We start from the raw sequence: 116,688 nt of genomic DNA, 5'->3' as shown, positions 1-116,688 counted from the left end.
GCTGTCGTGTAAGACATGCCTTTTGCCTTCTGCCATGATTGTGAGGCCTCCCCAGCCACACGGAACTGTGACTACATTACACCTCTTTCCTTTATAAATTACCCCGTCTCAGCTATGTCTTTATCAGCAGCGTGAAAGCAGACGAATACAAGCCCCGTCCCCCAACAATGAATTATCCAACCCCAAATGTCTATAGTGCCAGGCTGAGAAACCCTGGCCTAGAGGGAACATTCAGTGAGGTTATGCACATGAAGTACTCTAAGTCTGTCTGGCTTACTTTTTGTAAAGTATCAGAAAACAAGCTGCGATTCTTTTGGAATAGCACAGTCTTACCCTATTTCCAGACCTGAAATGGATGGGATGTGAAAACCCTTGAGTACTGAGAACCTAGTTCACTGCTCCAGGTGTGAGTCATCCTGTAAATGTCAACTTCTTGTATTTAAAGCAGAGCTGAGGCTGCACAAGTGACTCAAGGCCAGAAGCTTTCCCAGGTTGTCTCGACTTAGGCTGGGAGGAAGTAATCTCGTCCCGAAGCACTCCTTCCAGAGGGTGCAAGCATTTCAAGACTCAGAGACACCACACTGCTCACTCTGGGTGGGTGTATTGTTTCTCACCTCACCCACACACAGTGGGGCTTGGAAAGACCTCAGAAAAGTAGCTGAAACCGAGAGGCCTTGTTTATCCCGAATATCTTCCTTACCAGTGTTTAGTGGTTTGCTCCTCCCCTGCAACCTGATGTGACATTCCTTCTCCAGAGTTACAGTTTTGAGTCAGCACAGTTCACTCTCTCCGATTAATACACATTAGTGTTCAGGGACGGATTTAAAGACAGATCATCTTGATGGGGTAGGTGGGAGTGTACAGGGGACCCAGGACCAGAGGTGTCAAGGGAACCTGGGCAAAGTACAGAGGCACTGGGTGTTTTAAAGAAGGAATAGTGAAAGAGAGAGAAGGCAAAGGCAAGCCAGGGAGTGTCTGCAGACTCTGGAGGTGTGCCTACATCTTTCCTGAGAAGTGGTGTGCCCAGAGGCAAACAGGTGGTGGGAGAGGCAATAAGGGGGCATCCAAGATTGTGGATACCAACCTGTACATCTGGCCAAGCTCTGCCTCTCCCTGAGTCACTGAAATGCAAAACCCTGGGGGTGGAAAGAGATTTGGGGGCCACCAGTCCAGCTTCTTTCTTGCCTGCCATCTCCCAGCTAGTCAGTGGCAGAGCCAGGGGGGGCACCAGAGACTGTTTGGCTCTAAAGCACAGACTCTACGGGAGCCACAACCTCAAATGCTCTAGGGGCCAGACAGGTGACATAAGGTTAGATGGTTGGGTGGCGGGAACTGTAAGGAACTGCAGGCTCTGCTCTAAGGCATTCAAATTCAAATTTAAAAAAATATTGGGCCAGCCAAACAAAGCATATTTCTGGCCTGGGTGAGTGAATGAGGCCCTCAGGTTGTGAGTTTTTGACCACTGCCTAAATAAATGATCTTCCCTATTCGCCAGCAGAGATGACTGTTTGGCACAGATATCCAGAAAGAAGAGTTCAGCTTCGGACTGTCTGCAAAGTAGTCTCAAGCAGATGGTGGTCTTTGCTCACTTTCAGAGATGGGTGTTCCTTACTTTTCAAGACAGCCTTGGGTGGGGCCTGCCTATCCCCGGACTAGAGCCACTCACCACACCTACCATGGACCCTTTATGGAAGTGGGATGCCCAGGGTAGGAGTACATCTTTTATTTTGCAATTAAAAAAAAAGTTTGGATTTTTTTTTTTAAGGACTGCCTCACTCTGTTACCCAGGCTGGAGTGCAGTGGCACGATCGTGGCTCACTGTAACCTCAAACTCTCAGCCTCCCCTCTAGCTGGGACTGCAAGTGCAAACTACCACGCCTGGCTACTCTTTTATTTTTTTGCAGGGACGAGGTCCTTGCTATATTGCCCAGGCTGTTCTCCAACTCCTGGCCTCAAGCGATCCTCCTGCCTTTGCCTCCCAAAAGCGCTGGGATTACAGGAGTGAGCCACCGTGCCTGGCCTGGAATTTATTACAAATAAAATACAAGCTCAGTGTGGAAACACTAGATAATACAGAGGAGCAAAAGTTAGAAAAAATTTCTATACCTTCCCTACTCCCCACCCCCGACCCCCATTCAGAAAGAAGCACTGTTGACACTTCAATGCATATTCTGAACTCCAGGTCCTTTCTTTGCATACATCAAGCTCTCATCCTCTTGCCGGCTCTGTGGTCTGCAAACCCAGCGAGCAGATGCTTTGCTCAGCGCTCGTACCACGCCACGCACCCACATGCTCTCTTTGTACCTGGGTTTCAACCCACAGGTCGGGCCCCTGTAAGCCCTCGGCTCCCCAAGCTTCTCGAGGGCAGGCACTGTAACCTTCTTTATTCATTACAGGGATTCTACAGGACCAGGCACACGGTAAGCGCTCAATAAAAACGTCTCTACCCCCACCACCTCCTGCCTCAGCCGCCACCGCCTGGCAGCAGAGAGGAAGCGGAACGCGAGCGACCCACGAGGGAGAGCGCCTCGCTGTCTCCAAGGTAACCGAAGTCAGTGGCAGGGAGTGCCCACGCATGCGCACACTCGCCCTTCCTTCCCGTAACCTCGAGAACGCAGCTGGTAAGACTGCCAGAAGCCGAGGGCGCATGTGTGGTTCCACCAACACCCTAGTCGCCTCCGCCTTCTGTCAGTCCGCCCGCCCAGCGATCTCCCTTCTACAAACATCGTCCGGAAATAGTGCCCATTTCTGGAAACCAGGCCTAGTTAACCAATCGTTGCTAGGGAGCGGGAAGACGGGCTTGCCGGGACGGCCGTCTCATTGGCTGGCTTAGGGGAGCGGGCGGGGCCACGGGTCGTGGTGCGGCCAAAGAAAGGAGGCGCGAAGCGAGGAAAAGTTACAGCCTCCGGGGGAGGCGTGGCCCCGGGGGCGGCCGAGAAGGCGAGGGGGCGGAGCCCGGGACCGGGGCGGGGCGACCACGGGCCGGGAGCTCAGCGGTCGGCGGCCGGCGGCCGGCGGCGGGAGATCGAGGGCGAGCGGAGCGCAACACTCGCTTGGTTGGGGAGATCGGCGCTTGGCCGGTAGGTGACGGGGCGGGACCCTGGGGCCCGGTGCGAGGCGCCCAGGGAGCGGCTGGGATGGATCGCCCCTCAGCCCCGGGCTGGGCTGCGGCCTGGCCCCTCGCCCCGGAGCAGTGGGGTCGGCGGCCAGGCCAGCGCAGTCCGACGTACCCCGTCCAACCCACTCGCGGCGGTCCGCGGGCGCGCCCTCGCACGCGCTGCCGGCGCCGCGCTTGCCCCGGGCCTCCAGGCCGCGCACTCCTGCTGGCCACACGCTGGCTCCGAGCGCGCGCAGGGGCCCCCTGCTTCCCCTTCAGTAGCGCCCCGCGCCGCCGCCAGGCCCGCCCGCCTGCTCTGCGCCCCAGTGCCTCCAGGATGGAGCTCGCCTGGCGCGGGGCGGACGTGTCTCCTGCAGGAGTGCGCCCTGGCATCTGCCCTGGCGTGAAACCCTCCTGGCCTTTCATGGGAAGTTCTCGGGTCACACCTCAAGGCGGGGAGCAGGAGCTAACTAAGCCTGTCCTCAGCATGCAGCGGGGCAGTGCTGGCGGCCCGCAGCATCCTTCCTCCGCCCTCGGACCCCAGTCCTCCTCTGTAATTCTTCTGGGCTCTCCAACTCGGGACTTTATCTGTCGGTTCAAATATAACATTCCCATCTTGGAAACCCATCGTGGCCCTGGCATCTTGCAGCCACCGGGCACCAGGCAGAGAGGGGCCACTTGTACGTACGTTTCCCGCCTGCCCGGGAGCCTCCTTAGTGCTGGGCAGCTTCAGAAAAAGTGTTTCTTTCCTAGTCAAAGTTAAAAAGTTGCTCTCGGCCCTAAAGGGTGGACTGGAGGTATGAATGAGGGAGAGGATAAGTGGTGAAAAGGTACATATATCAGCAAAGTAAATGGTAAAACTACTTTTGCTCGCTGGAGACAATGAACACCAATGACTTAATTAAGGACTTTAAAAGGACGTGAAATTAAATGATTAGAGTGAGGTCATGATATAAAATAGGAGCCTGGAGTTTATTCCAAGAAAAATGTTGAAAACCCCTTGACTAGAAACATGGTCTTTCTGAAAGATTAAAAGGAAACAGTATCTTAACATTAGTGATGTGTTTTTTACTTAGTGTCTTCATACCTGTGAGCTCCGTTTTCCTTCAGATGGCTGTGTGGTAAGACAGATTGTAGTGTCTTGTTTTATAGGTGAGGCACCTGAGGCAGGTGTGTATGAGGGAGTGGGGGTGGTATATATCTTGCCTGATGCCTCATAGCTAGGACTAAGGATGGGTCTTCCCCAGAATCCTAGATCAGGACCACATTATAGAACTGAGATGCAGAAAGGAGGGAGAAGTTTTTGGTGTGGTTTTTATGCTCTTAATGTGAGAGGACACTTAAAAAGTGCTTGCCTTACTTTGGTTGTGTTTGGATTTACTCTTGGTGTTTTTTAAGTGATATCAATCAGTTCCTTTGGAGCGGTGCCAGACCTCTGAATTTTTCAGACACCTTTCGGACATCCTTATTTATTTTGAAGGGTGTGGAGAACTTCTGAGAAGATCTCAAAATAAAAGTAATCGTCTCTGACTCTAATTTTAGAGATAAGTACCCAGGTATATGTACCAGCTCTTTGTGAAATCAGACAGCAAGACGCTGCCGAGCTTCAGGCCATCTTCTGAGTGTTTTCTGATTATAAGAAGCAGTTCTGAAGGGGGTTTTTTGTCATTGGTATTGTCTGTTAAGAGTTTGTGGGAGCGGCACCACAGAGACCCTGCCAAATCAGTCTCCCTCTATTAAACAAAAATGTCTGGTTGGGCCGTTTCGCCTCAACAGATGAAGGTTTGGTTCCTCATTTTGGTTCTCCTGTTGAACACTGACTCCTTTGTGATCTGCCTGGAATATGTGTATATCATTTACTGCTGAGAAGATGGCTTGCGCTGATTGGTTGTCCAGCCCTCGGCAACTGTTGTGATTTTTTTTTTTTTTTTTTTTTTTGTGGTGATTTGATAACAGTTCATCCCTGGCTAGGGCCTGGTGAGAGATCTGCAGAGATGTGAAAGAGATGAAAGCTTTATCCAGGGTTGTTTTCTTCATTGTTGGCACCCTCTGAACAGTGTTGTATCACTTTGGCCTGTGAAGGCACTTTTAACTTCCTATTTTTTTTTCTGTCTCAATGGACAGCACATGGGCTTTCCTAACAAGCCTGCCTGCCTCGATGAAGAGCTGACAGATTCATATTGGTTGGTTTGACAGATGTTCTTTCTGGGGGGAAAGTTCAGAAATCTTAAAAGCAAAGTCAGTCCTAAGTAAAAAGTCTAAGTCAGCCCGATACGCATAAAGGCAGCGTACTTCTACCGATGGCTTCCATCATCTCAAGGTTGTTTTTTTTTTTTTCCTGGCAAAAGGTTAAAATGCAACTAAAATTCTGCTTTCGTGATTAATAAGTCACTACCGCAGTTGTGTCTGATGCTTCCTGTTTGCCCCATTTTAGTATTTCAGTTAAACTGGAAACATCTGAGCATTATGGGCACTATTGATGGCACCAGTGTGAAATTGGTGGGCCGGGGACAATTCCATGTCAGTGGATTTAGGGAGCTCTAAGGATGTCAGCCCCTCTGGTCTCCACACACCAGGATTCTCTAGTAAGGGAACAGAATGGGGCTGAGCATCTGCAAGAGCTGGGTGGGCATTCAAAGTGATACATGTGTGAAGGTTCTGCATTTACTCGGTGATGCTGGCTAAAATGCTGTACGTAGTAGCCCAGAAAGGGAAGGCCAGACGTAGGGCAAATTGTAGGGGAGCATTTCTGTTGAGCTGAGCAGGACATTGAAGTATGAGATTTTTTGTTCTGGGCTTATGACTGCCTGAATGACAATGCAGAAAAAGTCATTTTTCTTCAGTGGCCGGTGTGCTCTTTGCATTCTAGTTTAAAGGAGCCTCTTCCCTTCTTGCTTTTCTACATGTCTTAATCCCTCAGCTCCCTGATAGAAATCCCTTGAAATGATGTGGCATCAATAATAGTTTTATAGCCAGTCTTTGTATTTTCACACAATGCTCATGTGAAGAAGGGCAGGGACAAAGATCAGAAAAGTGAAGCCTCATAAGGAGAAATAGACAGGATTGCTCAGAATCTAAACCCCCTTTTTTTGATATCTAGGTCACTGCTTTTTCTACTAAGTTGCTCATGAAAACGGTAAGGATTTTCTTCCCCCAAACATGTCAGTTTTGAATATAACGAAACCAGGGTAGCAGCTTTGTTTATTTATTGTACCAATCAATTATTAATTGATATTGATTGTTAATTAATAAAAGGCCAAAAGATGAATAACCTGCTGCCTGGACAGGTGTGCTTGTGCCCATTTTCCAGATGTAGAAACAAAGGCAGAGAGCCCGTGATTTGTCCAGAGCAACAGAACAAGTCCTTGGTGTCTCCATGTCACATGTGGTGGCTGAGGCTGTCAGGTCAGAGAGACCTGGGTCAGGTCGAGGTCTGCCACTGCCTGCCTTTGTGCCCGCAAGCAAATCACTTCACTTCTCTAATCATCAGGTGCCTCATCTGTGAATGGGATCAGAAATACTTCATGGGGCTGTTTTGAGTAGAAAATGAGAGGAGATATGTAAAGTGCTGAGCCCAGTGCCCAGCACAGAACATAGAGGCTGTAACTGTTGTTGTTGGTGGTGGTGGTGGTGGTGGTGTTTGCTGGTGGTAGTAATAGTAGCAGTAGTAGTTGCCAATTACTGCATTGTGACTAAACCTGTTTTCTGTAAGATGATGTCAAGGAGGGTCAGACTGCCTGACAGGCCAGGGTCATTTTCTTAGTAGGAACTTTAGGGGGACAGTTCTTCAGTCTAAAAGCTTCAGCTGTCAGGTTCTCCCTGTCTTACACTATATACTGCCCTCACCGTACTCCAAATGAGGCTACAAAGGTCCAGGCTCTGCCCAGTTGACAATCCTAACTCTGAGCTGGAGACACAGCTAGGCCTGTCTAGGGGCTTCCTGTGTCCCACATGTGATCAAGTAGGTTCCTGCATTAACCCTGGAGGTGAGGAAAGGGAAAATACTGTATGGCATGTAGGTCAGCAAGGACTTGTTCTTTGGGGGACTAGGAGGGAACATTTGGTTCTGTGGGATGAGGGTCCCACTACCACATGGCATCCCCAGCTCACCACCCTTTCCTTCTCATGTCTTTGTCAGCTTCTCTCTGGGACTATGTCTCGGGGCCCAGGATCTGCAGTCAAGGACTTGCAGATTTCCCTTTAAATCTCACAAGAAGCCTGGAATGGTGATGTGTGTTTCTTTAGTCCCAGCTACTTGAGAGGCTGAGGCGGGAGGATCACTTGAGCCCAGGAGGTCAAGTAGCTATGGGCAACATAGCGAGACCCCATCTCTTGAAAGAAAAACGTTTGTTTTAATCTCACAAGGGAAAAAAAAGTTTCATATTTTAAAGTCTTTTTTCCCCTTAATACAAAACAAAAATATAGGCTCTCACCAGGCTGCCGTTCCCTTTAAATAACATTTTGTTTTCTCTTGGGGAAGCTGACTTGATGGCCGAAGAGTCATTTCTAAAGTGAAGCTAGTTTTTAGAAAAAATAGATCACCGGATGTCAAGCCTCATGTGGAGCTCGGTTCAGATGAAAATGAAACCAGCAGGCCTGGTGTGGCAGCTCTGCACTTGACTTCAGGCTGGAGGTGAGAGGCAGAGTGTGCCTGGACCTTGCTCCATAACTGGTTGGCCTCACAGAGTGCATTTGATAGGTGCCTTAGTCATTTTCCAAGCAGCTTTCCTTAGGTGAGCAGAGCACTTTCTCTGGAAGGTGAGTCACCCATGCAGGGGTGTAGGTGACAGGCGATTTATTCCCCAGCACAGTTGCAGAGAAAGTCCTGAGCAGACCTTCTTGAGGAGCCCTCTGCCACAAATCAGCCTCATCCCAGTCCCAGGGCTATGGAAGCAGGGGGCAGGAGGCAAACAGGAGGCTTCTGGGGCCAGTGGGCTGACAGCGGAGGGGGGATCATGGATGGGGCACAGAGCCCAGATCAGCAGTGTCACTGACTCCTGAGTCCAGCCACCCTGAGGGTGGAAAATGGCCTGCTTCCAGTGACAGTCAGCAAAGAAGCAGGAGGGGAGCTTTGGCCCCAGGGAGCTGGGAAATCCCTTGGCAGAGAGCAGAGAGACAAGCCCTATTTTGGTGTGAAAAACCTTTTAGGAACGCTTTTCCACCTGCCTCCTTTTCAGCCACCTGAGTTGGAGGCTCTGCAGAGCTCCAGCGATTGTAAAGGCTAGATTAAACCCTGGATTTCAAAAAGCTTGAGGAATCCCAAGCCTGCCACCACCTCAGTTGTCTACACTTCTAGGACCAGGATTTGTACCCAGAAAGAAGCAGCAGGGGGGACTCCTGAGCCATCCCTCCCTCCCAGTTTCTGGTCACTACAGCTTCTCCTGACCCTGTTTCCGCTAAAGCCACTATCAGGTGTCCATTAAGGCAGAGATTTTCTTCAGACACTGTTCTGGACTAGTGCAGTTGGTGTTGAACTTGACGCCTATGGTCAGGGACATCTATAAGCAATGTCCAGGACCAACTACAGGGAGGGCTTGACTTTAATGAAGCTGCAGCTCTTGCAAATAATCTTGTTGCCTGTCTCTGGCAGACTAACAACCCAGCCCCTGTACCCATACCCCATCAATCTGGACCAATCAGCAGTCACCTCCTGCTGGCATGGCTAAATAACCTTAACCTCACTGTCCAGAAAGAGCTGTTAGGATTATAGCCTGGACGTGATCATTCACATTTTTTGCAGTGAGAAAATGCAGAAGAGAAAATGGTGGCCCAAGAAAGCCAAGTGGGTTGCCCAAGGCCACACAGCTAGTTAATGGCAGAGCCTGAACTATAAAACCCAGACTCTTCACTGTACTCTGCTGCAAGGGAACGAAGGAACTAATCCTAAAGCAGGATTTTTTTTTTTTTTTAAACTAGCTCCTCCTTTTATTCCCCTACCCCAACCCTATCATTCTCAGCCTTTCTGCAAGCTCTGCCAGGCCTGGGAAGGGTGGAGCCACAGCAGCTGCTGCCCTGGGTCTAAGAAAAAGTAAACAGAAAGCTATTTGTTGGACGCTGTCTTATACCATGAGGTTCACGTAATCAAAAGGAGGTCAAGGTTGATAAGAAAATACAATTACCAGGAAGTCTCAAAGGTTGCCCACACCTTTAGGGCACTTTCCTACCTAGCCAAGCAGTATCTCACCTAGAGTGGGTATTTAGTAACTTTCAATGATTGATTACAGGGGTCCAAACCCACAGTGCACGAAGCTCTTCTGCATCTTTCTTCTGTGCAGGAGGTGCATGCATACTCTGGGTGTTATCCTAGCTGATCTGCCTGGCTCCTCTCAGTGAGAGGCTCTTCCTTGTGGGTGAAGCATGATGTCATGATATCATCTGGATGGTGGCCCCTGTAAGTGTAAAGAATTATTGTAGCCAAAATCTACCACCCACCTTCTACTGACATTAAAGTTTCCTTTTACTGGGCCAGAATTAAAAGGTAGGTGTTTCTGGTCCGTACTAGGGATAGCCAGGAGGGTTGGGAGGAAAAGGAGGCTTAACCAGCCTCCAATGAGGATATGGTTGTCAATTAAGATTATAAATGGAGGCCAGGCACGGTGGCTCATGCCTGTAATCCCAGTGCTTTGGGAGGCTGAGGCGGGCGAATCACAAGGTCAAGAGATTGAGACCATCCTGGCCAACATGGTGAAACCCCGTCTCTACTAAAAATACAAAAAAATTAGCTGGGCATGGTGGTACATGCCTGTAATCCCAGCTACTCGGGAGGCTGGGGTAGGAGAGTCACTTGAACCTGGGAGGTGGAGGTTGCAGTGAGCCAAGATCCACCATTGCACTCCAGCCCGGGCGACAAGAGCGAAACTCCGTCTCAAAAAAAAAAAAAAAAAAAGATTACAAATGGACTCCTTTGGCCAAGGGAGTTGATTGGACCCACCAGACTCCTTGAGTCCTGCCCAACAGTCTCCACTGGCAGATACTGTGCCTGGAGAGGCAGGAATAGCTTTGTATAGATCAATGTGAAGGACAGAGTCCTACACCACCTCCCTCTAGCATGTATTAGATACATGCAAATATATGCAAATCTGAGCCCAGATGGGGGTTGTCCAGTTCAGAAGGGTTATCTTCTCAAGCAATTAGAAGTAATTGGGTCTCTAGGTCAGCATTTAGGAAAGGGGATGGCAGGAGTGGCTCCACAGCCATCTTTCAGGACACCTGCTTGCTGGGGTGCAGTTAGAGTACAGCCACCAAGCTGTGACTCCCTCCCTTCCAGCCTGCCAGGTGATTGGACAGTGTGGACACATGTCCCTGTCCAGCCAGGCTCTCAGAGCCTGTGGCACTCATTTATTGCTCAGAAGTGTGTCTGTCCTTTCAATCAGGAACACTTGCCAAGTGGGTCAAATAGGCCATGTCTGCTAGGTGCTAGAAAACCAAACACAATTAAGGCACCGCCCTGGAGGACCTCACCACGACGGGGGTAAGCTGGGCACAAAGGCAGACACCTCACAAGTCAACCCCGGTGCTGGTCGGGAGCCATGACTATAGGAGCTGGAGGGAGCGAGGAGGCCACCATGCGCAGCCCAGTGGCCCTCCTTTTCCAGCCTGAGCCAGCGCTGTCAGGCGTAGAGCGTCTCGGATTCTGCAGGTGCCTGGGTGGGAACACCTTGGTATTTCTCTCACCCTGGGGTCTTGTACCACTTGTCAGCTTGGAGTGGGAGCTCGGTAACAATTGGGCAACTTCAGCACTCTGGGGGAAAGAAGTGCATTTTCAGAAGCGCAGGGACAGTCAGGAGAAATGTGCTCAAATATTGCTTGGGTACAGTGGCTCATGCCTGTAATCCCAGTGACTTGGGAGGGTAAGGCAGGAGGATTGCCTTTTAGGCCAAGAGCTGGAGACCAGCTTGGACAACATAGTGAGATCTACCTCCAAAAAAAATTTTTTTTAAACTAGCTGGGCATTGCCAGGCACAGTGGCTCACACCTGTAATCCCAGCACTTCGGGAGGCCAAGACAGGCAGACCACTTGAGGCCAGGAGGTCAAGACCAGCCTGGCCAACATGGTGAAACCTGTCTCTACTAAAAATACAAAAATTAGCCAGGTGTGTTGGTGGGCACTTGTAATCCCAGCTACTCAGGAGGCTGAGGCACAAGAATCACTTGAACCTGGGAGGCAGAGGTTGCAATGAGCCATGATCGCACCACTGCACTCCAGCCTGGGCAACAGAGCAAGACTCTGTCAAAAAAAAAAAAAAAAAATTAGCTGGGCATGGTGGTGCGTACCTGTAGTCCTAGCTACTTCAGAGGCTGAGGTGGGATGATCACTTGAGCTCAGGAGTTCGAGGCTGTAGTGAGCTATGGTTGTACCACTGCATTCCAGCCTGGGTGACAGAACAAGTCCTCTTCTCAAAAAAGAAAATATAGTTCAAAGTAGAATCAGACAGTGAGTAGCCAGCTAATAAACACATAACTGACCACCTCCCACCCCTCCAAGTGGGAATTGGGAGGGCAGTGACCACACTGGCACATCCCATAGGCTTGGTGCCACTAGAGAGCTGTAGGCAGGTGGATCAAGGCAGTGCTTCTAGGTAACTGGGTTCAGCATTCCAAGAAGGCCTTTCGAGGGTTTCAACAGAGAAGGCTCTTCGTCATCCTCATATTCCCGCTGGCCAGCACGGTGCCTGAAACATGGTAGCCACTGGTTAAGTATTTGCTGTTGAGTGAAAGCACAAGACTTGAATCCAAACTCCTCCTGCTAAGCCCTGCTGGCCTCAGGGAGGACGAGAGAGCCATGGGCTGTTTCATGATTTACCCTCTTTTACCAAAGAATCGTGTGAAATCCTCTGAGAATATTCCTCGTCATGCCCCATGTCCCAAGCCCTTTTTTCCCTTCCCAGGGGAGGACAAGAATATGACCCCTCATTATAAAGGGACCCCTCTGCCACTCATGTCCTCAAGCTGGTTACTTGGGCCAGCTTGTCAAAGAGCATGTGGGGCAGCATCTGAAATGAGGCCAGGGTCAAGGTTGCCCCGCCACAGGGCAGAGCTGGACCTGTGCCTCCTTCCATGCGTTGGAAGCCTTGTGTGGAAAGCTGAGTTCTTTGGGTTTCTTGTTTATTCTGAAGTTCCTCAAACTAGTTCCTCAATTTCAGAACCAGTCACCAGTGACTACAATGAACTTGAATTCTCCTATATAGGGAGCCTGAGCCTGTCTTTCTTCATCTTTTCTGAACACAGGTAGACGCTGCTTGAAGCCACTCCCACCTCTGAAAAGCAGATTTCTAAACCCAGAAAGGAGCGGCGGGTGGTTGTATTTCAGCGAGATTGACCGTAGCCTAGGGAACTTCTTGCTCAGAATCCACCCCAAAAGGTTAAATAAGGAGAGTTGTTTTTCACAACCAAAATGCTGCTTCTAACGATGATCTCAAAGCTTGGCAAGATCACAAAGTACGTTTTGAGTCATCAAAGAAACTGGCTGTGTTTCACATGATTTTAGTGTCAAGGGCAATTATGGCCATCTAATCTTTGGAAATTGGTCATGTTAAGTGGCATACAGGGCAGCCCCCACTTAATCAGAATATTCAGTTACACAAAATACCCTAAGTTGCAGATTTCAATGACACTTGAAAATTTTTTAATTTATTTTTTTATTTTTTATTTTTTTAATTTTTTGAGACAGAGTCTCACTCTGTTGCCTAGGTTGGAGTGCAGTGGCACGATCTCGGCTTACTGCAACCTCCACCTCCCGGGTTCCAGCGATTCTTGTGCCTCAGCCTCCGGAGTAGCTGGGATTACAGGCGCCCGCCACCACACCCAGCTAATTTTTGTATTTTTAGTGGAGGCAGCGTTTTGCCATGTTGGCCAGGCTGGTCTCGATCTCACAACCTCAGGCAGTCCGCCCGCCTGGGCCTCCCAAAGTGCTAGGATTACAGGTGTGAGCCACCACTCCCGGCCTGAAAAATTTTTTATACAATATACATTAAACATTCCTTGTTGCTTATTGTATAAAATTAAGTACACGTGTGACAGGTTTTTATCTCAACACTACCTTGGCCCACATGTTCTCCTGCGTGTCGGGTCTCTGTGGATCCATGGTGCCCCCTGTGGCATCTTTTCTATTTGCTGTTAGCTCTCCTTGTGCAAAGGATTTGAAGGTTGAATTGAAAATACCACTGTAATACTTCTCTTTTACAGCTTATAAAATGCCCTGTATCAGGGCCTGGGGGCAAAAGTACTGATGAAATTTATGAAGATAGCAAATGATGCTCGAGTCTTTGTTATAAAAAGAATGGTAAATAGGCTCAAGAAGCCTGGAGCCAGGCTTTGTAAAGTGAATGGCAAATTTGCATTGTCATAGAACTTCTCCTTAGAATGGGCCCGGCTATGCCAGGCCTGGGTGGGCTGAGGAACATAGGCCCACCACAAGTCCAGCTTGGAGTCTGTCTTCCCTGTTGTCATTTTAAAGTTGCTTTTTCCAGAACATAGGCTGGCTGTAGTTCATGCTTCCTAATTAAGGTGCTTCCTCCCAGGCCAGTCCCTGGATTTCTCACTAACCTTTGACTTGTGACAGCTTCTGCATCTCGGTCCCAATTTTTAAAGCTTAGATCATTTGGAAGTAGAAAGAGTGTCATGGTTAAGAGTATGGGCTTTGACATAAAAGTCCCTTGTGTAAATCCTGCCGCTGCCACTTCACTGCTGTGTGGCCTTGGGCAAATTACTTGGCCTGCTGAGGCCCAGTTTCTTCCTCCTTATAGAGGGATAACATTAGTGCCTGGCTCACAGAGTTGTGAGGATTCAAGAAAAAAATGCATGCATTACCTAATACATGGCAGATAATAATAGCTGCCATTATTATTCATTTGTATGATTACCAACAACCAGCATGTAGTTATGTGTATACAAATAGCAGATTGTTGTAACACCCAAAGATGACCACAGGACAACTAATTTCAGCTTTAGCTGCCAAGGAATTGTGGGTCCCAGTTCATCACGCAGAGCTGAGGCACTGCCAGTGGACACAGAAGCCAGATGGGGTGTGCAGAATGCTCTTCAAAGAACATCTTCGTGGGTTCTTGCCAACCACTCTGTCCCTCTACTCTCAGGATTCTCCTCCTCCTGCTTTGACCACATCTGTTCCAGACTTTCTGTCTGATGCTAGGGCTGCTGGCTAGAAGCTGTGGGAGGTAGGCTTCAGTGCCTTATAGCAGCAACTTTCAAGCAACTTAACACTTATAGACCATGACTCACATCTGTAATCCCAGCACTTTGGGAGGCTGAGGTGGGCAGATCACTTGAGGCCAGGAGTTCGAGATCAGCCTGGCCAAGATGGCAAAACCCCGTTTCTACAAAAAAAAAATAAATAAAATTAGCCATGCGTGGTGGTGCATGCCTGTAATCCCAGCCACTTGGGTGGCTGAGGCACAAGAATCGCTTGAATCCGGGAGGCGGAGGTTACAGTGAGCCGAGATCATGCCACTGCACTCCAGCCTGGGTGACAGCAAGACTCTGTTTCACAAAAAAAAAAAAAACAAACCAGCCAGGCACAGTGGCTCACACCTGTAATCCCAGCACTTTGGGAGGCCGAGGCGGGTGGATCATGAGGTCAGGAGATCGAGACCATCCTGGCTAACATGGTGAAACCCCGTCTCTACTAAAAATACAAAAAATTAGCTGAGCGTGGTGGCGGGTGCCTGTGGTCCCAGCTACTTGGGAGGCTGAGGCAGAAGAATGGTGTGAACCCGGGAGGCAGAGCTTGCAGTGAGCCGAGATTGCGTCACTGCACTCTAGCCTGGGCAACAGAGCAAGACTCCGTCTCAAAAAATAAATAAATAAATAAATAAAACCAAAAAAATCTTACACTTCCAGTCATACAAAGGTCTGACTGCTCATCTTGTAGCGGCTTCCATCTCTCTGGAGGTTGCACTGATGTTTCCAGAATGCCCACTACATGCCAGGCACTGTGCTATGTAATTGAAACTTTGTTCCTTGCATTGAGTCACCCTGTAAAGTTCTATCATGTAGGTTTGAGGATCCCTATATTACAGATAAGACTCCTGAGTCTCAGATTATGTGACCTGCCGGTGGTCACACACCAGAGTATTGAGAAACTAAGATTCAAACTCAGATCTTCTGACTCCAAGGCCATCCTGTCATGTAGCTGAATGGCCATTCCTCAGGATTAATAAGTAATATGTTGGAATAAATTACCTCTGAGGGTCTTTCTGACCCTAAGATCATTTTGATTCCTTTATGGTTTATCCATCTACCCATTTTCTACCCATCTAGACTGTAAGCATGTTGAAAACAAGGATAGCATCTTCACAGCAAATAAATAATATAATGTTTGGAAACCACCTATCTGATGCTGCCTACTTCTCTGACACATAGAAACAGGAGAAAAGAGATAACCCATTAACAAAAAGTCACCCAGAAATTCCAGTCCCAAGAGCTTACCACCTAGAATTCCTTCTACAAGTACACATAAATGTGAATAAGGGTAGAGTTTTTTCCATTATTACTTATAAGTGAAAAATTGGAAACAAAGTTTCCAGGTGGGAAAATGATGGTACATCTGTACCTTGCAATATTATGAAGCCTTAAAAAGAATGAATTAGAGGTCAACCATGGTGGCTCACACCTGTAATCCCAGTACTTTGGGAGGCCAAGGTGGGTGGATTGCTTGAGGTCAGGAGTTCAAGACCAGCCTGACCAACATGGTGAAACCCCGTCTCTACTAAAAATACAAAAATTAGCCAGACGTGGTGGCTGGCGCCTGTAATCCCAGCTACTCGGAAGGCTGAGGCAGGAGGATCACTTGAACTTGGGAGACAGAGGTTGCAGTGAGCCAAGAATGGGCTGCTGCACTCCAGCCTGGGTGACAGAGCGAGACTCTGTCTCAAAAAAAAAAAAAAAAAAGAAAGAAAAGAAAAGAAATAAATCTAAATGTGCTGAGATGGAATAGTATTCATAGTATCTTGTTAAGTGAAAGATGCAATTTGTATGACATTACATGTGTAGAATCCATGTTTCTTTTAAAAATAGTCCCAAACTAGGCCAGGTGCGGTGGCTCACGCCTGTAATCCCAGCACTTTGGGAGGCCAAGGCGGCTGGATCACGAGGTCAGGAGATCAAGACCATCCTAGCTAACATGGTGAAACCCCGTCTCTACTAAAAATACAAAAAAAAAAAAAGTCCCAAACTATATGTTTATATATGTATAGTAATTGGAACTAGAAGGATTTACATGAAACTTAAGTGGTTTTTATGTTGCAGAGAGGACGGGACGGTACCGGGATTTTTTTTCTATATACAATTTTGTTTTGTTTACATTTTTATAATGAACAATTATTTTGGTATTGGGAAAAAATTTTTGAGACGGAGTCTCACTCCGTTGCCCAAGCTGGGGTGCAGTGGCGCAATTTCAGCTCACTACAACCTCTACCTCCTGGGCTCAAGTGAGTCTCCTGCCTCAGCCTCCAAAGTAGCTGGGATTACAGGTGCCCACCACCACACCCAGCTAATTTTTGTATTTTTAGTAGAGACGAGATTTCCCCATGTTGGCCAGGCTGGTCTTGAACTCCTGACCTCAAGTGATCCACCCACCTCGGCCTCCCAAAGTGATGGGATTACAGGCATGAGCCACTGCACCTGGCCTGAAAAAAAAAATTTAAGCAAGGTTGAAGATCATATATAAGAAAGGTAGGAGAGGCTAGCTAGGAAAACTGTCCTCCCTTGGGTTTCCCAGACTAGGACTAACCCTGCGATTCCCACCCCTTTGCACAAGCAGTGGAGGAAGGGCTGGTTTTTTTCTCCCTGGTCCACTTCTGCTGTTTTTCACTCTGTGGGGCCACTCGTGCCCAGGGGCATCTGGTCCATCCAGCACTAGCACGAGCCTGTAACCACGCATGCACTTGCCATTCGATAAATCAAAGCAGGAAACAGTCCCCATCTTCTGAGCACCTTCCTATTTCTTGAGTCACAACTGATAAAACTCTCAGTCCCCAGCAGAGAACAAGGGAGGGAATGAAATGAAAACCAAAACCAGGAAGGACAAGCTTGCCCATCTCCAGCCTTCTGTTTTAGCGGCCCAGCTGCCAGAACTCAGTGAGCAGAACAGAAGAGCCACAGACTTTCTGGTGAAGTTTCCTGCCTGCACATGGGTTTGTGCTTGCATGTGTGTGCATGTGCGCCCACAGGGTTGGAGAAACCAGCTCATCACATATTTATAAAGACCCAATCTCAAGTGTGGACCTAATGCCTCCTAAATTCTCATCCTATGCCAAGAGATTCTTTTTTAGTTGTTTTCATGATTAAAAAGTAATACTTGGCCGGGTACAGTGGCTCATGCCTGTAATCGCAGCACTTTGGGAGGCCAAGGCAGGCAGATCACTTGAGGTCAGGAGTTTGAGACCAGCCTGGCCAACATGGTGAAACCCCATGTCTACTAAAAATAGAAAAATTAGCCGGGTGTGGTGGCAGGCACCTGTAATCCCAGCTGCTAAGGAGGCTGAGGCAGAAGAATTTCTTGAACCCAAGAGGTGGAAGTTGCAGTAAGCCAAGATCGCACCATTGCACCCCAGCCTGGGTAACAGAGTGAGACTCCATCTCATAAAAATAATAACAATAATAAAAATAAATAAAAGTAATACCTACAGAGAAAATCAGTAGAGGGAGATACAAGAAACTGTTAACAGGGATCCCCTTAGAGGAATGGAGGGAAGGACTCATGCTTTTCATTGGCACCCCTTCCGTATTTTTTTTTTTTTTTTTTACCACTTAGAAACATTATCTGTTAAAAATGAGAATCAAGGTCGGGTGCAGTGGCTCATGCCTGTAATCCCAGCACTTTGGGAGGCTGAAGCAGGTGAATCTCGTGAGCTCAAGGGTTCAAGACCAGCCTGGGCACCATGGCAAAACCCTGTCTCTACCAAAAATACAAAAAATTAGCCAAGCGTGGTGGCACGCACCTGTCCCAGCTACTCGGAGACTGAAATGGGAGGATCACTTAAGCCTGGGAGGCAGAGGTTACAGTGAGCTGAGATTGTGTCACTGCACTCCAGTCAGGGTGACAGAATGAGACTGCATGTCAAAAGAAAAAATGAGAACTGAGAAAACTAATACGTGCTCACTGAAAAAGTGGAAAAATTAGAAAAGTATAAAAAGAAATATTAAACATAAGCCCACCACCAAAAGAGAACCATTGCTATTTGTCCTAGGTATCTGCATTTTTATAAATGTCATTGTAATATACCGACACATGTATATAGTGTCATATTTTAGATACACTTCTGTATCTTCTTTCTACTAATTTAATATCCCATTTTTCCATATTGTTAAAATGATTTATAAACATTTTTAATGGATGTTCCATGATTTATTTAATAATTATCCTTCCCCTGTAATTAGACTTTTTTGTTCCAGTTTTTTACTGTTATAGAAATACTGTGAATTTTTTTTTTTTTTTGAGATGGAGTTTCGCTCTTGTTGCCCAGGCTGGAATGCAATGGCATGAACTTAGCTCACCGCAACCTCCGCCTCCCAGGTTCAAGCAATTCTCCTGCCTCAGTCTCCTGAGTAGCTGGGATTACAGGCATGTGCCACCATGCCTGGCTAATTTTGTATTTTTAGTAGAGACGGGATTTCTCCGTGTTAGTCAGGCTGGTCTCAAACTCCTGACCTCAGGTGATCCGCCTGCCTCGGCCTCCCAAAGTGTTGGGATTACAGGCGTGAGCCACGGCACCCGGCTTTTTTTTTTTTTTTTAAACAGGATCTCATTCTGTTGTCCAGGCTGGAGTGCAGTGGAGTAATCATGGCTCGCTGCAACCTTGAACTCCTAGACTAAAGCAATCCTTCCACCTCAGCCTCCTGAGTAGCTAGAACTACGGGCACGTGTGACTATGCTCAGCTAAGTTTTGTATTTTTTTGTAAAGATGGGTCTCACTATATTGCCCAGGCTGGTCTCAAACTCCTGGACTCAAGCAATCCTCCTGCCTTGGCCTCCCAAAGTGCTGGTATTACAGGCATGAGCCACCATGCTCCGCCCTGAACATTTTTGATTATGCTTTTTTCTGGGTTTTTTTTTTTTATTTGTTCCCTACTTAGATTGCAATTCTGTGAGTTGTGCACACAAAAAGTGGGTATCTTCACTTGCTATGATGCTTTATTGTTCCCAGAGTTCCTTCATCTACATTGTTTCATTGAATGGGTAAAAGGGAGTGGGGGTGTCAGGACCAGGAGGAGGAGGAGGATAGAGGAGACAAGGTGCTGTGGGCAGGCAGAAAAGGAGGGCGTTGTGCAGTGGAGCTGATGGGAGGGGCTTCCTGGGTGGAGGCTGAGCCTTGCCTTTGAAGGACAAGCAGGATGTATGGGGTGGCCCACACAACAGCATGGCACACGTGGGACCTGGAGAGTTGAGTAGCCAAGGGGTTGTAGAGAGATCAGACTGGCCAAAGCCAAACCCTATGTTTGGGGAAACAATGGCCAAAAAGATTATGGACCACAGAGTTGAGCCTGAGCCCATAAGCAGTGCAGAGCCGGCAGATGTCTTTGAGCTTGAGGTTTTCTTAAGTACACGATGTTTCAAGATTAGCTCAGCACCAGGGTGGGAGGTCAGAGAGAAGCTGGAAGTGGGTAAGACCAATGCCAATAGAATAGATGCGAGGGAATTGCCCTAAACATCTGAAGGGGCCTCATAGACAGTAGTTTCTGCATGGCTAGGGCTGGCCAGCCATCATCAGGCATGTGGTGGTAACTTCAGGACAGTCAGAAACTTTACCCCATAAATTGTATTTACCCTGCAGTTTGACCTGTGGGATTGGCAGCAAGACTGAGTTTTGTTTTTTTGAGATGGAGTCTCGCTCTGCTGCCCAGGCTGGAGTGCAGTGGCGCGATCTCGGCTCACTGCAACCTCCACCTCTAGGTTCAAGCAATTCTCTCATCTCAGCCTCCTGAGTAGCTGGGATTACAGGCATGTGCCACCACGCCCAGCTAATTTTTGTATTTTTAGTAGAGACGGGGTTTCACTATGTTGGCCAGGCTGGTCTTGAACTCCCGACCTCAAGTGATCCACCTGCCTCGGCCTCTGAAAGTGCTGGGATTACAGGTGTGAGCCACCACGCCTGGCCGAGACTGAGTTTTTGAGGGCATGTCAGATTTGTTTCTTTTTAATAATTGATCTGTAAGATTTTAATGATTAATGTACCTTCACATTTCATATCCCCCTTAATGGGAAATGCTTATTCAGAAATTACTCTCCTGGGAAGCAGGCCTCAAGCAGGCCAATGAGTCCAGTTTTGAGGTTTCTCCAGCTGCGTTTCACTCACAGCGCCTGAGTGCAGGCCCCAGTAAGGCCCCTTCCTCCTTCCTCAGACATCTGTTTCTATGTCCCAGGAATCACATGGCCATTCTCCTTCTCCGCCTGAGGGAGAGAGTGAAGCAGGCCTTTCAGAAGCCTGTCACTTGTCAGATTGTTAGCCCAGGCCAGGGTGGGGGTTCTGTACCAATGGCAGGATTTTCTTTTCTTTTTTCTTTTTTTTCTTTTCATAGAGACACAGTCTTGTTATGTTATACAAGCTGATCTCAAACTCCCAGGCTCAAGTGATCCTCTTGCCTCAGCCTCCCAAAATGCTGGGATTACAGGAATGAGCCACTGTGCCTGGCCAGTGCCATCTGCCTCTACTCTGCGGCTTCTGCCATCTGGAACTTTACCCCCAAGAGTCTGGGAGGAATGTGGAATTATACCCCGCACACTCATCTGAGAATTTAAACCCTGAGGGTATATGAGGATCAAGCGTGTGTCCATGGTCTGATACCGAAACTTCATCTGCAGCCTCCTCCCCTGGGACTGCCTGACTTACACTTTACTCACTGACAACTTCAAGCTGCTGGTGATTGCTGCATTGACTCACCTCAGTGCCTTACCTTTTGCCGTCCCCTCTACCCAGAACACCCTCTCCTTTTTCTTGGGCAGGCCTTGCTCACTGCTTCAGACTCAGCCCAGGCATCACCTCCTGGGCTGGATTAGGTGTCCCTCTGTGTTCCCGTCACATCTGCTGTGTATCTATCTCTGTCCTTGCATCTCTGTATTGTACTGGACTCTTCTGACTTCTTGTCTGTTTCCCCCAGTAGACTGTAAGATCCTCAAGGGACAGTGTCTTCTTCCTCAGTGTACTGCCAGCACTCAGCACAGGGCCCAACACCCAGCAGACCCAGTACATGCCCAGGAACTGCCACGCGTAAGATCCTTGCTCTGCAGCTAGACAGGACACTCTGGGGCCAAGACCTTACTCAACATAAAGCCTCAGCCTGCCTCCAGTCATTGGATTTGGAGGCTCTTTGTCGGGTGCCTAGAAGTGATTGTATCTTTTTGTCTTAAGTATTTTGTCTGATACGAATATTACTTCTTTTTGGTTAATATTGGCCTGGCACATCTCTTTCTATGTCTTTATTTCCAACTTTTCTGGATAATTTTGTTTCTTTTAGTCAGCATCTAGCTGGATCTTTTAAAATCCTATCTGGTTTGCTGTTTTTGTAATCTACTCACATGTACTGTGGTTAATGACATGCTAATATTTTGCCTTATTTCTGCCATCTTGTGTTTTTATTTTATATTTATTGTCCTTTTTGCTTCTTTTTTCCTCCTTGCCTTGCCTTGTATCAGATTGACAGCATTTTCTATTTTTCCTTCTTTATTCTTCTGGTCTGAATTGTATTTCTATTATTTCAGTCATTACTCTTAAATCAACATACATACTAACTGTAATTTTTTCTAATAAAATTTAAAAGTTTTTGTACATAAAGTCCCCAAAAAGGCAAGGATCATATTACGTTTTACCCATTGAACAACCCATTTCACCCATCTTCCTTATTATTGGTGTCTAGATTTTCATGTTTTAAAATGATTTAAACTGGCCAGACGTGGTGGCTCATGCCTGTAATCCCAGCACTTTAGGAGGCCAAGGCAGGCGGATCACCTCAGGTCAGGAGTTCGAGACCAGCCTGGCCAACATGGGGAAATCCCATCTCTACTAAAAATACAAAAATTAGCCAGGTGTGGTGGCACATGCCTATAATCCCAGCTACTCGGGAAGCTGAGGCAGGAGAATCACTTGAACCGGAAGGCTGAGGTTGCGGTGAGCCAAGATTGCGCCACTGCACTCTAGCCTGGGTGACAGAGCAAGACTCCATCTCAAAAAAAAAAAAAGATTTAAACCAATTTTTCATATTCAACTGTTAATTAAATTGACCAACATATTGTTTGAGTTCCTGTGCCTACCATTGTTTCTTTTTTCTGTTTACTTTTTTCTTTGCAAAGCACATCCTTCAGTGGTTCTTTCAGTGAAGGCAGTGCCACCTTACCTAGAACTCCTGTTTGTGTATGTGTGTATTAGATGTGCATTTGTTTGATTGTTTCAAGAAAATGAAACGACCTGTTAAAACCATCAAGTTAAGTAAGTCATAACACATAACATAACAGGATTTAGTGGTGTAACTGAACTAAAAGTCTGACAAATTGATGGCTGATTCAGCCCTGACTGACGAGACCCCTCATCAGTAAGGGATCTTCTTCTGCTTCCTGTCTACATGGGCTAAGAAATTATTACCAACAGTAGATGGGCAGATGCTAGGGGTAGTAATATCCACATGGGTAGTAATACTGCTCAGTTCCTGGATGTTCTAGATGCCTCTCTGCCAACCAGATTTTATTCTAGGAAGGAACTGGAGATCCTTGGGTCCCAAGAGAATGGGCCAAGAGTGTCCTGGCTTGAGCCCTAACTCCATGTTGGATGCTCTAACTGTATAAATTGAGCTTCATTTATTCCTGTAGGTAATGTACCTCTCTAAGCCTTAATTTCTTCATCTGTAAAATTGGAGATAATATTGCCAACCTTGCAGGGTTAGTGTGGAATGCATCAACAAGGCAGATAGAGTTCCTGGCACAGTGCCCCATACGCAGAAGACATTTATGGACGGTAGTGGCTATTACATTCCCTGGCACTTGGGAGACACTCATTGAATATTTATAGAGTGGATGCAGAAGCCTACTATAAAAGGCTTCATTGAGTAGATAGGCCTTAAAGGATAGGTGAGATCTGGGCAGACATTGATAAGGGAGGAAGGCAAGCAGCCACTCCCTATGGGAGGAACAGGGTGGGCAGAAGAAGAGAATCAGAGGCTTGCCCAGTGCTGCCCTGCTCAGGCAAGTGAAGGAATCAGTCTGGAACAAACTGGGGGAAGGGCTGTAGGAAGGGCAGAAAGGGTAGAAAGGGGAGTCAGAGTGAGCATGTATGGGGACTTCTGAGTCTGCCTCGCCAGATGGCTGTTTTGCCAGGCCAGCTTGCTCTGCCTGATACTTGCCCTTGGTTCCCTCTTTTTTTTTTTCCCCTCCCTTTCTTTATTTATTTTTCCTTTTGAGATGGGGTCTTGCTCTGTTGCCCAGACTGGAGTGCGGTGGTGCAATCATGGCTCACTGCAGCCTCAACCTCCCAGGCTCAAGCGATCCTCCTGCTTCAGGCTCCCAAGTAGCTAGGACTACAGGCGTGTGCCACCATGCCTGGCTAATTTTTTAATTTTTTGTAGAGATGAAGTCTCACTATGTTGCCCAGGCTGGTGTCAAACTGCTGGTCTCAAGTGATCCTCCCGCCTTGGCCTCCCAAAGTGCTGAGATTACAGGCGTGAGCCACCGCGCCCAGCCCAGCCCCTCACTTTGGGTAGGCAGAGGTTTGCCTATTGTGGCCTGGTGGCCAGGCAAGCTGAAGGCTTAAAAGAGGAAGTCAGGAGAAGATTGGTTTTCAACCAATATCTTATTAAGGAAGTTGAGTCATTCTACTTCTGCTATTTATCCCCTCTGGGCATTCAGAGAAGGACAAGTTTTTACTTCCAGATGAAATAGTCATGAGAGGGATTTGCCTTGGCCCCTTGTAGACATTTTCAAGCTGGCCCTGTAAGACACATTTTTATTTCCCTTTCGTGTATGGAGAATCAAGGCTCCAAGCATTGCATGAACTAGGTAAGGCTCAAGATACCTTGGCTATATGGTGCTGAAACAGAGAAGGCCCATCTTCTCAGTGATGGCTTTTAGTAGCCTGGTGACAGACAAGGGAATGAACATTCATTTAGCCTCTTCTGTTGGCCAGGCAACCCGATTGGCATTTCATGTACTCGTCTTCATTCGGTCCTCAAAACAGCTCTGAAGGAGCTAAGAGAAGAAACTCAGAGAGGTTAAGTGGCTAGCTCAAGGTTTAGATGTCGGCTTAGGAGGCAGCAGTCTAGGTTCAACCCCACCTCTGCAACCTGCAACTGCGTAACTTTTGGTGTGCTACTAAACTTCCCTAAGCCATATCTTCATGTCTGAAAATGAGATGACAGTAGGTGCTTTGTAAGTATCAACAGTTAGTGTTCTGAATTGGAGTTGTCCGGCTGTCAAAGAATCCTGACAGATGGGCTACATTCTCAGAACTAGAAGGAACCTCAAAAGATTTCCTAGGCCGCTGGTTTCCAAACTCTTTTCTTGGAGAACTAGGATTTTGTAGAGGTCCTCAGTGGATGAAGGGACACTGAGCATGTGGAGCTCCTTCAGCCAGGGCAGCGGTTTCAAATGTGAGTTACATGCCAGTTGCATGCATCTGGTTCTTTTAGTTATTGGGAGTTGAGGTGTGATTTCATTTGACAAAAATGGTCCCACTGCTCTTCTTAAAAAAAGAAAAAATTGTTAAAGCTAGAACCCATAACTTCTGGTTCCCAGTCTGAAATTTTTACTATGTTGTACTTGCTAAAACAGGGAACTGAAATATGATATATTCTAAAAAGGTTATCATCTTTGAAGATTAACATTTAAAGCATTGCTTTTGTGCCTTCCAGTGAATCAAAAATTTGTTTACTGTAAACCCCATTCCTGCCCCAGAATCCTAGGAACAGAAATTTTGCTGTCAGAGAAAACACCGCTCTCATCACCTCAGAACAGCACTGTCCAATAGAACTTTCTGCAATGCTGGACATGTTCTCTGTCTGCACTGTTGAGTATGGTAGCTAGTGTAACAAGGAAATGATTTTAAAATTTTACCTCATTTTAATTAAATGTAAATAGCTACATGTTGCTAGTGGCTACCATTTTGGACACTGTCGCCTTAAGTATAGAGCAGGGGTCAGGTGGCAGTCTCTGGCCCTTTGGCATCAGAATCATCCAGGGAACTTGTCAAAAGTACAGATTCTGGGCCTAATGCCCAGTGATTCTGGTTCAGCAGGCCTAGAAGGAATGCATTTAAAGAACTTATCTGGTTATTCTAATCTGTGGTCAGATTGGAAACTGCTACATTGGAGAGCTTTTCCTTGGAGTGGAAGAATCAGAGCCAGAATTAGCCCAGCCCTGATCTTCTAGGGAGACTAGAGCAACCTTCTGGGGAATGGCAGATCCTTGGAGAATCTGTTGAAAGCTATGGACCAAGTCTTCCCTGGAAAAATGCAAATTATATTTTTCTCCCTGAATCCATCCTTGAACCTAGATTAAGAACTCCTCATACAGCTATGCCCAGAGGTTGATCTGGTACCATCCAGATCATTCCTATCCCCTAGGCTTCTCCCAGGAGGTCACTGAGGCATCACAGAAGAAAGAACCAACAGTGTCTGTGCATCAGGCCTCAAAGAGTATGGAGTGAATTCTGCTCCTTTCCTTTTCTCTTCTGATTTCATAGGCTTATGGGTGAGCCATGTGGGTTTGGCTGTTGCCACTGCTCGTGTCCTCAACTCTTATGCAGAGAGTAGAGGGCCCAATGCATTTGGGGCCTGAATAAGCTGAGGAGAGTGTCTAGGCTGAGGAATGAATCAGGAGTTTGACTTGCTTTAAAAGGCAGAGACATAACTGGCTCCCACTTCGTCCTCCCCACACGCTGCAGGAGGGAGAAGGGGCAAAGTGTTAGGGCCATGAGCTGGGGTGACAGCCAGAGACCAAAGTCCAGGGCTGGGAAGGCCCCCTAGCCAGCAGTCCTAGACTTGGTACAGAACCATGATTTTTGTAGACCAGAGTCCAGATAGAATTAGGAAAGGAGGGAGGGAGCAAGTGCATCTGTATGTGTGTGTGTCTGTGTGTGCATGTGTGTGTGCATGTGTGTCTGTGTGGGAGGTGGTGTTTGGGGAGAGCCACTGTCAGGCCAAAGTGTCCCAAGAATAGCCTCTTGAACTTGGAGGCTGTCGGTGAGGGTCTGAGTCATGGTGATGTGGCACAGAAAAGCCAGCCACAGGAGGAGCTTTACAGCTCCCAGGCCGTGATTTGTGCCCCTGGGAGGTGAGGGTCAGCCTGTTTTCCCCATGTCCTTCACAAGTTCAGCTGCCATCTGCTGGGTCAGCTTCTCAACAGCCTCCTTGTTACTGTCTGCCTGCCAGGCTGTTGGATGAGTCATCGGGGAACTGCAAAGGAGGCTCTGAGCGTGGCTGCCTCAGCCTCAGCTTCCACTTCTCTGGGAAAAGGGGAGCCTGGTGTGCTCACAGAGGGGCGCTGGACAGCTGCCTACCTAACACCAATATGAAAGGACAACTCTGGGACTCGGGATGCCCTGCACCCCCTCTGGAGGAGTTCTAGCTCAGGATGACCTATCCAGAAGCCTCCGTTGGGCCATGCCAGGCGGAGATAGGCTATCAGAGCCCCCATACAGCCAGATATCTAATAGCCATGTGCCCTCAGAGCAGCAGCTGCACCACCTGGCCTCATTTTTCTCATTCATCAGGCAGGACTCTCTCTTCCTCCTCAGCATTCAGGATCATCCTGTCTCCAAAGGTGATGGAAAAGCAATCTTTGTCCTTTGAGTCCCTCATTCAGCCAGCGTCAGTTGCCTGGTCTGTGGCCCCTGTGCTATACACTGGGGAGGCACTCTGTGCGGGGCCCCACTTCTGCTCTCAGGAGCCTGTTGACCAGGGAGGACCTTAGTGTCCCCTCCTGCATTTGCCTGTAACCCAGGAGCTTGGGGAGTGGGCGTCATGGCCTAAAGAACCTAGGGTCTGGATCCTAGCCATGCCCTGTCACACGTGGATTGGGTGACCTTGGGCAAGTCTCCACTGAATTAGGCCTCAGCTTCTTCAAATAGAAATGAGGAGGTCACGCTCACATTGAGCTCCTTGTGAGCATTCCCTACTGCTGCTAGGTTTGGAGACTTTTTGGTCTGTTAAGATCTCGTTTCCCCTGGTAAAGAGGCTGAGAACGGTAGGATTGGCTCTGGGCTTAGGTCAGTTTCTTTTTTGGAAGTAGAGTGGGGTGGGGAGGTGTGAGGTGGGATGAAAGTACAGTTACAAGGAGCATAGCCAGCCTTGAAGGGCCTTTGCCTAATTGGATGTCAGAACACCCCTTAGACTTTTTTTTTTTTTCCTTTTAGAGACAGGGTCTTGTTCTGTCACTCAGGCTGGAGAATGCAATGGTGCAATCTCAACTCACTGTAGCCTCAACCTCCTGGGCTCAAGCATTCCTCCCACCACAGCCTCTAGAGTAGCTGGGACTACAGGCACATACCACTACCCCAGCTAATTTTTTGTATTTTTTTGTAGAGACGGGGTTCCACCATGTTGCCCAGGCTGATCTTGAACTCCTGGGCTCAAGTAATCCTCCTGCCTCAGCCTCCCAAAGTGGTGGGATTACAGGCATGGACCACCATGCCCAGTCCCCTCAGACTTCTTAAGATCCTCAGGTAACAGTGAGGCCACCCATTTGGCCTCCTCAGCATCTGGCGTTTGGTACCAAATCCAGGCATCCTTGCAGGAAGCTGGAGCTGCTCCGAGTTCAGAGCTAGGAGACCCTTGAAGACAGAGATGCAAGGAACTAATCAATAGTGAACAACAAACCCCACCACACACCCCAGCTAAGCTGGCAGAGCCTTTCATAGCCATCGAGGTGGGAAGACCAGTGAGGCAGATTCAGAAGGAGGAATGTTTCAACCTAGTACCTCAGCTTCCCACCATCTCTTTCAGTCCTCAGGCCTCACAGGGCAAAAGGCCAGAGGCCTTAGAGTTCAGCTTCAGATGGTGTGCCTGTCTGCCCCAGAAGCAGAGAAGTAATCCAGGGTTCACAGAGTTATCACAAGGAAGATGATTTCTGCTGGTAGCAGCTTTAAGACAAACCTACCATCAGAGAGCAGTTATTAAAAATCTGTCTGCATTTGGGACCTTCTCAGGCTGTTTCTAAAGCAAGTCATGCCTGAGAGGGGCCCTGCCCGTTAAAAACTCCCAGTCTTTAAAAAGGTTTCCAAATGGTAACAGTCTCAAATCAGTGCTCTTCTCTTTTTTGCCAATTCCAGTCTGCAGGCTGTTTGCACAGATTGTTGGCAACTCTGGGTTGCGCTTCTTTGCAGCTTCCTAGGGCTGGGCAAGACAGAACCCAGAGAGACGTGAATTATTGTGCTTTATTCTTTATTTCTAGAGGTATAGGTTGGTGTTAGGGCCTTGAATATAAATTCTACTCCTGATGTTGCCTGAATGAAAAATGATACCTAGAAGTTTTCAGCCAGTGAGTTTGGACATTAGAGGAGGAAGCATGTTAGTTCCTTCTGGAGAGCCACAAACAGACGCATTGGGCAAGGAATCACGTGCTGAGCACCATTTGCATGCTGAGTTTTAGACTTTGTAGGACACACGCGCACACACACATATCTACCTCCTACTAGGGAACAGAATAGAACCTTGCTTCTCTCCACTTGGAGAAAAGTTGCTGTGGATGGTGTGTGCCAACAGGTCCTCTCCAAAGGCTTATGGTGGGGTCAGTGAGGCCATGGTTTTGGAGTTTGGGATTCACCACCCTATCCTGGGGAAACAAAGTTTGCCCTAAAACAACAGAAAAAGATTGAGTCACCATAAAGGCAAGAAAGAGCCAACCCAGACATTTGTGCCACAGCTGTCCTATAGGGAGTGGGCTGGCATCCTTGCTGGACACAGTGAAGGAGGCTGTTTACGTTGTGGTACTGGGAGGACCGGGGGCCTGTGCCGTGTGGAACATGTGTAGATGTTGAGAGGTGGACTCTGTTACCATTGAGGATGTTTGGAGGATGAGTATGTGTGGCGGAGGCACACATAAAGAGGCAGAGACCCTTTGCCCCTGCCTTTCTCCCCCAACCCAAGGCTGACCTGTGTTCTCCCAGGTCTGACCTGTGTTCTCCCAGGTCTGGGATTCTAAGTGACGTGCTCTGTGTTTGGTCTCTCTCAGGGTGAGCACAAGCCTGGGAGATGGCAGTGATGGAAATGGCCTGCCCAGGCGCCCCTGGCTCAGCAGTGGGGCAGCAGAAGGAACTCCCCAAAGCCAAGGAGAAGACACTGCCACTGGGGAAGAAACAGAGCTCTGTCTACAAGCTTGAGGCCGTGGAGAAGAGCCCGGTGTTCTGCGGAAAGTGGGAGATCCTGAATGATGTGATTACCAAGGGCACAGCCAAGGAAGGCTCCGAGGCAGGGCCAGCTGCCATCTCTATCATCGCGCAGGCTGAGTGTAGGGGCCTGGGGTTGTTGTGGGCACGGGGCAGGTGGGTGGGCCTGCAGGTGGGTAGGTGGGCCCAGGGGTTCCCTATGGAGGAGAGAGGTCCGTGTCACCGCTAGATAAGATTCTCATGAGACACAACCAGAGGTCTATGCTGAGAATCATGGGAAGTGGGGTTGTAAAAGTGCACAGATGGTGGATGTGGCAAGGGGAGGCTGTGCCCATCATGACTGGAGCAGGGGAAGAGAGGTAACAGACGAGCACTCAGGACTCTTTGCAGAATCGTCAAGCAGGCCATCAACCTTCTGCTGTGACCTTGAGCAGCCCCAGTGTCTGGAGAGGCTCCAGACAGGAAAGGCCAGGTCTCCTGGAAAGCCCCACTGGGGCCTGTAGGGCCTTCACCATCTTCCACCTGGAGGTGGCCCCCCCCCCCAGGAATGAGCACCGTGCTCTTGAGCCTGCTGGGCCAGTCCTGGGGCGGCAGGCCGCTGCAGGGTGAGGCCTAGCCTGGTCCTTTCTTCTTCTACTCATGATACTTTATGATGACTAGTAATGGTGGCTTCCCTTGGAGACAGAAACTCCCACGAGGCCTGGGTAGGGCCGGGAGTCCTCTCTCTCCAACGCCTTCCCTCAACCCGGGAGGCTTCTTGGGGTGGAACCTGGAGAGCTGGACAGCCGTGCTGGCGTTTCTCCACACGCACACATCCTGCCCTCGTCTCCCACTTCCTCCTGGTTGGTTTTTGAGGAGAGATGAGAGAATAAAAACTAAAATGCAGAGAGTGACATAATAATTGTTTTTTAAAAAAATACACACACATAGATCCACACTTATATGTACACACATATATAAATACCTAATAGCTGGTATTTATTGAGCTGTTTTTCTTATGAGCCAGGCACTGTGCTGAGCGTTTTCCATAGATCATCTCACTTCATAGGAAGTGAGGCGGGCGCCCTATGATCCCCATGTTATAGGCATGGCTATTTCAGAGCAGGTGGCTGAGGCCGTGGTCTGCTCTTGACCAGTAAGCTGAGAAGCTGGGGAGAGACAGTGCGGGAAGGAGGCATTGGTGGGGAGGTGACTGCCAGACAGGGGTTGTCTGGAAAGGACGGGAAGGAGAGGCGCCAGAGGGGATCTCTGTAACATGTCTCTCCCCTAAGTGCTAAATTCCTATTTTTTCTCCTCTCTGCTAATCTAACTCCTTTTGCTTTAGGTGAGAATAGCCAAGAGTTCAGCCCTACCTTTTCAGAACGCATTTTCATCGCTGGGTCCAAACAGTACAGGTAAGCAGGGGAGATAAGTCTGAGTGGGAAGGTGGGGACTGGACCCAGCGTCCTCGTCCCCAGCGCTTGCCTGGGCCACGCCTGCTGACCCCAGGCTCCCTCCCTCAGCACCTGTGGTTCAGCTCCTGGAACTCGCCCAGGCTTTCCTGGCTGAGCCACTCTCTCAGCCAAATAAGCTTTTCAAAGGCTTTTCACAGCTTGTGGCTGACTGCCTCTGGGCCACATCAACTTGACGTTTTATTTTTATTCTCCTCAGAGTCCTTAATGCACCCCCTCGTTTCCCATCAACAGGGAGGGTGCTGGGAACAGAATCTGCTTCCCACTCTTCCGTGACCGTGAGCACAGGCTGGGTTGGTGGGGGGGCCTTCTACTGTCCTCTATGGGAGAAACCTGCTGGTGCCTTTTCTCCTGGGAGATGCACCGAGTAGGGATACAGGTGGTAGAAAAGGAGGGGACATATAGACTTGGTGGCCCGGTAGAAAGGAAGCCAGGGTGGGGCCGAGTCTGTTCCCAGGCTCTGCATTCCCCCACAGATGATTTTTTGAAACAAGAGTTCAAGTGCTGGGCGTGATGGCTCTCACCTATAATCCCAGCACTTTGGGAGGCCAAGGCAGTTGGATCACAAGGTCAGGAGATTGAGACCATCCTGGCCAACATGGTGAAACCCCGTCTCTACTAAAAATACAAAAATTAGCTGGGCATGGTAGCGCATGCCTATAACCTCAGCTACTCGGGAGGCTGAAGCAGGAGAATCGCTTGAATCCAGGAGTCGGAGGTTGCAGTGAGCCGAGATTGCGCCATGCACTCCAACCTGGTGACAGAGTGAGATTCTGTCTCAAAAAAAAACAAACAAACAAACAAGAGTTCAAGCTAGAAACAGCTCCTTCCCCTATCACCAGGCAGGTTTTTGTATCATTAGAGTTTGGAACCTGCTAGTGATAAGATTGTGGGGAGGGCAGCTGGCTGCCTTGGAACCAAGAAATGCTCAGTTTGGTGGGATTCCTTCTGCTGTCCTGGCTGCCTTTTGGCCCAGGGTAGGAGCCTCTGATAGACACACTTCTTTCAGCTGTCCCAGAGAAGCCTGTAGGCCTCCAGTGGTCCCCAGGACTGCCATGAGTCTGCCTTCTCCGTAGGGGCAGAAGATGAGGTCAAGGGAGGGTGGCTGAGGCCATGATCTGCTCCACAGCTGTTCTGCAGCAACCCATCTGTTGCCAGGTCCTTTAATACTTGGCAGGGATTCCAGTCCAGTTAGAGCCATGGCAGTGATGAGCCCCGAGGCCAGCAGAGAAGGGCAGGCTCCCCAGTACCAGGCAGCAGCCCAGGCTGTTCACCTGCAACAGCAGCCAGGGACCCCCAGGAACTGTGAGAATGGAGGTGACCAGCCTTACCTGTTCCTCCATCCGGAGGCAACAGAAACAAGCTCTGCTCAGTCAGAGCTGAGAGGCCTGCCATGAGCGTGGCCCCCTCCTGGGAACTCTCCAGGGGCAGCTCACCTTGGAGAGCAGTGAGCGAACCGTGTCTGCTCCCCTGACTCTCCCCAAGAAGTGCTCAGTCTATACCCCATCACCATAGTAACAAGCACAGCTTCTTGGCAGCTTGCCTTGGGGCCAGACACTGAGCTGGGCTTTTTAAATGAACTAAATTATTGAAACTTCATTTCCACCCTGTATAGCAGAAAATACCAAACACATTTTATAAGTAAGATAAGTGAGAAAACCGAGGTTCCTTGGGATTTAGAAACTTTGCCGCATTCACACAAGTAATGGCAAGCTGGGATTTGACCTTGGATCTGCAGGAGTCCAGATACAAGTGTCTAGACCATTCCATCTTCCTGCCTCCTCGTGCTCAATATGCAAATCTGTCCCTTTTTTCACAGCCAGTCTGAGAGTCTTGATCAGATCCCCAACAATGTGGCCCATGCTACAGAGGGCAAAATGGCCCGTGTGTGTTGGAAGGGAAAGCGTCGCAGCAAAGCCCGGAAGAAACGGAAGAAGAAGAGCTCAAAGTCCCTGGCTCATGCAGGAGTGGCCTTGGCCAAACCCCTCCCCAGGACCCCTGAGCAGGAGAGCTGCACCATCCCAGTGCAGGTGAGACCCTCCACCTACTGCCCAGACCCCAGGTTCATGGGGCCTTGGAATTGGAGCCTGTCCCTGGGCCCTGGCCCTCTGTGCTGATAGCTGTGTTTCCCCCCACAGGAGGATGAGTCTCCACTCGGCACCCCATATGTTAGAAACACCCCGCAGTTCACCAAGCCTCTGAAGGAACCAGGCCTTGGGCAACTCTGTTTTAAGCAGCTTGGCGAGGGCCTACGGCCGGCTCTGCCTCGATCGGAACTCCACAAACTGATCAGCCCCTTGCAATGTCTGAACCACGTGTGGAAACTACACCACCCCCAGGACGGAGGCCCCCTGCCCCTGCCCACGCACCCCTTCCCCTATAGCAGACTGCCTCATCCCTTCCCATTCCACCCTCTCCAGCCCTGGAAACCTCACCCTCTAGAGTCCTTCCTGGGCAAACTGGCCTTTGTAGACAGCCAGCAACCCTTGCCTGACCCACACCTGAGCAAACTGGCCTGTGTAGACAGTCCGAAGCCCCTGCCTGGCCCACACCTGGAGCCCAGCTACCCGTCTCGTGGTGCCCATGAGAAGTTTTCTGTGGAGGAATACCTGGTGCATGCTCTGCAAGGCAGCGTGAGCTCAGGCCAGGCCCATAGCCTGACCAGCCTGGCCAAGACCTGGGCAGCAAGGGGCTCCAGATCCCGGGAGCCCAGCCCCAAAACTGAGGACAACGAGGGTGTCCTGCTCACTGAGGTAACTAATCCCCCAGCACCTGTATATGTCCCTCCACCAGCAACCTGGGGGATGCTTTTCTCTATCAGAGTCACTCTTGCCTGTGGTGACAAATCAAACAGTAGGACAGTGCTCATTGTGGATGAAAAGTATCATCTCTTACTCCGCCAACCTCACTTCTCACAGCCTTTTTAGCGTCTTCTGTTCTGAGTTCTTGTGGTTGGTCACCTCCTGCTTGCTGAATGTGGGCACTGCATGAATAGTACACATGCTGAGGACAAGGGGAATCAGCCAGGAGCCACTGGAGATGTTATCATGGCCTCCAGAGACGGAAGATGAGGATGGGACCTGTTTTCACCACCCACCTCCTTCCCTTTTTCCTCTTGTTCACTTCCCAAATAATTTTATAACTTTAAATGATTTTATCAAACTTTGATTTCCAGGTTTTATTCCATCCATCCACTTTTTTTTTTTTTTTTTAAATAAATGTGTTTTTTGAGACAGAGTCTCACTCTGTCACCCAGGCTGGAGTGCAGTGGTACAATCATAGCTCACTACAGCCTCCATCTCCTGGGTTCAAGCAATCCTCCTGCCTCAGCCCCCCAAGTAGCTGGGACTACAAGCGTGTACCACCACGCCCAGCTATTTTTTTTTTTTTTAATACAGATGAGGTCTTGCTGTGTTGCCCAGGCTGGTCTCAAATTCCTGGGCTAAAGCAATCCTCACACATTGGCCTCCAAAAGTGCTGGGATTATAGGTGTGAGCCACTGCACCGTCTATTCCATCCACTTTTTAATTTTTTGATTTTTTTGTTTTGTTTTGTTTTGAGACAGAGTCTTACTCTGTCGCCCAGGCTGGAGTGTAGTGGCACTATATCAGCTCACTGCAACCTCCCTCTTCCAGGTTCAAGTGATTCTCCTACCTCAGCCTCCCGAGCAGCTGGGACTACAGGTGTGCACCATCATGCCTGGCTAATTTTGTGTTTTTTGGTAGAGACAGGGTTTCACCATGTTGGCCAGGGTGGTCTCAAACTCCTGACCTCAAGTAATCTGCCCACCTTGGCTTCCCAAAGTGCTGGGATTACAGGCATGAGCCACCACGCCTGGCCCCTCCATCCACTTTTAACATCATCCTTGACCCCGGCCCCTCTTTGCTCTTCCTCCCTTCCCTCCACCTTCTAGCTCCTGAGTTTTGTTTTTTCATTGTCAAGGTGATTGGCAGTTCTGTTTCTGTCTCACCATCACAAGTCTGGGATGTTTTTCATCACAAGGATCGGTGGCCGCAGCCCATGAACCCTTCCCTCGCCTTCACCTCATTCCTCTACCCCCTTCTCTGGTGCTGCCCGGCTCAGATCCCTGCCTTCGCCCCAGGGCTGCCTGGTTGTGAGGGCTCAGCTCAGCAGCCCCGGCAAGGTCACCAGCTGGAGAGTCTTCCTCACTGTAGCCCTGTAGCCCTCTGCTGCCCTGGCCACTAAAACTGTCCTCTCTCTCCTGCCAACCCCAGAAACTCAAGCCAGTGGATTATGAGTACCGAGAAGAAGTCCACTGGGCCACGCACCAGCCCCGCCTGGGCAGAGGCTCCTTCGGAGAGGTGCACAGGATGGAGGACAAGCAGACTGGCTTCCAGTGCGCTGTCAAAAAGGTACGCCAGGGCTCAGGGGCTGAGTGAAGAGGGAAGCCAGGAAGGGGGCGTGGCATGTTCCCTCTGCTTTCTGTCAAGGACAGTCACAGGGTGGCCGTGGGTCTGACTTATGAACAGAACTTGGCTGTCACTAGCCACCTGAGGTCGGCTGGAACTGGAAGGGAGCAGCCTGTCACGTGTCCTGGCCTGGCTGCTGCCCCTGGCATGTGTGTATGTGAGAGGCAGTGTGAGAGGACGCACGTGGCCTCGGTGTCTCAATACAGCCAGGGCCCTGAGGGGCAAGTCCCAACATGGAAGATGGTTGGAGCGTCATGAAATTCACACTGAGGTAAAACCCCTGAACCACATAGGAGGCCGCCCCCAACCTGGGCCAGATGATGGGAAAGCAGTAGCCTCCACCTGTGGGTCGCTTCCAGGAGGAAGCCAGCCTCAGTGGGAGTGGGCAGATCTGCCAGAGTCGGAGCTGTGACCCCTGTTGGCCAGGTGTGCCACAGTCCTGCAAGACAGACATGGTGGGGACATGAAGCTTGGCAAGACAGGAAGTCACTGGCCGGGTGGCAGAGCCCTGATTCAGACCAGGTCTGTCTGACCTGAGAGTTCGGCTTTCAACCACTCTTCAGGAAGAAGAGGAAAGAAGATAGACTTGTTGTCCTAGAGTTTTGAGTAGAGACAGAAGACAGGAATCACCTCTCCCACCCCTTCATCTCACTGATGTTAGAAGTGGAGAGCAGAGAGGACGGTGTGGCATGCTGGGCCTGCAGCTGAGGCCTCCTCCTGTCAGATCACACTGTCCGATCCCAGAGGGAGCATTGGTGGTGGCTGCAGACCCACAGGCCTCACGGGTGTCGGTCCTTCTCCCCATCACCAACTTTTCCCCCACCCCCAACTCTCAGATCATCTTGATTGGAAGCCACCTTGTCCCCAGTCAAAGCTCTCGGCCTCAAAGCCAGCACCAGGACCTAAGGCATGTTTCTGTGGACCATCCCCTTGGCCCTCTGGGCAGGGTGAAGTAAGCTCAGAGATATACCTTGTTTCAAGTGGCTTATGTCAGAGACACTCCAATCCCCAAAAGGAAAGCAACAAATACAGGTAGAGCATCCGCAATCTGAAAACCCAAAATCTGAAGTGCTCCAAAATCCAAAACTTTTGGAGCACCAACCTGACACAGGAAATGCTCACTGTAGCCAGAGCACAAAAGCCCGGCACACGCTGGCCCCATTCAGAGCAGACACTGCCACCACTGTCCGGGGTGCCTGTGGCCTTAAGGGGAGAGGAGACAACTGGGATGTGAATAAACCCGGCTTCCCTGGTGCGTACTTGGATGGTGAGACCAGTGAGGGGACTATCTGCAGGTACCACCCCAAACTTCAGACACACTGTGTTGAATACAAAAACTCCGCCCTCACCACCCCCGACTGGCAACACGTGCTGAGTGCGTGCTAAGTTCTTGCCGAGTTCTTGCCAGTGTGGATCATCGTCTTCCACTGGGGGAGGCCAAGGCCACGTGCCTGACCTGCTCAGCTGCAGTTCCCCTCCCCAGGCTACCGGAGAAGGCTCAGCTGTCCCTCTTGAGAGGTGGTGGGAGGAGAGTGTGAGAGTGTGAAGAGACACGCACCCAGCGCTGGGAGCTTAGTCACTGGGCTTCTCAGCTGTTCCCCTGCTGAGGACCTCAAGAGTCCTCCCAGGCAACAAGGTAAACAACCCTAATATAGTGGAAGAGGATAAATACTCCATGTCTCGCCCCTCCCATCCACTGCAAGGCAGTTGGAAAAGCTCCAAGCACAAGGCGTGGACTTCTCAGCACCAGAGCTGCAGCTCAAGCCCACCAGAGCTGGCCACTAGCAGAACCACTTCCTTCCGACCCCGGAGAATGCAGTGGGGATGGCTCTTTGGCAGCCCGCACAGCTGCCATTGGTTGGGCAGACAGCCCCTGCTTTCCCTCAAGGCAGTGGTGTCCTTTAGGGTTTTCAGCTGGAAGAGCAGGAGAAACAGTTCCCCAATTAGGGGATGGGGACCGGGAGGTGGATCAGGCATCAGAGGTCAGGCCGCACATCGGATCAGAGCAAGTCTGTGCCCCCCTGATGCTCCTTGGGGAGAATCCAGTGTGTAAGGTGTCACGTGGCGGTGCCAGCACTCCCTTCGTCCTCCTGATCTAGATGCTGATTGGCCATAGGTCCAGGGTTTGATGCAGTTTTTCTTTTTTTAAGGTTTTGTTTGATCTTTTTTCTTTTCTTTTTTTTTTTTGAGACAGGATCTCGCTCTGTTGTCCAGGCTGGTATGCAGTGGCATGATCACAGCTCACTGCAGCCTCAGCCCCACAGACCCAAACAACCCTGTTGCCTCAGCTTCCCACGTAGCTGGGACTTCAGGCACTCACCACCACACCCAGCTAATTTTTTATTTTTTGTAGAAACAGGATCTCACTGTGTTGCCCAGGCTGGACTCAAACTCCTGGGCAACCTCCCAAAGTGCTGGGATTACAGGTGTGAGCCACTGTGCCCCACCAGGATCCCATTTTAATAGAAGAAACAACTACTTGTTTATACACGCATAAAAAGTCCAGACTGGGTACAGTGGCTCATGCTTGTAATCCCAGTACTTTGGGAGGCTGAGGTGGGAGGATTGCTTGAGGCCAGGAGTTGGAGACCAGCCTGGGCAACGTAGCGAGATAGCATGTCTACAAAAAAGTAAAAAATAGAAATAAAAAAGAAATTTTAAAAGTCTAAAAAGATTTCTGTCAAAGGGCAGTTACCTCTGAGAATAGGACTGGGGAATGGAGACTTTTGCTTTTTTTGGTATCATTTGAATTCTTTTATAATGAGCCTATATTTGTTTGCTATTAAAAGTAAGATCAGGGCAGAGCACGGTGGCTCACACCTGTAATCCCAGCACTTCGGGAGGCTGAGGCAGGTGGATCACAAGGTCAGGAGTTCAAGACCAGCCTCTGGCCAAGATGGTGAAACCCCATCTCTTCTAAAAATACAAATATTAGCCAGGTGTGGTGGCAGGCACCTGTAATCCCAGCTACTCGGGAGGCTGAGGCAGAGAATTGCTTGAACCTGGGAGGTGGAGGTTGCAGTGAGCCAAGATCACGCCACAGCACTCCAGCCTAGGTGACAGAGCAAGACTCAGTCTCAAAAAAAAAAAAAAAAAAGAAGTAAGATCAGGCCGGGCCTGTGGCTCATGCCTGTAATCCCAGCACTTTGGGAGGCCAAGGGTGGTGGATCACGAGGTCAGGAGATTTGGCCAACACAGTGAAACTCCATCTCTACTAAAAATACAAAAATTAGCCAGGCGTGGTGGTGGGCACCTGTAGTCCCAGGTACTTGGGAGGCTGAGGCAGAATTGCCTGAACCCGGGAGGCAGAGGTTGCAGTGAGCCAAGATTGTGCCACTGCACTCCAGCCTGGCGACAGAGTGAGACTCTGCCTCAAAAAAAAAAAAAAAAAAAGATCAGCCAGTGCGGCACTTATGCCTATAATCCTAGCACTTCTTTGTATACACCCTGTCTCTACAAAAAAAAAAAAAAAATTAGCCAGCCATGGTGGCATACACCTGTGGTTCTAGCTACTCGGGAGACTGAGGTGGGAGGATCGCTTGAGCCCAGGAAGTAGAGACTGCAGTGAGCCAAGATCGTACCACTGCACTCCAGCCTGGACAACAGAGTGAGACCCTGTCCCCCAACCCCACAAGAAATGGGATCCTACTCTAGGGACTATTCTGTACCATGTTTTTTTAATGCAATAATATATCATGACAGATTTCCTTATTGGCACATATACAAATCTCTTATGCTTTTTAACGGCCATGTAGAAGTTCTTATCCTAGTCAGTGGATGGATTGACAGGATCCATGAATTCTAGGAACTTTATTCAAAAGAGTGTTTATCGGCCAGGTGCAGTAGCTCACGCCTGTAATCCCAGCACTTTGAAAGGCCAAAGCGGGCAGATCACTTGAGGTCAGGAGTTCGAGACCAGCCTGGCCAACATGGTGAAACCCTGTCTCTACCAAAAATATAAAAAATTAGCTGGGTGTGGTGGCGCTTGCCTGTAATACTAACTACTCGGGAGGCTGAGGCAGGAGAATTGCTTGAACCCGGGAAGCAGAGGTTGCAGTGAGCCAAGATCATGCCACTATACTCCAGCCTGGGGGACAGAGCAAGACTCCGTCTCGAAAAAAAAAAAAAAAAAAAGTGTTTCTGTGTTGCATGTATGGGCAATCACACATTTTTAAAGAATAATTCATATCATTTACCAGATCCTCATAGGGGTCTGTAGCCCAAAAAGGGTTAAGAATCACTCCTTTTAGAACATCTGGCTCAAGTGTGGAGTTCCGGGAGCTTTGCTTTGGCTCTGCCGCTGATCTGGGGTAATGTGGCCCTGGCCAAGTCAACCCAGCTGTCACCAAACACCTGCTCTGTGCCAGACAATGTGCAGGGGCTGGGGACAGAGATGTGAAATCCACAGGCCTGACCTGAAGGAACCCGAGTTGTAGTAGGGGATAGACATTTATATTGGGGTAAAGGTGAGCAGCCTTCAGTCCTGGACACGTGTTTAGAAGGAAAATAGCACAAGGATCAGAGGAAAATACCTCGATAGAGGTGAGAAAATAAGGCGGGACCCTCTAATATTCATTGGACATCTGTGCACAGTACTGTGGTAGTCCCTTTCACATAGTTTACATTCCTGGAATCTTCAAAAGAATTTATAGAATTGCTCTTACGCCTTTTTTTATTGATGGAATAAAACAGATAAGAATACCAAAGAAGAGGCTGGGCGCGGTGGCTCACGTCTGTAATCCCAGCACTTTGGGAGGCCGAGGCGGGCAGATCATGAGGTCAGGAGATCAAGACCATCCTGGCTAACACGGTGAAACCCCGTCTCTACTAAAAATACCAAAAAATTGGCCGGGCATGGTGGCGCCACCAGCTACTCGGGAGGCCGAGGCAGGAGAATCGCTTGAACCTGGGAGGCAGAGGTTGCAGTGAGCCAAGATCACACCACTGCACTCCAGCCTGGGCAACAGAATGAGACTCCGTCTCAAAAATAAAAGAATACCAAAGAAGGCTGGGTGTGGTGGCTCATGCCTGTAATCCCAGCACTTTGAGAGGCCGGGGCGGGTGGATCACCTGAGGTCGGGAGTTCAAGACCAGCCTGACCAACACGGAGAAACCCTGTCTCTATTAAAAATACAAAAAGTTAGCTGGGCATGGTGGTGCATGCCTGTAATCTCAGCTACTCAGGAGACTGAAGCAGGAGAATCGCTTGAACCCAGAAGGTGGAGGTTGCGGTGAGCCGAGATCACGCCATTGCACTCCAGCTTGGGCAACAAGAGCAAAACTCCATCTCAAAAAAAAAAAAAAAAAGAATACCAAAGAAAACGAGGGAAGTTCAAGGAGGAAAAAGTGATCCCCAGTCCAGCGTGCAGGCAATTGAGGGCAAGGAAGTGGGTTCTGGATCAGGCAGTAGGCTCATTGCTGACAGTGCTTCCACCTGGGGATGCTCGATCCTGAATGTATTTTAAAACATTAGCATGGATGCCAGGCACAGTGGCTCACACTTGTAATCTCAACATGTTGGAGGCCAAGGTGGGAGAATCACTTGAGCCTAGGAGTTCAAGACTAGCCTGGGCAATATGGCAAAACCCCATCTCTACAAAAAATACAAAAATTAACTGGGCGTGGCACCTATAGTCTCAGCTACTTGGGAGGCTGAGATGGGAGGATCGCTTGAGCCCAGGAAGGTCGAGGCTGCAGTGAGCTGTGATTGTGCCACTGCACCCCAGCCTGGCCAACCAAGGGAGACCTTGTCTCAAAAAAAAAAAAGTTCAGCATGGAAAGGCCTTCAGGAGGCAGAGTAGCTGGCAGCTCTGGAGTCAGGCTTGCCTGAGTAAAAGCCCGGCTGTGATCTCTTATACCCAGTGACCTTGGGCAAATTACTTCCCCAGGCTTCAGCTTCTTCATCTATAAAATGGGGATAATGATCCCACCAGCTTACAGGCTGTTGTAAGATCTAAATAACTAATGCTTAGAAAGGTCTTTACCAGTGCCTGGGAAATGATAAGTGGGCATTAGATCTTAGTTCTCATGAATATCCTCATCGCAGTCCAGCCCCCTCATTTTACGGATGAGGAACACGGAAGTTCAGAGAAGAGGGGTGGCCAGACGGGCAGCCAGCTTGGTCTGGAAGGCTGGGCTGCTTTCTCCTCTGGCACCGACTTCTAAAGCACCTTGTATTTTGAAGTATCTCCTCCCACCTCTTTGGTCTGGGTGGTTGGAAATATTTTTAGCATGGACGGGACACTCTAAGAGGACTTACAGATTTCTGCAAAGTTAAAGCCAAGTTTCCCCAACTCTTTTGGATCACAGCCCTGTTAATATCTCAGTCATTGTTTCAGGGCAACCCAGGCCAAAACAAATACCCGACAGTTCTGTTTATGAAGCAATGAGGTCGAATAATAAGTCTTTATCCTAACAACTTAGTAGCCATTTGAAAAGCACGACATAAGTTGAAAGAAAAAGGGTCCTTCCATTTCCAAACCGCCAGATTATTAATGGGATGTATGCCTAGTTGCACATCTCAACCCTTGAAATCAGATAGGACACCACCACCTTCATATCCCACATTTTCTCCTTGAAGTACTTTTAATCACAGTGACCTGCAAAAACCTAGCTTCATAGAGATACATTATCAAAGGGAATGTCGCATGCGTGATCGAACTTTGAAGCTGAACTGTCTCGAGCGAGTAGTTCATGCGGTATCCTGCAGATATTGCAGTGGCCGTTTCCCTCAAATGTCAGACATCCATTTGGCGCCTTTCTGAGTTATCTGCAGTGCCCCGGGGTGCCTCAGCTCAGTTTGGGGGTGGTTAGGCTGAAGACATTTGCTAACAAGTCCTGTTGTTGAATTAGTTCCAACTCAGGTTCAGAGGCTTTTTAGAGCTGGAAACACTGGCAGAGTCAAAGTTCATGGGAGGTGATTAACCAAACCAGATATTAGGGAACCAGAAGGGCGACATTTTCCACTGATAGGCAAAAGTCCAAAAACCCCACAGTGTCACAGCTGTTTGCCAAGTCAGCAAGTCTGTGGAGATCGCTTCCAAGCTGGTTCTGTTACTGCCAGCGCCCCCTGGCGATGCTACTCAAGGCTTACTTGAGAACCATCAGCAGCCAGGAAGGAGGACAAGTCTATTAAGAAGCCTAAGAGGCTGCACGCAGTGGCTCACGCCTGTAATCCCAGCACTTTGGGAGGCCGAGGTGGGCGGATCATGAGGCCAGGAGTTCAAGACCAGCCTGGCCGATGTGGTGAAACTCCGTCTCTACTAAAAATACAAAAATTAGCTGGGTGTGGTGGCATGTGCCTGTAATCCCAGCTACTCAGGAGACTGAGGCACGAGAATCGCTTGAACCCAGGAGGCAGAGGTTGCAGTGAGCCGAGATATCACACCGCTGCACTCCAGCCTGGTGACAGAGCGAGACTCCGTCTCAAAAAAAAAAAAAAAGAAGAAGAAGAAGAAGAAGTCTAAGAGGCCGGGCACAGTGGCTCATGCCTGTAATCCCAGCACTTTGGGAGGCCAAGGTAGGCGGATCACCTGAGGTCAGGAGTTTAAGACCAGCCTGACCAACATGGTGAAACCCTGCTTCTACTAAAAATATGAAAAATTCGCTGGACATAGTGGCAGGTGCCTGTAGTCCCAGCTACTGGGGAGGCTGAGGCAGGAGAATTGCTTGAACCCAGGAGGTGGAGGTTGTAATTAGCTGAGATTGCGCCACTGCACTCCAGCCTGGGCGACACAGCGAGACTCTGTCTCAAAAAAAAAAAAAGGTCTAAGTGTCAGTCTAAGTATCAGCTTCTCTGATGTGAGCTGGAGGAATTGGGGAGCTAGCACTTCCTGAGTGCCCACTGGTTGCCAGGCCTGGTGTCAGTTACCATCCTTCCAAATCCTTGCTCTACCCAGGAGCAGATACCACTGTCCCTGCTGTTTGCTTATGGAAGCAGGTGGATGGGAAGTCTGCTGCCTTGTTTTAAAAGGCTGAGCCAGGATCTAAGCCCAAGATGTTTATATCCAAGGCCTATTTCCTCCCACCAAGTTGCTGGTCCCTGTAGAAAGGAGTAGATGATCCCGGACCTGCCAGTCGGCAGTGGGAGTGGCCTTGGCCAAACCCCTCCGCAGAAGCCTCCTTAAGCTCCCAGATGCTGGGAGACAGCTGCAAACAGAATAAACACTGCTCTGTCTATGTGGATGTTTTAGTCCTCCAGGAAAGAAAAGTGTTGAGGCCGGGCGTGGTGGCTCACGCCTGTAATCCTAGCACTTTGGGAGGCCGACGCAGGCAAATCACAAGGTCAGGAGTTTGAGACCAGCCTGGCCAGCATGGTGAAACCCCGTCTCTACTAAAAAATACAAAAATTATCCGGGCCTGGTGGCACACACTTGTAGTCCCAGCTACTCGGGCAGCTGAGGCAGGAGAATCACTTGAACCTGGGAGGCAGAGGTTGCAATGAACAGAGATCACGTCACTGTACTCCAGCCTGGGCGACAGAGTGAGACCTCTGTCTCAAAAAAAAAAAAAAAGAAAAGAAAAGAAAAAAAAATGCACCCGATGGAGTCCAAATCTTGGTTCTTGACAGTCAGATAAGTCAGAAACCCAGCTTCTGAGAGTAGACATGGATGTTGATAAGCAAAATGTCCCACATCCTAGAAATTGCCCAGACATTTAGCTGGAGGAAAAAATGTTCTGCGTTTGGCAGATTTGAGGGCGGACAGTGTGCCAGCAGCCAGGATGAGGAATGTAGAGTTTTTTTTGTTTCTTGGGGGTTTTTTTTTGTTTTTGTTTTTGTTTTTGTTTTTGAGATGGAGTCTCACTCTGTTGCCAGACTGGAGCGCAGTGGTGCGACCTCGGCTCATTGCGACCTCAGCTCATTGCAACCTCCAACTCCCAGGTTCAAGTGATTCTCCTGCCTCAGCCTCCCGAGTAGCTGGGACTACAGCCACGTGCCCTGTTGTTTTTTTTTTGTATTTTTTTGTATTTTTTGTATTTTTAGTAGAGACAGGGCTAATTTTTGTATTTTTAGTAGAGACAGGGTTTCGCCATGTTGGCCAGGATGGTCTTGATCTCCTGACCTTGGTCTCCTTGATCCACCCGCCTCAGCCTCCCAAAGTGCTGAGATTACAGCCATGAGCCACCGCGCCCGGCTGGAATGTAGTGGGTTTTTTTTTTATTTTAATTTTTTTTTTTTTTGAGACGGAGTCTCACTCTGTCACCCAGGCTGGAGTGCGCTGGCGCGATCTCAGCTCACTGCAAGCTCTGCCTCCTGGGTTCACGCCATTCTCCTGCCTCAGCCTCCCGAGTAGCTGGGACTACAGGCATCCGCCACCACACGCAGCTAATTTTTTTTTATTTTTTAGTAGAGACGGGGTTTCACCGTGTTAGCCAGGATGGTCTCGATCTCCTGACCTCGTGATCCGCCCGCCTCGGCCTCCCAAAGTGCTGGGATTACAGGCATGAGCCACTGCGCCTGGCGCAGATGTAGTTTTTATGTGGCTGTTTTTGCACACAGGCAGTACTCCAGAACTTTAAGTACAATAAGTTGCTCCTGATACCAAGGGCACGGGATACACAATTTAGCCTCTGAGGGTCCAGCAGGCCCCCCAGACCCCTGCATCACCACTGGAAACAGCAGCAGCCTGTGTGTGTGGAGTACTAGGGTGCTGACAGGATGCCAGGGATCCAGCTCTGGTCCCCTCACCCTGTCTTAACAGCTGCTTCTGGGCCCTTGCAGGTGCGGCTGGAAGTATTTCGGGCAGAGGAGCTGATGGCATGTGCAGGATTGACCTCACCCAGAATTGTCCCTTTGTATGGAGCTGTGAGAGAAGGGCCTTGGGTCAACATCTTCATGGAGCTGCTGGAAGGTAAGGAGCCAGGTCCCACTCTTTCTCCAAATTCAGGGCCAAGAGTTCCCCCCTGAGTCTTGCCCAGGTTGGCCTTGGTCACTGATCTATCCATTGTTAATCTCTTGATCCTGTGACCCTGCTTTCCACCGCCTGCCCTGTGCTCTTGCCCTTGGCTGGCATGGAGGCTTGGGCAAGTCCCATGTATAGCCTGGCCTTTGGTCTCCTAGGTGGCTCCCTGGGCCAGCTGGTCAAGGAGCAGGGCTGTCTCCCAGAGGACCGGGCCCTGTACTACCTGGGCCAGGCCCTGGAGGGGCTGGAATACCTCCACTCACGAAGGATTCTGCATGGGGACGTCAAAGGTAAGGCCCAGGCCCCACGGCCCTGATCCCCAGCAGGCTCTTCTCTCACACCATCCTGCCTGATCTCCTCTCAGTTCTGGGCTAGGCTGGTCATCTCCAGTAGCAGGCCCTGAGTCAGGCTGACAGGACTGTGCCTGTAGGAAGGGGAATGATGTTCTCCAACCCCTCAGCCAAGCACTGTAGTTTCTGGTAGATGGTGGCCACAGAGAACCAAAGGTCAAGCTCCCACCCACTGGTGACCCCTGGTACGGGGTCGGCGCAGGCAAGCAGAGTGGCAGCGTTCCCAAGTAAACCCTGCTCCTGTCCCCTTGCCCTCAGAGATCCTGCCTGCCTCTAGCCTGAATTGATACCCTCCTCCCTTCCTCCACAATTAATGAAACTAATCAGAAGCAGCAGCTGCCACGTAGGGTCAGCCAGAAAATTACGTCACTGGAGGGCAGGCCAAACCGAGCCAGGGTGGGCTGGGACCCGGCATGACTCACCTGTTCCTCTTCCTCCCCGGGGCGGCCTGGCAGCTGACAACGTGCTCCTGTCCAGCGATGGGAGCCATGCGGCCCTCTGTGACTTTGGCCATGCTGTGTGTCTTCAACCTGATGGCCTGGGGAAGTCCTTGCTCACAGGTAAGGCCCCCCACCAACTGCCGTACCCCCCAATGCATTCATTCGCCAAATGCCTTCCATGCTTTCCAGAATGGGAATTGAGATGTGAACACTTAGGTCCACCTGTGTGTTTAAGCCCCGCAACCAGCCTGGATGATTATCAGGGATTTCTTTGTTATGTGTAAATGTGATAATGGATGTCAGGTGCTCATTGTCGATGCTCCTGTACACAGGGAAGAGAAGGGAAAGGCTGGTTGACTCTCCGTAGGTCCCAGGCCTTCTGTCTTGGAGGCCCCGTGGCTCCCCACCTCTTGTCTGGCCTTTTCAGGGGAGTGCATTGCCAGCCTGTGACCCCAGCTCTCCTGCGCCTCTGAGCACAGTTGGCTGGAAGCACAGTGGGCAGGCTGACCAAGGGGCCTGGGCTCTAAAGCCAGTGAAATATCTTTCTTTAACTCCTCTGATTATTGAAATAATCCATGCCCACTGTAAAGTATAGAGTTAAGCATATAAAAGAGGCAGAGAACAGAATTCTCACCATTCCTCTTACCCAGAGAGAGAATCACAAATTTTTTTGTTGTTTTCGTTGAGACAGAGTCTCACTCTGTCACCCAGGCTGGAGTACAGTGGCACAATCTCAGCTCACTGCAACCTCCGCCTCCCGGGTTCAAGCAATTCTCCTGTCTCAGCCTCCTGAGTAGCTGGGATTACAGGCGCCTTCCACCATGCCCAGCTAATTTTTGTATTTTAGTAGAGACGGGGTTTTGCCATGTTGGCCAGGCCAGTCTCAAACTCCAGACCTGGCCTCCCAGGTGGCCTCCCAGGTGATCCTCCCCACTTAGCCTCCCAAAGTGCTGGAATTACAGGCATGAGCCTCCGTGCCCGGCCGAATCATGAATATTTTAAATAACTCCTTCCAGGCTGTTGTTTTCCCTGTGCCTAGTTAGGGCCATTATAACACAATTTTGTGCCCTGCTTTTTTCATTTATAGCATTAAGGATAAAATGATTTCATTTTGACCAACAGAAAAAGAATCTTTGGAAGTATATGATTGTGTATTGTTAAAGGACTATGTTGGCAATTCTGAAGATGTAAATTGAATGTGGACACTTGACCTCCACCCGTGTTGTTTTAAGCCCTTTTAAAATAACTGTAGTGGGCTTTTTCTTGTTACAAAAAAAAATGTATCTTTTCTGATTTTTTTTTAACTTATTTTTTAGAGACAGAGTCTTGCTCTGTCACCCAGGCTGGAGTGCAGTAGCTCACTCATAGCTCACTGCAGCCTCAAGCTCCTTGGTTCAAGCAATCCTTCCACCTCAGCCTCCTGAGTAGCTGGGACCACAGGCATGCACCACCATGTCCGGCTCATTTTTTATATTTTTTGTAGATACACATGGGGTCTCAGTATGTTGCCCAGGCTGGTCTTAAATTCCTGGATTTAAGCATTCCTCCCACCTCAGTCTCCCAAAGTGCTGGGATTACAGGCATGAGCCACTGCCTGACCCTTTTTTCTAATATCTTTTGAAGAAAGTAGAGCTAAGCAAAAATTACAAATACAAATCACCAGGAAAAAAACCACTGTTCACATCTGCCATCTATCCTTTCAGTCTTTTATGCATGTAAGTTTTCTATTATAATTTTTAAATTTCACTTACTAGTATTTCAGGAACATCTTACCAGTAATTAGCCTTCTACAACCTAATTTGTAATGTCCAGCCCCTGCCCCATTTTCAAAAAATACTTTAAGGGTTTGGTCCAAAGGGCAGAGTCCACATCATGGATGCTCTGTTGCTTTGTACAAGTTCCCAGCAGAGTCCCCGCCTAGCTCCTCCCTACAAGTTTGACTTGGAGACTTTATTTCTGTATTTTAAGTACTTTAACATGGCCGGGCACAGTGGCTCATGCCTGTAATCTCAGCACTTTGGGAGGCCGAGGTGGGCGGATCACCTGAGGTCAGGAGTTCGAGACCAGCCTGGCCAACATGGGTGAAACCCCATCTCTACTAAAAATATAAAAATTAGCTGGGCATGGTGGCTCATGACTGTAATTCCAGCTACTCGGGAGGCTGAGGCAGGAGAATCTCTTGAACCCAGGAAGTGGAGGTTGCAGTGAGTCGAGATCGCGCCATTGTACTCCAGCCTGGGTGACAGAGCAAGACTCCATCTCAAAGAACGAAAAAGATAATAAAATAAAAAGTACTTTAACAGTGACAAATGTAAGATACCCCGAGGATTAACTAGGGTGGCCACTGCCTAGGCTCCTGCCCATCAGCATTCCAGGTGACTTTTTGTCTCATCCCCCTTCTCAGGGGACTACATCCCTGGCACAGAGACCCACATGGCTCCGGAGGTGGTGCTGGGCAGGCGCTGCGACGCCAAGGTGGACGTCTGGAGCAGCTGCTGCATGATGCTGCACATGCTCAATGGCTGCCACCCCTGGACTCAGTTCTTCCGAGGGCCGCTCTGCCTCAAGGTCGGTGACAGCACCCGGCATGGCCAAGAGGGGGAGCTGCAGGGCCCTGGGGCCCAGGCCGCAGGCTTGAGGGGCTGCTCTGCGGTGGCAGATGGAGCAAGGGGAGGCCTGGTCATCCATGTGGGATCCTAATTCAAATACTTGCCACCCAAATCTGGGGGTACGAGGGGAGATCCAGCTGCGGGGGCTCACCGAGTTCATGGCAGGTGAGAACTCTCTCCTGTCCATATCCTGGGCCCCATCCACCTGCCTCCTAACGGGCCGGGCCTGGAGGCTGTGGGCGTCTTGCTGCCTGGCTCTGGCCTGTTTTACTGGCTCCATTTGTCCCTTTCCTGGGAAAAGTGCCCTCACTGTAGCCCAGACCCCTCCATTCCTTGTGGTAGACCCCAGCACAGCAGGAGCAGGGGCTGGCGGGAGTTGCGCAAAGAGCAATAACAGCCGGGTATCAGGAAATGAGGGAAGGCAGGCCTCACCTGTTGTCTTTTGCCCCCCAGATTGCCAACGAGCCTCCGCCTGTGAGGGAGATCCCACCCTCCTGCGCCCCTCTCACAGCCCAGGCCATCCAAGACGGGCTGAGGAAAGAGCCCGTCCACCGCGCGTCTGCAGCAGAGCTGGGAGGGAAGGTGAACCGGGCCCTACAGCAAGGTAAGAAGAGCCCCGCACTGGCTGACCCGGGGGGCAGAGGACAGAGGAGGCAGGTGGGCGCGGGTCCAGAGCAAGACACCCCTCAGAGCCTTAGTTTCCCCCTCTGGATTATGGGGGTGCAGCAGCCTCAGGGTTGTTGGGAGATTGCGGCAGTGCCACGCCTTGACTCAGAGGCAGCGCTCAGGAGATGGGAAAGAGAAAACTCACACACGAACTCGAAGTGCTTTTTCCATTCTCCCACTCAACTACAATCAACCCAGAAGACTCCTGTGACCACATGTGTGGGGATTTCCACCCCACCAAGCCAGCAATCAGTTCTGCAGCAGCAGACACTAGCTGAGTGTCCTCTAATTCAGTTCTGTTCCAACACTATCTACCTGGAGGTAGCATCAGATCCCGCAGCAGGAGGGCTCGATCCCCAAGACTGCACCCCCTACCCATGCCAGTCTCAGGCCCGCGTGTTTACCTGTGCTTCTGACCAACTGGCTATAAGTCAGAGACCCCATGACCCCCTCCTTGGGGTCGATTAATTTGCTGGGGTGGCTCACAGAACTCAGAGAAACACTTCCTTACATTTACCAGTTTATTAGAAAGAATATTACAAAGGATACAAATGAAGAGATGCATAGGGCAAGGCATGTGGGAGGCAGCGCGGAGCTTCCAGGGCTTGGCACCCTCCAGGAACCTCCATGTGCCCAGCTACCAGAAGTTCTCTGAATGCTGTCTTCTTGAGTTTTTGTGGAGGCTTCATTACGTAAGCATGATTGAATAAATCACTGGCCATTGGCGAACAGCTTAACCTTTAGCCCCCTTCCCTCCCAGTATGTGGGATGGTGGGATGAAAGTCCCAACCCTCTAATCCTGCCTATGCCTCTCTGATGACCAGCCCCCATCCTGAAGCTACCTAGGGGCTGCCAGCCTTCAGTCAATCCATTAGTACACAGAAAGAGATCATTTTGGAGAGTAAGGCTTTTAGGAGTTATGTGTCAGAAATGGGGTTAAAGACAGAATATATGTTTACTAGTATCACAAGGGTTATGTATAGAAGGGGCTCAAACTCACTAGGAGTCCAAGAATACAAAATAAAGACAGGCCGGGAGCAGTGGCTCACACCTGTAATCCCAGCACTTTGGGAGGCTGGGGCAGGAGGATCGCTTGAGGCCAGGAGTTCAAGATCAGCCTGGGCAACATAGCAAGACCCTTTCTCTGCAAAAAAATTTAAAAATTAGCCAGGCATGGAGGCACGTGCCTAAAAATTAGTCCCGGTTACTCAGGAGGTGAGAGGATTGTTTGAGCCTGGGAGGTCGAGGCTGCAGTGAGCCATGATTGTACCACTGCACTCCAGCCTGGGCAGCAGAGACCCTGACTCAAAAAATAAATAAATAAATAAAGCCAGGTAACACTCGAGAGCCATTTGACTGGAAAAAAGCAGAAAGTTGGTGGGATGTGGGGCTGTTGAGACCCCTCAGGTGCTGCTGATGGGCATGTGGACAAGGCTACCCACTCTGGAGGGCACCTGGCTGCACTCAGGCAGACGTCTGCAGACTGAGACCAAGGACCTCTACCCCTGGGTGCACTGACAAAGGAATGCCAGCAGATCCATATGGGGACACGCCTGAGAATGCGCACTACAGCTTCCTTTGTGGGAGGGGAGTAGGGTACGATGGGGTCCCTCACTGGGAGGACAGAGACACAAAAGAGGATGCCGCGTGGAGCGCCAAGCAGTTAAAGCAACTCGGCATTCACAGAGCAGCATGGATGGATCCTAAAGCCATGGTGCCGAGTGAAAAGAGAACCCGACACAATGGGACCCAGAACATAATGCCTGTTTGGTAAACTAAAAATTGATCAATAGCCAGGTATGGTGGCACACATCTGTAGTCCCAGCCACTCAGAAGGCTGAGGTGGAAGGATCGCTTGAGCCCAGGAGTTGGAGTCCAGTCTGGGCAACATGATGAGACCTCGTCTCTTTAAAAAAACAAAAAATAAAAAAATAAAAACTGATAAATAAAGCAACACATATTTTGCAAGGACACAACCAAATAAAAAATGACACATCAAACATAATAGAATGTCACCTGAGGGATGGGCACAAAAATGCTGTGATTATAGGAATGAAAATGAAATAAAGAAAACCAGAGAGATCTTGCACCTCACCAAAGACAGCTGGTAGTTTTAAGGATGAGGGTGGTCCCAGGGCTGAACTCGCCCCACGCCAGAACGAACGGTGCCTGGGGAAGTACTGACTGAGGATGGGGTAGGAGAGATTGTGGGTCCAGGACGCCACTTTGCCTGGGAGCTCTTGAGTTGGTGTAGCCCCAGGGCTGTTTTCAATCTTCTCTTTCTTGTTAACAAAGTCCTCTGGAGCTGATTTCTGTAGTTTTTGAATTTGCTACTGATACCTAGAAGAAAAACGGAATCAAAGACAGAAATCCAGTCCTATCCCTGTCATATTGGGACCATCTTATTGAGGAAGTCTCCTGTGGAGACCACCACACTGCCCTCTGAAATCACCTCCCATGGTGGCCCGGGGCAGTGTCCTCCCCTCTGTTCGCCTCTAGCCCTTCTGCACTCAGGAGACGCCGCTCCTGCCTGGACTGCTGTCTGTGCACAGCACGCTTCCCCTCACCATTGTACTCTCTGTTTTCTAGTGGGCGGTCTGAAGAGCCCTTGGAGGGGAGAATATAAAGAACCAAGACATCCACCGCCAAATCAAGCCAATTATCACCAGACCCTCCATGCCCAGCCGAGGAAGCTTTCGCCAAGGGCCCCAGGGCCCCAGCCAACTGAGGAGACAACAGGCAGAGCCCCTAAGCTCCAGCCTCCTCTCCCACCAGAGCCCCCAGAGCCAAACAAGTCTCCTCCCTTGACTTTGAGCAAGGAGGAGTCTGGGATGTGGGAACCCTTACCTCTGTCCTCCCTGGAGCCAGCCCCTGCCAGAAACCCCAGCTCACCAGAGCGGAAAGCAACCTTCCCGGAGCAGGAACTGCAGCAGCTGGAAATAGGTACGGGCAGCCGTGGCTGCAGTGGGGCCCTGAGCACTGGCCCTGGGCCACCCGCGGAGGCCGGCGTTTCTCTTTACCTGCGGTGTGGGCTTTCTTCCAGCCCCTTCCCCAGCAGTTCAGCTTCTAACGACTGTGCAGGAAGAACCCCTGAAAACACAGCCAGCCTTCTCCCAGTCTTTCACATCCATCTTCCACTTTTCCCTGCAGAATTATTCCTGAACAGCCTGTCCCAGCCATTTTCTCTGGAGGAGCAGGAGCAAATTCTCTCGTGCCTCAGCATCGACAGCCTCTCCCTGTCAGATGACAGTGAGAAGGTGAGTCGGTTGTGGCCCCGGAGCCATGGCTCCAGGGGTGTGGTTCTCCCGGCCCTGGCACAGAGCAAGTAGCTTTGCGTCCAGCTAGTGAATGGACACTGTGCAAGTAGTGGGTAAAGGGAGGGTGATGGGGGTCACCCCTTCCTTCTGGTAGGGGTCCTCACTAGGTTGGGGGAGGTGGTCATGGTTCACAGTGAGAGAAACCATGGGAATCTACCCTTCTGGGATTAGGGAATGTGTTTTGCCACCAGAGATAATGGGGAAGGCAGGCCTTGGTCCCCCATGGAGGCAACCCTTACCCCCCTCCAGCTGAGGGCATGAGCAGTGCCCCTTTGCCCCGATGGAGACCCAAGCCGGAGATGGATCCCGGAGCCCAGGGCCCTGAGTCCGTACCCAATCCTGTTGTTTCAGAACCCATCAAAGGCCTCTCAAAGCTCGCGGGACACCCTGAGCTCAGGCGTACACTCCTGGAGCAGCCAGGCCGAGGCTCGAAGCTCCAGCTGGAACATGGTGCTGGCCCGGGGGCGGCACACCGACACCCCAAGCTATTTCAATGGTACAGTCCAATTCCCACCCGCTCAGCAGCCCCCGTGGCAGCTGATCTGCCTGGAGCTAGACAGCCATTGAGGGATTGTGTCTCCCTCCCCTGGCACAGTGGGAGGGAGGAAGGCGCCTGGTCCCAGAACTTGAGGTTCCTGGCCAGTAAGTTGGGTTTCAGGCAAAGGTCCCAATCACCCAGGAGCCTTTCCTGATGGGGCAGTGAGGGACCATTATCCCCTCATTGGCGGCTGATGGAGTCCCAGAAGTTTCCCCTAGCTTGGGGAGGAAAGCAGTCTCTCTTGACCTGGAGTCAGGAAACTGAGCAATTCATCTCTTCTAAAGGGAAAAGGAACAGGACCCATGAGCATTTTAATCAAAAACTCAGCAAAAGGAATCCCCCTCTGGGATTTGAGGTCAGATGAGAAAGACAACATAAAATTCCTTCGTTTTCAAGCTTGATTGCATAGGTTATGATGTGGCTTTGCTACAACAAGGGCATCATCAGCTCGGAGTTCCCTGGCCCTCTCCCGGGCAAGTGTGACTCATGGCATCAGGGCCCCACAGCTGGCCAAAGGCCACTTCAACTCAGGGAACAATCTAAATTGCCCATAATCTAATTTAAGAATCCTTGTGTTCAGTTCCTTTCTGCTTTGCATCCAGGTTGAAATACTACTTCCCCATAGGAGCCAGCCCCAGCTCTTAGCAATGCACAGGCCAAATCCCAGGTGCTGACGGCCAGGAAGAACTAGCAGGTGTATATAATATGAGGGCTGTTCCAGCCTGAATTTTTTTTTTCTTATAAAATGCAGCTTTGTGACCAGGTGTGGTGGCCCACACCTGTAATCTCAGCACTTAGGAAGGCCAAGGCAGGTGGATTACATGAGATCAGGAGTTCGAGACCAGCCTGGCCAACACGGTGAAACCCCGTCTCTACTAAAAAATGCAAAAATTAGCTGGGTGTAGTGGCGCATGCCTGTAATCCCAGCTACTTGAGAGGCTGAGGCAGGAGAATCACTTGAACCCAGGAGGTAAAGGTTGCAGTGAGCTGAGATCGCGCCACTGCACTCCAGCCAGGGTGACACAGTGAGACTGTCTCAAAAACAACAAAAAATGCAGCTGTGCTTAGACAAGCCTAAATTTTATCTCTGCTGCTTCATCACAGCCAGACCTGCTCCCCGCTACATAGGGCAGAGTGACTTTTAACAAAAACGTTCCCCCAGCCCCTGCCAGGACCCTGGTCCTTGGGAAGCCAGCAGCTGCTCTCCTGACTATCACCTTTCCCGCCTTCTAGGTGTGAAAGTCCAAATACAGTCTCTTAATGGTGAACACCTGCACATCCGAGAGTTCCACCGGGTCAAAGTGGGAGACATCGCCACTGGCATCAGCAGCCAGGTAAGGGGGGCAGGTACACTCTGACGGGCAGAGTCCCAGAAGCCAGTGCAGCTGGCCCCACCCTCCAGGAGGAAAGCTTTCAAAGAAGTAGAATGGCACTCTAGGGAATACTTGGAATTGGCCTTCAACGTCCCCCAGGGCCTCAAAGCAAGACTGGCAGTGGTGACGAAGAGGTCCTCCAGACCCACACTTGGGCCGGGTGGGATTCTCTGAATCCCGTGGAATGACAGACAGACAGTGCCCTTAGGGCTGCCGGTCTGGCTGGAGGGAAATGTCTTTTACCTTTCTACGTAGCTTGAGCCCCATGCCATGATCTCAGCCCACTGGTTTGCTCCACCCTTAGATCCCAGCTGCAGCCTTCAGCTTGGTGACCAAAGACGGGCAGCCTGTTCGCTACGACATGGAGGTGCCAGACTCGGGCATCGACCTACAGTGCACGCTGGCCCCTGATGGCAGCTTCGCCTGGAGCTGGAGGGTCAAGCATGGCCAGCTGGAGAACAGGCCCTAACCCCGCCCTCCACCGCCGGCTCCACACTGCCGGAAGCAGCCTTCCTGCTCGGTGCACAATGCCGCCCTGAAACACAGGCTCAGCCGCTCCCAGGGATCTGCCAGCCCCCGGCTCAGCAGTGGGACCAGGGCCTAGCAGCAGCAAGGTGGGGGCAAGCAGAACGCCTCCCAGGATTTCCCACCTGAGTCCTGCCCCACCCTGCTGAGAAAACACTCCGCCACATGAAGAGACAGAGGAGGACGGCAGGAGTTACCTCAGGAAACAAACAGGATCTTCTCTGCCCTGCTCCAGTCGAGTTGGCCTGACCGCTTGGATCAGTGACCATTTGCTGGCAGACAGGGAAGAACAGCTTCCAGCCTGGGTCAGAAGGGGTGGGTGAGCCCCTCGGCCCCTTACCCTCCAGGCTGGTGTGAGAGTGTCAAGTGTGTAAGGGCCCACACTCAGGTTCAGTGTGGAACCAGGTCAGCAGGTATGCCCGCCCGTAGGTTAAGGGGGCCCTCTGACCCCCTTGCCTGGCCTCACCTGGCCAGCTCACCCCTTTTGGGTGTAGGGGAAAGGAATGCCTGACCCTGGGAAGGCTCCCTGGTAGAATACACCACACTTTTCAGGTTGTTGCAACACAGGTCCTGAGTTGACCTCTGGTTCAGCCAAGGACCAAAGAAGGTGTGTAAGTGAAGTGGTTCTCAGTCCCCAGACACGTGCCCCTTTGCTGCTGGCTACCACTCTTCCCCAGAGCAGCAGGCCCCGAGCCCCTTCAGGCCCAGCACTGCCCCAGACTCGCTGACACTCAGTTCCCTCATCTGTAAAGGTGAAGGGTGATGCAGGATGTGCCTGACAGGAACAGTCTGTGGATGGACATGATCAGTGCTAAGGAAAGCAGCAGACAGAGACGCTCCGGCGCCCCAGCCCCACTATCAGTGTCCAGCGTGCCGGTCCCCCAGAGCACAGCTCAGCATCACACTGACATTCACCCTGCCTTGCCCCTGGCCAGAGGGTACTGCCGACGGCACTTTGCACTCTGATGACCTCAAAGCACTTTCATGGCTGCCCTCTGGCAGGGCAGGGCAGTGACTCTGTAGGAGCATAGCAAGCCAGGAGATGGGGTGAAAGGACAGTCTTGAGCTGTCCACATGCATGTGACTCCTCAGACCTCTTCCAGATTTCGCTAAGAACAGCACCCCCTTCCCCATTGCCCCAGCTTAGCCTCTTCTCCCAGGGGAGCTACTCAGGACTCACGTAGCATTAAATCAGCTGTGAATCGTCAGAGGGTGTCTGCTAGCCTCACCCTCCTGGGGCGGGGGACGCCAAGACTCCTTGGGAGAAGCTCATTCCCACGTCTTGCCAAGACAGCCTTTGTCCAGCTGTCCACATCGAGCCAGACTGCTCCCGGGGAGAGAGCCCCGGCCCCCAGCACATAAAGAACTGCAGCCTTGGTACTACAGAGTCTGGGTTGTAGAGAACTCTTTGTAAGCAATAAAGTTTGGGGTGATGACAAATGTTTCCAGGCCATCGGTGTCCTCTTGCCTGCCGGCCTGCTGAACCTCACAACCCTAACAACTGCCTCTCTTTGCCTTCTTGGTGAGATCTTTTCAAGTCCCCCTTGTTTTGGACAAGGACTGTTTCAGCCCTTGAGTGGGGCTGCTTTCCCACCACTCCTCTCAGTGGGTGCTTCTAGTCCCAACTCTGGGCTAGTCGTTCAGACCAGTTAGGCAAGATGCCTTGCCCGGTGGCATCAGGGAAGTCCCTCGCCAAAATATGCCAGGCTGAGGGGTGTAGGAGGACAACAAAGCCTGCATGCTTTGTGCCACCTGCCCAAGTCAGGCAGCCCCCTACCACCAGAAGGTAAATAGGGATGGGTTCTGGGCCCTGACCAGCCAGGGATGCCGGATGCACACCACAGGCCCTCCACCCTCCCCTCCTGTCCTTGAGGCCTGGACTCTTAACCCTTTCCGCTGCCTCCTGAGCCCTGCATGGGGCCAGGGATGCCTTTGTGTGCTGAGTTCCTTGGTCATGGAGCTGGGGCACACGGGGTGCCTTATCGAATCTGGCTCCACACTCCCTATGTGCACAAGTGTGTGTGCGCGCAGCTTGGGTTGGTTTAGCCGGTTCTTGGAAGGGCCCTGGGACCACGAAAGGGGCGGCAGTCCTGAGCCCCTGGCGTGCAGAGCGGGTCCAAGTCCGGTCCAGCAGAGCCAGGCTTACCTTCCGCCTGCCTCTCGCTCTGGGCCCGCTGCGGAAGCGCGAGCCCCACCCCCGAGGTCTTTAGAGAGGAGTTTTGGCTTCGGGCCCGCAGCCTTCGGAGGACGCCTCACTCGGGCCGTCCCCCGTCCGCCCGCCCAGAACCTAAATGCGGCTCTCTGCCTGCGGGGTCGCGGCGGGGACGTCACAGAGGCGGCGACATCACAGGCACCGGCGCCTCTAATATTTCCAGCGCCCCCCAGTCCCTCAGCCAAAGAGCACACTGGAGGCGGAGAGGCAGCATCCACCAGCCCGCTCCCCGCCTCCAGGACAGAGCCTCGGTCTGCATGGGGGTGACAGGTGGGAGCGGCCGGGCGCCCGGGGGCGGGGGTTGGGGCAGGCGGGGAAAGCGAAAGTGAGGGGGGGGAGGGGCGCGAAGGGGGCGGTCAGGAATCCGCCCAGGGCCCGTTCCCCTGCTCCCAAACCCCCGGCACCCGAAAGGCAGGTCGACCCGCCGCCAAAGCCCACCCGGTGCCCCTGACTACGGCTCCCATCCTCAGCCCCTGCGCGGTGCACACCCGTGTGCTCTCACGGACACGCATGCGCGCCCTGGGGTAGGGACTGCAGAGTCAGTGGTTCTTGAAGGGGTTCTGAGACCACAGAAGGAGCAACGGCCTTGTGCACAGGAAACGACTCATGAATTATCCTGAACTGCAGATCCAAAAAATCACATCCAGTTGTCCCTGCTTGATGCTTGAGGCTTTGCAGGGAGGAGCGGCAGTCTTCAGCAGATTTTTATGCAGCGCTTCCTTGATGCCTTGTACTCTTCTCTGAACCAATGAGCAAAGATATTTGCCCCCAGTGCCCTGGGTCTCCCCTTCCCATAGGGGCGTCAGATCCCCCACTGAAATGGTGGCCTTCTTTTGGGGATCCTCTCTCCCAGAAGGGCATGGGCCAGCATTAAAAATGGTCAAAAATTAGGTGGGCATGATGGTTCAACCCCTGCAATCCCAACACTTCAGGAGGCAGAGGTGGGAGGATCACATGAGGCCAGGAGTTCAAGACCAGCCTAGGCAACATAGCGAGACTTTGTCCTCTACAGGAAATGTTTAAAATTAGACAGGTGTGGTGGCATGAGCCTGTAGTCCCAGCTACTTGGGAGGCTAAACTGGGCGGCTCACTGGAGCCCAGGAGTTGCAGTGAGCTATGATGGTGCCACTCCAGCCTGGGCCACAGAGCAAGACCCTGTTAAAAAAAAAAAAAAAAAAAAAAAAAATTTAACCAGAGGTCGGGCGCAGTGGCTCACGCCTGTAAGGTAAAACGTAGATTAGACAGCCAGGTCTGTCATGGAGAGGATTACACTGATTATTTGAATTGGGCTTTCAGGCATGAGTAGGACTTTGCCAGAAGAAGGCTTTCCAGGTATGAGAAATAGCATTTGCAAAGGCACTGGGTGCAGAAGGGCCTGCCGTACTCTGGGGGTAGCTTCTGCTTAGGGTAAGGGACAGGAAGCTGGATGCCAAGAGATGAAAAATGAAGGTAGAGATCAGACCAAGAGGCCACATGGAGTCTGGGGGTGACCAGAGACAAGTGAGATGTAGCAGGCTCACTCTGAGGTCATTGAAAATCCAGGTTGGACGGGGACATGGTTGCAGTGGTCCCATTGGAAGACTAAAGAGATTTAAGACAGTGCAGTGAGCAGCATCCCAGAGTTTGGAGCCAGCCAGACCTGCCTTTGGGTCGTGTGCTGCTCTTAATAGCTGCGTGACCTCATACACGTTTCCTCCTCTGTGAGAGGAGAGCCGTGGCCAACTGGGCATAGGGTAGGTATGAAGACTGAATGTGCAAAGCACTCAGCACCAAGTGCCAAAGGGTAGGAAGTCATGGGTGTGTGTTGGCTCTGGTACTGGGAGATGAGAGCATCAGGGGTAGGAGGGCAGGAGCTGCGGAGTGAGGAGGAGTCACAAATGACCCAGGTTTCTCATTTGGGTGAAAGGATGAAGGATGAATCGGGCGAGGAGAGTGGGGTATGGAGAGATGACAGACTAGAAAGGGAGACAGGGGTCAGACAGGCAGAACTGTGGCGGCCACACTTAAGAGTCTGGACATACAGGGTGTGGATTTGAGGTAAGAAATTAGGCCAGGCACAGTGGCTCAGGCCTGTAATCCCAACACTTTGGGAGGCCAAGGTGGGAAGATCACTTGAGCTCAGGAGTTTGAGACCAGCCTGGGCAACATAGCGAGACCTCATCTCTTTTTTTTTTTTTTTTGAGACAGAGTCTCGCTCTGTCGCCCAGGCTGGAGTGCAATGGCACCATCTCAGCTCACTGCAACCTCTGCCTCCCAGGCTCAAGCCATCCTCCCTATCAAAACCTAACAAAGACATTACAAGAAAAGAAAATTATACACCAATATCCCTCATGAATATGCATGTGAAAATTCTGAAAAAAAGCCAATCAGAGTCAACAACATATAAAAAGGGTAATATATCATGACCAAATGAGGTTTATCCCAGTAATGCAAGGCTGATTTAACATTTAAAAAAATAAATTTATAGCTGGGCCTGGTGGCTCACACCTGTAATCTAGCACTTTGGGAGGCCAAGGCAGGTGGATAGCTTGAGCCCAGGAGTTCAAGACCAGAACAAGACCCATCTCTACAAAAAATACAAAAATTAGCTGGGGGTGGTGGTGAACACCCGTAGTCCCAGCTACTCCAGAGGTGAGGCGGGAGGATCACTCGAGACAGGGAGGTTGAGGTTGCCGAAATTGCGCCACTGAACTCCAGCCTGGGCAACAGAGTGAGACCCTGACTCAAAAAAAAATCAATGTATTTTACCATAAACAGAATATAAAAATATAAAACAATTATCACCCAAATAATATAACATTACTCATATGTTAAAGTATTATAACGTATGTTATGTATAACATATATAATATAATATTAAAGAAAAACCATATGATCATCTCAATAAATGCAGAAAAAGCATTAGGCAAAATCCAGCATCCATTCCTAATTAAAACTAAGCAATCTAAGAGAGGAAACTTCACGAAGATGCCCAGGCTAACGAAAGGCATCATGAAGAAACCTACAGCTAGCATCATCCTTAATGGTGCTAAGCTCAGAACGAAGCGAGAATGTACACACGCACTCCTACTCAACATTGTATGGAGATTGTCCCCAGTGCAATTAGGCAAGTAAAGGAAATAAGAGGAACCAGATTGGGAAGGAAGAAGTAAAAGTGTCTTGACTCACACACATTATTGTCTATGTAGAAAATCCGATAGAATCTAAAAGAAAAAAAAGCTATGAGAACAAATAAGATTTTAGTGTAGTTGCAGGATACAAAAGATGGATATATTTCTGTGTACTAGCAACAAACCACTGGAAATTGAAATTATTTTGGCCGGGCATAGTGGCTCATGCCTGTAATCCCAGCACTTTGGGAGGCCGAGGCAGGCAGATCATTTGAGGCCAGGAGTTTGAGACCAGCCTGGCCAAAATGGTGAAACCCCATCTCTACTAAAAATACAAAAAGTGAGCTGGGCGTCATGGCACATGCCTATAATCCCAGCTGCTCAGGAGGCTGCGTCAGGAGAATCGCTTGATCTCAGGAGGCGGAGGTTACAGTGAGCCGAGATCACACCACTGCACTCCAGCCTGGGTGACAGAGTGAGACCCTGCCTCAAAAAAAAAAAATTACTTCAATTATTTCATATACTGCAGAATATCACTTGAATCCCTAATAGAACATTCTCAAGTCAGGCAACGAGGTCCCAAGCTGAGTCAATGTTTGACTTTTTCTCCCAGCCCCCAGTGCTGTTAAGAGGCTCACACAACAGTAATTTCTTCTCCTGTCCATACCCAGCTGCCGTTTATGGAGGGGTTGAGGCTGTGGGTGTTGATTAAACTGACCAGGGAAATTCTGTAAAGGGAGCAAAGGCCCTGAGGTCAGAAGCCTGGGGGAACAGCAGGACCTGGGGCAGGGGGAGTTGGAGAGGGAGAAGAGAGACACATGAGGAAGCCAGGGAACCATAGTGATCAAGGAGGTAGAGGGTTCTGAAGAGATCATTGAGCTGGTTACTCTGCTGATACATCCCCCAAGACCAGGCTGAAGCAGATGGTCCCAATCCCAGGACCAGCCATGCAAGGACCCCTCCTTCCAGCCACTACATCTCTAGGAAGAGACTGCAGTACATTCTCATCCTTCCAATATGATCCTGGGAGCGATTCTTCCCAGCCAGAGCCAGGGCTGTCACTTCCTGCCATACCCCAGGCTGATGGGGACCCACCTTGCATGATGGCAGGGTTGTCATGATGGCCCCACCATCAACCGCTATGCATGGCCCTGGGTAGCAGAGAACAGGGCAGCCTGGTGCTTCCCACCCCCACAGGGTGAAGAAACAGCTTCTGCAGTAAAAGATACAAGCCTCCAGGGAGGGATTTGGGGTTGCAGACGTTCCCAAGGAGTCAGTCTCCCCTGCAGAGGGTGATCTGAGCTCATAAATCGTCGGATAGGTGCTAGCACCACCTCAGATCACACACCTGGGGTGCAGGCCTTGGCCTGGAGTCAGTGATGGATGACCCAGAGAGAGTAGAGGAAGCCGGCAGAGGAGCAGGAATGGGGAGATGGGGGAGGTTCACATGGGGCGTTACTGGGACTCCATGCAGTTACAGGGTCCTGGGAGTAGCGGGGGGGCAGGGAGTTAAGAGTTTCCTGAGTCAAGCCTGCATTCAAGTCATCACTTCAGCTATGATCAGCTGGGAGGCCTTGGGCAAATGGACCTGTCCTAATTTTTTGTGTTGAATCAATGAGATAAAGCAGGTAAAGTGCCCAGGCTATGGAAGCGCTCCGTCACGGTCGGGGTACTGTTAGCAATCACGGTTTTGGGGAATGGAGATGGAACTGGGAGCCTCCGAGGAGGCAAGGCACAGACGGAGAGTGGAGGAAGCAGGACTGGAGGATAGGAATGGCGACTGGCTCCAGAACAAGGAGAGCGGGGCAGGACGGTGAGGGGGAATGGCAGCCGGGAAGACAGAAAAGAAGGGCAGGAAGAGGTGGCTAGCTCCGGAATCCCTCCGGGACTGTCCTCTAACCTGCAGCTCCCTGCCTTCACCTTCTTTCCCCTGTCAGGTATCCATGGATTTCCATGCTGCGGCAAAGGGTCAGTGGAGGTTGCAGAGATGCGGTGAGAACCATCCTCAATCAACGCAGGGCCTCCCCCGAGCCCTCCAGGACCTCCAACCTAACCCCCAGCCTAGGATCCCCCAGCCTAGGATCTCCCTCCCTTCTGCCATTTCCAAAACTTCCCCGGGGCCAGTGTCCAGGTCAAAAGGCTGGGGAGGGCGTGGGGCATCTATCCTCCCACTTCTGTTTATGCCCTCAGCCCTTGGCACGAGAGGAAGACTGAGGGGTGGTGGGGCACACCCAGGGACAGGATAGGACCTGACCCCTCAGAGCTGCCTGGCTTGCTGAGGACAGAGCTGCTCAAGGCGGGGGTGGGCAGGCACTTGAAGAAAGAGTGGACAGGTGGGTGGGAGGACATTGCTCTGGGGCTCCCCTGCTGGGGACTAGTGTTCTGGGCACTAATCCTTGAAGTGAGTTGCCCCAGCTCACCTGCAATGCTTGATAAAAATGAGATTCCTGGGCCTTACCTCCAACCAACCGGATTCCTCTTTGGGGGTGGGGCATGAGTTGGCAAGGAGCTTCCTAAACTCACTAAAGTTTCAGAATACAACTGCAGACTTCCTGGTGGCAGCGGAGTGGGACAGCCAGGGGAGTGGATGAGCTGATGGCGGGGTGGTCGGGGGGAGGTGCATCGTGCCAGCTTCTGTTACAAGGCAGAGGGCTTTGAGGGCCCCAGAAACCCCCTTCCCGCTGAAGCCACCACCCACCCCACAGATCCCCATCACCCACTCTGTCTTCTTCTGTCTTAGAGATGACTTAAGTCAACACCAGATACAAGAGGAACAGGAGGTAAAAATGGGAGTGTCCTCTTACAGGGAGGTGGTAGGCAAGCGGCAGGGCTCTTCTCTAAGTCCCCACCAGCCCCTACCCTTGACAATCCTGGGACCCTAGTACCGTGTGGGTACACCCACACACACACCCCCTCACCAGGCAGGTCTCTGAGAGGAGGCAGGCATGGGGTTAGGGGGCGGGGGGAAGAGAGCAGGACCCGGGGCAGGGGTGGGGCAGGGACTCGGTGCCAGGGAGGGCCTCAGGGGCAGGACCTCCCGCTCCTGCCTCCTCAGCTTTGAGTTGAAACATTTCAGCTGGAGGCAGACATGCTAGAGCAGAAGCCCCAACTCAAAGTGGACCTGGACCCGGACCCAGACCCAGACCCAGACCCAGACCCAGACCCAGACCCAGAACTGGAGATCGGACAGGTGCCGGCTTTACTGGAGTCAGAGCTATACCCAGCCCTCAAGCTTGAAGCTGAGCTGGACACGGAAGCCAACTCGAACGAGCAGTCTGACTTTGAAGAACCCATGCAGCTGGTATGCAAGATAGAGTCCGTCCACTCCAACATGGGGCTGCCCACGCCTCAGACCTTCAGACCGTGGAGTCTGAATTCAAACGGCCGGAGTTTCACGGAGGAGAACCACGTGTCTGCCTGCCATCACTCCGTCAGTGCGCAGACCTCCAAGCACCTCTTTTGGGCAAACAAGCTCATCCAGGCCTCAGAGCACAGCCTGCAGCGGGCCATCAACATGCAGCTCAACAATGGCAGCACAGGCCAGCCCATCAGCTCCCCCCTCCGGGAGGCCATCCCCACCAACGCCCTGTGCTCCGAGGAGCAGTTCCAGATCCCCGATGCCCACTCAGCTCCTCCAGCCACAAGCTCCCAGGCGCCAAGCCCCCTCCTGTCCTCAGATCTCCCGCCACCCATTGGCCTGACAGAGCTAATCACCTTTGCATCTTCCCTGGCCATGGCCTCCTCCAGCAGGATGGACCTGCCCAGTTTGGAACACATGATGAAAGCTCCACCCCAGGAGGCTCTGGAGCCTTCCACAGAGCCCCTCCTGACCACTGTGGAGGAGCGAGAGCCAGAAAAGCACGCAGAGACCCTGCCAGAGAAACCACGTGAAGCCAGAGCACCACTGAAATCTTGGAGTCAGAAAGACAAGAACTTTGCTCAATCTTACTTTGACTTCAGCAAGCCGGGGATCAAGAGGGCCACCGTCGAAGGGCAAATGCAGCTTCTCCAGCCACCAGCCACGTCCCCTCTGCTGCAGGGAGGCAAGGAAGAGTGAGTGAGGCCAGCCCCGCAGCTCCCATAGAGGGGCTGTGCTAGAACGTGGTGGGGGTCCTCACACAGCCGGGTAGGGGTGGGGAACAGTGGAATGAGAGCCTGGGAGCAGGATGCGGTGGGCTGTAACGCCTCCACCTCAGTGACCTCATAAAGGCTGTTGGAACGAGGTTCCAGTGGACTGAGGCGCAGAGCCAAGGCGAGGGCTGGAGGAGGCCTGGGGACCAAGGAGGGTGGGCACAGGGGCCTGGGTTCAAAATGGGAAGGACCACGCTGGCATTAGGCAGCTTTCCACCCTGGGGGTCGGGCCTCACCAAGGTTGGGAATGCTCAGGCTGGGGTCTGCCCTGTTGAAAGCCTGTTGGCCCCAACCCTGGGGTCCAGGACACTTTTCTTGAGGGGAGAATGAAGGTGCAGGGCTCTCCAGTACACCTTGCTTTCTGGTAGTGAATGGACACCTAATGTAACCTCAGCTGCCCAGACGCAGGCAGCAGCAGAAGACCCCTTACCCCCAGTGACCTCTTCGGAGGGGCCTCTGGGCTCACCCCTCTCCTTCAACCACCCTCTGGGGCCCAAGTGACACTCTCTCTTTTGTGTTGCAGCTCAGTGCCGACAGGAAAAGAGAAAGAGAATCCATTATTGGTGAAAATCCATTTTAAGCTGTCAGCCCCCACAATCCCAGAGAAATGACTAGACAGAACCAATAAAGCCTCCAGTGCTGGCCGTCAGCTCAGACTTTTGTGCAAATGCCCCTGGGCCAGGGAGCCCACCTGGCTGCTGTGTCCTGGTCTCAGTTTTTTAGGGATGCCACCCCATTTTTTAGCTGCCCCAGCTCCACCTGCCCCCAGAGGGCAATGCCACCCTTGTCCTGGCCACCCATCTCTCACCTGCCCACTCCCCAGGGTCAGTTCCCTTCAGTCCCTCCTGGCCAGCCCTCTAGGCCAGCAGAAAGACTTGTGGCTGGTCTTGGGGAGACCTCGGTGTCCTCTGAGGCTTCCATTTCTTAGACTGTGAAATGAGGCTTCCTCTTGGCCTGAGGCCAGGGACGTGTTGGGATCATCTGAGGAGATGGCCTCCTGGGCGTGGACTGGGCAGGTGAGAAAGTGGGTCTGAGGGGGTTCTTCCTGCACTCTTCATGGGGAAGGGCTGGCATGGGGAAGGGATGGTGTCCAGGAGCTTGAAGAGGAGGAAAATGAGGCCGAAGGACTGGTCCTCCAGGGGGTCACAGGCTGGAGCTAGACGTACCTCCAAATGCAAGAGAGCCATAGATCACCCAGACATGTGCACACAGACACCACCAGCTGCCCAACACATCACACATACAGCACCCACACACAGAGGAAGCAGCGCATGCCACACATGCCCATGTACACATGTGCCTGTGACAGTCGCATGTACCAAACATGCACACAAAGCCAGGCGTGGTATCTCACGCCTGTAATCCCAGCACTTTGGGAGGCAGAGGCCAGCAGATCACTTGAGGTCAGGAGTTCGAGACCAGTCTGGCTAACATGGTGAAACTCCGTCTCTACTAAAAATACAAAAATTAGCTGGGCGTGGTGACATGCATCTGTAGTCCCAGCTACTGGGGAGGCTGAGGCAGGAGGATCTCTTGAGTCTGGGAGGCAGAGGTTGCAGTGAGCTGAGATTGCACCACTGCACTCCAGCCTGGGCAACAGAGCGAGACTCCATCTCAAAGAAGAAGAAAAAAAAAAACACACATGCACACAAATGCACACACCTCCCACCCAGGGTTTGGCCTTGGAGGCCCAGAGGGCAGGCCGTATAGACTGGCTTCTGGGAGAGGAGAGATGGCAGCAAAGGAAGGAAGGGGATTCGGAGTACGCGGATGGACAGGGATGTGGACAGGGAAGCAAGCCTAGGGGAAGGAGAAGGGGAGGCGTGCCATGGCCTGGCCTCAGGTTCCCTGCTAAGCAAAAGCCCAGCCTTGTGGATCTTCAAGAGCCTGCCCAGCTTTCAAAGGGGCCAAGGAGAGAGATGCCCAGGGCCTGGAGGGTGGGATTAGGAAGGGGTGAGCAGTTCAGAATGGGCCAGGGCCAGGAGGAGAAGCGGGTAGCAGACTGGAAGGAGGGACAAGGAGGAGCTGCAGAGGTGGGTGTCGGGGGCAGTGGGGGACTGAGCCAGAAGCATCACTGGGCTCTCAGGACTCATCTTTCCATAGGTTTTTTTAAATTAATAGACTCTATTTTTTAGAGCAGTTTTAGGTTTGCAGCAAAACTGAGTGGGAAGTACAAAGAGTTCCCATGTACCCCTCCCTGTCCCCACCCACATACAACCTCCCCCGCTATGGACATCCTGCAGTGGTACATTTGTTACAACTGATAAACCTACACTGACTCATCATCATCACCAAAAGTCCACAGTTCACATTGGGGTACACTATTGGTGTTCTACATTCTATGAGGGTTTTTTGTTGTTTTTGAGACAGAGTTGTGCCCTGTCACCCAGGCTGGAGTGCAATGGTGTGATCTCAGCTCAGTGAAACCTCTGTTCACCTCTTGGGTTCAAGCGATTCTCCTGCCTCAGCCTCCCAAGTAGCTGGGACTACAGGCACCCGCCACCATGCCCATCTAATTTTTGTATTTTCATACAGACGAGGTTTCACCATGTTGGCCAGGCTGGTCTTGAACTCCTGACTCTAGGTGATCCACCCGCCTCGGCCTCCCAAAGTGCTGGGATTACAGACGTGAGCCACCGCACCCGGCCTGTTCTATGGGTTTTGATTGTAGTATGATACAGAGTCGTTTCATTGCCCTAAAAACTCTGTGCTCTACCTGGCCCCTCCAACTCAGTCAACAACTGGTCCTTTTACTGTTGCCACAGTTTTGCTTTTTCCAGAATGATCTGGAATCATATGGTATGCAGTTTGTTTGGGTTGGCTTCTTTCACCTGGTAATACACCTTTAAGGTTCCTCCTGCCTTTTCCTGGCTTGATAGCGCATTTATTTTTAGTGGTGAATACTATTCCATTGTCTGGGTGTATCACTGTTTATTTATCCATTCACTTACTGAAGGACATCTGGGTTGCTGCCAAGTTTAGGCAATTATGAATAAAGCTGCCATAAACATCCATGTGCAGGTTTTTGTGTGGATATGAGTTTTCAGAACATTTGGATAAATACCAAGGAGCACAATCACTGGATCATGTGATAAGGGTGTGTTTAGTTTTGTAAGAAACTGCCAAACTGTCTTCCAGATTGGCTGCACCATTTTGCATTCCCACCAGCAACTAATCAGTTCCTATTGTTCCACATCCTCACCAGCATTTGGTGGTGGTAGTGTTTTGGATTTTGGTATCTGAATAGGTGCATAATAGTATCTCATTGTTTTAATTTTGCAATTTGCTGATAACATATGATGTTGAACATATGTTATCACTCCCTTTCACCCGCCCCACCCCCACTCAGTGATCAAGACGGTGCCCTTCACGGCCCGCACCGGCAAGCGGACATCCCGGCTCCTCTGTGAGGCCAGCCTGGGAGAAGAGGTGCCCCTCTAGCCCCTCAGGTACCCAGATGACCTGGCCTCTGATACCACGCTGCCCACAGCCCCTGGGACCCTTGGGGGAACTGAGGCATGCTGCCCCAGGGATGGGGCAGTATCAGGTCAGTGAATCGGAGAGGCAGCCCTCCCACCAATTATATCCTGTGGCACCCTAGCTTTCTCCCAACCTACCCCAGCCCACGGCCCCTCCCCGCACCCAAGGATCTGTGTGTCCCCTACCTGAGCCCGCCTTGTCCAGGAAGTGCAGGTCGCTGTGGAAGCCTGTGAGTTGCGGGTACTTCTCAGCAATGACCTTCACCAGGTAGTGCAGCAGCGCCTGCTTGCGGTCAGTTGACTTCATCTCCAACAGCTATACAAAGACCCATTGTAAGCCACAGGCCACCAGCCAGTCCCCAGCCCCAGTCCCCAAGCCAGGGGCCCCTCCTCACCGCATCCAGGCACTGGAGCCGGAAGCTGTAGGCTGCCCCACGCTTGCTACTGTTCATATAGTTGCCAAAGGCCAGGACGATCTGGGAGAGGCAGGAGAAAGGCTCAGCAGAATGCCAGGGCTGAGGACACCGCTTAAGCATATTTCATATGCTTACTTTCATTTGTATATATTCTTTGGTGAGGTGCCTGTTTAGATTAGATTTTTTTTTTTTTTTTTTTTTTTTTTTTTTTTTTTTTTTAGACAAGGCTTCATTCTGTCATCCAGGCAGAGTGCAGTGGCTCGATCATGGCTAATTGCAGCCTTGAACTCCTGGGCTCAAGTGATCCTCCTGTCTCAGCTTCCCAAAAAGCTGGGACTAAAGGTGTGCACCACCATGCCTGGCTAAGCTTTTTATTTTTTGTAGAGATGGGATCTTTCTATGTTGCCCAGGCTGATCTCAAACTCCTGGCCTCAAGTGATCCTCCCACCTCAGCTTCCCAAAGTGCTGGGATTATAGATGTAAGCCATCACACTTGGCTTTTGCCCATTTTTTTTAAATCGGGCTGTTCATTTTCTTACTGTTGAGGGGTTTTATTTTTCTGTTTTTTGAGACAAGTTCTCTCTCCATCACCCAGGCTGGAGTACAATGGTGCCATCATGGCTCACTGCAGCCTTGAACTTCTAAGCTCAAGCAATCCTCCCTCCTCGGCCATCCAAAGTGCCGGGATTACGGTCCTGAGCACCACGCCTGGCCTTACTGTTGAGTTTTAGGAGTAATTTGCAGAGGGCAGAAGACCAAGAAATCCGAGTCATCACAGAGAACAAACAGGTGACCAGGGCTGGAGAAGGGTCCTTTTCCCTCACCCAGGGTGCAGGGAATCACTGCCCTACCCCTTTCCCCAGAATCCCCTGCATAGAGGGCTGTGGTACAGCTTCATATGGAGGATCCTGGGAGGAGGTGGAACTATATACCCACAGGCCTGGTCCCAGGTGCCCTGGAGTCTGAGTACCTGAGTGGGCTGGGCCCCTCTGCCCTCTCTCCTTCCTGCCTCTGAGGCCTCCACAGCACCAACGGCTGCTCACATGAGATCCAGCAGAAGAGCAGGCTGGCAGGATGCAGAAAGGGAGGCTGCAGCTGCATACTGCCTGGCTGACCCAGACGGAGCCAGCAACAGCCATGGCCACAAAAGCTGAACACACCATGAGGAGAGCAAGAGAAATCCAGGGCCTTGTGAAGCTGCCCATTCAGTAGAGTCAGGTCCAGATGCTGGGTCTCAGAGGTGAAGGCAGGGACCGGAAGCCAGGCCTTGGGTGCTGGGTTTCGGGTAAGGCCTGGCTAGGTGAATGCAGGTATTTAGATGGACGGATAGATGGATGATGAACAGGATGGAAAAGAAGGGAGAAGGTAAAGAAGGAGAAAAAATGGGGGGAAAAATCTGAGTTCCCCTGCCTCATGGGGTCTAGGACCATAGGGGTAAAGGCAAAAGAAACCACAGCCCCAATGCTCCCCCAAACAACATGTCCTGATATTGGCAAGGGCCCCTCAAAGCAGAATCACTTTATTCATCATCAACAATGTTCAGTGCCTACTACATGCCAGGCACCAGCAGGGCTCCAAGGCACTGCAGCTTCAGAGCCAGACTGCCAGATTTGACCTTGGACATGAGTTTTGAATGTTTTTCAAACATGAGTTTTGGACATGAAGACTGGATGGGCACATAACATGTACCAACACACAACAGCCACTGCTACTCTTTATATTAAAAGTTATAGGCCAGGTGTGGAGGTTGACGTCTGTAATCCCAACAGTTTAGGAGGCCAAGGCGGGAGGATTACTTGAGCCCAGTACTTTGAGACCAGCCTGAGCAACATGGCGAAACCCCATCTCTACAACAAATTAAACAATTAGCCAGGCATGGTGGCACGTACCTGTGATCTCAGCTACTCAGGAGGCTGAGGTGAGAGGATCGTTTGAGCCTTGGGAGGTTGAGGCTGCAGTGAGCCGAGATCTCACCACTGCACTCCAGCCTGGGCAAAGAGTGAGACTCTGTCTCAAAAATTAATAAATAAATAAAATTTTAAAACACCCAGGAGGGAGTTGGAATGAGCCAAGTCATCAGTTCCACCTGAGTTAGAGTGGGCAGCTCTCAGGGTTCCTGTGTGGGTGGTTCGTCTTGCCACCTGTCCCCTCTACCCTCAGCCTTCCAGGATATCTTCAAACTCTTCAGCTCCAGCCCAACAGGCACCGTGGACATGCGCAGCATGAAACTTGCCCTGGACAATGTGGGTATCCAGCTGAGTCCACAGGAGACGTTCGAGGCTCTGCAGCAGGCAGACTTGGATGGTGGGTGCCCCATCCCTGTCCTCTTGTCCCCTCCCGCCTCCAGGCATTCTTTTAAAGAATGCCTACCCTTCCCACAAAATCCTGGCCTGGTCCTATTTTAAAGTTCCCTCTTCCAGGAAGCCTGCCCTGACCAACACACCTATCTCATGGCCTGTAAACGTTGCTGCTGTGTTAATCCTAATCCTGATTTGGGAACCCCCAAGGCATGGGCCATTTCTCCCCCCATTGAAACTGGGGCCTGCCCTTGGCTAGAGGCAGGACTAGATTCTCTAACACCTGGAACTGCCAGCAGGCATGTGCAAGGCAGGCCTTCTGCAGGGGGGCAGGCACCCACAGCACCCCCACTCCTCTCTCCCCAGGTGATGGAATCGTAAGCTTCAGTGACTTCCTGGGTGTCTTCGATGACAACCACCGCTTGGCTCAGTGCATGGGTGAGGGGCAAGGCTGGTGGAGGAGGGGTGGGCCTGGCCTAGGGAGTGCCCCCTCCTCACCCTCCTTCACCTTTTTTGCCCCCAAGCCGGGTGAGGAACAGCCAGGTCTGTGACCCCCAGGGACTGCAGACCCTGTTCTTGGAAATGCTGTTCAAGCTGCTGGGCCGGGGCTTTGTGCCCTCCAAGTTGGCACAGGAGGTGATGAGGTGGGCACAACCATACCAGCTCCTGGGCCCAGAATGGGAGGAGCAAACCCTGCCCCGTGCAGGGACCCCTGATGTTCCTGCCCTAGAGACGGGAGCCCTGAATTCTGGGTCTGTTACCTGGGCCCCAAGTCGCCCCAGGACAAAGACAAAGCAGTGGCTTCCGGCCCTGCTTTGGCTTCCGCACCTGTGAGACAGAGAGGGCTGGGAGTGTCTGAGGCGGCCGCCCCGCCTCTCTTCTCCAAGCTACTACTTCAAGAAGCAGCGGGCTCTGCGGCTCAGCCCAGGTGCGGGGGTTGGGGGGCGCTCCCACGCGGGCCTCACCTTCTGCCACGCGGCGCGCATCAGCGGCTTCTCCAACTAGGAGCTGGCGCGCTCGCTGCACAGACTGCACGAAGTAGGTGCGTCCCCGACGGGGCGGGGGGCGCGGGGACCCGCGGGAGGGACCTCTCCCAGCCACTCACAACCCCCGCCCTCGCCTCCGACCCCCAGGACCCGCTCTGAGGACCCTCTCCTCCTCTACCTTCTCCCGGGCACCCGCCCCAGGTGCGCGCAGCCCCTACTCTCAGATTCCTAACCTGGAGGGGTTGGCGCTCCCGGAACCCAGGACACGAAGCCCAGCCCCGAGCCCCGGCTTCCGCCTGATCCAGCCCTACTAGCCCGGCCTCCCCAAGATCCCGCCCAGCCCGGGGCGTGACTCTGCCTAGGTGAGAGCCGGCGGGCGGGGGAGGGACACGCAGTGAGGGGCGGGACAAGTGCGCGGAGGCGGGACAGACAGATGGAGCGACACCGGCTGGCGGAGGGGAGGGGCAGGCGAGGAGCGGGGGCAGGCCCGGAAGAAATGGGGACCCGGCAGGCGGTGACGGAGGCGGCACGCGCGGAGATGTAAGGCGAGGTCACTCATGGCGTCACTAAGTACTGGGCAGGGCGAAAGGAAAAGGGGCCAGATGCCCAGGTAGGCGGCAGGACTGGCGCAAATGGGCGGGGCAGCCGGAAGTAGAACTGCTGCGGGGCTGGCCGGGCGTGTCTAACCCCAGCTGCCCGCTCGCCCCTGCGCTCGCCCCCTCCGGCCTCCCGCAGGGATACTGGGCCAGCCACTAGAGCCTCCGCCCCCTCGAAGCGGGCTCCCTCGCCGCCAACTCTAGTGAAGAAGCAGCCCTTCTCCCCGGCGCCCGCTGGTTTGCAGAGGCCTGCTATGAAGAGCTTGTACAAGTAAAGCGTTTGCTGAGCGAAAACAGGCTGCGGGTGGCTGCGGCAGGCACGGAGCCGACGCGGATCTTTTGCAAACATCTTTATTAATCTCGTATAAAAATAAGGTCCATGGACGGTCCTCGGGGCTGGGGCTTGCGAGGGCGAGGTGCGCTTTATAAGTTACAGGCCAGGCTCCTGCTGAGGCTAAGTATGGCTATTTGGAGGGGGCTTTAGGGTGGGTGCTGCAAGCAGCATTTGGGGGAAGGGGCGGGCGACGCTGCCCTCTGTGGCCAAAAGGAGGATGCACCAGCCCGTTTGAGGCGGGCCACAGCGGAGGAGGGGCTGCCCGGCCAGCCGAGCTGAGGACCACCTTCCTTGAGCCTCAGCCTGTCCACGGCCCCACACCCCTGCAGAATCCACCTGCAGAAATAGCAGCTACAGCGAGAGGTCGGAGGTGACCTGCAGTGGGGGGCCCGGGGGACGCCGGCGGGCACTGCGGCGGCCTGTGTCTGCGCGGATGTAGGGCTGGTTCCGCAGATCTGGCAGCCGAAGGAGACACATTTACCATTCAGGAGTCCGCCCAGAGCTGGGAGCATGGCTCCAGGGCACAAAGCTTAGCCTCCTAAGGACTCAGATTGTGTGCACATGGCAGGGGTACCGTTTATGTTTGCCAGACCCCCCCACCCCACAAATCACATCCCAGCCATCCACTGGCCCAGGAGAAGGCAGCATGCCTCAGTTCCCCCAAGGGTCCCAGAGGCTGTGGGCAGCGTGGTATCAGAGGCCAGGTCATCTGGGTACCTGAGGGGCTAGAGGGGCACCTCTTCTCCCAGGCTGGCCTCACAGAGGAGCCGGGATGTCCGCTTGCCGGTGCGGGCCGTGAAGGGCACCGTCTTGATCACTGAGTGGGGGTGGGGCGGGTGAAAGGGAGTAGAGAAAGGAAAAAGGAAAGAAAAACAGAAAAGGTAGCAAGAAGCAGTGTGGTAACCAGTCCCCCAGAGGGTAGGGGATTGGGTCAGAAGAAAGCATAGAAGGACAGACTGAGGATAAGAGGAAGGCCTGGCCAAGCCCTTACCTGTGATGATGTCTTCAATGGCCCCATCACGGTCGCTCTCATAAATGAGTGGTTCCTTCTGCTGCCTCCGTTTCAGCTCAGAGATGAGGTCCATCTGTGGCCGGCGGGCCTTTGGCGGTGACTAGGGGGAATTTATAGCTCCAGCTCCAGGATGCCTCCCCATCACCAAAACCCTGGAATATCTGCCTGGTCCCTCACAGCAAGGACAGCTGGCTTGAGCAGAAAGAACCCTTTCCCATCCCAGGCTCCTGGGGCAGGGTCCGTCTGTAATAGTGAGGGTGTGGGGGTGGCACCAGAGGGTGATGAGATGCCATGCATCCCTGCAGCCCAGTACCAAGCCCAGGAGCAGCTGCCTACCTTGGGTGCTGGGGGCTCCCCTTTGCCCGGGCTATCAGCGCCTGCCTCCTGGGCAGCGGCTTCTTTTTTCCACTGTTCCACCTCCTGCTCAGCTTTCTGTGGGCCAAGGCAGTCTCCATGAGGGTGGCCCTCCCTACTGCCCTACCCACCCCCTAAACAGAAGCAGCCCCACCCCTCCGCTGCTCAGTGGAAAGGCTTCAGTGCCTTACAGCGCTCCCAGCCTGCCCCAGACCCGAATACCTTGTAGGCCTTAATGAAGCGGCTAAAGAGGGAGAAGAACAGGCCTGGGGATGTGGTCTTGGGGTTCTCTCCGAAGTACTCCACCACGGACTCAAAGGCCTCCTGTAGGCACAGCCTGTCAGCCCCCCAGCTTAGACCTCTCACAGCCTGTACCCCTCAGGACACTGGCCACCTGATCTCAGCTCCTCCCAGGCAGGGTGGCCCCTCATTCCTGCTGCATCCCCCCAAGGGGTCCCAGCTACAGCCACACCCCTCCAGGCTGGGCTACCTAGTGCTCCTACATGCCCCACCTCCAGGTGAGGCCAGCCCTGGCGCACCTGAGCTGTCTTGCTGTCTGCCAGCAGCTTGTCCATGGTGGGCGAGTTGGCCCTCAGGAACTCCTTGAGCACCATGCAGTCATCCTGCCGCACAAACTCCCTCTGCGTCAACTCTAGGCCTCGCTGCAGGGAGCGCACGTCCGCCAGGACACTGTCCAGGGACACTGGGCCAGGGATGGGGCAGTATCAGGTCAGTGAATCGGAGAGGCAGCCCTCCGACTAATTATATCCTGTGGCACCCTAGCTTTCTCCCAACCTACCCCAGCCCACGGCCCCTCCCCGCACCCAAGGATCTGTGTGTCCCCTACCTGAGCCCGCCTTGTCCAGGAAGTGCAGGTCGCTGTGGAAGCCTGTGAGTTGCGGGTACTTCTCAGCAATGACCTTCACCAGGTAGTGCAGCAGCGTCTGCTTGCGGTCAGTCGACTTCATCTCCAACAGCTGCACAAGGACCCATTGTAAGCCACAGGCCACCAGCCCGTCCCCAGGCCCAGTCCCCGTCCCCAAGCCAGGGGCCCCTCCTCACCGCATCCAGGCTCTGGAGCCGGAAGCCGTAGGCTGCCCCACGCTTGCTACTGTTCATATAGTTGCCAAAGGCCAGGACGATCTGGGAGAGGCAGGAGAAAGGCTCAGCAGAATGCCAGGGCTGAGGACACCGCTTAAGTATATTGCACAAGGAGGAGAAGAGGTGGCAAGGAGCAGGCCCCACACACTCAGCCCCTACTGTGCTCCTGCACAGGCCCCTCAGATCCACAGCACATGTACATGTGTGTACACACAGGTCTCACACATGTGCACGGTTAACACCGTGGGCACACTCAATTTTGTCCTCTGCTAGTCCAACCCACAAGTTGTTGCCAGCATCCCCTCCTAGTCTGTGTGGTCACTGCCTTTCCACCAGCCATTTCTACTGGTTCCCCGGCCCTCCACTGAGCAGGTGAGGTTGCTCACAGAGCAACGCTAAAGGGGACTGAGCTCTCCGGCAGGGTCCCAGCTGAGCTGCTACAGACACGGCTGCTGTACCCCTTCCCACTCGCCACCCCCCTTAGATTTGTCCTTCTCAGCATGTACATGAGAAGTGGGAATGTTATCTTTGTTGCATTGCAGGTGGACAGGGCCTGGGTCTCCCTCTCACACTATCCGGAACAGGCAAGGGTGGGCCCCACCTCCCGGCCCCTCACCTCCAGGATCTGGCGGAGTTTGTCAGAGGACTTGATGGACATTGAGGCTGCAATGATGGCATTCAGTTGCTGGGGGTGGGATGGGGGAGGTAAGATAAGTTGGAGCCTCCTCCATCTGGAGGCTCAAGTACTCCCAGGTTCCCTGCTGCAGCCCAGGCTGGGAGTTGCCTCCTGCCCATCCCCTCCCAAGTCACACCGCCCTGCCCGCTCCGCCCACACCGGCATGAGCAGCTGGGCTGTGTCCGGGAAGTTGCCCAGGAAGGTGAGTGTAGTCATGCGCTCCGGCAGGCGCGGGATGCGGCTGAAGCACAGCATGAAGCGGTCCTCCTCTGACAGCTCCTCCATCGGCCGCTGCTCCCGCTCAAAGCGGGTGATGAGGCTGCGCTCATACTCTGTGGGCAGGAAGCGCATCAGCAGCTCCAGGAAGTCCAGGCCCAGAGCCTGCAGGTCGTATCTGTGGGAGGGAGGAGAGGGGAGAGTGGGCATCATCCATACCCACCAGTCCCTGGGAGCAGGGCTACCCCTGCCTTGATTGAATAAATGAATTTCAGTATTTTCAATTTAGGCATGGACTCAGTTTTCTCCACCTTAACATGGGGACAAGGTTCCCGGACCAGGGTTGGTATGAAGCTTGATGAAAGAGCTCACCATTGAGGCTCTTTTACTAGGATCTGCCTGACAACCCCAGCCTAGCAGAGGGGCCGGAGTGCCCACAAACCCAGGACAGGGACACTCACGCCTCAATGGCTTGGCAGATGCGCTCGGCCCCCAGGTTGCCCTTCCGCAGGGTGATGGCCAAGTTCTTGGCCCGGTTGGCCTCAATGAGTGTCGCCTTGCTGGGGGCCTTCTGGGCTGCCTTACTCTTGAGAGCGCTGAGGTCCAGGCTGGGGCCTTGGGACTTGGTCTTGAACTGTTCCTCAAAGTCACTCATGTCCAGCTCCTGAAGGTACAGGGTGAGGAGGCGGAGCTGGATGGGGCTGGGGTCTGGCACTCTCCTGGCTGAGCACAGTGCTAGAGCCACCCATCTGAGCTCTGACCAGGCCACCAGCAGAGAACCAGTAACCCAGCCTGACCGCAGGCCCTCATGGGAGGCACAGGGGAAGCACAGGAAGCCTGGAGGAGCAGGGCCGCCTAACCCCGGGGACCCAGACTTGGGGCCACAAGAGCTAAAGGAAGAGCTGAACTGGCCAGCGGTAAAAAGGAGAAAGGAAAGGACATTCTAGGCAGAGGGAACAGAATGGAACAATGGCCTAGAGGCAAGAGAACACATCCTTTTGGAAAACTGGAAGTGGAATCAGGAGGGCTGAAGCCTTGGCTGCCTGTGGGAAAGTGGAAGGAAAGAGGCCTGGGGGCAGAAGAAGTGGGGTGAGGGGATGCAGCCCTCTGCAGGGATGGAGGGGAAGGCGTTTAGGAAGGCAAGATTCTGCCTGTTAGAGGTACTGGTCCAGTCTGGCTTAATGCCCATCCCTGGGCCTCCCCCTCCTCATCTGTGAAATGGCTTGGAGAAAATGACTACCCTCAGCGCCCAGCCTGATCCAGGCAACTCCCCTCTTCCTCCGGTGCCCACATGCAGAGCCAGGCAGGGCCACTCACCTGCAGCACCTTCTCATCATTGAGCTCTGTGAAGACAGTGCCGGTGATCTGGCTGGGTTTCAGTGCCACCCAGTTCAAGAGTGGCATTCGGAACTTGGTCTGGATGGGCTTCTTGGCCTTCACTCCTGGGACGGGGGGTTGGGGGGAGTGGTGAGCACTGGGGGTACTGGAGGGAACCTGGGCCCAGGGAGGGCTGATGGGGCAGCCAGGAGGCAGCAGGAGGCCCCCAGGCAGAGGACCCTGGAGGACACTGAGGCCCAGGCTCCTCCCTCCATCTCCCCCCAGCCCCGGACCCAAGGTGGTCCACTCCACTCACCTGGGCCCAATTCTGAGTCGCGTCTTCCTAGGGCATCAGGAGGACCTCCGGGAGGCGGCGGCGGCGGCGGCGGCGGAGGCACCGGCCCGTCAGTGCCCGGAGGTGGTGGCGGTGGCGGGGGTGGGGGCGGCAGGTCTCCGGGCAGCGGCGGCGCCGGCGGGGGCTCCGGGCTGCCAGGGAGAGGCGGGGCCTGTGGGGGCGCCGAGGGCGGGGCTTCCTGCGGGGAGGGGAGGCCGGGCAGTGGGGGCGGTGGCGGCGGCGCTGCTCCGGGAGCCGGCCCTGCTGCAGGTGCGAGATCTGAGCCAGCGAGGGCGCGGTGTGGGGGAGGCGCGAGTCAGCTCCTTGGCTTGGGTGGGCCCCTCTCCGCCTCCCCGCTCTACGCATGCGCTCCTACCTGAGCCGAGCCTACAATCCAAACCTCCCTCGCCCAACTCTGCCCGCCACAGATGCCCCTGGGCTCCCCTCCAGACCCTGCCCCGCATCCCCGCCAGCCTGAAGCTCCTGCGCACCTGGGCTGGGGGAGCCGGTCGGCACCCCCGGAGTCGGAGCATCACCGCCGCTCGGAGTTGCCACAGCGACGGGAAGGATCTCGATAGAGACAGCATCCCCCGGCCCCCGCAGGATACGGATTAACCCCTTCTCCTCCAGCTCCTCCACCTTCAGCTCCAGGGCCGAGGGCCGCGTCGGAGCAGCGGGAGGCGCTTTCTCAGGCTCTGGGGGACGCCTGGAGGCGCCCATGGCGGTCGATTCGCTGAAGCGCTCCTGCGAACCCCACGGGAGGGGTCAGTGCCCACCAGCAGACTGCTTGGCACCAAGCCCCCATCCTTTTCCCGGGGTGGAGGGAGATGTCAAGCCTAGAAGCCTCAGCTGGCCTGTTCTTGGGCGCCTGGCCCACCACCCGCCCCAGCCTCACCCGCAGGGTCTCCAACTCCTTGCGCGCCTGGCTTAGCTGTTTTTCCAGTTCTGCAATCTTGGCCATGGATTCGTTCTCTGCGTCTCGAAGCCGCTCTGTCAGCTGTAGCACCAGCACATGGTGAGCCCCGACCCGCAGCCCGGCACTGGCACCGCCGGTGAGGGGGCGGCATCAGGCATGCCTGCCTGGAAGACTGGGGGAGGCTCCCAGATCCGCTCAGCCCAGGTGCCAAGGGTGGGCCGAGCCTGGCACTCGAACCCAAGCAAATAAGAAGAGGAAACCAAGGTACCAGTGATGCGGGAGGTGGAGGGAGAGGAGGAGTCTGAGCTGGGAGGGGCCCCAGGCACCCATTTCAGTTCACCTGGGGTCTGAGCCTGGGTAGAGGAGGGGCCTGTCAGTGAGGGCGCTCACCCACACTCATTGAGAAAGTCACCCAACAGATTCAGGCTTTGGATTCAGGCCAGGCTCTGGGGCCAGGCAGGCAGCACCTCCAATGCACAGCTATAACACTGTCTGCCTCCCAGTGCCCAGTGCCCATGCCTGCGTGGCCCTGTGGCCCGTGTGCCCTGTGGGCCTATGATGTGCCAGGCTGGGGTCAGGACCCACTCTCACCAGCGCCACCTGCTCCTGCAGTTCCTCCATGTGCTCCAGCACAGCGTTCTTGGTCTCTGTGTCCTCCAGCAGCGCCCCCACATCAAAAACATTGTCCAGGTACGCCTGGATCTGCACCTGCAGCTTGTCACTCTCGGTGAGCCGAAGTCTCTGTCCCCCAGATGGAAGAAGTGGGGTGAGGCCTGGTGTGTGTGTGGGGGAGTCTTTCCAAATCCCCCCCCACCACCACTGCCATCCAGAGGAAGGGGCCTGAGCCCTAGCCTACTTTTTCTTTATTTTTTAAGATATAATTCACATGTCATAAAATCCATTTTAAAGTGTACAATTCAGTCATTCTTAGTATAGCCACAAGGTTGTGCAACCATCACCATTATCTAATTCCAGAACATTGTCATCAGCCCAAAAAGAAACCCCATAGGCGTCAGCAGTCACTTGCCATTCTCTCCTCCCCCAGTCCCTGGCAACCACTAATCTACTTTCCATCTTTAAGGATTTACCCATTCTGGACATTTCATATAAAGCAATCATAGATAGCTGGGCGAGGTGGCTCATGCCTGTAATCCCAGCACTGTGGGAGGCTGAGGCAGACGGATCACCTAAGGTCAGGAGTTCAAGACCAACCTGGCCAACATGCAAAATACAAAAATACAAAAATACAAAATTTAACTGGGTGTGGTGGTGGTGGTGGGCGCCTATAATCCCAGCTACTGGGGAGGCTGGAAAATCACTTGAACCCGGGAGGTGGAGGTTGCAGTGAGCCAAGATCGTGCCACTGCACTCCAGCCTGGGCAACAGAGCAAGACTCCGTCTCAAAAAAAAAGCAATCATAGAGTGCATGACCTTTTGTGTCTGGCTTCTTTCACTTAGCATGTTTTCAAGGCTCACCCATGTTGTAGCATGTGTCAATACTTCATTTCTTCTTGTGGCTGAATAATATTCCATTGTACGGATAGACCCCCCCGCCAGCCTGCCCTCTACCTTTTGTTAATCCTGGCTTTCAAAAATCCAACCCCGAAAGCCCTGCTCCTCCAGGAAACCTCCCAAAGGAAGCAGAGAAGGAGCTGCAGCTTCTCTGCTCAGGCTGGGCCAGGAAGCACCAAGCAGCTCTGCCCACCCTCCCCAGGGCAGGGAACTCCTCCATGTCCTGGGCCCATCCAGGATGAGCCAACTCCTGCTTCTGCACTGTATCTCTGGGTTCCCCGTTATATGCTGGAGTCAGAGCACCTGTCTGAGGCTGGTGCTCCCAGAGCCAGACTCTGGGCCACCTTGACCTGTTCTGGTGCCTGCAAAAACAGTTCCATAGACTGGGGGCCTGGTATGTGCCAGGCACTGGTCTATGCATTTAGAGTCAAGATTATCTTCTATGATTCTCCTATTTGACACATGGCAAAACTGACACTCAGAGAGAGGAAGAGGCCTATCCAAGGTCACATGGCAGGAAATGGCAGAGACGGGACTTAAACCCAGGTCTGCCTGACCCCAGCACTCATGCTGCTAACCACTCAGCCGTACTCTGCCGTGGGCAGGCAGTTCAGTCTGGGGGGCAGTACAGGGCTTACCTCCAAGTACAGGTCCAGGCCCAAGTGGGTGAACTCATATTGCAGGAAGACACGGAAGTTCATGTTCTCCACCGAATGTACCACAATGTTGATGAACTGCATGCAGGCTACCTGGGAGCCAGGGACATGGGCAGATCTATGATCCTCTAGGTGGGGTTGCTCAATGCCTTCCACCTCCACTTACCCCAAGCCTCCCTCCTTCTCCACAGTTCCCACTCCGCTAACTCCCAGCCTTGGCCTGCCCAACATTTCACCTCCATGTTCCCTCAATCCAGCCCCATGCCAACATCCACCCTTCCCCTACTGACCACTCAATCCTTACGCTTTGCGGGGGCAGAGCCCATTGCCCAGCACCCAGGACCCTAGCTCCTCCCTGCACCCAAGAGGGCCTGGCCCAGGCCTCGGGCTGCTGGGCTCCTGAGCTCACCATGAAGTCGATGTTGCTGTCTTCATTCCGGAAATATTCCATCAGCTTTTCAAAGCGGTGCTGCTCTCCACACACCTGGGTAAGGGGAATGGCTCTGAGGCCCAGTGACACACGTCCTAAGCTACCTTCTGGCTGCCACACCTGTGCTTCAACAGGCTCGTCTCCAGTTATTTCTAAGTTGAGCCACGTCACTCTTCTGCTCAAAACCTCCACTCCCTCTCAATCTCCCACTCCCCCTCACTTTTTCCACTCCGGCCACACTGGCATCCTGGCACATTCCCACCCCAGGGCCTTTGCACTTGCTGTTCCAACTCCCTGGAGTGCCCTCACTCCCACACCAAGTCCCTTGCTTCCTTCACAGCTTTGCTGAAATCTCACTTGCTCAGTGAGGCCTTCCCTGACCACCCTGCAACCAATTCCCCCTCCCTCTGCAACATTGCTGGCTTTTTTCTCACAGCATTTATCATTTCCTAACATACTATGTAATTTGCTCGTTTATTATATCATTTCTGTCTTTCCCTATACGGTTTCCTTTGTTCACTGATGTGCCCAAGTGCCCTGTTCCTGACACATAGTAGGCACTCAATAAATATTCATTAAAGGAATGAATGAATGAAGATATCTTGTCTTATGCATCTTATGCATCCCCACACATCTACTTCTTGCAAGCCTGTTAGCCAGAGTCCGCAACTCCTGGAGGTATGAACCAAGGCTAGTTTGGATCTGGCAAGGCTGAGTCAGAGGTTCAGCAGGTCCCTGTAGTTGTCCCTACCCCCACCCAGGTGGTGCCCTTACCTGACCCTGCACCTTCCATTCAGAACTTCCCCATCCCAGATTGTTGAGCCAGTGATGTGGCTCAACTTCAACTTTTGGGCATTCCCCAAATGCCCACCCAATGTCCCCAGCTGCCTCCAGCAAAGGCCACAACTGCCAACAACAAGACTCCAAGCATCACCATAGGGGGAAATGCATGTTTGGGTGAGGGACTCCGGTACCTCCTTGAAGTTGTCAAAGGCTGCAAGGATGATGTCATGTCCTCCCCGCACCAAGCACACAGCCGCCAGCAGCTCCAGCACCAAAGCCTTGGTTCTGGAGAGAGAAGGGGCAGGTTGTCCCTTGAGAACAGGCAGGACCTGCAGCAAGGGTGGGCACAGGCCTGGCTAGGAGGAGCATAGTGGGTGCGGAATGAGCCTCTGAGACCTGGAGGACAGAGTAAGCAAGGGGCTAAGTAGGAGAAGACTGTAGATATGGAGAAAGGTTTGGGGCCTGGACCTCACCTGGGGTTCTTGTTGTTGAGGCTCAGAGCAATCTCATTGACACAGGCTGGGTGGTTCATGACAAGGCTGAAGCCAGACTGGGGAGAGAGGAGAGGTCAGTGTCTCCAGGAAGGGCCCCACAGGACTTCAGGCACCCCAGCAGAGTCAGTGCCACGCCACATGGATCTTTAACTGCCCTCGAGTTTAGGAAGTTCTTCATATCCAACCGCAACTTCTTCTGTGGCCGCCAAAACCTGGCCTTGTTTCTCTCTCTTTTTTTTTTTCAAGATGGAATTTCCCTCTGTCACCCAGGCTGGAGTGCAGTGGCGCCATCTCAGCTCACTGCAGCCTCTGCCTCCCGGGTTCAAGTGATTCTCCTGACTCAGCTTCCCATGTAGCTGGGATTACAGGCACCTGCCACCACACGCAACTAATTTTTTTTTGTATTTTTTCAGTAGAGACGGGGTTTCGCCATATTGGCCAGGCTGGTCTCAAACTCCTGACCTCAGGTGATCTGCCCACCTTGGCCTCCCAAAGTGCTGGGATTACAGATATGAGCCACCACGCCTGGCCTCTCTTTATTTATTTTTTATTTTTTTATTTTCATAGAGATGGGGTTTCGGTATGTTGCCCAGGCTGATCTAGAATTCCTGGGTTCAAGCAATCCTCCCGCTTTGGCCTCCCAGAGTGCTGGGATTATAGGCATGAGCCACTGCACCTGGCCTCTTTTTAAAAACCTTTGTGTTTCCAAAAGCCAGCATCAGGCACCTCGGAAACCGTGAAGCTGGCTTAAAGGCGGGCTAAGTAAAGGAGGACCCAGCTTCACCCATCAGCCCTCCAAATGAATCGACCCGAGGCTGTTCTCCCCTGGCCTTCTGGCCAGCCCTTCTTGGTAGGTGAGCCCACTCCCTATGTGAGGCTCCTTCCTGTCCCAGCCATGGGCAGGGGTACTCAGAGAACCTGACAGAGGCAGCAAAAACATGGGCTTACCCTCAAGACTCACCAGCCTTAAAAGCCCGAGCCAACAGCCCAGAAGCGCAAGTTCCCCAGCACAGCACAGGGTAAAGGGACAGTGGATCCCAGAGCCTCGTCAGCTTGTGTAGCCCCCGGTGAGGACAGGCTGGGCTCCCTAGTCCCCAGTCCCACGCCCCCCGGCTGACCTGGTAGTTCATGATGGCTCGTAGGCACATAATACAGACGTGGACGTCGTCCTTCTGGCTGACGATGCGGGAATTCCGCAGGGTCTTCCTGCTGTGGGCTGGGGTCAGCCTGGGCGGGGTGTGGAGGAGGCAGCAGGAGTCAGAGTGAGCCCCAGCTTCCTGTTTCCCCACCATTCAGATGGCCTCTGGGGTAAGAGGAGGCACATCTGGAACCTGACGGCACCACATCCCGTCTACCCAACCAAAGAGGCTGGCTGAGGGCAGGCAGGCTTCCTCAGTCCTTAGACCTGGGGTCTGGCATGCTTGGAGGAGGGGTTCAGGGAAGCAAAGACACTTCCCAGGGACTTGGTAGGGCGACGGTCTATAGAAGGAAGACACATGGGAAGGATCACCACAAGGTGGCGCTCATGGCCACTTGGGCTCATCTTCCAATGTGAGAGGCGGATCTGAATTCACACTGCCAGGGTTCAGGAGCATCCCAGCTCACCATTTACTGGACGAGTCACTTAATCTCCCTGTCCCTCACTTTCCTCACTTCTAGAATAGGAATGCTAATAATAGTAGCTTCCTGTCAGGGTTGTTGGGACTATGGAATAGGCTTAGAACAGTGCCTGGCACATAGTAAGTGCTATATGACTGTATTCCCTTATTCTTCGCCAACAAATGTGTGATGTTTTCATTGTTGCAGAACTGCCGACCGGGACTTCCACATGTCAGTCTCCCTGACGATTCTATCACATTCCCAGTAATACCGGGAGGCCCCGCCTTCATCCCCTCCTGCCACATCACCCTTTCTTGTCATTGTGCTAATATGCCAGAGTTTTTGTTCATGCTGTTCCTTCTGCCTGGAATAGTCTTCTCTGTTCCCATGGCTGCCTGTAAAGCCTGTATCTGTCTGTAAGACATAGTTCCAGTGTCGCCTTTTCTGGGAAGCCTTCCTGATGCCCCAAGTGGTGGCCACCTCCCTCCTCAGAGCTCCCAGGCACACTTCCATGACAGCCTGTCACACTAAATTGTCCCCCACTTAGACTGTGGGCCCCTGAGGGCAGGGTAACCTGTCTCCTGGGCACCTGCCATACACCTAATACATACTAAGTGTTAAAAAAAGTTTGTTGAATGCATAATTGCATGAATGGACAAATAACATATTGTGAAAGTCTGAGGCTTAATATGCAATCAATCCTCTAGACCCAAAGTAGGAAGCTAGGGATCCACAAGATGCCCTAGGGTCAATCTACTGCCTGCTTCCTGCCTCCCAGCAAGATGCCCGTGTTAGGATGGAGGAACTCAGCCACAGCACTGAACCCAGGGACATCAGTTGAATACCTCGTCCTAACCCACCAACACCCTGGGAGGGAGTCAGCCAGGCATGCACCTGCCCCTAGATGGCTACGTACCGGGGAGAAGGGGGACACCTGGAGGCCGCATGGGAGAAAACAGGGGATTAGATGCATACAAGAGGGGTCCCACCAACCCAGAAACTCCCTTCTTATCCCAGACCCATCCAGACTCCAACTTCTAGGTGCCCACCCCGATGGCTTCTTTTTTCTTTTCTTTCTTTCTTTTTTTTTTTTTTTTGAGACAGGGTCTCACTCTGTCACCCAGGCTGGAGTGCAGTGGTGCGATCTCGGCTCACTGCATCCTCCATCCCCCAGACTCCAGCGATTCTCCCACCTCAGCTTCCTGAGCAGCTAGGATTACAGGCATGCGCCACCACACCCAGCTAATTTTTGTATTTTAGTAGAGATGGGGTTTCACCATGTTAGGCAGGCTGGTCTCAAACTCCTGTCCTCAAATGATCTGCCCACCTCAGTCTCCCAAAGTGCTGGGATTACAGGCGTGAGCCACAGCACCCAGCCCCACCCCTGATGGCTTCTTAACATACTGGTGTCCCAAACTCTGTATGAGCCCCTTACTCGGACCCCTAATGCGTGGCTACCCCTCTCGCCAACCCCAAGGGCCCGGGGTGGGCTGGCTAGATGCAGCAGTGTGGGGGCTGAATTCTCTGTTCTCCCACGACCCCACCTTGTGGCCCACATACTTGATGGTCAGGTGGCGGCTTTTGGGCACAGAGGAGGGCGGACCCTTGCTGAGGTCTTCCACAGACTGCTCCAGGGGCTTGTTTTTCTCTGAGTTGGAAGCCCCGTTGTCTGTGCTCTCCATGTCATACCTGGGGACAGGATGCAATGGGGCTGGAGGCCAACACTGCAGGGGTCACTTAAGAGGGGGCAGAGGAAACGCAAGGAGAGACAGACCTGCAGGTGAGACTAAGGAGCAGGAGGAGGAGGCTGTGTTCTTGGCACTGTGCTGAACATAGTGGTGGAAGAGAGGCCACCCCTCCCTCTCGGGGGCAGGCCTTCTGGAAGGAGCATCGCTCAAGGCCAAATGGAGGGTTCCAGGGTAGGCTTGGGCTGCCCAGCTTGAAACTGGCCAGGGGAGTGGGTGAGATGCAGAGAGATGGGGATCAAAGCTCTGAGGAGCGGCATGAGGGCTGGGAGCAGGGGGCTTACGTGACGGAGCACTGGGCAAAGGCCAGGTACTCGAGGAGCACATCCAGGCCACGGTTCTCTTCATTGAGGAACTCCTGCACCCACCTGTGGGCACATGGCTCCCTGAGCTCCAGCCAGAAAGGAGGTCCTGCCCCAGATGGGCACAGAATAGGGACAGCAAGGACCCCTGGGGTGCCCTTTCAACCCCCAAAGACCCAATGATACCAAGGGATTCTGGGAGACTCAGGTGGGTCCCACAGCCCAGCCATGCCTCAAGGTGCCAGTCAGAACATGGGCAGGAAGGGGAGGGGAAGCTGTCCTGGACACCTCCAGGAGGTGGTCCACAAGCACAGCCTTGTGCAGAGGGCAGGGGGAGTAGGAAGGGGAAGCTCCAGGAGCTGCCTGGAAGCGGAGCCTTCCTAGGCCCAGAGAGGAAGATCTGAGCCCTCACTCACCCAATGTGGTTTGTCCTCAGGGAGGTCTCCAGCTCCCGTAGCACCTGCGTGGACTCCTGAACTCGCCTCTTAAACTGGGGACCGAGAACAGGGAAGGCTGGTGGGTGGAGCCCGGCCTCCCACAGGCCCACCAAGTCCTGAGGCAGCAGGCAGCAGCGCCCACCCTCCTCCAACTGGCACAAGTGGCCTTTCATGCTCAGCCTCCCCCACCACCTCCACACACCTGCCCAGCAGAATAAGAACTCACAGGCTACATGTGCTCCCCCATACATAGACAAGCAGGGTGCACACACCCCCGATACATGGGCACACAAGGTATACACATGCACACACACACACAAAGAGGCAGGGTGTGCACGCACACACACACACAGCACATGAACATCCATATACATGCACTCTAAATACAGACATAGGATATCCACACATCCATACATGGACACACACACACACACACATTCTCTCTCTCTCCTAGATATGGACTCAAGGGTACACACACACACATCCATAAGTGGACAAAGTACACACATAGTATACACACACACCTATGTATGGACATATGGGCTGCACATGTGTATACACACAGTGTAAGTACACAGAATGTGTCCATGTAAGCACACACAGGATGTACAGAGGAATATCTAAAGTGCACACCCAGGGCACTCTCAGTCCCCTATAAATACACAGACACACAAAAACACACACACACACACTCATACATGCACCCACACACGCACATAGAAAAGTCTGTACACACAGTTACTCCAGCTGCCCAGAGCTTGGAAAATGTGGGGGAAAGGGACAGAGAAAAGAGGGGAGACATGTACCCCCAGGTTGGACATCCAATCAGCTGCTACCTTTCGGCTGACCCCACCAGTATCCACATAGCTCTTCAGCTTCTGGATGTAGGCTGCAGGGGGATTCTTGACTTGAAACCGCTCCTGGGGAGATGGAATGGGGTGTACAGAAAACCAGCCAGAACTACCCCAGGGCAAATGACCAGTTCTCGTCCCAGTGTCCCATTCTCAGCTCTGATCTGAGGTCCCAGGCTTTCTTAAGACGCCTCTGAAATACCAAAGGTATAAACCCAAACAGTCCACCAAGCCACTTTCTTTTCTTTTATCTTTCTCTTTTCTTTCTCTTATCTTTCTCTTTTCTTTTATCTTTCTCTTTTCTTGTCTCTTTTCTCTTTTATTTTATCTTTCTCTTTTATCTCTTCTCTTTTCAGTGGCCCAGGCTGGAGTGCTGCGGCACGAACATAGTTCACTGCAGCCTCCTACTCCCAGGCTCAAGCGATCCTCCTACCTCAGCCTCCCAGGTAGCTGGGACTGCAGGTGTGCACCACCATGCCCAGCTACCATCGGGCCACTTTAAAGACCCCTGGTCTAGGCCTAGCCTGCCCTTCCCGTATGGGCTCCCAGGCCACAGCCCTGACATAGCTTTGGGGTGGACTATGCAGGGGTCAGTCCTGCCGTAGGCCCCGCCCTGGGAAGGAACTCAGTCTAGCCGGCAGGTGGTGCCCTCCCTGAACCAGAGCTGGGATACGGCGGGGAAGGACAGCTGGAGGTGCCTTGTGAAGGGGACCCAGCACCTGGGTAGGACTCGGACCCGGCCGCCCTGCACGTCTGTGTTGGCAGGAACCTGCGTGCTCCTCTCCTGTGCTCAGCGATGCAATTCCTAACTCCCCCACCCCACCACAGGCTCCCGCGGCCACTCACACAAAGAGGCAGGGACTACGGCAAAGACCCCTCCCCAGAGGGGCCCCCACCCTTCCAACCCAAATCCCTCAGATTCGCCAAGCCACCCCTCAGACTTTCACTTCTTCCAGCCCTTTGAGCCCCCAACCTCTGAGATGTCAGGCCGAGCTGCTCCGAAGGGACCCCTAACAGAGACTCCAGGGGCAGCTCTCCACCCTCTTCCCACTTCCCAGCCCTTACCCCTGGACTGCTGCCCAGCCGGCTCAGGTCATCTGCTTCATTAACAGGAGGCGAAGGCCCAGCCTTGGCTCCCAGGGGAGGCTCTCAGCTCCCAACTCCCCACCCCCAGCCTCTGCAGCCTCCCTCCTTCACAGAATCCCTGCAGCAGCCGAGCCCCACCCAGCCCAGCGCTGGGAGAGGGTCAGCCCATGGCCGACCGCAGCCCTTAAAGCTGGAGGGGTGGGGGCAGCTGAGTGACCCACGAGTCCAGGCACCTGGACGGAGCACCAAAGCAGGGGTCCAAAGTGGCTGGCCTTGGGGAGTTGCTGGTCAGCTGCAGCTTCTCTGGACCCAAGGCAAAAGGGCAGGAATTCCCGCCCCTTCCTCCTCCCTCCCATGGGGTCAGGTGAAGATGTCCAACCCCAGGGTCGCCCTCTCCCTTCCCCAGTCCAGAGAGGTTTCTCAGGAAGCTCAGCAGGAGGACAGTGATAGTGATGAGGCCCCAGCTGCCCCGGCCTGAACCAGCTCTGCCAGCTCCTCCAAAGCTGACCCAGCCCTGCTAGTGACTCATAAGGTCTTTTGGGGAGTTCAAGAGAAAGGGATTTGGGAGTCCTGCAGACCCCAGCACCCTCCCCAGGTGCTACATTGGCCACTGAGCAGAGTCTTGGCCCTATGGGCGATATGGCGGTGCCCCTCTCCCCATAGCCCCAGCCTGGTCAGGGTGGGGTGCTGACAGTGGGAGGGAAGGGGTGGCTGGGCAGTGCTGGCACCTACCTGATCACAGATGAGCTCCCACTTCTTCTCGTTGTCATACTGGCTCAGCAGCTGGACCTTGTCCGGGGGCAAGTTCATGCAGTTCTGGGGAGAGGGAGGACAAAGACCCCTGAGCTGGGGCCCCAACAAGGGGAGAGGGGAGAATGGGCATTTGGGGGAAACCCACTTGGCTCCCTAGGAGGTGCATCACCCCCATGAATCCTCTGACCCTAGGAGATACGTAGTGTTATCCAATGAGAAGGCTGAGGCCAAGAGAGACAGAGCACCTTTCCCGGGGCACACCAGCTAGAAGGGACAGCAGGATTTGAATTCGAGTCTGCCTGCGCTGTGTCACCCCCCACACCGCCTCCCTGGCCTGCCTGGTGTGCAGGCAGGTGCGTGGGTTGTCAGCCTACCTCTCCGGAGACCTGAGACACTTCTGGGCCCCAGTTTTCCTGTTGGGGCATCATCTCTTCCCCCATTCTGGTGGGAAGCTAACAGGGGAGCCATCACCACCAGTCAAGCCAAAGTGTGGCCAGTGGCCAGTGTCCCACCTCCACGTGCCACTAGATCCCACGTGCACACAGACCAGGCCCAGGGCACCAGTGCCTCACGAACTCCAGGAAACCTCTTGCAAGGAGGGTGGACAGCAGCCTTCTCCTCATCCCTCTCCAGCCCCCTCCCACTTGGAGGAGAAGGCTGAGAAAGGAGGGAGAGGACTGAGGGAGCTGAGGGCGGCCATGTCAGCAGGCAGGGAGTTCCAGATCACAGCTGCAGGGGCGGGGAGATTTGCGGGGAAGGTCACTGGGCCACAGCACTGGGGAGAAGAGCCAGTGCCCTGGGTCTGAGGTGCGGGCCGCCCAGCTGGGACTCCCCCAGGAGCTGAGAAAGGTCAACAGAACTCTGCCTGGGTCCTCCTCCCCTGGCCACAGACGACAAGGGTACGGTGCCCCTGCCACCACGGAGCAGGTTAGGGCCAGCCCAGGGCTGCAGAATCAACCAGGTGTCAATAGCACCAGGGGCTTTCTGGACCCCCAGACTTGGCTTGTCTCCCTGACAGACCCAAAAGATGAGGCCAGTTCCCTTCAATTTAGTAAACCCCAGGTTATTGAGAGCCTTCTATATGTCTGGCCCAAAAAGACAGTTCCTGCCCTCAAGGAGCTCTGAGTTGAGTAAGAGTCTCCATCGGGGATGTGGGAGAGCCTGAGGGGCTCACCAGCCATGGTGGTTCACGCTCCACACCCTCAGTCATGTGGCTCTGAGGAGAGGCCACAGCTGGAGCAGTCAGAGGGCCACACCCACCTGAGGCTCCCCAGCCAGCTTCCTCTCCAGGGTGCTGGGCCTAGTTCTGGGGCTCCAGCCAGACCTTACCCCCAAAATCACTGCCTCAGGTCAGGCCCAGACAACAGGAAGCTGGGTGCGCTCAGCCTCCATTGCCTAAGCTTTCCGGCCAGACCCTGCTGGAGAGGTGAAACTGCCCCTCTGCCAGGCCCCCGCCCCCAGCGGCTGAAGGGGGTGGAATACGTCATCCCTCTCCCCCATTGCGAAAGTGAGCCTGCATTGAGGAAACCACTGCTGTCTCATCAGCCGCCCTCCCCCAGCCCTCCAAGGGCCAGGACAGCTCCTGCTACCACAGGGGCAGGGGGTGGGGGGGACCGCCCAGGAGTACAAAGGAGGCGAGGTCATTCTCTGTCTCTCTGTCTCTGTCCATCTGTCTGGCTCTCTCTCTGATGCATCTTGCTGATGATCTCTCAGTCAACCCCACCCAACAGGAACAAAGCGTGGGGCAGGGCTGAGGTGGGAGCAAGGTGGAGGAAAGGGACAAAGAAGGGAGACAGGGCCAGCAGTGCCAGGGAAACTGGAGATGGTGGCCAGGGAGTGAGAGGATGGCTGAGCCCAGCACAGAGCCACAGAGGGAACAGCTGCTTCCCGACATGAATCCTCCCAGGCCCTCACCCACCCAGGGACCTTTATGGTTCTGGAATGGCCCCAGCGGCATTTCTAGAGGCAGTAACTAGTCATGATGACATCCCCAACAGTCAGGTAGCCAGCTCCGCCAGAATGCTCACTGTGCAAGGCACTGCTCCGAGCCCTGCGTGCCGACGACTGCCTTCCACCCTCACTGCCGTCACTGGCACCGTTAACATTCCCACCTCACAGGTGCAGGCACAGATCAGTTTAGTGACCTGCCCAAGGTTACGAAGCCAGTAAGAGGAGAGCTGGGCTGGCTTTGAGCCTGGAGCTGACTCTGAGCCATCACCCAGGTCCACTCCCCCAGGACAGCCCCCTGGTTGTTACTGCCAAGGGGAGGCCTCTGCTGGGGCCTGGAGCACCTGTCTGAACAGTGGTGGAGGGCAGAGTGCCCATGCCCCTTCCCCACCTGGGCCTTCTCAGGCCCCCAGGCCCACATGCCAGCCTGCCAGACAGGCTAAATTTAGGCTCAGAAATCAGAAATAGCTCTGACAGCGCCGAACACTAATTAGCAGCTGCTCCTCAGCTGTGGCTGTGCCCACCGAGGAGGCAGGCACTCCAGGGAGTAGGAGAGGGGCCATCAGATGCCACTCACTCGGGGTGGAGTGAGGCCACCCTGAAAACAGGAACAGACCCCCAGACCAGGGCCTTCAGCGAGGCAGCAGCACCATGGGATGGGGGGCTGGGGGACACACAGAGAGTTGGCTGACAGTGCTCAAGTAGGATGGGAGGGGCTGGCAGTCCAGGTTGGGGGGATACTTGCCTCCTGAGTGGGGCAGGGAGGGACAGCTATGAGCTGCCACATGGAGGACCTGGAGCTGGCTTCAAAAGACCCAGGCTCTGGGCCCAACTAACCCTACAGCTTCTTTGCCCCCTTAGACCTCAGCTTCCTCCTCCATAAAATGGGCGCACTCCCTCACCAGAGCCTCACAGTCACAGAGCTCCTGGAACACTCAGTGAGAAGTTGAGTTTGGATTTAACAAAGCTCTTCAGTGGCCTAACACTATGAAGAAGCACTTCACAGAGGCAGGAGCGGTGGAGGGGCAGGGGTCCATGGAAGACCCTAGGGTAGGGGATGGTAGGGTGAGCAGAAGTTTGTGAAAACATCCAGAAACACAGACTTGTCTCCAAGGCTTTGGCCAAACTTTAACTAGCCTTCAGCCTACTTTCCCTGCTGCCTTTAGTGCTTTGGGTCAGATGTGGAAAGAGACAGGATTCATCTTTTAGGGTGTGGCCGAGAAAAGGAACTGATTCCCCACAGCTTTCTATTAGAATGTGTGGGGACCATTCTCCTCCTTCCCTGCCCGGGGTGTGAGAGGGGACTCCCAGCATCTGCTCACCTAAGACCAGCCCCCAAAAGACACTGCTAAGAGCCCTTCCCCCACATCCCCCACACCAGTGCTGACTTCTGAGACAGTGTCCCAGGAGGCCGAAGGGGCTGCGTCCACATCTGGACACAGCCACACCCTAGGGTTTCACTTTCAGTTTGAGCGGAGCCTACGTCTCAGTCCACCTGCCCATCTCTCCCTATGGCCTAGCCCTTCAAGCCCCAGGGTACCCCTGAACTTGCACATCAATCCCAGTCTCAGGCCAGCCCCACAGGCGTTCCTCAGCCCGATGGACCCAGAAGCTGAGCCTGTCTCCCAGCCCCCACTCCCCCATCCATCTCCCTGCCACCTGCCCACCTCTATATGGTCTCAACCTTAGTTATAGTGCTCTCGGCACATCTCCAAACACAATCAATTTTACCCACTCTTTTAAACTTTGGCATATAGATTTTCTGGAGCTCTTATAAGCAATTCCAGGCTTACAGGAGACCTATGAGGAGACCCAGCCCTAGGATCAGGTGCTGAGGACCCAAAGAGCTAACAGCTTCTCCCATCAGAGTTCAAGGGTCCCCACAGCTGGGACAAGGGCAAGCAGGGTGGAAGCCACTACCTACATCATCCAGGTTGGTAAGAGGAAAACAACACCAACAATAGTAACAATAACAAATACTCCCCAGACACTTTTTTTCAACTCAGAATTAATCTCTCAATCCCCAAACATTCGGTGCTGGGTGCCGTTCTAAGCGCTTTACATCAAAACTCATTTAAACCTCAACAAGCCTACAAAATACTGTTATAATCCCTATTTCACAAATGGGAAACTGAGGCTCAAGGAGGTTAAGGTGCTTGCCCAGGGTGGCCTCGGTGACAAGCTAGCAAGGAAGACCCGGCTTCCTCCAAAGAAGGAGCACCTGGGGAATGGGAAATGTGGGTCCTGGCCCCCAGGGGTCTTCTGCAGACAGCCTGGCCCAGATCCCCCATCTGAGGAACCAGGAACAGCCAGCCCCACTTCCTGCCACCCAGTGCCCCACGCTTCCTGTTGTTGCCCACACCGAGCTCTTACTCACTGGGGAACCCCCCCCCCCTCAGCACACCCTCTCTCAAGGGGAAGTGGAGGCCTCCCCTCCCCCTCCCATGTGCACACTGCTACCGTTAGCACCACCGCTGCCCCACCCTCCAGGAGAGGTGGGCCCTCCCTCCAGCGGTTTCCGGCCACCAGGCAGTTTTTGGTCTGGGCCCCACTGCTAGTGACCTGCATAACGGTGGGGAGGTTGCCTGGCCCTCACTAGCTAAGGATCTGGGGCTCCTGGGGAGTGCACAGTAACCTTGGGTGCTCTTGGTAGTGGAGGTGGAGGGAGGGGAGAGGCAGGGTCTGGGCTCCCTCCGCTAAATGGGCCCTGAGATGGAGAGGACCAGATCAGCTCCAGCTTTATCCCCTTCCTCACAGTGGAGGGGGGTTACTGAGCATCTGCTCTGTGACAGGCACTGTGTGAAGTCCTCTATTTCACCCTCTCGACAATCCTAGGAGGCCAGCAGATGCCATTATTATTCTCTTTTTACAGGTGAGGGAAACTACAGCTCAGAGAAGTTAAGTAACGTGTCCAGGGCCATGCAGGCAGTGACAAAAATGAATCTCAACCCCCAAACATCATGACCCCAAAGCTCAGGAAACGTCCCTGCCTTTCCCATAAGTAACCCCTGTCCCTTCAAAGGCCACCCAAGCCACCTTCCAGGGCTCCATGTTCCCAGGAAAATGGCAGAGGTAGCCCCGAGAGCACCTGCTCCTGCCCGTCTCACCCGGCTCTCTGCCAATCAGCCCCAGATGTCACTGTGAATCATGCCCACCACATCCGTGGCTTTCCAGGGTTAGTGTGTGCCAGCCCTGCCTGCTGGGAATGTCACCCCTCTCCTCTGCCCAGCCCAACATCAGACCACATGGCCGCATCCCCCCTGAGATCCTCTGTCTTGCAAATGGGAGGCATAAGGCCTGAGTGACCCCATGGCTCCATGTCCCCACACTTCATCTGCCCTGTCCCAGAGGTGGGAGTGGCCAGGGGGCAGTGCCTCAGTTGCAGTCCCTCCTGCTCTTTACTGCCAGCCCCAGAAGGGAAGGGCCCCAGCTGCAAGCAGGACTCCAGGCCCACACCCAACATGGGGCCATGCTGACCTCCCCACGCAGCCTGGCCAGGCACCCAGGCCCCTGGGCACAAGCTAAGAGCACCCATCAGGCAAATTCCTCTCCACTGCTACTGGATGCCAGCATGGCTCTTGGCCTCACGTACACCACCCCTGACACTTTCCCTTGATTCCTCTGCCCCAAGGTTATGGGATTCTCCCTGCCTGGCAGATCAGGGGTGTCCCAGGCCCAGGGGTAAGCGTGGCTCTTCTGGCAGGCCTGGAAAGGTCGCCTTGTCATCCCAGTCCCTGACCCTGCGTGCCTCCCAGGGGAAGGCATGAAAGGGCTGGAAGACACCCAGCCTTGGGCATGGGCGTAGGAGAGGCGAGAGCTTGGCGCCCTGCCGGCTGGTGTTCCCACCATCGCAGCAGGCCCGTGGGGCTGGGCAGCCGTCGCTCCTCTGCTGTTGCTAAGGCAGCAGCCAGAAACCCTGGCTCAGCCTGCTCTTTCTCTCCACCCCCATTTTAAGCAGGGGGCACCCCTTTCTTTCACAGCTTTTTTGGAAAGGTAGCCCCCCACCACCCACCCTTGCATGGGAGAAGGGCTCCCTGCACCTCCTGTCTGGCTGTAAGTGGGGACACCCCTCACCCACAAGAGAGGTCCCACAGCCAGGAGAGGAAGGAGAGTTTGGGGTATCAAGATCCCATGCCCCACCAGGGACAAAAGGGGAAGGAAGAGGGTCCCTGGGGCCGCTGGACTACATCCCTGAGGGCAGGACTGTGCTTCTCCTATTGAGACTGGGGACCACTGATGGCAGTGGGCCCCTGTCCTCAGCAATCTAAGGTTCTTTTCCTCTTAGACACTGACCGAGGACAGGACTCAGCTATGGCCATGGTGGTTCGGGTGGGGGTTCAGATAGCGACCAACTCTGCGATACCCACTGCCAGACCTGAGGGTTGAACCAACTATTTAGCCCTGGGCAGCCTCAGGCAGAGGTCAAGGTTGTCACCCTGGGGCAAGCCTCATGCCCCTGCTGGTGGGGAATGAGAGGAACCAGGGTCTTAGCCAAGTGTCCTTAGATTGGGTTTAACCTGCCCACAACAGGATATAAGACAGGCTGAGCCACCCCGAGAAGAAGGTATAAACACACTGGGGTTCCTGGGCACCCAGTAGGGGGTAAGCCCTGGTGGGTGCTGCTACCCTAAATTTCTGCTAGTCACCTCCACTTTCTCCACCAGCACACCCTCTCTGACCCACCTGTGGGTGTCCCCCCTCCACATCCTGGTACTCAGGGACTCCCAGTGGCATTTACTGTCAGACTCAGCCAATCAGTTACAGCCACAAATCCAAGCAGGGCAGACAAGTCCTACACTCACATCAGAACCTCACCATTTGACTTGTGGATTTTCCCCTGGTCTGAATTATTCACAGGGCTCCTCCCCATCAGCGTGCTAAACAGAAGATCGGGGTCAGGACCTCACCCCAAGAGCCCACACCCGTGACCATAGACACACACTTGGGGGAAAGACAGACCCATGTCCCTCCAACCAGGCTGGCAGGGGTCCAAGGACCCACCACCAACGCAGGCTCTCCAGATGGCCCCCAGAGACTGTGTCTCCTCATTCTCCCCCCTCCCCCATCTGCTCAGCTCAGCTCAGCTTTGTGAAGTCCTATGCTTGGGCAGCGGGGAGCAGGGCAGGTGGAGAGATGGAGAAGTCAGGGGCCAGCCTTGTGTGAGGCGTCCCTCAGTGTCCCTGCCCTCCTCTAATCAAGCAAGGTGTCTTCACAAGGATGGATCCCTCGCCACCCCAAACCTCCTCCAAACTCTCCCCAGCCTTCTCTTGGGAGAGGACAGAAGCCAACATTTTCAGGAACTGTTAGGAGGCGACCCTTTGGGGCCATGCTGAGGATCTGGCACATATGGCCTAATGACTGGCCAGGCGAGCGGAAATGATGTCAAGGAGATGGAGGGCCACCAACTGAGCCAGCACCCTCTGCGGCCTGTGTCTCCGTTGAGCCCCCACCCTCAGACCTGTAGGGACTGGGAAATGCATCTGGGAGAAGGCACAGCCTCATTTGCCTGTCACCCAGCGTCCAGCAAGGGAAGGCTGACAGCAGGCAGGCCACCAGGCAATTAGTTAGAGGAGGGAGCCAAGGCTAGGGCGTCGGGGGTGGAGGGAGTGAGAGTGAGCAGCTCTTCCTCTCCCTACTTCTGCCTTATGCAGGGTCTTGGGGACCCCTGAGTCTGCTCTGGAGCCCCTACCCCACTGAACATGTTGACTGTTTCCAGGCTGGGCCTGAGCTGATGGTTCCCTCCCAGAGACCTATTCCCCAGCGCCCCCCCTCCAATTCCCCAGGTAGGCACAGTGGGGGGTGGTTCCAGATTTTGCTCCACCCCTAGCCTGGGCGACCCACCCGTCCTGACCCCACCCTCCCTCATCTTACTCCCTTCAGTGGCTTGGAAAGGATGCCCCAAGATAAAGACCCACAGGCACCCTGGCTCTGACATATGGCGGGGTAGAAACACAGATACCTCCCGGCCATGATCCGACAATCCGATTCCCCGCAGCCCAGGCGCCCAACAAATCAGGACCCAACACCTCCAGCAGGTCTCCCGCTCCCGGGAGGTTGTAACCCTTTCATCTTTGACTCCAGACACAGAAAGGCAGATGCCCCAGACCCGCGCTCGGTGGCTGGGCCTGCGTGCAGTGGGGAAGGGGGCGACCCGGGACCCCTGTGCGTGCCTGCTCCCAACTTCTTCACAGGACATACTTGTTTAGACCTTTAGACCCAGCTGGGGTGGAGGTGTTTTAGGGAGGGAGACCGGGCGATTACTGAAGAAAGTTTTGGGGGGAGAGTGCTAAGTCACTCTGAAAAAAAGGCCACTGTCGCTCCCACCTCCTGGAGGGGGCAGCTGCCGGACCGGGGATCTCCAAGCGGCACCTGAGTCCCCGGGGGCGGGGACGCGCGCCCAGCCCCTGCCGCGCCCCTGCCGCCCCCCGCCCGCGCCCGACCCGCCTCCGGGTCGCACTCACCAGGGCGCGGTTGAACCTCTCCTCCAGTTCTCCGGCCGCGGGCATCGGCTGCTTGGGAGGCGCGGGCTGCTTGGGGGGCGGCGCGGCGGGGCCCGCGGGCTGCTCCGCGCTGCCGGCCGCGTTGCCCATCGTGGTCCCCACCCAGCCGGCCAGGCGCCTCCAGCCTCGGAAATCCAGCTTTCCGGGGGACGGGGACTAGGCTCCCGGCCCAGGCGGGGGCGAGGGGGCAGCGGCTGGCGGCTGCGGCGGGGGTCTCGGCGGCGGGGGGCGCTCGGCTCAGCAGCGCGCAGGGGCCGGGGCGCGGCGTCCCATCGGGGCGGCCCCGTCAGTGGGACCCGGCGGCGAGCTGCAGGGTTGGGGGAGGAAGTCAGGCTGCAGGCCGCCGGGGCCAGAGGGCTGGGCCGGGGGCAGGAAGCTGCGGCGCTGGCTCCCCCCTCGGCGATTTTCGAACTTCTGCTGTCGCTCCCCGTGCGCGCAAACCGCAGTTCGCCGCCGCCGCCGGGCACCCAGCCCCAGGGGGGCGGGCTGGAGGGAGGGGGCGGGCCCCGGGCGCCGGCCGGGGGACCCCCGCAACCATGGCGGGCGGGGAGTGGGCTGCCCAGCCGCTTCACCTGCCGCAGAGGGGGCGGCCGGCGCCGCTTCACCTGCCGGAGCGGGAGGCCACCGACGCGAGGCCGAGGCGGCGGCGCGCTCGGCGGCGCCTCCGGGTCCTAGAACCGCATCCTCCCGCTCGCCTCGGGCGACGGATTGGCCGGGTCTGGGTGAAGGGGGTCACGGCCTGGGGATCGGAGGGGCACATCTCTTCCGCACCGAGGATCTCAGCGACTACGAGCACGGCTCGGAGACCCATGGTGGTGCAGCGTTGGCGCGCCAGGGCTGCGTTCCCGTCTCAGGTCCCGGACTGAGAAGGTGGGAACCCCCTTCCAGGCCCCCCACCTTTTATTTCTCTCCTTCCCTGCTTAGCCCAGAGACGAGCTGAGGACCAGGGGGAGCCATCTCCAAACAGGAACTCCTAAACAGGATGGGGGGCGCGGACGCAGGCCAGTGGAGACCCCCGCCGCCTGTCCCACCTCGACCAACCGTGCGCCTGTGAAGGGCACCCCTACAGGTTTTAGAATGGGGGCACCTATGGAATATGGCAGGCTGCGAGAAGCTGGGCCCGCCAAGGTGGTCCCAAGGAGGAGTGGGGGGTTGCGGAAAGGAGGATGAGAGCCAGCCGCAAGGCTGAAAAAGGAGCGGGCACCGCAGAGGAGGGAAAAAGAATCTTGACACTGTCACCGCCAGGGATCTAGGGGCGCCTCTCACCTTGGAGAATAACAATCTCTGCTGTCTGCTAATTACAGAAATACTTCCAGAGCTCTTTCATTCATCCTGACAATGGCCAGAGAAAGTAGGTATTGGTAGCCTTATTTTAGAGATGGGGAAACTGAGGCTGAGAGTAGGTAAGTGAGCTGTCCAAGGGCACTCAGCTAACAAAGGACAGAAGCAAGCCTCCTCACTGTCTACCTCCAAAACCTACACTGGCTTGGAGTTGCTGTCCTGGCCCTCCACTGCCCATCTCATGTAGGATGGGAGAGTTTGGGGGGCTGGGGTCCCATCTATAGCCTGAATTTGAGACTTTCAGTTGCTCCTCTCATTCCCCATTTAATTTGTGGGGATCCCCAACTGGCCCCTCCCTACACTTCCAGGGCACTGAGGAGGGAGGGCCCACTGAAGGAGCCCCAGATTATCTCTAGGCCAGCTCAGGAGCCATTAGTGTCCCCTCCCTTGACAGCATCCTCCTCCTTCTGCCCTCACATTCAGAGCCACTGACAAGACTTTAAGCAAGAGACGGAAAGTTAACATCTAATCTGGAAGAAGACCCTGGAGGGAGCCAGCCCCTTCCCCCAGGCTGAGCTTGTTTAAGCCTTTCTTCTGCCAAGGTCACCAGCACCCCAGATGGGTGAGAGATGTGATCACTGGTTTCGTGGCCTGACCAAGGACCTCCAAGGTGAGTCAAAGCATGCAGGGAAAATGATCCATTCCCTGCACACTGCCATATTCTCCCTCTCAGACAGACCAGAGCCTTGCCCTTGGGTCCTTGCCCTTGAGATTAGCTAGGACCTCCTCCTCTTCTTCTCCTTCTTTCTTCTTCTTCTTGTCTCTATAAGATAACTGTTGTGGAAGACTTTTTTTCTCTTTTAAGATGGAGTCTCTCGCTGTTGCCCAGGCTGGAGTGCAGTGGCTCGATCTCAGCTCACTACAACCTCCACCTCCCAGGTCCAAGCAATTATCCAGTCTCAGCCTCCTCAGTAGCTGGGACCATAGGCACGTGCCACCACACCCAGCTCATTTTTGTATTTTTAGTAGAGACAGGGTTTTGCTATGTTGACCAAGCTGGTCTCGAACTCCTGACCTCAAGTGATCCGCCTGCCTCGGCCTCCCAAAGTGCTGGGATTACAGGCATGAGGCACCCCGCCCAGCCTGGAAGACTTTTTTTTTTAATGAAAAAAACACATTTTTTTAAAGAATGGATTCCCTGATTCCTCAATGGCTGTCTCTTTCAATTGAACAATAAACCTTAATTAGCACGACCTATGTGCCCATCACTGTGCTCGGTCCTGCAGATTCTGTGGCAGATGAGAAATGCCTCGGTCCTTGGGCTGCTTGCAGCCTAGCGAGGGACAGACTTTTAACCTCTCTCGGAGAGTGGCTGCTTCAAGTCATCCGATGGGACCAGCTGTTCATGTTTCCTCTTGCCCAGAACTACTTCTGTGAGAGGAAAAGAGAAGGGTAGGAGCATGCCCTGCAGCTGGAAACCCAAGCCAGGTGGGGAGCCACGAATGCAGTAGTTACCAGACTGTATCCTCAATCCTGGGGGCTTCTCAAGCCATTGCCAGACACTCTTCACCCAACGCCTGGTGGAATAAAGCTGGGCTAAGTAACACCTCTTCTGTGGAAAATTATTGTTTCTGCAAGCCTACATTCATTCTCTCTCTCTCTCTCTTTCATGCTGATCAGAACTGTGAGTTACAAGAAAAAAAATGAGAAGATGGAATCAATTATTACGTAGTAAATTTCATTGGCTTGGCAGGAGGTATCTTTCCCATCTTGGCCCACAGAGGAGGAAATCCTAGAAGGGATGACTGAAGCTTGGGACTAACACATTGGTGGATCTGTGCTACTCCCTGCTGGCCACAGATGGTATGACAGCCAAGATAGGGCAAGGATTTGAGGGGCGATGGATGGATTCACCGCAGCGGCGACATTTCTGGACTGTTGTCACCTTCAGTGCAGTCACTGGGGATATTCAGAACCCAGGTGATTGATAAGGTTTCCCCAGGGATCTCTTCTCTCCCCTTCACCATTACTCTGTAGGAGCCTCCTTAAAAACGGAAAACGAGAGGCCGGGCGCGGTGGCTCACGCCTGTAATCCCAGCACTTTGGGAGGCTGAGGCGGGCGGATCACGAGGTCAGGAGATTGAGACCATCCTGGCTAACACGGTGAAACCCCGTCTCTACTTAAAATACAAAAAAATTAGCCGGGCATGGTGGCACGCGCCTGTAGTCCCAGCTACTCAGGAGGCTGAGGCAGGAGAATCGCTTGAACCCGGGAGGTGGAGGAGGTTGCAGTGAGCTGAGATGGCGCCACTGCACTCCAGCCTGGCCGACCGAGACCCTGTCTCAAAAAAAAAAAAAAAAAAAAAAAAAGGAAAAAGGGGCCGGGCGCGGTGTCTCACGCCTATAATCCTAGCACTTTGGGAGACCAAGGCGGGCAGATCACGAGGTCAGGAGTTCGAGACTAGTGTGGCCAACATGGTGAAACCCCATCTCTACTAAAAATACAAAAAATTAGCTTGCCTGTAATCCTAGCTACTCCGGAGGCTGAGGCAGGAGAATCGCTTGAACCCAGGAGGCCGAGGTTGCAGTGAGCCGAGATCACGCCATTGCACTACAGCCTGGGCGACAGAGCAAGACTCCGTCTTGAGGGGAAAAAAAAAAAAAGGAAAAAGGGGCCAGGCACTGTGGCCCACACCTGTAATCCCAGCACTTTGGGAGGCTGAGGAGGGAAGATTGCTAAAACCCGGGAGTTCAAGACCAGCCTGGGCAACATGGTGAGACCCCATCTCTACAAAAAATTTAAAAAAATAAAAAAATAAAACAGCTGGGCATGATGGTGCGCACCTGTAGTCCCAGCTACTCGGGAGGCTGAGGTGGGAGGATTGTTTGAGCCTGAGAGGTCAAGGCTGCAGTGAGCCAAGATCGCATCACTGCACTCCAGCCTGGGTAACAGAGCAAGACCCTGCCTCAAAAAAAAAAAAAAAAAAAAAAAGGAAAAAGGTTATTAGACAGTTCAAAAGAGAAACAAAGTGCAAAAGCATGTGCAAAGAAACTAAAGTCCCTCCTGGCCAAGTGCGATGGCTCACACCTGTAATCTCAACACTCTGGGAGGCTGAAGTGGGTGGATCATTTGAGGTCTGGAGTTTGAGACCAGCCTGGCCAACATGGTGAAACCCCGTCTCTACTAAAAATATAAAAATTAGCTTGGCGTAGTGGCGGGTGCCTGTAATCCCAGGTACTCGGGAGGCTGAGGCAGGAGAATCACTTGAACTTGGGAGGCGGAGGGTGCCGTGAGCCAAGATCACACCAGTGCACTCTAGCCTGGGCAACAGAGCAAGACTCTATCTCGAAGGAAGGAAGAAAGGAAGGAAGGAAGGAGGGAAGGAAGGGGAAAGAAAGGAAAGATCTCTTGCCAATCAGCCTCCCTGTTGCCCTGTTGCCCATTCCCTCCCCAGAGGCAACCACTCTTAACAGTTTTTTTTTTTTTTTTTTTTAGACAGAGTCTCACTCTGTTGCCCAGGCGGCTAGAGTGCAGTGGCGTGATCTCAGCTCACTGCGACCTCCGCTTCCTGGATTCAAGCAATCCTCCTGCTTCAGCCTCCTGAGTAGCTGGGACTACAGGTGCGCGCCACCATGTTCAGCTAATTTTTGTATTTTTAGTAGAGATGGGGTTTCATCATGTTGGCCAGGCTGGTCTTGAACTCCTGACCTCAAGTGATCCACCCGCCTCGGCCTCCCAAAGTGCTGGGATTACAGGTGTGAGCCACTGCACCTGGCCTCTTAACAGTTCTAATGTATCTTTGCAGAGATATTTGGAGCATATGCTGTGTGTATGTGACTGTGTGTGTGACACAAATGATAGCACGCACTCTACACTGTTCAGCGCCTGCTATTTTCGTGTCATAATATACCTGCCTGTAGATAGTCAACACAGTTTTCCATCATATGGTGTGTCACAATTTACTTACCATTCCCCTCCTGGTGGATATTTATGTATGTCCGCCTTTTATTACTACAAACAATGCTAATTACAGGAAATATCTTGGTACATATATTTGCAGACATATGTGTGTGTGTAAAATAAATTTATAAGTATGGCAATTCTGGGTCAAAGATTATGTGCTCTTAAATGTTTTATAGGTTTTCACAGAATTGCACTCCAAAAGTTTTGTACCAATTTACAATCCCCAACAACGGATGAGATCACCTGTTTCCCCAAATCCTCACAAACAAGTTAATATCAGGCCTTTTGATCTTAGGTGATGACTCTTTAAAAGTCCTGGTCACAGAGCAGTTGATGATCTGTCTTTTTCTTTGGGCCGCGGGTTTCTCCAAGGCAGGGACTGTGTCTTTCTCTTACCTACATCTCCAGTGAAGGGCTTGACACCATCCTTGGGAGTTACTCAAGAAGTATCTGCTAAATATTGAGTGAAAGAAACAGAGTGCATTTTGGCAGGCCCGGAGGAAAAGAGTAAAGGGTTAGGTTTGAACAGGAGGCCTGCTTTTTTTTTTTTTTAGATGGAGTCTCACTCTGTTGCCCAGGCTGGAGTGCAGTGGCGCGATCTCGGCTCACTGCAACCTCCGAGGAGGACTGCTCTTTAGGGCCACTTTCTCTTCCAGACCCTGGTCAAGCCTCTGCCCCAAATCCAAAAGCCTTCCTCTTGCAGGAGCCTTCCAGGTTGCAAGGTCTGAGGTTGAAGGCCCAGAACTCCCAGTGCAGCTTTCACCCAGCTCTGCTGCATTCCAGGCCCCATCATCCCCAAGCTGCCTGAGAACTGGAAACAAACTAGGTGTCCAGCTTTAGGGGATCAGTTAAACCACTGTCCTATAGAACTTTCTGCAATGATGAAAATGTTCTCTATCTGCCCTGTCCAATATGGCAGCCACTGGCCACTCGTAGCTACCAAGTATTCAAGCTGTAGCTAGTTCAACTCAGGAAATAAATAAATGTTACTTAATTTTAATTAATTTCCATTTAAGTAGCCATGTGTGGCTACTATATTGGACAGTGAAGGGTTCAGTAAATTATGATATAGCCCCACAGTGGAAAACTATACAGCTGTAAAAAAAAAAAAAAAATGAGGATGCCAAGAAAAATGGAAAGATCTTCAGGATATATTTTGAAACAAAAATGTGGTACAGGCTGGGTGCAGTGGCTCACGCCAATAATCCCAGCACTTTGGGAGGCCAAGGTGAGAGGCCGAGGCAGGAGGATCACTTGAGTCCAGGGGTTCAAGACCAGCCTGGTCAATATAATGAGACTTCCGTCTCTACAGAAAGTAAAAAAAAAAAAAAAAAGACAGCATGGAGGTATATGAATGTAGTCCCAGCTACTCAGGAAGCTGAGGTGGGAGGATTGCTTGAGCCGGGGAAGTTGAGGCTGCAGTAAGCTGTGGTTGTGCCACCACACTCCAGCCTGTGTGACAGAGCAAGACCCCATCTACAAAAAAAAAAAGGCAAGGCACGATGGCTCACACCTGTAATCCCAGCACTTTGGCAGGCCGAGGACCGTGGATCACCTGAGGTTGGGAGCTCAGGACCAGCCTGACCAACATAGAGAAACCTTGTCTCTACTAAAAATACAAAATTAGCCAGGAGTGGTGGCACATGCCTATAATCCCAGCTACGCAGGAGACTGAGGCAGAAGAATCACTTGAACCCAGGAGGCGGAGGTTGCAGTGAGCCAAGATAGCGCCATTGCACTTCAGCTTGGGCAACAAGAGCGAAACTCCGTCTCAAAAAAAAAAATGTGGTTCAGAACAGTATACATAGTATGTCATCTTTTTTGAAAGAAAAGCAGGTAGAGGAGGCTGGGTGTGGTGGCTCATGCCTGTAATACCAGCACTTTGGGAGGCCAAGGGGGACAGATCACTTGCAGAAATGTGAGACCGGCCTGGACAACATGGTGAAACCCCATCTCTACACAAAATACAAAAATTAGTTGGACGTGGTAGTGCGCACCTGTAGTCCCAGCTACTCAGGAGGCTAAAGTGGGAGGGTTGCTTGAGCTGGGGAAGTCGAGGCTGCAGTGAGCCAAGATTGCACCACTGCACTCCAGCAGGGGTGACAGAGTGAGACAGCAGGAGTGACAGAGGGAGACACTGTCTCAAAAAAATAAAAGAAAAGAAAAGAGCTTTGCACAGTGGTAGTATCGTAGCCAATGAATGAAAGGGAGGTGGAAATAAAAATAAATGTTTATATTTGCTTGAATTTGCATAGGGAAAGTAATAACAGTGGGTGACCTATAGGGAGCTGGGGAATCCTGTTGGGAGGGTAGGCAAGGACAGGGTGGGAACAGAACTTTCCAGTGAATTTCTTTATATTTCATTTTGGTTGTTGAAACATGTACATATATTACCTATTCAAAAAGTTAAATTAAGGTCAGGTGCACTGGCTCATGCCCATAATCCCAGTACTTTGGGAGGTTGAGGTAGGAGGATCACTTTACCCCAGGAGTTGGAGACCAGCCTGGGCAATATAGTGAGACCTCCTTTCTACAAAAAGTTTACAAATTAGCCATAAGCCGGGTGCGGTGGCTCACCAGCACTTTGGGAGGTGGAGGCAGGCAGATCACCTGAGGTCAGGAGTCCGAGACTAGCCTGGCCAACATGGGGAAACCTCATCTCTACTAAAAATACAAAAATTAGCTGGGCATGGCAGCAGATGCCTGTAATCCCAACTACTTGGGAGGCTGAGACAGGAGAATCGCTTGAGCCTGGGAGGCAGAGGCTACAGTGAGCCAAGATGACGCCACTACACTACACTCCAGCCTGGGCAACAGAGCAAGACTCCGTCTAAAAAAAAAAAAAAAAAAAAAAATTAGCCATATATGGTGACACATTCCTGTAGTCCCAGCTACTTGGGAGGCTGAGATGGGAAAGTCACTTGAGCCAGGGAAGTTGAGGCTGCAGAGAGCCAAGATCGCGCCACTGCACTCCTGCCTGTGTGACACAGTGAGACTCTGTCTCAAAAAAATGAAAAGGTGGCTGGGCACAAGGCTCACACCTGTAATCCCAGCACTTTGGGAGACTGAGGCCGGCAGATCACTTGAGGCCATGAGTTTGAGACCAGCCTGGCTAACATGGTGAAACCCCGTCTCTACTAAAAATACAAAAATTATCTGAGTGTGGCAGTGTGTGCCTGTAGTCCCAGCTACTAGAGAGGCTGAGGCAGAAGAATCACTTGAACCCGGGAGGCAGAGACTGCAGCGAGCCGAAATTGCACTACTGCACTCCAGCCTGGGTGACAAAGCGAGACTCTCTCTCAAAAAAAAAAAAAAAAGTAAATTAAAATTAAAGCAAATTGCTTGCTATCTAACCATGAGGGCTGCTCTCTCCCTCTTCTTGGCAACTCGTGATAGTCACTATGTTATCCTTTCTTTCTTTTTTTTTTTGAGACAAAGCCTTGCTCTGTCCCCCAGACTGGAGTGCAGTGGCACGATCTCAGCTCACTGCAACCTCCGCCTCCTGGGTTAAAGCAATTCTTCTGCCTCAGCCTCCCAAGTAGCTGGGATTACAGGTGCATGCCACCATGCCCGGCTAATTTTTGTATTTTTTTAGTAGAGACGGGGTTTCACCATATTGGCCAGGCTGGTCTCGAACTCCTGACCTTGTGATCCGCCCGCCTCGGCCTTCCAAAGTGCTGGGATTACAGGTGTGAGCCACCGCACCCAACCCAACGCTATCCTTTCTATGTAACTCACTAGAGGACAGCCCCAGGGAGTGGACCAGCGAAGACCGCATGAGCCACACCCCCGTGACACAGGCTCCCAAACCCGGCCATGCATCACAATCAGAATTTGGGGGGAGTACGGTCAGGGATCTGTGTCTTTTAAAGTCCTCCAGGTAATTCAGTCAGTTACTGACCTGTCCTTGTCAATGCTTCCCAGTGAAGAGAGTACAGGCTACATGTCCCAGGTACATATCCCTTCCCTTTAGACAGCAGTCATCACTGACGTCTTCTGAGTACCAATGCTATGCCAGACACTGAGGCATTCTACATGTTACTGTAAGGCAAACAGCATCCCAGCAGGGCAGGCCTCGCCACTGTGCTCACTGAGCTCGGTGTCCTCTGGAGTGACTGACTTATTCAAGGTCATATTGCTGGTAAATGTCAGAACTAGGATCTGAATCCAGTCATAAACTCCCTGAGCCTCTGTTTTCTTCTCTGAAAAAAAAAAAATGGTGACATGATTTTATTGAATTGTTTTGAATGTTAAATACAATTTTATGTAAAGCACTTAGTAGAGATTTTATTTCCAGCAATAAGGTGGACTATATATGTTCAGAAAAACTCTTGTGTACAAAACAGCTAGAAATGCTAGATAAAAAATTAAAAAAAAAATGTATATGGGTCTCCTTCCTTCCTTTCCTTCTTTCCTTCTTTGCTTCCTTCCTTCCCTCCCTCCCTCTCCTTCCTTCTCTCTTTCTCTCTTCCTCTCTTTCTTTATCTCTCTCTCTCTCTTTCTCTCTTTCTTTCTCTTGCTGTGTTGCCCAGGCTGGAGGGCAGTGTTGTGATCTTGGCTCACTGCAGCCTCCACCTCCTGGGTTCAAGCAATTCTCTTGCCTCAGCCTCTTGAGCCTTGAGTAGCTGGGACTACAGGTGCGCATCACCATCCCTGGCTAATTTTTATATTTTTAGTACATTATATTATATTATTATATTATAATTTTTATTAAAAAGTATAAAAATATAAAAAGTATATTATAATTTTTATATATAGATGGGGTTTCACCATGTTGGCCAGGCTGGTCTCAAACTCCTGACCTCAACTGATCCACCCCACCTCGGCCTCCCAAAGTGCTGGGATTACAGGCATGAGCCACTGCACCCAGACATGTGTGTTATTTTCAATGCAAGGCTGAGCTGGCAAGAAAACAAGACTCCACAAAAGCACAAATCCAGAAAGCAACAAGACAAAGCCTGGGGCCTCATAAAGAGGAGGAGATTAAATCAGAGATAATGTGCCCTTCAAAAAAGTCAAGAGTGAATGAACCAGGCGTGGTGGCTCAAGCCTGTAATTCCAGCACTTTGAGAGGATGAGGCAGAAGGATCGCTTGAGTCCAAGAGTTCAAGAACAGCCTGGGCAACATGGTGAGACACCATCTCTACAAAAAATACTTAAAATTAGCCGGGCATGGTGGTACACACCTGTAGTCCCAGCTACTCAGGAGGCTGAGGTGGAAGGATCACATGAGCCCAGGAGACAGAGGCTGGAGTGAGCCAAGATCATGCCGCCACACTCTAGCCTGGGTGACAGAGCAAGACCCTGTCTCAAAAAAAATTTTTAAAAAGAAAGAAAAAGTCAAGGGTGCCCAAAAGGTGATATCCTTCCATAGTAATGGAAAAAACATCTACCCAGCAGAGAGAGATGCTAGGGATACTTGCTTACCTCAATCTATCAATAAGATATATCCATTCTAGGCCGGGCACAGTGGCTCACACCTCTAATCCCAGCACTTTGGGAGGCCGAGGTGGGCGGATCACAAGGTCAGGAGATCGAGATTACAGGCGCATGCCACCATGCCCGGCTAATTTTTGTATTTTTTTTAGTAGGAGAGATCGAGACCATCCTGGCTAACACGGTGAAACCCCGTCTCTACTAAAAATACAAAAAAATTAGCCGGGCATAGTGGCAGGCGCCTGTAGTCTCAGCTACTCGGGAGGCCGAGGCAGGAGAATGGCTTGAACCCGGGAGGCGGAGCTTGCAGTAAGTCGAGATCGCGCCACTGCACTCCAGCCTGGGCGACAGAGCGAGACTCCGTCTCAAAAAAAAAAAAAAAAAAAAAGATATATCCATTCTACAGTTGTATGTACCTAATAAAATAGCTTCAAAAATCATAAAACAGAAATACTGGGAAAAATAGGCCGGGCTCGGTAGCTCACGCCTGTAATCCCAGCACTTTGGGAGGCCAAGGCAGGCGGATCACAAGGTCAGGAGATGGAGACCATCCTGGCTAACACGGTGAAACCCTGTCTCTACTAAAAATACAAAAAATTAGCCGGGCATGGTGGCGGGCGCCTGTAGTCCCAGCTACTCGGGATGCTGAGGCAGGAGAATGGTGTGAACCCGGGAGGCGGAGCTTGCAGTGAGCCGAGATTGCGCCACTGCACTCCAGCCTGGGTGACAGAGCGAGACTCCGTCTCAAACAACAACAACAACAACAAAATTAGCTGGGCGTGGTGCCGGGTGCCTGTAATCCCAGCTATTCAGGAGGCTGAGGCAGGAGAATAACTTGATCCCGGGAGGCGGAGCTTGCAGTGAGCCGAGATCGCGCCACTGCACACCAGCCTGGGCGACAGAGCGAGACTCCGTCTCAAAAAAAAAAAAAAAAAAAAAAAAAGAAAGAAAGAAAGAAATACTGGGAAAAATAGACAAATCTACCAATGGAAGATTTAAATCACCTCCCTCTGGAATTGGTACATCAAGCAGACAAAAAATTCAGTAAGGATTTAAAAGATTTGAGCGATGCAATCAGCAAGCATAATCTAATAGAATATTTTAAATACTGCAGTTCAAACAATTGGTGAACACACTTCTACTTTCAGACACACATGGACTATTTACAAAAATGACCACATATCAGATCATAAAGCAAGTAGTCTCCATCAACTCAAAATATCATATAGACCACATTCTCTAACAGCAATAGAGTTAAATTAGAAATCGATAATTTTTAAAAATAAACTACCCCATGCATTTTTAAATGTCAAAATGCACCGGGAGCAGTGGCTCACGCCTGTAATCCCAGCACTTTGGGAGACCAAAGAGGGTGGATCACGAGATCAGGAGTTCGAGATCAGCCTGGCCAAGATAGTGAAACCTCATCTCTACTAAAAATACAAAAATTAGATGAGCGTGATGGCAGGCGCCTGTAATCCTAGCTACTCGGGAGGCTGAGGCAGGAGAATCGCTTGAACCCGAGAGATGGAGGTTGCAGAGAGCCGAGATCGTGCCACTGCACACCAACCCAGGTGACAGTGTGAGACTCCGTCTCAAAAAAAAGTCAAAATGCACTTCTAAATAATTCATGGGGCTGGACACAGTGGCTAATGCTTGTAATCCCAGCACTTTCAGAGGCTGAGGCAGGAGACTCACTTGAGCGCAGGAGTTTGAGACCAGCCTGGGCAACATAGTGAGACCCTGTCTCTATAAAAAAAAATTAAAAATAAAAATAGCCTGGCATGGTGGCGCACACCTGTAGTCCCAGCTACTCGGGAAACAGAGGTGGGAGGACTGCTTGAGCCCAGGAGTTAAAGGCTGCAGTAATTCATGATCAAACCACTGCACTCCAGCCTGGACCACAGAGACCCTGTCTCAAAATAAATAAATAAATTAATTAATTAATTAAAAATTTGTGGCTTGAAGAACTCCTAACAGAAATTAGAAAATATCTACAACAGAACATCAAAAATACCTTGTATAGCCTGAGCGCTGTGGCTCACACCTGTAATCCCAGCACTTTGGGAGCCTGAGACGGGCGGATCACTGGAGGTCAGGAGTTCGAGACCAGCCTGGCCAACATGGTGAAACCCTGTCTCTACTAAAAATACAAAAATTAGCCAGGCATGTTGGTGGGCACCTATGGTCCCAGCTACTCAGGAGGCTGAGGCAGGAGAATCGCTTGAACCTGGGAGGTGGAGGTTGCAGTGAGCTGAGATCGTGCCACTGCACTCCAGTCCGGGCGACAGAACAAGACTCCATCTCAAAAACAAACAAAAAAAGCCATGTGTAAAGTCCTTAGCACATAGTGCCCTAAAAATGGAAGTGAAGATGAGGATGACGAATATGCAGCAATTGCTTGGAGGGAAGGTATCTGTAGGACAAACTTGGCAATAGTCAGTTCTGAGGTCAAAGGAAGAGGGGTAAAGACTAAAGGACTGGCCAGTTGTGGTGGCTCACATCTGTAATCTCAGCACTTTGAGAGGCTGAGGTGGAAGGACGGCTTGAGTCCAGGAGTTAGAGACCAGCCTGAGCAACATAGCAAGACCTTGTCTCTACTAAAAATTAAAAAAAAATTAGCTAGGCATGGTAGCACAAATCCAAAGTCTCAGCTACTCAGGAGGCCAAGGCAGGAGGATTACTTGAGCCTAGGAGTATGAGGACAGCCTAAGCAACATAGTGAAACCCTGTCTCTACAAAAAGTGTTTAAAAAGGCCGGGCACGGTGGCTCACGCCTGTAATCCCAACACTTTGGGAAGCCGAGGCAGGCAGATCATGAGGTCAGGAGTTCAAGACCAAACTAACCAATATGGTGAAACCCCATCTCTACTAAAAATACAAAAATTAGCCAGGTGTGGTGTTGTTCGCCTGTAGTCACAGCTACTCGGGAGGCTGAGGCAGGAGAATCGCTTTAACCCGAGAGGTGGAGGTTGCAGTGAGCCAAGATCGTGCCACTGCACTCCAGCCTGGGTGACAGAGTGACACTCCATCTCAAAAAAAAAAAAAAAAAGTTTAAAAATTAGCCGGGTGTAGTGGTGCACACCTGTAGTCCCAGCTACTGAGGAGGCTAAGGCAGGAGGATGGCTTGAGCCAGGCAAATAGAGGCTGAAGTGAGCCATGATTGTGCCACTGCACTGCCTGGCCAACAGAGCCAGACCCTGTCTCAAAAAAACAAAAAATTCAAGGGCTGAGTTTGAGGGTGATCACTGAGTCTGGGAAGACAGAATTCAAAGGATGAGATACAAACAGCAACCCTGTGAACTGGAGATTATTCTAGTTTCATTTTACATTAGTGGCCACTGAGGCTGCTAATGATGAAGTAACTCAAGTCACCCACTTATAAAGTGGCAGAGCCAGGATTCAAACCCAGGTTAGCCCTCTTGCTTTTCATGGTGTCTCTGAGGGGACAGCTGAGGGAAGCCAGGAGGAGCTTCTTGGTTAACAACAAATGTTTATATTTTTACTTATTTTATTTATTTATTTATTTATTTATTTGAGATAGAGTGTCTCAAAAAAAATTTTTTTTGTATTTTTTTTTTTTTTTGTATTTTTAGTAGAGATGGATTTCACCGTGTTAGCCAGGATGGTCTCGATCTCCTGACCTCGTGATCCACCCGCCTCGGCCTCCCGAAGTGCTGGGATTACAGGTGTGAGCCACTGCCCCTGGCCTATTTATTTATTATTTTGAGGCAGAGTCTTGCTCCATTGCCCAGGCTGGAGTACAGTGACAAAATCATGGCTCACTACAGACTCCACCTCCTGGGCTTAGGCAATCCTCCTACCACAGCCTCCTGAGTTGCTGGGACTACAGGCATGCACCACCATGCGCAGCTAATTTTTTTTTTTTTTTAATTATTTGTAGAAACAGATTCTCCCTGTGCTGCCCAGGCTGGTCTCCAACTCCTGGGCCTCAAGTGATCCTCCCACCTCGGCCTCCGAAGTGCTAGGATTACAGACATGAGCCACCACACTTAGCCTCCAAATCTTAATCTTAGATTAAGTGTCTTAATCTTTGAAACGGTCTACCAAGGAGACATTTGGTCACTTCTCACACTCTGGCTGTGTCTGACTGAGCTGAGAGGCTACAAACCACAGCTGTCGCCTTTACTGGTCTGTCAGTCTGTCTGAAACAGCTCTGACAACCCAGCCAGGAGAGGAAAATGTAGTCATTTCTTTCAAGGCCCTAAGTCTTACAAAAAGTAGGGCAGATGGGGACCGGCTGCAGTGGCTCCTGCCTGTAATCCTACTGCTTTGGGAGCCCAAGGCGGGAGAATCACTTGAGCCCAGGAGTTCAAGATGAACCTGGGCAACATAGTGAGACCCTGTCTCTATAGAAACTAAAAAATTAGCAAGGCATGGTGGTGTGTGCCTGTTGTCCCAGCTACTCAAGAGGCTGAGGTGGGAAGATCGCTTGAGCCTAGGAGCTCAAGGCTGCAGTCAGCCATGATCGCACCACTGCACTCCAGCCTGGGTGACAGAGTGAGACATTGTCTCAAAAAATAAACAGGCTAGGTGTGGTGACTCATGCCTATAATCCCAGCACTTTGGGAGGCTGAGGCAGGTGGGTCATTTGAGGTCAGTAGTTCAAGGCCAGCCTGGCCAAAATGGTGAAACCCCACCTCTACTAAAAATAAAAAATTAGCCAGAAGTGGTGGCAGGTGCCTGTAATCCCAGCTACTCGGGAGGCTGAGGCAGGTGAATCACTGGAACCGGGGAGGTGGAGGTTGCAGTGAACCAAGATCATGCCACTGTGCTCCAGCCTGGGCGACAGAGTGAGGCTCCACCTTAAAAAAGCAAACAAACAAACTAGGGCAGGTGAGGTCCCATCCAATCTGCAGCCAAATAGACTGGGACTCACAGCTGCCCAGAGCTGCTCAGCTAAGAGGAGAGAGTGGAGTAAGGGGGCCCCCTAGAAAACCTAGGTCCATTCTTGGGGCTAGGGGAGCACAGCCTGGCATCTGGTACACAGTAGGTGTTTAATGAATGCTAACAGAAGGAACAATTATCGAAGACCCGCTGAACACCAGGCGCTGGGCCTGTGAAAGGGTCTTGTTAGTTTCATCCTTGTGGCAATACATTTAGGTTGGTGTTACTAGTCCCATTATTTCAATAAGATGCAGAGACTGGGGTGCTGAGAGGCTTAGTGACATATCCAAGGTCAAGAAAATGGCAGAGTCCTACCCAGAGCAATCAGACAAGAGAAAGAAATAAGGTACATCCAGGCTGGGCGCGGTGGCTCACACCTATAATTCCAGCACTTTGGGAGGCCGAGGCAGGTGGATCATGAGGTCAGGAGATCGAGACCATCCTGGTGAATATGGTGAAACCCTGTCTCTACTAAAAATACAAACAAAAAAAAAATTAGCCGGGCGTGATGGCAGGCTCCTGTAGTCCCAGCTACTCAGGAGGCTAAGGCAGGAGAATGGTGTGAACCCGGCAGGGCGGAGCTTGCAGTGAGCCAAGATCACACCACTGCGCTCCAGCCTGGGAAACAGCAAGACTCCGTCTCAAAAAAAAAAAAAAGAAATAAAAGGCATCCAAATTGGTAAAGAGGAAGTCAAACTGTTGCTGTTCACCAATCATATGATCATATACCTAGAAAAACTCTAAAGATTCATCCAAAACCTCCTAGATTTGATAAACAAATTCAGTAAAGTTTCAGGATACAAAATCAATCCGCACAAATCAGTAGCACTGCCGTATACCAACAATGACCAAACTGAGAATCAAATCAAGAATCTAACCTTTTTTACAATAGCTGCAAAAAATAATAATAAAATACTAAGGAATATACCTAACCAAGGAGGTGAAAGACCTCCATAAGGAAAACTACAAAACACTGCTGAAATAAATCATAGACACAAACAAATGGAAACACATCCCATGCTCATGGATGGGTAGAATCAATATTGTGAAAATGACCATACTGCCAAAAGAAATCCAAAACTCTAAGGCAATTCCCATCAAAATACCATCATCATTCTTCACAGAACTAGAAAAGACAATCCTAAAATTCATGTGGGGCCGGGCGCAGTGGCTCACACCTGTAATCCCAGCACTTTGGGAAGCAGAGGCAGGCGGATCCGAGGTCAAGAGATTGAGACCACCCTGGCCAACATGGTGAAATCCCATCTCTACTAAAAATGCAAAAATTAGCCGGGCATGGTGGTGCGTTCCTGTAGTCCCAGCTACTCAGAAGGCTGAGGTAGGAGAATCACTTGAACCTGGGAGGCGGAGGTTGCAGTGAGCCGAGATTGTGCCACTGCACTCCAGCCTGGCGACAGAACGAGACTCCATCTGAAAAAAAAAAAAAATGCACATGGAACCAAAAAAGAGCCTGCATAGCCAAAGCAATGCTAATCAAAAAGAACCAATCTGGAGGCATCACCTTACCTAACTTCAGACTATATTATAAGGCCATAGTCACCAAAACAGCATGGTACTGGTATAAAAACAGGCACATAGACTAATGGAACAGAATAGAAAACCCAGAAACAAATCCAAATACTTACAGCCAACTGATCTTTAACAACTCAAACAAAAACATAAAGTGGGGAAAGGACACCCTATTCAACAAATGGTGGCTGGGATAATTGGCAAGCCACATGTAGAAGAATGAACTGGATTCTTATCTCTCACCTTATACAAAAATCAGCTCAAGATGGATCAAACACTTAAATCTAAGACCTGAAACCATAAAAATTCTAGAAGATAACATTTGAAAAACGCTTCTAAACATTGGCTTCAACAAAGACATCATGACCAAGAACCCAAAGGCAAATGCAACAAAAACAAAGATAAATAGATGGGACTTAATTAAACTAAAAAGCTTCTGCACAGCAAAAGAAATAATCAGCAGAGTAAACAGACAACTCACAGAGTGGCAGAAAATCTTCACAAACTATGCATCTGACAAAGGACTAATATCCAAAATCTGCAAGGAACTCAAACAAATCAGCAAGAAAAAAAAAAAAAAAAAATCCCATCAAAAAGTGGGCTAAGGACATGAATAGATAGACAATTCTCAAAAGAATACATACAAATGGCCGACAAACATTTGAAAAAATGTTCAGCATCACTAGTTATCAGGGAAATGCAAATCAAAACCACAATGTGATACCACCTTACTCCTGCAAGAATGGCCATAATTTAAAAATAAAAAAATAATAGATGTAGGCATGGATGTAGTAAAAAGGGAACACTTTTATACTGCTGGTGGGAATGTAAACTAGTATAACCACTATGGAAAGCCGTATGGAGATTCCTTTACTTTTTTTTTTTTTTTTTTGAGATGGAGTCTTGCACTGTCACCCAGGCTGGAGTGCAGTGGCGCAATCTCAGCTCACTGCAAGCTCTGCCTCCCGGGTTCATGCCATTCTCCTGCCTCAGCCTCCCAAGTAACTGGGACTACAGGCACCTGCCACCATGCCTGGCTAATTTTTTGTATTTTTAGTAGAGATGGGGTTTCACCGTGTTAGCCAGGATGGTCTCGATCTCCTGACCTCGTGATCCGCCCACCTGGGCCTCCCAAAGTGCTGGGATTACAGGCGTGAGCCACCGCGCCGGGCCAGGAGATTCCTTAAAGAACTAAAAGTAGATCTACCATTTGATCCAGCAGTCCCACTACTGGGTATCTACCCAGAGGAAAAGAAGTCATTATATGAAAGAGAGACTTGCACACACATGTTTATAGCAGCACAATTCACAATTGCACAATTGCAAAAATATGGAACTAGCCCAAATGCCCATCAATCAATGAGTGGCTAAAGAAAATGTCATATTACAGGCTCATGCCTGTAATCCCAGCACTTTCAGAGGCCAAGGCGGGCGGATCACCTGAGGTCAGGAGTTCGAGGTCAGCCTGACCAACATGGAGAAACCCCATCTCTACTAAAAATACAAAATTAGCTGGGTGTGGTGGCACATGCCTGTAATCCCAGCTACTCGGGAGGTTGAGGCAGGAGAATCACTTGAACCTGGGAGGCAGAGATTGCTGTGAGCTGCGATTGTACCATTGCACTCTAGCCTGGGCAACAAGAGCGAAACTCTGTCTCAAAAAAAAAAAAAAAGAGAAACAAAATCATGGCCTTTGCAGCAACCTGGATAGAATTGGAGACCACCATTATTCTAAGTGAAGTAACTCAGGAATGGAAAATCAAATATATGTTCTCACTTATAAGAGAACACAAAGGCATAAGAATGAACAATGGACTTTGGGGACTCTAAGGGAAGATTGGGAGGGGGGCAAAGGATAAAAGACTACACGCTGGGTACAGTGTACAAGCTTGGGAGGTGGGTGCACCAAAATATCAGAAATCACCACTGAAGAATGTATCCATGTAACCAAACACCACCTGCTCCCCA

The 116,688-nt window shown here is 52.2% G+C and overlaps 4 protein-coding genes and 1 long non-coding RNA gene across 15 annotated transcripts; 3 read left to right on the top strand and 2 right to left on the bottom strand.

Annotated features, from left to right (window-relative positions):
• The first annotated feature begins 2,665 nt into the window (after window positions 1-2,665).
• On the top strand, window positions 2,666-56,463 carry MAP3K14 (mitogen-activated protein kinase kinase kinase 14). Of its 2 annotated transcripts, none has more exons than XM_063718242.1 (16): window positions 2,666-3,080; window positions 29,265-29,540; window positions 30,743-30,812; window positions 32,689-32,899; window positions 33,008-33,622; window positions 35,105-35,242; window positions 45,021-45,150; window positions 45,360-45,491; window positions 46,007-46,111; window positions 48,417-48,559; window positions 49,054-49,204; window positions 51,856-52,209; window positions 52,417-52,523; window positions 52,935-53,079; window positions 54,355-54,455; window positions 54,799-56,463. In XM_063718242.1, exons 2-16 carry the CDS (start codon window positions 29,285-29,287, stop codon window positions 54,961-54,963), a joined length of 2,823 nt encoding a protein of 940 aa, XP_063574312.1. In that variant the 5' UTR covers window positions 2,666-3,080; window positions 29,265-29,284; the 3' UTR covers window positions 54,964-56,463. The 2 variants fall into 2 exon arrangements, with proteins under 2 accessions (XP_063574312.1, XP_002827447.2); XM_002827401.5 differs by having other exon boundaries at window positions 2,667-3,080; window positions 48,396-48,559.
• On the bottom strand, window positions 49,774-71,834 carry LOC100436965 (formin-like protein 1). Of its 4 annotated transcripts, none has more exons than XM_063718245.1 (6): window positions 71,630-71,834; window positions 68,347-68,427; window positions 68,138-68,267; window positions 52,287-52,502; window positions 52,114-52,199; window positions 49,774-51,606 (listed from the first exon to the last, which is right to left on the bottom strand). In XM_063718245.1, exons 1-4 carry the CDS (start codon window positions 71,648-71,650, stop codon window positions 52,483-52,485), a joined length of 252 nt encoding a protein of 83 aa, XP_063574315.1. In that variant the 5' UTR covers window positions 71,651-71,834; the 3' UTR covers window positions 49,774-51,606; window positions 52,114-52,199; window positions 52,287-52,482. The 4 variants fall into 4 exon arrangements, with proteins under 4 accessions (XP_063574315.1, XP_054393121.2, XP_024090565.3 ...); XM_054537146.2 differs by having other exon boundaries at window positions 52,159-52,199; XM_024234797.3 differs by lacking the exon at window positions 52,114-52,199.
• Window positions 57,348-65,121, top strand: SPATA32 (spermatogenesis associated 32). 4 transcript variants are annotated; one of them, XM_024234795.3, is made up of 5 exons: window positions 57,348-57,501; window positions 62,279-62,333; window positions 63,082-63,121; window positions 63,418-64,394; window positions 64,996-65,121. In XM_024234795.3, the coding sequence occupies exons 1-5, from the start codon at window positions 57,489-57,491 to the stop codon at window positions 65,081-65,083; spliced, it is 1,173 nt and encodes a 390-aa protein (XP_024090563.3). In that variant the 5' UTR covers window positions 57,348-57,488; the 3' UTR covers window positions 65,084-65,121. The 4 variants fall into 4 exon arrangements, with proteins under 4 accessions (XP_024090563.3, XP_054393117.2, XP_054393118.2 ...); XM_054537143.2 differs by having other exon boundaries at window positions 57,422-57,501; window positions 63,397-64,394; XM_054537142.2 differs by lacking the exon at window positions 63,082-63,121 and having other exon boundaries at window positions 57,377-57,501.
• LOC129051409 (uncharacterized) lies at window positions 70,421-72,612 on the top strand. The gene is made up of 5 exons (XR_008515634.2): window positions 70,421-70,671; window positions 71,031-71,102; window positions 71,189-71,706; window positions 71,798-72,012; window positions 72,386-72,612. It is a non-coding gene; the product is annotated as an uncharacterized LOC129051409 (long non-coding RNA).
• On the bottom strand, window positions 72,584-97,932 carry LOC100442726 (formin-like protein 1). Of its 4 annotated transcripts, none has more exons than XM_024234793.3 (26): window positions 97,563-97,932; window positions 89,134-89,217; window positions 87,271-87,384; window positions 86,444-86,517; window positions 86,010-86,093; window positions 85,541-85,669; window positions 83,500-83,608; window positions 82,361-82,437; window positions 82,079-82,172; window positions 81,084-81,158; window positions 80,657-80,767; window positions 79,098-79,247; window positions 78,486-78,587; window positions 78,082-78,334; window positions 77,573-77,869; window positions 77,257-77,381; window positions 76,401-76,603; window positions 75,883-76,117; window positions 75,664-75,732; window positions 75,009-75,089; window positions 74,794-74,923; window positions 74,486-74,649; window positions 74,169-74,270; window positions 73,929-74,024; window positions 73,572-73,692; window positions 72,584-73,035 (listed from the first exon to the last, which is right to left on the bottom strand). In XM_024234793.3, exons 1-26 carry the CDS (start codon window positions 97,689-97,691, stop codon window positions 72,932-72,934), a joined length of 3,312 nt encoding a protein of 1,103 aa, XP_024090561.1. In that variant the 5' UTR covers window positions 97,692-97,932; the 3' UTR covers window positions 72,584-72,931. The 4 variants fall into 4 exon arrangements, with proteins under 4 accessions (XP_024090561.1, XP_054393115.1, XP_024090560.1 ...); XM_054537140.2 differs by having other exon boundaries at window positions 87,301-87,384; window positions 97,563-97,779; XM_024234792.3 differs by lacking the exon at window positions 72,584-73,035 and having other exon boundaries at window positions 73,159-73,692.
• Between the last annotated feature and the right edge of the window lie 18,756 nt (window positions 97,933-116,688).

This window comes from Pongo abelii, chromosome 19 (genome assembly GCF_028885655.2).
Source record: "Pongo abelii isolate AG06213 chromosome 19, NHGRI_mPonAbe1-v2.0_pri, whole genome shotgun sequence".
Lineage (NCBI taxonomy): Eukaryota > Metazoa > Chordata > Mammalia > Primates > Hominidae > Pongo > Pongo abelii.
Note: the sequence above shows the minus strand (reverse complement) of the source record. Positions and strands in the feature narration are given on the sequence as shown.

Excerpts from the sequence above, each read along its gene's own strand:
- MAP3K14 (XM_002827401.5), top strand. The coding sequence starts at position 29,285 with ATGGCAGTGATGGAAATGGCCTGCCCAGGCGCCCCTGGCTCAGCAGTG. Across the intron at positions 35,243-45,020 it reads TCCAGTGCGCTGTCAAAAAG|GTGCGGCTGGAAGTATTTCG; the intron begins GTACGCCAGGGC and ends GGGCCCTTGCAG. Across the intron at positions 52,524-52,934 it reads TGTCAGATGACAGTGAGAAG|AACCCATCAAAGGCCTCTCA; the intron begins GTGAGTCGGTTG and ends CTGTTGTTTCAG.
- LOC100436965 (XM_063718244.1), bottom strand. The coding sequence starts at position 71,650 with ATGCGCGCCGCGTGGCAGAAG. Across the intron at positions 68,428-71,629 it reads TGCGCGCCGCGTGGCAGAAG|ATCGTCCTGGCCTTTGGCAA; the intron begins GTGAGGCCCGCG and ends TGCCTCTCCCAG. Across the intron at positions 58,387-68,137 it reads CCTGGACAAGGCGGGCTCAG|GGTCTTGCTCTGTGGCCCAG; the intron begins GTAGGGGACACA and ends TTTTTTTAACAG.
- LOC100442726 (XM_024234792.3), bottom strand. The coding sequence starts at position 97,691 with ATGGGCAACGCGGCCGGCAGCGCGGAGCAGCCCGCGGGCCCCGCCGCG. Across the intron at positions 77,382-77,572 it reads CGACTCAGAATTGGGCCCAG|GAGTGAAGGCCAAGAAGCCC; the intron begins GTGAGTGGAGTG and ends CCCCCGTCCCAG. Across the intron at positions 75,090-75,663 it reads AACTCCGCCAGATCCTGGAG|ATCGTCCTGGCCTTTGGCAA; the intron begins GTGAGGGGCCGG and ends TGCCTCTCCCAG.
- SPATA32 (XM_024234795.3), top strand. Across the intron at positions 62,334-63,081 it reads GTGGAGGTTGCAGAGATGCG|AGATGACTTAAGTCAACACC; the intron begins GTGAGAACCATC and ends CTTCTGTCTTAG. Across the intron at positions 63,122-63,417 it reads AGATACAAGAGGAACAGGAG|CTGGAGGCAGACATGCTAGA; the intron begins GTAAAAATGGGA and ends GAAACATTTCAG.